Source organism: Ursus americanus, chromosome 33 (genome assembly GCF_024610735.1).
Source record: "Ursus americanus isolate L20-20 chromosome 33, mUrsAme1.1.p, whole genome shotgun sequence".
In the NCBI taxonomy this organism is placed as follows: Eukaryota; Metazoa; Chordata; class Mammalia; order Carnivora; family Ursidae; genus Ursus; species Ursus americanus.
Genome location: NC_142159.1, coordinates 12,612,731 through 12,750,000, shown reverse-complemented (window position 1 = coordinate 12,750,000; position 137,270 = coordinate 12,612,731). Strand labels below are relative to the sequence as shown.

Sequence of the window (137,270 nt, the reverse complement as noted above, 5' to 3'; positions counted from 1 at the left end):
AAGAAGGTACAACACAATGTATGCATGCCTAGTGTTTCGCAAGTACTTTAGAGGGTAAAGTATTCTGTGGGTAGAAAGTTGCACAGTTAAAAAGGAAGCTAACGGCACTATTCAGAGAAATTTCTTCCATCATCTACAATTTTCATGGTGGACTAAGTCTTGTCTCTGGCCTAAAATATTTGTTTTGTTTGAGACAGATCATTTGACTATAATAATTGTCTCTAAAGTCTTGGTGAATTATACAATTCTTAATTCCTAAATCAAAATCGAGACTTGCCTTCTCTATTGCATTTGTTTAAATATGGCATTAAATTATTTTAATCTACTCCAACTCTTTTCTGTCCTTTTTATTAGAAATCTGTGCCCATTAGCCATTCATATACTTACCTAATCCCCTGTTCTGCTTTTCTTAGATTGTTGTCTTGAACCCAAAACAGATCATTTGTTTTCTTCTTCTTTCCAATGAGACTATGGTTAGGTTCCCATTTTTAAACCTACGACTCAGCTTCTACTGTATTTGTGGTGAAAGGTGAGAATTCTACTAGGCTTTTCATTTTTAGAGTTCTGCTAATTTTTTCATGAATCTGTTGGACTTAGTAAAGGGAGGAGAAAATTTGTTCATTTTAATTAGTATATTTGGTATTAAAATCTCCTTATCAGGGAAGCGTACTGTTTCTAGAGTTAAGCACATCACAGTGATAACTACTTAGCTGTTGATGAACCAAATCGGCTGTTTCACTTCAAGTTAGGGAAACCATTATTGTAAAGGAAAGGGGGCTTCTCCTTTTTCAAAAAGGCTGTGTAGGTTTGACATACTTCTCTTCTCTTCCAAAGAGCATATTACTTCAATTCCCCTAGTCGTTTTTCTGGAATATCTAGACTACCTGACAGACTCTGGTGGGATCTGTCTGCATCTAAACTGTTTCGTTGGGCTTGAGTTATTATTACGGAATATCTCTTTACTGTCAAGCGTTCTCTTCCTCTGAAAAGTTGGTCTTTGGTGTCCTCGTCTCTGGGAATGATTAAGAATCTAAATCTAGAGTCCTAGGTCAATGCTTTCCTCTTAAAACTGGTATACCGGAGAATATTGTTACCCTTTGTTTGCTTGCCTTTCTGGTTTTGTTTTGGCCCTTCCCCTGTTAAGTAAATATGACAGGATACCTTATTTTCACAAGGAATTTCTCAGGTATAAACAGCAGTGGTGTAATTTAAAAAGATTCTCACTTTGCCCTTTGACCCTCTCTCCCAATCCACATGATTCAAAAACCTGAAAAAAATTACTTTTATCCTAGACGCAAATCCAGATCTCCTTCCCCTAGAAGACGATCTTCCCCTGTCAGGAGAGAGAGAAAGCGCAGTCATTCTCGATCTCCCCGTCACAGAACCAAGAGCCGGAGTCCTTCCCCTGCTCCAGAAAAGAAGGAAAAAACTCCAGAGCTCCCAGAACCATCAGTGAAAGTAAAAGAACCTTCAGTACAAGAGGCCACTTCTACTAGGCAAGTATACAAAAATTCATTTATAAATATCACAGCTTTAGGCTAGTATTAACTGACTAACAGAATAACTCTGAGTTACAAATACAAAATTACTTGGTTATTCCCCCCCCCTTTTTTTTAATCATAAAATCAGCTTGTTGAAAAGATTCCAATTCTGCAGGAGAGTTTAAGTAAAAGGCCCTAAAGGTGACCACTGCTATCGGTTGGTTGTACTGTTTCAGATATTTTATATATTGTAAATTGTTTTTTTCCCAGTGCTGTGGACAACTTTGTATTCTTAAGAATGTATGTGGTTAGAATTGCTAGTTAACTACTTTTAACTTTCACTAATGTGTATATATCTTTTTGGAGCTAAGGGGAAGTCTTCATGGATTTTGAAAACACTTTAAAAAGAAAAATAACTTTATTACATCATTGTATTGTGAGTTAGGAGTCTGAGCTGCAGAAGGGAAAAAATAAGCTTTTTGTTTCTACAGTGACATCCTGAAAGTTCCCAAACCCGAACCTGTACCAGAGCCTAAAGAACCTTCTCCGGAGAAAAATTCCAAAAAAGAAAAGGAGAAGGAGAAGACCCGACCAAGATCTCGGTCACGTTCCAAATCAAGATCCCGGACACGGTCTCGCTCTCCTTCTCATACTCGACCTAGACGGCGTCATAGATCCCGGTCAAGGTGAGCCGTGGCTTCAGGACCGATCTAGACCTTGAGTTTTACAGGCTACTTACTTTTTTTTTTAAAGATTGTATTTATTTATTTGACAGAGAAGTGAGAGAGGGAATACAAGCAAGGGGAGTGTGAGAGGGAGAAGCAGGCTTCCTGCCGAGCAGGGAGCCCGATGCGGGGCTCGATCCCCAGGACCCCGGCATCATGACCTGAGCCGAAGGCAGATGCTTAATAGCTGAGCCACCCAGCATGCCCCTATATGCTACTTTCTGGGTAGAATTAGATAAATAATTTCAGAGCAGTAGAAAGCATTTAGTACAAATGCTATTCTTTGGACCTACAGAGAGAATTTGAGGACATTTTTGTGCACCATAAAAATCTCTACATAAATGGAAAATTGTATGCCTTGAAGTTCATTTTTAAAATATAGCTGTTGAGAAAGCTGTGTCAAGGAATTCATTCCTTGCTCTTGTTTATTCAGGCCCTAATTCTGTTTGTTATGGCAGATCGTACTCACCTAGAAGGAGGCCAAGTCCGAGAAGGCGGCCATCTCCTCGAAGAAGAACCCCGCCAAGACGAATGCCGCCTCCACCCAGGCATAGAAGGAGTAGATCTCCAGTGAGACGGTAAGGGCTTTCTTTTTTTCTTGTTCTTTTTCCTTTCCTTTCCTTTTTTTCTCTTTCTTTTCTTTTTTCTTCTTTAATCTGGAAGTGTCAGTACATGAAAGTGCACCACATTTCTTCAGGTTGATATTTGAATTAGTTTGTTCCCCTGGAATAAAGAGCTCGTGAGTGATACTAGGTGATGCCTTCTAAAGAGCCTCTCGTTTGAGGTTTAATTTGCAACGAAACGCAATGCTAGTGCCTTGGGGCGGGGGGAGGACAGATTGACCATTTTACTGGTACTTCGTGTTAACTTACCCTTTTAGACCCCGAGATCTCCTAGGAATAAGGGAATTTGCCACCCTCCCTCTTCCTTTGGTTTTTAATTATCACTGGCTTCCGAAAAGCAGATGACCACAGCCAGTAAGCTACTTTTACCAATATTAAAATAACCTATTTGCAATTATATTTTTGTTTTAAATGTTTTTTTTCTCATTACAGAAGTGACTGTTTATAAAATTTCAAGCAAATAACAAAGGGAAAGTTACCCGTAGTCCCATCCCATGGATATAGCCATTTTTAGCAGTTTGATGTCTAGGTGTTTTTGAAGAGATTAGACATAAAAGTAACCCTATCGGTACCAATGTTCTTTTCTTAAAAATCATTTTAAAATTGGCATGAGGTAAACCGTTTGGATGTATCCCTTTTAACAAAAAGATGTTGCTAAATCTGCCCAAAGTAGAGGCCTGGTGCACTGGTAGCAGAGTTTTGCGCCTTCTTTACTTCTTGAAAGGAGATGTGATGATGTGCTTCAGATTATCCTTAGCACAGAATTTTCTGTTCTGAGTCTTTTAAGATTTTTGTAGGGATATGAATCTACTTGGATAGAGAGAGGGGAGATAATAAGCTCCGTGATTTTTCTTTCTGCAGTCAGGTTTTTCCGAGTCCCGTATTTTTTCAAAAGAAAATGTGTGGGGAGAGGGTTGTGATATAATGAACCATTTTTATGATTACCGCTAAAAACGATAGACTTGGTGTTACTACTGACAAATGAGACGAATGGTGTAAATGGTCAGTAGATTTAGGCATCACACTTTTCTAAAATTGGTTATTTTTTTTTAGGAGAAAAGTAATGCTGGTGCTTTCTAGTACAAGATTAGTGGAAACAGCTATTTCTTATATTGGAGTTTTGCAAATAGCGTGTTTTAATTGTGCTTACTGAGCCATTTAGCAGTCAAAATATTTTGCAGATTGTGTAAGATTCCCTTTCAGCCAGTTTTTATCTCACACTTAAGGTAGGGTTTCTTTTTTTCAGGTTCTCAGGAATTCTTCCGCCAAAGGTGAATTCTGCAGGTACACATAATTGCAACAGAACTTACCACAAATTTTGCCGCAGAATTCGAGAGGCCCCTGCTTCTAAGTTTATGTAGCTAAATGAATTCCTAACCCTGCTGCACATCTTTTTTTTTTTTTTAAATGCGACCTAAAGGTTGTTTGACGTTGTGCTATTAAGTGGAAAATACTTTGCCACCCAAATTTTGTACGCAAACTCCAAACAGTGATGATTTTCCTAAGGAAGAAAGAGACTGGTTAGTTACCATATTATAGCACTCATCGTGACATATTGTGTAACTGGAAAGACAACTCAAACAGAAGCACTTATCAGAATAAGTTATTCACATTTAGTGTCAGAACTAGCTGTTTCCTGTCCTAGGTTGTGGTTTTGTTTCCCATTTTTTTAAGACTTATTTATGTGCTTAGCTACATAAACTCAAAAGTTGGATAAAAATAGCTGTATTTTTGTGTAAACTGTACATACCTGTAAGGTCGTTCTTGGCAAGTATGCAGTTAATGAATGCGAATACTTCATTCCACAGAAGAAGGCGTTCATCAGCCTCCTTGTCTGGAAGTAGCTCATCATCCTCTTCGTCTCGTTCCCGGTCACCGCCAAAGAAGCCGCCTAAGAGGACATCCAGCCCCCCTCGAAAAACTCGTAGGTTATCTCCTTCAGCAAGTCCTCCCAGGCGAAGGCACAGGCCATCACCTCCAGCAACTCCACCGCCAAAAACTCGTCATTCCCCAACACCCCAGCAGTCAAACCGTACAAGAAAAAGTCGTGTTTCTGTCTCTCCAGGGAGAACTTCAGGTAAAGGTAAAAATCAGACGCATAAAAAACAGTTTGTTCATTCTTCATTTGGCTACAAAGTGCCCAGTCAGTTGTTGCTGCCCCTCCCCCTTCAAAGCGTGGAGTAGCTGGGTAAAATGTGTGCGTGTGATATTGTTTGTAAATTTGCTTGTCACCTTTTCTTTCCTGCTTTAAGTTCTTGGCGTTTGTTGAAATAGAGTAGAGTTCACGGGTAAATGTGTTTTGTTTTTAGCAGTTGCCCTCTGGCATCGAGTAGGTAGAGAAATGCAATACCAGCCGGGGGCTGAGTTGGGGTAACTTACCAAAGTTTGCCTTGTCTTGATAAGGGATCATTTTATTACTATGAGACCAGTTAACTTTTTTCCCCCTGAAGATTTTTTTGTTTGATATCTTATTTGAGGACTTCATATTCTGTTTTAATTTTTTCTTGGCCACATTGTGCTGCCTAGGGAAGAACATGGTGTCTTCTTAAAAGCTGATTTGTTTTTTAATTTAGGCTCTAGGCAGGGTTCTTCTGAGTGTCGTCCTTGGTTTATTCTGCAGATTGATCTGAGGAATTTATGATCTGTGATCCTGCCAGGCAAGTAGACTGCTGTATTAGCCTGAGTGAAGCTTGTGGTGTATCGGGGTCTGTTCTTTAGCATAAACACACAAGGAGAAAAGCAGTAGGATCGCCTTGGGCCTCTGGTGTTTGGGGCTGAGATGATAGCCTGAAGGGTGAGTAGTGGGGGAGGGGAAATCCTAAAAGCTGCTATAGTAACTGATTTTTGAGAAGCAGTCTGTAGGTTGATCTATACTGGGCTTGCTCTGATCACATCTAAATTTTCAGGTTAGAAAAAGAAAATGGGGATGATCAAAGTTTGGACTATTGAGGTATAGACAAGCCATCAGAGTGACGGGGAAACTGGCAGCTAATGCTAATCTGTAAAGAATAATATATAAATTATTTTAATTTGGTGACTGTATAATTAAATATGTGGTCATTTTTGTTGCATTCGCTCTTTACACCTAGACAGACAGCTGGATTAGAATAGACTCATTTGGGTCTTCCCAGGTTCAGGCTTAATTTAAGTATGGGAGGGGGCCTTAGGGTCACTTATTTTTGTAACCTCATGTTCCATACTACGTTTTGTTCAAGATTAGGACAGTTTCAGTAGTTTCCAGCCACCGTGTCCAAATCTGATGCCCATTGTCCTAACCAATTTTTTCTTTTTCTGTGAAGTGTTTGTATTTCTGAATTTTTTTTTTCATCTGGAGCCAGAAAGCTCTCTAGTGAAAAAATATGAAAGTTCCCACCTGTTACTTTGCAAAAAACACATCAAGTTAGGATTTTTCTATTTACATTATAGCCAAGAGTAATAAAAGTATCTGAACGGGAGGGCTGAATCTTTGTTAAAATGGGTTGCTAAGAATTAACTTTTTTCAGAGTCTACCGAGGCACCAACCTCTTGGGTTTTGATACATTCTCAAGGGGAGTGGGCCACTGCTTTCCCAAAAAAAAAAAAAAAAAAAAGTCAGTGGATATGCACATAGGAGAGAAATAAGTCATGGTGGAAGACAAAGAAGTAGTTATATTCCTATGGATTCTGGGACAGGTCTTCCATGTCCAAACAAAACATAGCCAAAGAGACACACTGGGCAATATAGTCAGAGACTGCCTTGTGTTTACTGAAGCTGAATTTGGCTCTGACTGCTTGGAAATAACATTTTACAGTAAAATGATCCCGGTCCTGTGTGGTGAAATTTCAGAGGTAGAACAGACTTTAGAGATTGTCATCAAGAAACCAGTCCTTAGGTTAAGTGATTTGTTCAAGGTCAGGCAGTCAGGACTAAAATTTGGGTTTTCATTTCCCAGTAGAAAAATGTATACTTTGCCCAACTTTCCTACCCCAGAATGCTTGTTTTGATGGCTAGAGGTGGGAGATGCAGGGCAGGGTCAAGTTCTTCAGTTTCTGTACCTGGTGATAGGATTTCAGAGATTTCTTTTTACAGTACACCACAGCTAATAAGATCAGTGACACCATTGAAGTGTAATAGACTTAATTTGTATATTTCATGTGGTAGTTACCAGTCAGGACTTTTAATATTGGGCAAATGGTATAGGAAGGATGCAGGGAAAGTATTTGGGGGAATTTAGAGGTAAATAATTTTGGACTGTACATTCTCATCTGAAAGGATCTTCAGGAAGCATTTTATAATCAGTGGCCTGTTAATTAAATTGGCATTATCTTAGTACATAAAGTATTGCTTTGAAATCAGTGGGATATTTAATGAAGTATATTTACAGAGAGTTTAAACCTATTGTAATTTTAGGATGGGGTCTGTTTAACCCTATAAATTGTATTCTGTAGACAATGATTATTTCACCAGTTCTGGTAACCGTGACTTATCTTTACAAGTGATCGTTTGGACAAGTCTGGGAGATTAATAATTAATAGGACTGCTGAAGTAAATTTAAAATTCTGGTTTTTCATTTGACTTAGAAGATTTCTGACTTTATGCTAGAATGATTTTGTCCCTTGAATACTAAAAATAAAACATTAACACAATAAACTATAAAATCCAGATAATATTCAGATGAAACATTAACTGTTAATACTACGATTCAATCAATCATCATAAACCAGCATAGGGGTATATAAATAGATACTCGTTCTAGTGGTGTGGATATTTTGACAGGAAGCCATTCGTGAGAGATTGGATCAAGATAAAATTGCAAATACATATTTCTGTGGGAAAAAATATGTATGTTCTAGTTCAGTTGTGTTTATTCAGTTGGCATTTGTCAACTGTCTTGCAAACACAGCCACATTTTTAATGTGTCTTAGAGGAAAATGCATTCTGACATTTAGGCGTCTTCCAAACACGTTTTGGAACCCAGTTCTCTTAGGTGATAACTTGACCATTTGGGGTTTATAGATAACTGGATGCCTCTAATAACTTTTCAAGAATTAAACATTAACTGATACTTTAGAGAAGACTGACCAGAAAAATAGCCTCAAATCCTTAAAAGTATAAAAGTAATTGTATTTTATTTCTTTGAATTTGTTAAAGTACAAGTTTTAAATGCATTTTTGCTGCCATATTTCATGATAACTAATTAGGTTTTAACCGTTTTTTAACCAAATCCAGTGCTTTGTCAAAAACACTTTCTTATTAGGTAGAATCTAAAAAAATGCAGGTTATTCAGAAAGTATCATGGTTTAAAAAAATAAAAAGGGCACCTGGTGGCTCAGTCAGTTAAGCATCCGACTCCTTGATTTTGGCTCAGGTCATGATCTCAGGGTCGTGAGATCAAGCCCTGTATTGGGCTCCGTGCTCAGCAGGGAGTCTGCTTGTGATTCTCTCTCTCTCTGCCTCTCCCCTCCCTCCTTGCTTGATCTCACGTATGCTCTCTTAAATCTTAAAAAAAAAAATCTTTAAAAAAATATTGTAAATTCTTCAGTTTGACTACTTTAGCAAAGATGAAATTTCTGTTTTAGATCACTAGCTGTGTAAGTTACTGCCCCTTAGAATAAGCCTTTACAGACTCTGAGTATGAGCGTGTTAAAAGAAATGTATCTACATTCTGGGTCAACATCCCATGGTAATTGTTTTAATCAAACAAAAACATAAATAAGGATCCTCAGGGGATCATACTGTCTTCAAATTTAGTTCTTAGCAGCATGGTCTCAGATGATGTTTCAGGTTAATCTGTGGTAAGATTGATGGTTCTATTTGTATATACTTTTCATTTTAGTTGAAGCACTGGATAGATACTATAAATAGAGCTGGTTAATTGGTGGGAATTAAAGGCTGTGCTCTAGAAATAGAGTCTTGGGTTCAGATCCTAATTCACTTTAATTATGTGACTTTAGTTGAAGTTAATAACTTCTTTTTAAGCCTCAGATTTCCCCTCCTGTAAAATGGGAGGTAATACTAGCAACAGTGCTTATTAGCGCTGCTTAATAATACAGCAGGCATACAAAAGACAGTTGCCATAATTTCCCACGCAACTTGGAAAAGAGACGTTGACTAATTCATAAGGTGCTCACAGCTCTCCTACTACCTTAGGTATATTTCAGCGCTGCTGCCCCGCCCCCCCCCTTTAAGCTAGCAAAGAATCCTTCAGCCTTAGTATTTATTTTTCCTGTTGTGAGGGTTTACTTTGTTCTGCGTAGTTTAAACCTCTCATGTTACTATGAAGGTTGTATTGGTACATAAAGAATCTTTAGTCTCTTGGTGGCTAACTCATTCCTCTTCTCCGGAACAAATCTCTTTCTGTGAAGATTTCATCAGATCTTATTTCTTAACCATTTTATCAGTTTTTAACTTTTCTGAACCCAGGTATACTTGAGTGTTTGGAAGCTGTCGTGCTGATGAGGCCTCTCTAGTTGCGTGTGTGTATTTTTAGGTTATGGGGTAGCGCCCAGAGGTTTACTGAATTGAATGTTACACGTATCTCCTACACAGAGCTTCTGCTGCGAAACAGCGACTCGGTTTCTCTTAACTGGCATTTCTTTTGAGAGAATATTCAGATTCAAAAATCATTATAGAGCTTTTCAAGTCTCTTCACCAAACATTTAATTTATTATGAAAGTATTGATTTATTATTTAATTATCAAATTCTTTATAAGAATAGTCACACCTGTTGTACCATTAAGACTGTCCTGTGTGGCTTTGTTTGTTGTTGTCTTGTTTTGCTTTCCCATGTATGTATTTTTTTTCTTACTCTTTTTAGTGACAAAACATAAAGGTACTGAGAAAAGAGAGTCCCCTTCACCAGCACCTAAGCCTAGAAAAGTAGAGTTATCTGAATCGGGTAAGTTTTTGTGGGTTGGTTTTTTTCTGTGTGTGTGTTAAACTGAACTAGATTTTTTTGCACATTTCGTTATCCCCTCTGGTTAAAGTTTAATTATAGGATATGACTTAAGAGCTACGGCTCTGAAGTGAGACCAACCTGCTTTGAATCCCCAGCTTCACTACTTAACTGCTTTTTGTTTAATTACTTAATTTATCTGACCCTCACTTCTTTCCTCTGAAATGCAGATAACAGTACCATCCTGTAGGTTTTTGATGATTAACTGAAATAATGCCTATAAAGTCCTTAGCACGTAGCTTGACCTATAGTAAATAAATTTTGATTACATTTGGTGGACAGAGTATAAAGTCAGCATTTAAATGGGTATTTTAAAGCTCTTTTTTTTTTTTTTTGTAAGAAAAAAAATCTACATATATATAGTATTGCTTGACCCAGTGAGATAGAAGTTAAAGAGACCATTTTCCAATTCAAGTATGTTATATGTTCTGTATGCGTAACTAAAGGAACACTTTCTAAATGCATCCATCTTTCAGAAGAAGATAAAGGTGGCAAAATGGCTGCGGCAGATTCTGTGCAGCAGAGACGTCAGTACAGACGACAGAACCAGCAGTCCTCATCTGGTACGGATATGGATTCAGCTGTTTTCTGTGTATCCTCATGAAAAATACTTGAAATACAAATCTCCATCCTGTAGTGAGTGCACTTAGGAGAAATATGTGCCTATGCAGAAATCTGTTCAAGGGGAGGAAGTATTACTTCTGGTTTTTGGTTTTAAGTCCTTTCTTAAAACTTATTTTTCTTTTAAATTGTTATAAACAGTAGATCTTTGCAGTACAATAGTAAAACAGACAGGGGTATAAAATTTGGAAAAGTGTAATTCTTTTCCCAATCCCTAGTCTTACTCCCAAAAGCTTATCTGCAGAAAATTTCTGTGCTGTGTATAAGGATCTGTGGTTTAAAAAGGCATTAACAGAAAACACCAAAAAACCTGCATAAGCCCAAACTTTATGTTGCCTCCCTTTTTAACTTACTGTATCTAGATATCCTTCCCTGTTCTTGGATCTAATTTTTTAAATAGCCAAAACCTTTTACTGTAATAATTAATGTACTATAATTTATCGAGCCAGTCACGTACTTGGACGTTTAGGTTGTTTCTAGGTTTTGTGTACTTTACATTTGTAAAATAATAAATAATATTTATTATTTAGTTAATAATAAGTAGTTTTATTAGCTTCGTGGGTATTTGTGACCAAGTCTAAGTGTGCTACCTTTGCTTTTCATTTACAAAATAGAGACCAAAGCACCCCACAGCTGCAGTAAGTCCGTTAAAAGCCCACAGAGCTTTTGCAGCTCTTTAAACATGAAGTTAATCATAGGAAACCTTAAAAATGCATATAGGTCTTGGGTGTTTTTGATACTTGGGACTTTGTTTTCTTTTCTTCTTTTTTTTTTTTTTTTTAAGAGAGGTGGAGACAGAGAGAGAGAGCATGGGGAAGGGGGAGAGGGAGAGAGAATTTTTAGTAGGCTCCATTCCCAGTGCAGAGCCCGACACAGGGCTCAGTCTCAAGACCCTGAGTGACTTGAGCCGAAATCAAGAGTCGGACACTTAAGTGACTAAGCCACACAGGTGCCCCGGGACTTTGTTTTAAATTTAAGTTTTGATATTTGGGAACAATTATTAGTTATTTTAAATTAAGGAAACCACGTGCAAACGATTGACGTTCTTGTTTTTGCAGTCGCAGACGTTGGCTACCAGGTCTATAGGGAAAGGCCTGTCACATACATTTTTTTTGTTTGTGTGATAAATGCTAGGGATGTGGAAAGAAGTTATTCAGACCCTAATAGGACTTTCAGTAGTTTTACAAGTGCTTAGAGTAACAAGCATCAGGTACTTGGCTTGAGATGCTTTGGGGGTTAGTTATTTGGAAAATCACTGGATTCTTAAGGGACAGTTGTATCCTATGGAGTGTGCCATGGGGATGATTTATATAACTTAATTATATAATAATGATGTGTATTTATGCTTGGCTTTTAAGTCATTGACCATATATGGGTAATAACCTTTGTTTAGAACTGATGGCTTGTATACATGCTTGCATAAGTGGGCTTAACTTGCTAATTTGGACACTCCCATCTGCTTAGATTCAGAAAATATGGGCAGACTCTTTTAAGCACAGATGTAATGTAATTTTTGTTTATTGTGTAATTATAGATTCTGGCTCCTCTTCTTCCTCAGAAGATGAGCGACCCAAGAGGTCCCACGTGAAGAATGGTGAGGTAGGCAGGCGGCGGAGACATTCCCCTTCCCGGAGTGCCTCTCCATCACCTCGAAAGCACCAGAAAGAGACTTCCCCTCGGTAATGTCTTTCTTTCAGTAGCCTTCACTGGTGTTCTGTGGTTGTGATGAAACTTCTAACTTAAGGGGTGGGCTACAGGCTTATTTTAGAAATAATTCCTGCATTTCAAGGACTCACAGAAGGAGATGGTCAGATTTGGGGGGGTTGGGGACATTTTCTTTGCTTTATTTGGTGGTTATCACTATTAGTGAGATCTTGGTGAGCTTTGTACCACCATGTCCTATGTATGCATGACTAGACAAGTGAAACCGTAGCATTAACTTCTGAATATCTTTGAATATTTTTAAAAAGTACATATTAAAAAAAATACATTGCCGTTAGTGATACTTAACTCCATTGAAGTAAATAATTTGGTGAATGGAATTCTTGACCTTTGTTTTTCTCCACTGCTCTCAGGATGCAAATGGGAAAGCGATGGCAATCGCCAGTGACTAAAAGGTTGGTTAGCCGCTAATTTGTACATGTGGCTACATGTCAGAGTTTAGTGACATGAGCTGCTATTTCGGTAACCTGCTCCCATCCCTGTGCATACAGTGGGGATGGCTGTGGAGAAGGTCCCTAGTTGTTTTAGTTGGTTATATTTCTTTGCATATCAAATTAATGATAAACTTGTACACAGTGTTCATTTTAGAGTACCATTTGAGCTTAGATTTTTGTGCAGTTGTAGTACCTGGATATTTTCCAAGAGCTAGGATAATTATAGCTCCTTAGATTTAGTGGGGAGGACCTTTGTGGTTGCTTTCAGGAAAGCAAGCAAAACTTGGGAAAGACTTTAAAAAGATTAAAGATGAACATGAGGGCTCTGGCCCTGTTCAGGGTCCTCTGCAGTAGGCAGGTCGGTTGCTTATCCCCATTGAGCCTTTTTGATCACGTGTCTGTGACTATAAAACTAACGTTTTAGAGCTTAATCATAAATAGAAATCTCTTAATTCAGGCCTATCTCATAAATGAGAAAACAGGCCCAGAAGTACTAAAATGAATTTCTTCAGGGTATAAAGTGACAAAGCCTGATGTTAGACCTGTGCTGTTGACATTATACCATTATACTGTCTTCATTAGTCTTCTGCTTTTGGCGGTGGGGGGTCTTAGCTGCTGCTAAATTTCTGAGTATCCTTTCTGAAATTACCATATTGTCCTCTTTATAGCTCACTTTTTGAAGCTGTGTTGTTTTAGGTAGTCACTAATTAGTAAGAATTCTCTCGGAAAGATTCTTTGGAACTAGTCAGCAGTGTTTGTGATGGAGCGAAGTTGCGTATTTGTGTTGTGGAATATTTGGCAATAAAAAATAAAAACCTTTAAAAAAGATGAATTCAGATGCCAAGGTATTCTGTTCCCAACTATAATTATCCCTGACTTCTGTGAAATTGCTAGTATAGCAGCTAAAAAGTTGCTTTACAAAATCAGGTTAGTGGTAAGATTTCTTCCCCCTCACAGACACCCCTCCCCCCCATTATGGAACTACTTTCTTACTGGAAAGTGATTTATCAACACTGATGTTCACTACCCTACTCCAGGATGTTTTTGTTTATCCTCTTTAAAAAGGCCTCCGGTTTTAATGATTCTGGAAATTGCTATCAGATGTGTAGGATTTAGAGACAGAAAGAATTATTTGGAACCATGCCTCAGTATTTATTATATTTTTGAAAGGGGACATACAGCCTGGTTTGGAGTATTTCATATGTAAACTTTAAACTTGGAAAAAATAATATTTTCCGTGCTTTGAAACGCTTATCTTTGGGATCGAATGCTCCTTAAAGGATAAAAGGTATATTGATCATAGTGTAAAAAGGAAGTTATCACACACACACAAAAATAAAAAGGTAGTTGTCACATCTACTGCTTCTTGTCTTCGTTACCAACAGGGCTAGTGAAGTGGTTGTTCTGAGACATTGCTGCAGAGATAGCAAGCTGGTTCCTTCTGATAAATAACTTGCCTTTCGACATACTAGAGGGCTGCGTCACACTGAGGCCTACTGAAACTGGTTCTCACACAATTTGGTGGGGGAACTTCACTGCCCAACAATTTCTGCACAGTTGAAGGCTTAGCTTGGCATTATTCAGAGTAACTAGAAAATGCCTAGTTTGTTATTAGATTAAGCAGATGAAATATATTAAGCATTTAGAATTTTGAATAATACAGCGAACAAACTTGACCTCTTAGAAATATATTGAACCTGGGCTTTATGTCACATTTTTTTTAAGCACATATGGAAAAATTGAAATAGATTGATCTCGAAGTAGTTTTTTGTTTTGACCCTTGAAACGTGTGCCCTCTCAGCTCAGGTAGACATTCTGTAGCCTTCAGATCATGGAGCCATGTGGAGTCAAGACTCCAGTTTTAAGTGATTATCAAATTTTTCTAGCAGTTCCTTAAGTTAATGCAAGTTTAGTTACGGTTTTACTTACTCTTTCCGGTTATTTTCGCATATAGGAACAGGACATTGAAGGTCACCGCTGAACGGGAGCTTTTGGCTACTCTCAGCCTTTCGTTTTACCAGTGAAGACGAGGCACAAAATAAATACCTGAGGTCATTAGTTTATCATAATAGGTTCTGATCTGAATCCAATTTTTCAGTGAGAATTTCTGATTAGATTTTACAGACTATTTTTAAAAAGAAGCCACATCATCAATAGTAATAGCCACTTCCTGCGATTGTATTTATTGATAACATTGGGAGTTCCGCCTTGCATCACTTCATCCTCTTAGTTTGCACCTCTAAACTTTCTTTTCTCTCCTTTTTAAGTCAGAACGCAAATGTCTTTTCCTATTTGAAATCTTGAATCAATACTGTGGTTATCCTGTCTCTCTGGGTCCTGTAATTCTCCGATTAACCCTGCTAGTAAAATGGCTTCTTCTTTACTGTATTTTCTTATAGTTAGTAGTTCCTGTCTACATTTCGTTTCATCCAGAGCTTATCTGTCTTCATAGATTGCCTCTTGTAGTTTATTTTAGATCTGTTCCAAGTGAAGTCTTAGTTCCCACAAAGCATAAACAAATTGGAATTGAAAATTAAATAAAATAAGTACTAAATTTAATAATGAATTTCAGAATTTGTTCTATTAGTAACAGAGCTCTCCTTAGTTTTAAAGGGGGAATCAAGACTAATAAACTTTAGAAAATATTTCCAGATTCATAGGAGGCCTCAATCCTATGCTGGTCAAGAAATTGAAAGCTTTAAATAGTATGGATACGCTGTATATGCAAACTTAGCCAAAAGGTGGTAAATTGTCTTGGAGTATGTTTTAATATATCTTTTCGGAGACTGCTATGAGTTAGTCCAGTTGATATAATTGTATTTTTCATGTGTGTATTTTTCATTTGTGTTGGTTAAGTGTGTAACAGAGCTCAGAATTAGGGTTTTATATGATTATCTATATTTCAACCATGTTGCTCCCAGTGATAGCTTTAGTGCTCAACTTTTAATCCTTTGTTTTTGGGATAGTGTTTTTAGTTAGTAGTAAGCAACTCCTGAATAGTGGAAATAGTTTTTTAAAAATGGAGAATTTAGAACAGTGACACCCAGATTTGGGGCCTTAAGCCACTAGTGGCTATTAAAATTTTAAATTTCTGAATTAGAACATGGAAATTTTTCCATGTTAAATTTAAAATCAAAAATTAAAAAATTAAAAAAAAATTCCTAACAAGGAATCAGAATCACCTGAGAGCCTTTTCAGCACACACCAGCTAGACCATAGTCCGGACCTGGTGAACGAACTCGATAGGCTTCCTAGGTAATTGTGATGTGCATCCCAATTGAAAAACAATGTTGTAAGGCAGTGTTTTCAAAATTTTTTCAGCCCGTGTCGTGTTAATTTCTGTATCATGACCGAGACTGCATATTTATATACTGAAACAAAAATTGTACAAAACAAAATTCACCATTCCCACAAGTAATATACTCTGATTTTCTAAAAATGCTGCTTCTCAGCCAGAATCTGGACTGATGGTCTTGACAGGTGGTTTGAAAAACATTGCACTGAGGAATAGTTGGTTGCACTCTGGGTTAATGATGATTTGAAACTATGTCATCTGGATCACTTAATTATAAATGTTAACTCCAAATCACCTGTTTTTTTGTTTTTTGGGGGGTTTTTTTGGTGATTTAGTGGTAGTAGACGGAGGAGGAGTCCCTCCCCACCACCCACCAGAAGGCGACGTTCTCCTTCTCCTGCCCCTCCTCCTCGTAGGCGCAGGTCTCCCACGCCGCCACCACGACGAAGGTATTTTATTAGATATGCTAGTTAGAGCTAATTGAAGCAACTTTATGATCAGAATATCTTACCAGAGTGGCATTGCTCAGCCAGTTGCAGTACACCACATATTATGTGATTCTGTTAATATGAAAAGTCCAGAACACCCAGATCTATAGAGATAAAAGTAGATTTGTGGTGCCTAGGGTGGGCTGGGAATGGGGAGTGTTGTAATGGTTATACAACTGAATATACTTTAAACTATTGAAATGTACCCTTTAAAATTTATGGTATGTGAATCGTATGTCAACAAAGATGTTAAAAGGGGAAGTCACTCTACTTAGTGATCATAAAGGGAAAAATACTAACTTTACAGTGAAGAATTCTAGCAGATACCTCCTTAACTAAGGAATCAGTCAACAGTCAGTAGTACATATTGGCATAGAATTCCCAGATACCTTATCTGGCATCCTTATCAGTTATACAGAACCTCAGTCTGATTTATTAGGAAATATTAAACAAACCCAAATTGAAGGCTATTCTACAAGGTGTAACTAACTAGTACGCTTTAAAAATGGCAGTCATAGGCTCGGTCAGTTGGGTGTCTGTCTTCAGCTCAGGTCATGATCCCATGCTCCTGGGATCGAGCCCCACATTGGGCTCCCTGCTTCTTCCTCTGCCCTCCCCCCACCTTGTGCTTGTACACGCTCTTTGAAATAAAATCTTACAGATAAATAAAAATGGCAGTCATGGAAGACAAAGGAATAGTCACATGTTGGCAGGAATTAAGGATCCATGATAACTAAATATAATGTAGAATTCTGGTTTTTAGAACCTGGAACAGAAAAGAGACATTAGTGGGAAACCGGGGTTGTGTTTTAGTTAATTCTGCCTTAGAGCTGTGGCTAATTTCATAGTTTCATCACTTTTGTTTATTGAAGCTGTTAGTGGCAGATCTCTACTATTTTTTTTGTTCTATAAATCGAAAGTGATTTCAAAATAAAAGGGGGAAAGATTTGTAAGGACATTGCTGAAATACAGTACCGAGCAGTATCGAGTGCCTATTATATGCCAGGTTAAGTGCTGTAGGTGCTTTATATACTTAATCTGTAGTCCTTGAGATGACCTTGCTCAGTAGGTGGTATTGTGTCCATTTTTCAGGTGAGGAAATGGAGGTGCACACTACCGTGTTGTCCAAAAAGTAGTCTATTGTAAAGCTGATTCTAGGCTGGAAAATATTTTGAGCTTAAGGTCTGAACATTTCAGGAGCAAATTAGGCAGTTGGAACTGAATGTTGTGTTCAGGTCGAATTTCTAAGAGGCACGTTAAGATTGTATAGGCATTGAGCGGAAGGCCAGCTTGGACTTCCACAGGAATGCATTCTGCCTAGTAGGTAGACTTCAACTGAAAGGTGGTTTTTTTAAGACGCAAAATCCAAGTCTCAACTTGGCAGGGTGGGATGGGTGTAGAGATATCTTTTAAAACGTGTGGAGGTGAACTCTTACCAAGTCCAAATGCTACTTCAAGAGAGTACCACATAGAACTATTTTATTTTATGTTACGTTGTTTTATTTTATTTATTTGAGAGAGAGAGCAGGGGCGGGGGAGGGTGCCTGAGAAGTGAACTCCCTGCTGAGCAGGCATCCCCACAGGGGGCTGGATCCCAGGACCTTGAGATCATGACCTGAGCTGAAGGCAGAACGCTTAACTGACTGAGCCACCCAGGCACTCCCAGGAGAGCTCTTTTAAAGCACAGACTTCCTGAGTTGCCCATGGTAGAGTCCTGCTAACACAGCTACCTAGCTCTCGTACCTAATCATAATGGGTGTTCACAGTTTATGCAAGATTCTCTTCTCAAAAAAACCCATCAAATTGGTTCCATATGGATTATGTTAAATGACTTTTGACAAACTTGAATTCATTCTGGAAACTTTGGATTTCTCCAGTAAGCAAAATGTCCTGTTTTCTGGTCATCTAGGATAAACAAAGCCACTAAGTGATTTCTTCTCCTTTAAATGAGGATGAAGGCATAGCATTTCCAGTTAAAAATGTGCTGTCTTTGCCTGGTGCCTAACTGCAGTATTGCCGTAACTTTTGGTTAGTTTTCTGTGCATTCTGTTGCCTTACTCTTTTGGACCTTTCAGCTTAATGGTGTATTTTTCCTAGGACTCCTTCTCCTCCCCCCCGCCGGCGCTCACCTTCCCCAAGAAGATACTCTCCACCGATACAGAGGAGATACTCTCCTTCTCCGCCTCCAAAGAGAAGAACGGCTTCTCCCCCTCCCCCTCCTAAACGAAGGGCGTCACCATCTCCACCACCAAAGCGGCGGGTCTCCCATTCTCCACCTCCCAAACAAAGAAGCTCCCCGGTCACCAAGAGACGTTCGCCTTCATTATCATCAAAGCATAGGAAAGGGTCTTCCCCGAGCCGGTCTACCCGGGAGCCCCGGTCACCACAACCAAACAAAAGGCATTCGCCCTCACCACGGCCTCGAGCTCCTCAAACCTCCTCAAGTCCTCCACCTGTTCGAAGAGGGGCATCATCATCACCCCAAAGAAGGCAGTCCCCTTCTCCAAGTACTAGGCCCATTAGGAGAGTCTCCAGGACTCCGGAACCCAAAAAGACAAAAAAGTAAAAATATTTTATGCTTTCTTGGTTAGGAACACTAACTTGCATAGTTCTTTATGTTTGGAAGCTTTTTTTCCCCCCTTTACTGAGAAATTGCAGAAAAGAATAAGCTGGGAATACAGGCTTTTAAGACAGCTTAAAGGTACTATTCACAGATCCGTTTTCTGTTTTCAGAATAGTTCCTTATGGCGTAAACTAAATGCCATGGACTCTATACTTGGTTCTTAGGGGAATCAGGTCTATTGGGGGATGTGCTTCCAAAACTGAATTCTGAAGTAATGCAGAGAACATTTCTTGCATATTCATGTAAGACTGATAGAAGCCATCTTAAGTACAAGGAATTGGCATTATTAATTTCAGATAGGAAGAAGCGTTAACAGAACGCATAGAGGATTATGGGGCTTAAACTGCTCTCCAGGAGACTTAGACGATACAAATTTGATATGTGTGTGTTTGTAGAATCAACTAAGTGGTAAAATATTTAAAGTTTGTGACCTGGTTATATAATGGTGGTAGGTTATTTTCTCTTAGAAAAGACCTTTGCTCTTGGATACTAAGTGTTTTGTTCTTTCTTTCTGTTTCTAGGGCTGCCTCACCAAGCCCTCAGTCTGTAAGGAGGGTCTCATCCTCCCGATCTGTCTCAGGATCTCCTGAGCCAGCAGCTAAAAAACCCCCAGCACCTCAATCTCCTGTCCAGTCCCAGTCCCCCTCTACCAACTGGTCACCAGCGGTACCGGTCAAAAAGGCTAAAAGCCCAACACCAAGCCCATCTCCAGCAAGGGTATGTGTTTGCCCTGTTTTGGACACCCTTTCAAATTGTATGTGGTCACGTGGAAGCAAAGACACGTTTTTGCTTTTTTGTGGCTCAGAGCCGCACTGTTTTCTGTAGTTCAGCTGGCCTCAAGGAAGCATGAAATTCAGGGCTGGTGGCTGCACCACAGTCCATGCTTCATGTCCTAGCCACCCGCTAACTGACACCACGTCCAGTCCTGTTGGATCCTATGATCTGGGTGGGTAAGATTGGCCTCTATAGAAAATCTAGAATAACAGAAAAGAAAAGGTTACCCATGATTCTGTTATCTGGGGGAAAAATAGCTTAATATTTTCTGCTGTTTTCTATAGAGTTTGACACATTTGGGGATACTTGAGATCACAAAATAAAACTTGCAAAATTAGATCATGCGTGTTAGTACGATTCCATTTTTATAAAGGAAAAAAATACCACAAAGCAGGTACCAAATGTTAACAGTGGTTATATGTTAGAAGGGGAAAGGATGAGTAATCTTTATTTTTCTTGATGTGTAGTGCCCTTTTTCCCACAGTAGAAATACATTATTTCTATAATAAATGAACCTTGGCACATGTGAAATACTAGCTGAAGTGGAAAGTATGGTATTGTCCTATATATTATCTCTGGTAAGCTGCATAGATACGAGTAACACTTGTTTTTTAACCTTGTCAAGTTTAAATGTCATTGGGATATTAAAGTATTGGAGTTTAAACTGTATTTTCCCCTCTGTGAGTCATTAATCTGATTTCGAATAGGTTTCTTATTGTATAAAGTCAGTGGTTAGAGGTCCATCTCATCAGTAGGTTTGCCTGAATTACTTAAAAACTAACTGAATGGATTGAGGAATTTTAAGTAACTGCTTAGAAATGTGAAATTTGAAGATTACCAATGGGATTCACTTGCAGAACTTGCCCTTTGCATGATTTTGGTATAAACAGTCGGACCCTTGAACAGCACGGAGCAGGGCCACATAGACGTGGGGGTCTTTGATGAATACAGCACAGCACTGTAAATGTGTTTTCTTCTTCTTATACTTTTCTTAGTAACATTTTCTTTTCTCTAGCTCCCTTTATTGTAAGAATACAGTATAGAATATATGTAACATCCAAAATCTGTGCTCGCTGTTTATGTTACTCATAAAGCTTCTGCTCTACCTGGGCTGTTAGTAGTTAATTTTGGGGAAAGTCAGAAGTTATATGCAGATTTTCAACTGCATGGGGAGTTGGTGCCTCTAAGCCGCATGTCATTCAAGGGTCGGCCGTAAGCATTAAGGAGCAAACACCGTCCATTCTAGAGCTAGGAGAAGTCCTGCAGGGGCTGGAGATGTGGCATTCACACAAGCATGTGTTTAGAATACTAGCTGTGCTTACTGAAAGCCTGCTTCCCGTTAGGCTCGTTTTGTGGGCAGTTTACAGAGAGACACGCTTAATTCTCACAACAGCTTTGTTTTATTTAGGTTGACAGAGGGGCTAAGAAAAAGTCCAGTGATTTGTCTGAGGTCACATGGTGAAACGGGTTCAGGAGCCAGAATTCACCTCGGGCCTCGCTGAGTTCAGAGACATTGCCTTCTTTTGCATGGGCTGCTTTCCTTATGGGGGAGGTGGCTCTGGATCCTGGACACCCAACTGGCAGCTTGTGGTTGGGAAACGTGGCTTCATATGCAGTTAGTTGGGGAAAATCATAAAGAATACATTCCTTCCAGGTCCATTCTGACTCTCCAGACCTGCGAGGAGCATCTTTGCTTGCGGTGTGGTTTTCATCTCAGCATACTTCCCTTGGCACGGATTGCCCTCGGGCCTTTTTCTCCCCCTGAAGCCTTAGGAAATCCTTAGATTTGTCCATTCATTGATTCCCTTGAGAAAATGAATGGTTGATTGGACAGCATTTTAATCTGATTGATTTTATTGTGATTTTTCTGGATTTCTAGAACTCAGACCCAGAAGGAGGTGGAAAGAAAAAGAAGAAAAAGAAGGACAAGAAACACAAAAAGGATAAGAAGCACAAGAAGCACAAAAAACACAAGAAGGAAAAGGCCGTGGCGGCAGCAGCCGTCGCCCCCACGGCCCCCACGGCCCCCACGACCACATCAGCACAGGAGGAACCGGAGGCAGAGCCCGAGCCTAAGAAGGTACGTGTGCCTTGCACTGCGCTTCCTGCGGTTCACTGAGTCCTTTGATGTCGAGGAGGAGCTAAAGGTGGTTTTACAGCAGTGGCTGCTCGGCTGTTCGTTAGCTCTCCTGGTCTGTCATCGTCTTGATGATCTGCCAGGAACGGGAATTTGCCAAGACTAAGGAGGAGAATATGAGTGGCTGCCAATAGCTTAATGTAGATTTTTAAAAATAACTTTTTTGAGATATAATTAACCTGCCATTCACCTCTTGAAAGTGTGTGATTCAGGGGTGCCTGGCTGGCTTAGTAGAGCACGCAACTCTTGATCACAAGGTTGTGAGTTCGAGCCCCATGTTGGGTGTAGAGATTACTTAAAAATAAATTAAAAAAAAAAAAAAGAGGAAAGAAAGTATGTGATTGAGGGGTTTTTAGTGTATTCATAGAGTTGTGCAGCCGCCGCCATGTGGTTCTGCCCTGCACCCTGCACCTCTTCGCCAGGGTCTCAGGACTCACCAGTGTGACCCCTCTGGTTTTAGGAGACCGAAAGCGAGCCCGAAGACAACCTCGACGACTTAGAAAAGCACCTGCGCGAAAAGGCGCTGAGGTCGATGCGGAAGGCTCAAGTGTCCCCACAGTCTTAGGCGGGAATGTGTGTCACGATGTACATTTTATTTGGTTTGTACGCAATTCAATTTCAAAATTGCTAAAATGTGTTTGAGCTTTAGACTATAACATTTGTTGTAATAATTGCTAGGTTGAAGTTCACCATGTAAAAAAAAGGGCATGGATTTACATTGCAAAAGGTGTCCACAGTGTATTAGTGACATTCTTTCATTGACAGCTGACATCAATTCATTTAGAGTGAAATATTTTAAGCCAAAAAAAAATCCCTTTTTTAAAAAAGGGGGTTTCAATATCGTTGGCATTCTTATGGTTTCTTTAAAGGCCTTGGCTATTCCCAGAGGTTTTCCTTTCTTTTTCTTTTTTTTTTTTCTTTATTTTTTCTCATTTGAGTCTTAGCACCCATTTAAGTTATGATGCTTCCAACCTTGTATGGTTTGCAAGCTTGCCCAGAAATAAGACCACTGTTGAATTACCACAAAAGTATACATGAATATTTTAATGCCACAATCTTTCCTGTTGCCTGTGGAGTCTCTGCTGAAATGAATCAGGATTCGAGCTCTAGGACGAGATGGAAAATGAAAGCACGTTGTTGGCCAGGACACTGTGGGTTTATACTGATGTGTAACAAGTTGATTTGGAACACTGGAATTTCATTCTATTCTGTTGTTTTTTTTGTAAAGGCAATTAACTAGTCCCAGGAAGGATCCTTCAGTTATATAAAAGTTTGTTTTATGAAATGTCATGGCTCCATTCATAATTTTGTCTTGTTCTTCCAATTGGTATATACAACTTTCAGAGCTCTCGTATTTGGAAGGCTGGAAGGGCCCAGACTTTGAAATAGTGTCTTGTTTTCACTGTTTTTGTTTTTTTTTTGTTGTTGTTTTTGTTTTTGTTTTTTAAACTAAAGCTATATAAAGCTTGTGGATTAAACAGAATAAATTTCTAAATTTAAAAACGTTGGCCACTCACTTTTACTTAACCGTGTCAATACTGCAGGAACCCACCTTTTTTTTTTTTTTTTTTTAAATCTTACAGTTAAGCCTATGTTTTTACCCCCTTGGCACCTTTGGCACAGTGAGGGTTGGGCAAGGGAAATAAAAGGTGGTGAAATTCTTCTACCGTCTTTATTTTAATATGAATGTGATCAGTGCTATGAAGGGAGAGTGTACGGTGTGATTGGAACATACGTGGTAGACAGGCCAAAGCCAGCCGGACACTTCAAGCAGAGCGGTACCTGTTTACAGCCCGAGAGGCCGAAGGAGCCTGGCACATTCCAGGAAGGGAGGGAAGGAAGGAAGGAGGGCTAAGGAAGGACTGGAGCAGCCTCCGTCTTAGGTTGTGCGTGTTCAGTGACAAGTAAGTCATTTTTGCACTTTAGATTTAACAGAGCAAAGTGACTTGAGGAAACTTGGAGTTGCTTTGTAGACGGTAAAATGGCAACATAAAGAAGTTAAGCGTAGGGACACCTGGGTGGCTGAGTAGGTTAAGTGACTGCCTTCGACTCGGGTCATGATTGTAAGGCCCTGGGATGTGCTCACACTCGCTCGGATTAAAAAAAAAAAAGTTAAAAGGGAATCTTTGACACCAGGAGTCTAATGAGCTGAGCAGGGTGACGCATGGGCAGTTAATGTGATTATAAATTCTGGCAGTTGAAACCAAAAGAAGATGTCTACACATTTTAAGACCCAGTGGGACGGTTTTTACCTAAGGGACATGGACATAAAGGAGCTGTCTTTTTACAGGTAGGTTTGTAGAGTGATTCATAAGGAGCAAACGTCAATGAAGCTGCTTCTGTAGGCGAACTGCAGTGGTCTGTGACCGGTACCGCGTCTTACCTGTGTGTCCCAGCGCAAGTCTTCGACTCTTGCACTGGCTCCCTCGTGATTTATGATTCTGTGATTCAGGGAAAGCACAGAATATCCAGCTTCTTAAAATGGTTGTTGATGACTTACTCCTTCCAATGCGAGCAAACCAGTGGACCTCGCTGGGGTCCTTATACCTATCTAGCCATTCATTCATTCATTCATTCACTCCGTTTGTTCACTCATCCCATTCATTCAATATGCTTTCATTCCTCCACTTGACGAACCGCTCATTAAGGTTAGCAGTAGTCCCTGTTTGCCATTCTGAACGATCAGTTCTTGATCCTTTACCGGTCCTTGGCTGGATTTGGCTCAGTTGTTCACTCCTTTGTTGAAACATTCTCTTCACTTGGGTTCTAGGAGACAACATTGTTTTCCTCCTATCTCACCAGCTGGACCTTTTCTATGTACCGGCTCCTTTCAAACCCAAAGTTGATGGAGTTTATTTTTGTCCTCGGTGGCTTTCTCTACATTTAATCCCTACTCCCTTGACTTCAAATGTCATCATTTTGTTGATTTGTCAAGTTTCTCTGCCGTCTAGACTTACCCCTGACCTAGACCCTATCCAGCTACCTACCGGGTAACTCAGTTTGGATGTCTAAAAGAGATACCGAATTGAAAATATCCAAAAGAATTCTTAAATGCCGTCTTCTGATCTTATCGCTATCTTATTTCAGTCCCTGTCATCCTTATTTGCTCAAAAGTGAGTTAATACTGTCAGCAGTATTGTCTGCTCCCCAACACTTAGGCACAGAAAGGCCGTTCCATTCCCAGTGGCCTGAGCCAGGTCATGGTACAGCATGCTGAAATCCCTCCAGTAGCTTTCTGCCTCAGAGTAAAATCCAGATTTTTCATTATGGCCTGCCAGACCTGACAACACTGGATCGAACCTGCTTTGGCAACCTCATCACCGCCCTTCAATCTGCGCATGCCATACCTGCTACCTGACGACTCCTTTGACCCATCAAAGTTGATTTCTCTTCCAGGACCTTCGTTCCCACCGCGCCCTCATCCTGGAGACACTGCCTCCTGATCTTGTAGCTTGTTTCCTTACTTGATTTCCTCAGGCAGGCTTCCTGAACTCCTCCTCCTCTGTTTTCACCTGTAGCCATTATTAGTACTTGAAATGATACATTTTTGGTCCCTAGGAACTTGGTCTTCTTGGTCATGACTGTGTTGCCAGTGCCTCATACATAGAAGCACGAATATTTGATAAATGGATGAATGAATTTAAGTGACTTGTCTCTGTACTTGCCAAGTGCTACTAGATAGGGTTTGAAGTAAAGAAAAAATGGGGTGCCTGGGTGGTTCATTCGGTTGAGCGTCCAACTCTTGGTTTCGTCTCAAGTCATGATCTGAGAGTCATGGGATCAAATCCTGCATCAGGTGCTGGGCGGGAAGCCCGGTTGGGATTCTCTCCCTCCCTCTCCTGCTCTCCCCCTCTCGCTCTTAAAAAAAAAAGAAAAGAAAAAAGAAAATGATTGCTACCTTCAAGGAGTATTTGCTTACTGGGGATATAAACATGCAAACAACAATTTGGAGTGGACAGAACATTGTGTGGAATGGGGTTCTCCCATAGCTTTCTGTGTAACCTTGGTCAAGTTACACTTGAGCTAAGGGCTGCCATTTTCTCTTCTGAATGAGGGAAATAATGGTGGAATCCACCTCAGTGCTTTCAAGATTTTTTTTTAATGAATCAGTTGATACGTATGCAACGATCACACGAAGAGAGGTTCCCATTTTCTCAGCTCTGTGACACGCACCCATTCTAGTGGTGGCAAATTTTAGTTTCCGTGCCTATGAAAGATTTTCGCCGATCACAGCCCTATTCAATGCAGTTTTCTTCCCTCTGCTTTTTAGATATAACTCAGCATAAAATTTCCTATTGTAAAGTGTGCGCCGCAGTGGTATTTAATACATTCGTGAGGTCATGCAACCACCACCACTGTCTAGTCCAGAACATTTTCATTGCCCTAAAAAGAAACTCCGTGCCCATTAGCAGTCACTTCGCATTCTCCTGACAGTCTCCCTCAGCCCCACCCAGCGTCCTGGCAACTACTTCCTGTCTGTAGATGCGTCTGTTCTGGACATGTCATTGGCATCGTACAAGACGTGGCCTTTTGTATCTGGTTTCTTTCATTTAGCATCATGTTGCAAGGTTCAACCATGGTACCTCATTTTTTCAAACTGCCAGATAATATTCCCCTGTATGGATATAACACATCTCGTTTATTCATCAGCTGGGCGTTTGGGCTCTTTCCACTTTGAGGCTCTTAAGAGTAAAGCTGCTGAGAACATTTGCACATCGGGTTTTGTGGACATGTTTTCTCTTGGGTATATATACTTAGGAGTGGAATTGCCGGGGTACGTGGTGACTTAACTTTTTTAGAAACTGTTAGACCATTCCAAAGCAGCTGCACCATCCCACATTCCCACCAGCAGTGTATGACGGTTCCCATTTCCCACATCCTTACCGGCACTGGTTACCTGTCATTTGCTTAGGACCATCCTAGTGGGTGTGAAGTGGTATCTCGTTGGGGTTTGCTTTGCATTTCCCCGATGGCTAATGATGTTGAGCCCCTCTTCATCTCTTGATACACCACAATACCCTTTTAAGCTGATTTGTATCTGCATGAAAATTTTTCAGAATTTCCGTAGGTTTGGATCCAGGACTCTCAGGGTCTATAGAGCAGAGCTAATAATTTATTTGTCAAGTGCTCTGTAGTGCTCTCATACCCACTGTGGAGGCTGGGGTCGAGGGCTGTGTGGCCAGACAAAATTTGTTCCCCTTTTGTAAAGAAGATCAGGGCATTAGGGAGAGTGTGCCTTAGTTAAGGGGTAGATGCAAGTCTAGTTAATATTGTCCCTCCTACCATCTGATAACCCTGTATTTTTCTTTTTCTTTTTTTTTTTTTTTACAATTTTATTTATTTGATAGAGAGCAGAAGCAGGGGGAGCGACAGGCAGAGGCAGAGGGAAAAACAGGCTCCCTGCAGAGCAGGGAACCCCAGCGGGGCTCGATTCCAGGACCCTGGGATCATGACCTGAGCCGAAGGCAGACACTTGACCAACTGAGCCACTCAGGCTCCCTGTTCTTTCCTTTTTTTTTTAAATAGATTGATTTATTAGAGTGAGTGTGTGAGTGGGGGAGGGAAGCAGAGGGAGAGACAGAGAGAGAGAGAATCCTCACTGAGCGCAGAGCGCACTGGGGGGCCTGATCCCAGGATCCTGAGATGATCGGCTGAGCCGAAGTTGGACGTTTAACTGACCGAGCCGCCCAGGCGCCCAGTCCCAGTATTTTTCCGAATGTATCTGTCTAGTGTAGCGGAAGGGGTTTTTCCCCAGATGTCCTTTATTTCAGGTGTACCAGAGGGGAGGAGGAGCTGAGATGCTCGCAAGAGTCCCAGAGCCGCAGTAAAGGTCAGGGGGCCGTGGGCTCTAAGCAGGTGGAGCCGTCCTACCCGCGGGTGGAAGCTGCCTTGAGGAAGTGTTCGGGGGACTGCGGGTTGGAAGCTGGTAGGGATTGTAAGCGTACTGAATCACAGCCAGCTTTAAAAGAAAAACACGGAAGAGTAATTTGAGCGTGATTTGTAGTAGGTTCAGTGTTCGACGACGTGTGCGTCTGCCTGCGCGTGCGTGGGTGTGCTTGTGTCCTGGGCTGCAGTGTAAGACGTAGTCGGCTTCATAGGCAACAAAACGCAGAGCCGCTACCTCGCCGATCATCTCATCTGGTCCAGCGGTTTGTAAGCTGCCCCGCGGTGCCGTCCGTGGGGCGAGTTAGTTCTGAGGTTCTCTGTGAGGGAAAGGGTCAGGCGAACCCGAGAGAGATGATGCACTAAGCCTTGCAAGGGCTTGACTCTGCTTCGATACATAGATCTAGACATAAGCCATGTCTCTCTTTTTTTTCTTTCGTTCTTTCTTTTTTTAACTTTGGGCTTTTCCTGTTGCATTCTGTTTGAATAAAGGGGTCCACAACCCCAAACTGTGTGAAAACCACTGATCTAGCCTAGCCCTTGCCTACAGAAAAAGTCCAAAGGGGAACAGTCTGCCCCACGATCCCACACACCACAGTAAATGCTCCCCCAGGTACTTTCCCACTTCATCTCAGTGCCTCGGCTGGGGCTCCCACCCTCTAATTACGCTGTGCTGGGAGGATGCCGACCCAGTGCACTTAGCCAGGTGCCTCACACGCAGGGCGGGGAGGATAGCTTTCAGCGGGTCTCCGGGACAGAGAAGGAAACCCCTCCCCCCCAATCTAGGCACATACACAGGAATGGCCTTTGTGAATTCAAGAGTCCCACATCTGTTCTTTCAAGAACCTCCCTCGTACACAGGCAGGGACCCTCTGGCATTTTAATTTTAAGCATGGAGGCTTTGGCCTACATAAGCCACAGGACCCATGGGAGGAAAGTCTCAGTAGTCTCAGCCCCAGCTGGAGGGAGAAGCTCCCCAGACCAGCAGGACCTCCCCAAGCAACCAGGGTGTGCTGAGCACCTGCCACCCGGGTGCCAGGTGCCCAAGGCCAGGGCAGGGCGCAGACCCTAGATCCCCCACTTCCAGTGTGTGGTGTTCCTCTTGCTGTTCCCTGCCTGGCACGTCCTTTCTTGTCTCCTCATGTCCAAATCCTTTTTGGACTTATGAATGTATTTAAGATGATGATTTCCAGTGATAGAGAAAATACATGCTGACTTTTAGAGAACTGGGGAAACAAAAACAGAAAAAAGTTGTTGGCAGTCCCACCATCCAAATATAACCCGGGCCCCCTGTCTCGGGTCAAGTTCTCCGCCTGACTACACCCAACTCCCACTGAGCTCCCCTCTTACGTACGGAACAAACCAGGTCTATTTCGTACCTGTTTCTAAGTAGGGTCACATATATACACATAATGTTTAATGTTCTTTTTTTCATTGGGCATACTGTGAATACATTTTAAATGTCTTACCAGGACATTTGGAAATCAGATAAATCACTCCATGCCAACAGCAGAGCACAGCGACAGTTCTCCCTGGTGAATACTTCTTACCGAGTCATTTTACAGGATTTTTAGACGCTTCTCTTTATTTCAACTCTTAGCTCTGTAGGTAAATTGGTAACAATGGTACGCCTCTCCCAGGGCTTGGCGGAGGATTAACAGATGAACAAGACCCAGTCCCTGCCCCAGGAGCTCACAGCATTTGGTGGGCAAGGGCGGTGGGAACGGAGGGGCCATCAGTGGTGATAAAACCGTATGACTGGGAACAGAAGATCAAGGCAGCAAGGCAGTGTGTCCACAGCCTAGAATAACGTTCTGCAGCCAGCTTTTCAACCACAGACCTACTGTGAGCCCCGGCAGGTAACTTCACCGCCCTCAGCCTCTGTTCCCTCTTCCGTAATTGGGGCATGGATTCAGTAAGACCGTCCTGGGAAGGGCTTGGCTTGTGCGCGGCGCACCGGGAGGGCTCCACCGGTGGGGGTTCGGGCCATCGTCATCAAACCTGCGATGCTGGCAATCGGAACCTGCACTGTCGGCTATTAAGTTGCACCGCATGTCAGGGCATTTGTGACGTGGAGAGGAAAAAAGCGTCTTACATTCTATCTTCCAATGTGTACGCCTCACATTCTATACAGTATTATGCACAGAAGGGCCTGCAACGCTGAGGAAGGGCTCCTGACGCGGCCCAGGGACTCTAAACTGTCCCAACTTGAACCCCTCCCCCTGCTGCCAGCTCCTTTGGTGTCTCACGCCCTTCGGCTTCAGCGGTGTTCCCACATTCTTCCGCTAGGTGGCGCCCCGGCCCTGGGTGCCGGCGGCAGGAGCGGACGCCCCGAGAGAGTGAATCCTCCTGCTCCCACGTTGCCTTTTTTCCCTTTCCCCCCATCCCTTTCTTCCTGGCCACAGAGGCCCCAGTGCTCAAAGGCTCCCTGCAGAGTTCCAGAGCTTGCCAGTCCCAGGGCTCGCGCAGTCCCTTGGTGCCAGTCCATCCCAAACGGGAATTCCTTCGCAGCCAGCCCCCAGCTCTCCCCAGTTCCTCGCACACCTTTGGTAACTGGAGACTCACCACTTTCTGAGGCTCCTCTTCTGGACGGAATCCACGTAATGGTCATGCACGTGGGCTCTGACGACCCCAGCTGGGTTCTAACGTCCCCGCTTTGCTCCTTGGTCAGCAGGTGTGTCTCCTTGGTTTAGGGCTGAAGCCGGGGGCCTGGCGCAGGCGAGGCACTCATTTGGTGAACGAGTTAGTGAATGAGCTCAATTGTTCTGTGTGTCAGTTTCCTCATGTGAAATGGGGCTAATGATCGTATTTATCTCAACATCGTGAGGATTAGACGACGCGGGGCTTGCAGACAGTCTTCGCCCCATGGCTGGCACATAGTAAGTCTCTAACAACAAATATTTCTTACGTTTTTTTTTCCACTTATGGGTAGCTCTACTCTTATTACTTGAAAGTTTTCCTTTAGAGCAAATTATATCCTGATTCCTAAAACTTCCACACCCTGGCCTTGGGCTTAGCTCTGTCCCTTGGAGCCACAAAGAACATTTACTTCCTTTTCCAAAGGACTCCGCTCAGCTCAGCATACACGTACGGCCTGTCCGCCAGGCGCTGGCGGTACCAAGACAAAGACATGACCATAGTTTCTTCCTTTGGGTGCCTCTCGGCCTACGCAGGGCAATAGACGACTGAGCGGCCGTGAGTGCCCAGTCAGTGTTTTGGATGACTAATAGGACTGACTTACCGAGCCTTTACTGCACCTCATTTCATTCTCCCACCTCTGTTCCCCGGCACCCTAACCCCATTTTCTAGGTGCAGGAACTGAGGCACAGAAAGCTCACTCAAGCTGGGGAGCAGCGGAACCAGGACTCGGATCCTGTCTGACTGCAAGCCCACACCCTAACGTCTAAGCCCTGTTATCACTATGCCCCGGAGGATGCCCTGGGGCCTCTGGGGAATTTCCTGTGCCTGAGCTTCCTCCCACCAGTACCTGACGCCATGGCTATCACGCAGCGTCCCAGCATGGCTTCCCCATCTCTCCCACCATCAGAGCCACATCGGGCTCTCTCACAATCCCACATGGGGGGTGGCGGCAGCTCCAGGTCCGGGTGCGCTCGGGTGGCTTAGGCCAAGCCGCGCGTCCTCCCACTCCCCAGTCATGACAACAGACACGTCTTCAGTCAGAGCCAGTGGTTTGTCAAGAGAAGTAGTAGAGCTTGCAGGGGAGAGACAGGAGGGCCGGGAGAGGGTTTCCCTGCACCTGTCACCGCAGCTCTTCCCGCCCAGAGAGGGTCCCTTTTGAGGATGAGACCGACAGACAGCGGAGGGAGGGCAGAGCCCAGACTTCACAGAGAAGTAGAAGCGGGTCCCTGGTTTTACTAGTTACCATTGTTGTGTAACAAAGCCCTCCAAACGTAACAGCTTGAAACCACAAACGTTATTTCCCACAGTTGAGGGTCGGGACTTGGAAGAGGCCTAGCTGGGTGGTTCTGGCTCAGGGCCCCGTGAGTTTATAGGGAGATGCTGGTGAGGGCTGCACTCATCTGAAGTTTTTTTTTTTTTTTTTTAAGATTTTATTTATTTATTTGACAGTCAGTGAGAGAGGGGACACAAGCAGGGGGAGTGGGAGAGGAAGAAGCGCTCCCATCAGAGCAGGGAGCTGGATGCGGGGCTTGATCCCAGGACCCTGGAATCACGCCCTGAGCCGAAGGCAGACGCTTAACAACTGAGCCACCCAAGCGCCTCTGCACTCATCTGAAGTCTTGACCGGGGCCAGAGGACCCAGCTCCAGACTGGCACGCGCACCCGGCTATGGGCAGGAGGCCTCCGTTCCTCACCAAGGGGGCGCCTCTGTGGCAGACGGCTTCCACCGGAGTGAGCGGTGAGGAAGACGGAGGGAAGGAACCACCTTCTACGGTCTAGTCTCTCAAGTTGTGTGCTGTCATGTCCACTTTTCCTCTAAGCCCTAGCAACGAAGTCCAACCCACAATTCAAGGGAAGGAAAATGAGGCCCCCCCCCTTTTTTTTTTAAGATTGGTTGATTGATTTGGCGGGGAGGGGCAGGGGAGAGAGAGACTCTCGCGCAGACTCCCTGCGGAGCGTGCAGCCTGACGTGGGACTCGATCTCACCACCCTGAGATCACGACCTGAGCCGAAACCAAGAGTCAGATGCTCACCCGACGGCAGCACCAGGCGCCCTGACTAGGCTTCCTTTGCAGGGAGCGTCAACGAATCTGTGGATGGTTTTAAATCATCATTGCGGTGAGATCACTGGAGCCGCTGGATCGGTTCATACCTGAGGCTCCATCTCTGAACCCTCGGATACATTATTAGTTAGTTAATTAGTTATTAGTGTTCGTTAATTCCCCTGATTGTTTAAGCTAGTTTGAGCTGGGCTTTCTGATCCATGCAAATCACAGAGCCCTAAGGAACAGCCCCATGCCTCATGGGAAGGGCCTTTCTCTTCCTCATCTCATGCTCCAGATCCGCCTTGTGTGACCGTGTCCCTCCGAAGTGCGGCGGTGGGAGCCAGGCCCAGGCTCTGCGGGAGGAGGGACAGGCCCTCGGTGCCTCCGGTCCTTCATCCTACAACACAGTACCCGCCACGGTCCCATCACTAGTGAGGATGGCGGTGGGGAAACCGCGCTGTTCTCCTGGCTCCTGAGCTGTCATACTCCTCTCTCCGCGGGCTGCTCCTGCTGAGACGTGACTTTGACGTCCTGCACTTGCCCTTAAACACTTGGCCACGATTTCCAGGATCCTCCTGGTCAGTCCGCTTTAGGGGAGGGAGACCGAGGAATCACAAGGCCGAGTGGGAAGAACTCTAGGTCAGTCTCCACCCTGCCTTGCTGTGTGGCCTTGAGCGAATCCCCGCTCCTCTCTGGGTGTCGGTGTTTTCCCTGAGGAAAGCAGAAGTTGGGCCTCGAGTGTCTGAGATGCTTTAGGACGTTCTCAGTTCCCTGCTGTCCGCAGGAGACGGGAACTGTCAGGACAGGCCTCCCTTCAGACAGTGGGGTCTGGCGTGGCCGTTCACACCACAGCAGAGAGAGAGGCACACGCGGGGCGCCCTTGCCATCTGCCATCTCATCCGATCCTCTCGGCAGCCAGCGCGGAGCCAGGGCGAGGCCGAGCTGCAGGGCAGACACGGTGTCCCCTCCGGGGCCTGGGGCAAAGCAGCCGCTGTCATTTCCTGAGTGCTCTCTGCCCACCATGTGCCGAGCACTTCATGTGTGACCGTCGTGCTCCTTCGCGCGCCAGCCCTGCTGGGTGGTTACTATTCTTACCCCCTCTTGACCGATAAGGAAACCGAAACCCAGAGGGTAAAGTAAGTACAGAAATGCAGCAAAAGGAAGCTCAAATGCAGCTTGAATGTCTCCGAGCCTGTCGTGCTTTTCATCCCACGACACTCCCTCTTGGTACTTACGGGAGCGCGAGGGTAGGTGGGACTAGGCTGGTGCAAAGCGAGGAGGCCAGAGCCTTGGGTTCTTGAACAAACCCTGGGTGCTTGTTCCACGGCCGGGGTAAACCACACGTCCCTCTGGGCCTCTGTGTCCATATCTGTAAAATGGGGATGATTCTCACCTGAATTGTGAGGACTGGGGAGAGATGTTTTTGGTGAAGACCTATGTGAGCATTTCTTGCAGGCTGCAGAGCCGTCTAAATGTAATAGACTGTTGCTTTCCTTGATCCCGGCTGCGCAGGGTCTGGGGCAGGGAGTGGGCAGGCTCCCGAGGGCGGGCCAAGCCTCCCAGAGTGGCTGCTTCCACCCCTGCACACAAGAAGTCCCCGGGAGAGGAGGCAGGGCAGGATGAAAGGCCAAAGCCCTGGGTGCTTATCTAGAACTTTCCCTCCATTCCAGGGCCCTCTAGGGGAAGGGAAACTTCTGGACTGTCACCACTGAGTTCCAAGCATTCCAGAGGGCTCACTGGCGAGGAAGTCTGTCATCGCCTGATCCAGCATCAGCCAGAGAAAGGCCTGGATGGATTGGCTCCACTCCTCCCCTCTCAGGCCCTGTCTTTGCAGCCCCCTGGTCTCATGGACCAGCCCCCCCCCCCACCCCCAGCCTGTCCTACCAAGACAACATCGGCCTCCAGCAGGGAAGACCCACTTCCCAGCCCCACCTCGGGGCACCTCGGGAGGGCAACTGGAGCTTGCAGCGAGGATGCCTGGCCTTGGCTCTGGTTTAGCCCCTTCCCCTCTCTGGGCCTCAGGGTCTGCACTTTGAAATAACCTTAGCTCAACGAGACTGGCACACTGCCGTCCTGGGGCCTGAGTGCTGCCCCCCATTCCCTCTCCCCAGGCTCTGGAAAAACAGCTTCCTCGCACACACCGCCCCCCGGTAGGCCGTCAGCTCCAGCCCAGGGATGTCACACCGAGCCATCTTATTGATTTCGTGTGTCTGGTTCCTCCCGAACCCCAGGTCTTTCTTGCTCCCAGCGAGACTGAGCGCTCCTTAAGAACAAGAGCCTGGGGCCTGCTTGCTTCTGGGCTCCCCTCAGAGCCCAGTCTGGGGCTGCGTGCACGCTCGAACCTCAGACCGGGTACTGATCGCGCCTGGCCCCTCCTCAAGGTCTTTGGTGAACATCCACCGGACCCCTGGTCCCCAGCGCCTACTGGAGAGAGTTCTGGCTACACAGGAAAGAGACCCAGCTTCTGCCCCCGGCGGCACTCCGCTCGGGCTGTAGGACCCTCGGCAAGGCCCTTCGCCTTGCTCAGAAGCATCTGTGCTTTTTCAAACTGTGCTCAGTCAAGGCCAGGCGGGCCGGGGATATTCCTGAGTGGTGGGGAGAGGCCAAGGGCCTGAGCTGGGGGATTCCAGGCCTCACCCCCACCACCCAGAGCTGTTCCGTTCTTGTAACTTTTACACATTCGGCTTTCACGTGGGATTTTTGCTTTTTGTTTTGACGGCTTTACCGAGGGAAAACGGGTCTACGATAACCTGACGTATTTAAAGAGCACAACTGGATAGGTTTTGTCCATCAACACAACAGAGCGAACACATCTATCCCCGTCAAGAGTTTCCTCCTGCCCTTTTTTAATTCCTTCCATGACCCGGGAACCCCCGATCTGCCTTCTCTCGTTGCCTTGTCTAGAATTTTCTGTAAACGGGAGCCTACAGTAGGTACTCTCTTGTGTCCGGCTTCTCTTACTCAGGGGAATTCTTTTGAGATTCCTTTACGTTGGCGCGTGGATCCGTGGTTCGTGCCTTTGCAATGCTGAGCGGGATTCTGTTGTATGCAAACACCACACTCTGTTCACCCGTTGGCCTGTTGGGGGCAGTTTGGACTGTTTCGGGCTCTAGCTATTAGAAATGAAGCCGCTAGGAATGGTCCTTCATACAAGATTTTATCTGAAGAAGTCGCGCTACTAAAGCACCTGGACAAGACGATCCCTGGAGTGACAGGCTCTGAAGGACCCAGAAGCTGTAGTGGGCCGAGCGGGGGACTCAAGGATGAAGGGAACTGCCCCTTGCAGGCCGCTGACGGGTGCCAAGCCCCTGACCGCATTTGCTCATTTAATCACAGCCCGTCCGTGAGACAGGTGCCACTGTGATTCCCAGTTTACAGACAAAACAGCTGAGACATAAGGCAGTGAGTGTCCCTGATGACACACATGTAGGCGGTGGCTCCGTTGTGACTCAGACCCAAGGCCTGGCAGCCGCGGAGCCCAGGCTCCCAGCCACCACGTGTCTGTACAGAGGCTGCGAGAGGGTTCCCTGGCTGGCTCTGATTCGCCGTGTGGTGGGGGTTGATATTGGTGTTGGTGCCGTGCCGGACTCGCTGGGAACACGCATTCAGCCTGGGAGGCACACTTTGGGGAGCAGGGGCCACACCCGCAGGAAGAAGTGAGTCAGCCACGTGGCCCAGGGGCGGCGGGTGCTGGGCCTGGCAAAAGCAATGGGAGGGAGCCCCGGGTTACGTGGAGGCCACGGGACTTTTCACGTATGTGCCCTCCTGTAATGTTCACAGTAACCGGGAGGGGGGAATTATCACCCCCATTTTAGAGATAAGAACACTGAGGCTCAGGAGAGTCTACCTGTTAGGAATCTGTCAGCTTCGAGTAACAGAAAAGCCAGCCCAAAGTGGCTTAAACGATAAAGACATTCATCGGACAAAATCCCCAATGTTCTAGATTTGGCGAATTCCAGCTCGGTAATCCAGGGATGCCCCAGGCCATTGTTCCCTCTTTGTGGGCTCCTTCTTTGGCGCCTTGGCCCATCCCTTCCTCACATTCCCCAAATGGCTGCAAAGACGTCAGGGACCCACAATGGCACCCGGAGGCAAGCAGGGAACTCTCTCCTCCCTGTCACCCGTTTTGAGAGGAGCGAGACCCTCCCAGCATCCCCACAGACTTCCCCTCGCTTCCCATTGGCCAGGACTCCCTAAACCAGTCAGCGGGTAAGGGAACAACACACCTTCTGGGGCAGGGGTAGAGGGGTAGAGGTGGGGAGGGGGTAGGGTGGTAGGGGGCTCTGCTGGGGTGGGGCTCTCCTGGGGTGGGGCTCTCCTGGGGGTCCCTCCAGGTGCCAAGAGAAGGGCAAACAACATCCAGGTTTTGCTCGTGACGAAGGAGGGGTCTGCCTCAGAGAAGAGATTTCGCTCAAGGTCGTCCATGTGTTTAGAGGCCGAGCTGAGTTCTGACGCATGCAGAGACATTTTGCCTTGCCCATTATCCTTCGAACATCTTTATCGTCCTCAGCCCACAGAGGGGGAAATCGAGGCTCCACGAAAGGAGCCCAGGCCAGCCCCATTGCTCCATGAGGACCCTGTGTGTAATAAGTGTTAACACTTTGTGTGCCAGCCCTACAGTATTCCATCACCTATGAGGTAAGACGCTATTATTAGCCCCATTTCACAGAGGGAAACACAGAGGCGCCGAGAGAACAGGAAGCTCGCCTGAGGTAACGCAGCCAGAAAGCGGTGGCACTGGTATTTGACCTCTGCCTGGTATTCCGGATCCGCCACACCAACAGGTGAAGGGTGGACGGTGAGGGAAGCCCGGGCCGGTGAGTCACAGGGCGGGTGGGGCAGCCCCCAGGCTAAATCGGGAGAGCTGGGCAGTAACAGGTGAAGGGGGGCCAGAAATGGGGTTGTGGCCAGGCCAGCTGGCGGGCCCAGCCGAGTCTGCAACGTGAGCCCAGGAGCCATCCCCGCCCACCCACCTCGCTCTCGGGTTCCAGCTCCCCGCACGGCCCCCTCCAGGAGCCTGAAATACAGATACAGGTTTTCTGGGCTAAGAGCCAGCAAGTTTTACAGACCGGTCAGTGAACCACGGACACTTCAGTCCAGGGGAACTTCAAGGAGTTTTTGGTTCAGTGCCCCGTTTTCCAGATAGGGAAACTGAGGCCAATCTGTATAAAGGGTTTTGTTTGTTTTGTCCCGGTTATTCACTGCTTCATCCCTGTTGCCTAGAACAATGCTGGCGTATAGTAGGTGTTCAATAAACATTTGCAGAATGAGTGCCTGACTCATAGAATGTGGTTTTTCTGAGGCACTTAGAATTGTAACAGAAAGCTGGCCATCAAAGAGCCTCTTCTGCCACAAGTGGGAAGACTGGGGCTCAGAGACTGGGGGTCAGAGAAAAACGGCTTGTCCGCGGTCAAGGATATACCTCACAGAGCACACGGGCTCTCCCAGGCACAACATTTAACACCCGACTCCCCCACCGCCCAGACACACAACACCACCGGCCTCATTTCAGTTACAAGGACAGAGCCCACTCAGCCCAGCCCGCTTAGACAGAATTGGGGGTGGGAGTGGGGATACCGGCAGGATCCTTTTTTTTTTTTTTTTTTTTAAGATTTTTATTTATTTATTTGACAGAGAGGGACAGCCAGCGAGAGAGGTAACACAAGCAGGGGGAATGGGAGAGGAAGAAGCAGGCTCATAGCGGAGGAGCCTGATGCGGGGCTCAATTCCAGAACGCTAGGATCCCACCCTGAGCCGAAGGCAGACCTTTAACGACTGAGCGAAGGCAGACCCTTAACGACTTCAGCCCCCAGGCAGGATCCTTGTGCAACGCAAGGGCAGGAAACTGCAGCCAGAGCTCCCCAGGGGCCAGTAACAAAACCAGAAAATAAAAAAATGCCCCACCCCCACCCCCACCCCCGCCCCTGTGCACTAGCTTTGGAAAGTCTCCTGGCTGCCTCCGGTCCAGCTTTTCGGGTCCTCTCAGTTCAAAAAGTCAACAGGGCCCTGGGCCCAGGTCTCAATCGCAAATTCTAGGAGAGTGAACCTGATCGAGTAGCTGGGGTTGGCAGCCTCCCCAGGGCCAGGGGCCACCGCCCACCACCCACCGCCCACGACCAGGGGGCAGTGGGAGCAGGCCAAGAACAGGGGTGTGGGTGGCTTCTAAGACCAACGTGCTGGGTGGAGGAAGTGATGCCTCCCCAGTCCAGTCAGCTGGGCTAGGCCCCATCCCAGCCCCCACCTTCCCAGACAAGAAGTCTTGCGTATCTGCGTGATGGCGCCCCTGCTACCCACACGGCACAATATCTTCCATTGTCCCTAATTACTCATTACTGGTGGAGGGCTCTTAAGTCATCCTTTCTTTCGAACCAGCCATTGCTCATTTGCTCAAGTCCGTGACTTCAGTGTTTAAGCAAGCTCAGGTCAAGGTAACCCAACTGTTCGCTCATTCTGCAGCCATAAACAACTTTCACACCCTGTGCCCCAAGCCCCATGTAAGAGAGGATCTGATTGGTTGTCCCACTCGCCAACTTGTCACGGCTGTCCCCGTTGGTCGGAGCGTCACCCCAGCTGCCCACCGCACCCTCCCCATTGGACGCCATCCAGCCTATAGAATGGCCGCACGAGAGCAGAGGCCCGCGTATCCCTGGACTGCGTTGGCTGGGGTCATTTTTAGCTTTGGTTTACACAAGCGTTTTCTCTGCTTATCCTGATTTTCCTCTGGGCCTAGGCCAGTTCCCTGGGCTCCTACCCCCACCCCAATTCTTTGTTCATTGTTTACGGAGCCTTATTCTTCTCCTTCCTGGCGCTTCCCCACCTTTTTCCTGCTGATTGCACGTTTTGGACACAGCTCTGCTCATTTCAAGTATGGCCACATATATGACTCGGGGCAAGTCCCTTCCTCTCTTTGAGCCTCAGTTTCCCCATGTGTGTATTGGGGTGACTGATTCTCACCTCCAGGATTATTGAGAGGATGAAAGGAGTCCATGTGTGTGTGAGGTCCTGCCACAGAGTTGAGCATCAAGCAAACTCGGTGTCTATCCTTCCCTTCAGCTTCAGCCCTGAAAGCTGTCCAAAGACCAGAGGGCAAAGCTGGACTAGGAGAGAGAAGAGGTCTGAGTTCAAGTCTCAGCTGGGCATCTGACTTGCTGTGTGGCCTCGAGAAAGTCCCTTCTTCTTCCATGGATCAGTTCCTTCAGCTGTCATAATAAGGACTGGACCAGAGGAGCGTTTCCCAAACTGCAAAAAAGAGGGTTAATAGCACACCACGAAAAGAGAGAGAGAGATAATCTTTGGCCAGACACGTTGGGAAAAACCATTTAACACCTATTAGAATATTAAAGACTCTGACTGAGGCTGGGCTGTCCAGTATGGTAGCCACTAGTCACATGTGATGACTTAAATTAAAATAAATTAAAATAAATTAAAATTTAAAATTCATTGCCTCCATCTCACCAGCCATATTGCAAGGGCTTGATAGACATGTGCGACTGGTGGTTACCACGCAGCACGATGCAACTGGAGAATTTCCTTGCTCACAGAAAGTGCTCGTTGATGGTGCTGCAGTCAGAGGAGGCCTGTTCCAGCTTAACCAGAACCTCCCACCCGCATCTGACTGCACTATCCCTACGGCGCATCTACGACCAACGAGAGAAGTAATACCGCTCCCGGGAACATGGTCAGATGTGGAGCGAGAGGAATCTCTTGGGGCCCTTCCAACTCCGAGAGTGAAGAAGGGGGAACATTCTGGTAACTGAATTCCTCCTAGGGGAGGGAACTGCCTCCTAGGGGAGGGAACCGCCTGTGTGCAGCAGCTCTCTTGGCTAAAAAGACGTTGTAATTGTGGACGCAGCTGGGACGCACTGGGAAGGAGGGGGCAGAGAACATAGTTGTTCGTGGTATGAAAGGGTGTGGAATTGGGAGAGGGAGAGGAAAGAGGGGAGGCGAGTGGGTTGAGGGTCGGGGAGGATCTAGCAGTCCGGTGGGAAGATGGGGCCCAGGCAGGAGGAAGGACGGGGGGCCAGGATGGCTGAAGGACCGTGGAGAGCAGAGAGTTCTGAGGAGCAGCTGGAAGGCGTCTGCTGGTGGCCGCACTGCAGTGTAGCCCGCTCACCCGTCGCTCACCCGTCATCCGCGAGTCAGTACCTGTCTCCCACACCTGGACACGTGACATTGGGGAAAATCAAGAAACGGGGGCGCTGACCTTTGGGCTGCCTGGAATGGGCTTTCAAGGGAGTCAAGAACTGAAGGGTAGTGAATCCAGCAGAAGGTCGCATGGAAAAGAAGAATTGCAGAGGCAAGCTAGGGGAGACGGACCCCCACCATGAGAGTCCCCAGAGGGATCGGAAGGTGTGGCGGCTTTAAAACATGCCCCCCCCCAAGGCGCCTGGGTGGCTCAGTTGGTTAAGCATCTGCCTTCGGCTCGGGTCGTGATCTTGGGGTCCTGGGATCTTGGGGTCCTGGGATCAAGCCCTGTGTTGAGCTCCCTGCTCAGCGGGGAGTCTGCTTCTCCCTCTGCCTTGCCCCTCCCCTGCTCATTGCTCTCTCTCTCTCAAATAAATAAATAAAATCTTTAAAAAAATAAATAAAAAATAAAACATGCCCCCCCCCCAATGCTCTGACACTGCTTTTATATGCCCTCTCTTTAGATATTGGTCCTGGTCCTGTGACTGCTTGACCAATAGAATACGGTAGAAATGACCTAAATCATAAAAGACTGGTAGGTTCCACTTCCTGTTTCTAGAGACACTTATTCTTGGAATCCGGCTGCCACGCTGTGCCCAGGGCACACTGAAAGGTCAACCGGTCCCAACCGAGATTCCAGGGGACAACCAGCATCAACTGCCAGCCACGGGCCTGAGGAAGCCTCTAGATCGCTCCAGCTCCATTCACCATGACCACAACCACACATAAAAAACCCTGAGCGAGAACCCCTCGTGAGACCCAGTGAACCCACAGAGCTGTGAGAAAAAAAATCATAAAATGATTTTGTTCTAAGCTACTAAGTTTTGGTCGATCCATTTTGCAGCGATAGTTTCACTGGACCGGGAGACGAGCCATGGATCCCATCACAGGGGAATGGGAGAGGGGAGCCAACTTTTCATGAAATCCTAAAGCACAGAGGGGCGTCAGCAGGCTGTTCTTCTTGGAGGCCAACAGGGGTGACATTGGATGAACTTGGTGTGAGATACATGTCTGCTGTGACCTTGACGAGGGGCTCCGGAGTCTGTCCAGGTGAGAGACGAAGTGTCAACGATGACTTGGAAGTTTCTGTCTTGGGCAACTGTTCTCGGGGACAGTATACGCTGAAATGGGGTGGTGGGGGAGGAAGAGGATGGATGAGTGGGTTGGGAGGAAGGGGAGAAGACCAGTGTGGGACGCACTGCTGGATTTGCAATGGGCCTTCTAGAAATACCAGAAGCTGCTGGTAGATTAACCAAAAACAGAAGCTTCGGCTCGTGTCCCCCACGCGGATTTGAGATGTCTGAACCCCAGAACTCGTTCATAATTGCCCACGTGCACTCAGTCATGTATTCCCTTGCTTGCTCGGCCGTTCAGGCACGCAGAGTTAAGTCGAAGAGCGCAGACCCCACAGCCTGACCGCCAAGGTTCAAAGCCCAGCTCAGTCTCTTCCTAGTGGCAGGGCCGTGGGCAGGCGACACAAGCTCTGTGCTTCCGATTCTTTCTCTTTAAATAGAGAAGCTAACGGTATCTATGTTATCGTAAAGATTGAAAGACTACGTACGTGGAAAATTCTTAGAACGGTGCTTGGAACATAAGTACATATGATCTGTGAGCTACTAATATTCAACCAATAATCTTGGGGCCCTTGCGGCACGCTGGACCCCATGTCGCGCTGAGGACACAGCAGGGTATGAGGCAGACGTAGGCCCTGCCCTGGAAGCTTCCTTGCCAGTCCCTACTCAGCACCGGGGCCCTACGGTTTCTTAGGTTTTCTCTCATATGTATTCTTCCATTTGATCCTCAGAAGGGCCCCAGGAGGTGGCTATAACAGTGACCTTATCCCCACTTGACAGAGGTGGAAACCGAGGCCCGGAGAGAATTGCTGTCCTCTTTGCACATTCTGTGTGTCCCTTCAACAAAGGCTCTGGGACACGAGGGGTCCAGAGGCCCCATGTCCCCAGTTGGCTGGCCGTATTTCTTCTGCCTGGAACACCTCCAGGGAATGAAATCTCCAAAGTGTCCAACCTCTTGCCCCCGAGGGAGGGGCCCCGCAGTCCTCTCATGCCGAAGGTTCCAGAGGCATGAGGTGGGGGCACTGGACCTGATCTGCCCCTCTCCCTGCTCAGTCTCCCAGGTGAAGTGGGTGTTTTTCCACTGGGTGTGTCACACAGAACCCCACCTGATCCCATCTTCACGAATGCCTGAAATTCCGCCATTCGTCATTCATTCTTTCAGGTTGAGCAATTGCTCCCAGGAACATCTTTGAGCATCCCAAATTCCTCTGGGATGAGTTACTAAAGGCCTTAAAGATGATCACTTCCCTTCTACGGATGAAGCAAGTCTGCTCCAGGAGGAAAAGTGACTTGCCCAAGGACATACGGCCAGTCAGTGGCAGAGCGGGGATGAGAAGCCAGCACTGCTCACCCTGCTTCCGCATCCAGGCCTGGAGGGACAGAGAGGTGCCCCCATGCGTCTTATTCGGCTCATCCCTACCAGCAGGCCGTCCTCCTCCCGGTTGTGGACATGTGCTGTGTGGGGCTGCTACAACCATTCCCTCTTCTGCTAACAGGGCCTGGTTTATTATTTTGGGAACTAACCTAAAGGCGCCGTTCCCTGGTCCCCGCTGCTGGATCCCTGAGTGGCTCTGGCTTCTGGCCTTTCCTAGGCCTGGTTTACCTCCCGCTTCCATCCTATGGGCAGCCCCAGATCCTTCCAGTGCATTCGTTTTTGTTGATATTGTTTAAGTAAGCCAAAGTTGGTTTCTGTTGCTTCCTTCTGAAGAGCTCTAATTGGCATACCCACCTTACAGATGAGGAGAATGAGGCGTGGAGAGGACATGTGAAGGAGAGGTAGAGCTAGGACTGCGAGCCAGGGGCCTGCTTCCCAGCCCAGGCTTTTGCTCACACCGCCCTGCGGACTCTGAGCAGTTGGGTCCTAAGGAAAGAGGAGGGTAGAGAGGAGTACAAGAGAACAGGCCTGAACACAGACTGTAGTGGTTAAGTGCGAGGTTTTGGAGTCAGACAGACCTGAGTTTGAAGCCTCTATCTATGATGTGTTCGTTTTGGGGCCTTGGACAAATCATTTAGTCTCCTCAGAGCCTGCTTCCCTCCGCTGTAACGTAAGGAGAACAGGACCCTGGTATAGACGCAGGTCTGCAGGGTACAGCTGGTGAGTAGAGCGCTGGGGGGATTTTGGCCTTCACACATCTCCCTTGACGGGGACCCCTGTGCAGTGAACAACCTGGCCAACTGTACAAGACAGCCCTTATGATAGATAATATCGGCCTTAAGTGGTTGTTATGAGGATAAATGAGATAATGTATATAAAGTTTCTGGCACAGTGCCCAATACTTAGCAAGTACTCAATAAATAGTAGCTAAGTATTGTGACACAACACCACAGGCTCAGTCTGGAAGGTCTCCGGCAGTCTGTGCTGACACTGTAAATCCTAAGCTCTTCCCTTTCTCACCACCCACCCCCAAACCTCATAACCTTTCCTGGATGGCCTCAGTGCCCTGCCTCTCCCTCCAAGGCTCTCCAAGCTTGGCTGGGCTGCTGGGCAACAGGGTTCTGGCCTTGTCTGGCTCACCACGGCTTTCAGTTTGGCCAAGGCCCCAGATCTGCTGGGGTCCAGCTGGCAAGGCTCTCGTGTTCCAAGGTTCTGAAGCTTCCAGCAGCCAGCCCTGCCCTCCAGGGTCCTCCCTCAGACCCCAGGCAGATGGAAACCAGGATGTAGCCTATACTTGGAGCCTAGCTGCTACGGGCCCAGAAGTCCCCTATAGCAGCCCAAGCACCCTTCAGTCTCCTCCCTGCTCTCTGGAAAGGCCCAAGCGGCCAGAAACAGGAATGGCTGGACGAGGGCCTCTGGGAGAGCCACGTGTGCCACCCCAGCGCCTGCCAGCTCTCGGGCCGATCTCACAATGGCTCCTTTCACCAGAGAGAGGGGCTGGCCTGCCTGTAGCCCGCGAGGTGATGTCCCAGGCCCCAGGGGCATGGAGTGGGAGATCAGAAGCTAAGATAGGGGTTGCTAAGACCAGGAGAGGTAAAGGTGCTGAGCCACCCCCTCACGACCACCTGATGTCAAGGTGACCACCCCACAACTGGGGCTCCAGGAGATCAGGTTCTCTGGGGCCCGGGGCCGGAGTGGGGGTGGGGGATGAGTAAGTGTGGGAGCAGATGGAGGGAAAGAGTTAGTCATAGGGTTCTGGCGAGGGGAGGGAGGCTGGGCCCTCAGCCCACGCTCTTGCTGGCATCTGCAGGCCCATAGCAAGAGGGTGACGTGGTCCTGGTCCTTGAAAAGCCCTTCCAGTGACAACTGGGGCACCCCAGCCAGGCATCTTTTACATCCCTCCTCTTCTCCGTGCCCTCTGCCCAGGCTTCCAGGATCTCTTAAAGGGACTTGCATTTTCCTACAAATATATCTGCCCCCCCAAATATATCTGCTCCCCCTTCTCCACTCCCAAGGCGCAAATCTAATCTAAGCTGCTCAGTGAATTAAAGCCCTCACCAGCTGCCCACTGCCCAAAGGACCATGGCCTCGGGGGCCAGACCACCATCTTTGCCCACTCAGCGTCTGTTCCTTCTTCTGATCTCCAAAGCCTTTTATTCCTAGGAAGCCGTCTTTCCCCTACTCTCGGTCCCTGCGGCTTGGGTGGGGCTCACACCTAGGGATAGGTGTGTGACCCCAATCTGGCCAATGAGAGTACTCAGCCCCACACCCACACAGTGACTGGCTCTGATATAGGCATGTGACCCAAACCACTCCAGGGAGATTCAATTTCAGGATCTGCATTTAAACATTTGGACAAATAAATCTTTCCTTCCCCAGGGCTTGGCACTGGGAGGGTGTCAGTCTGGAGCTGCCTTCATTTGGAAAGAGCCTGCTCCACAGTGAAGCCAACAAAGGAAGCAGCAGAAAGATGAGAGACCGAGTCCTGGGGGCATCATTTGAACCCCTAGATCCAGCTGTACCTGAAGCAGATAAGCTGAATTTTTGTTGGTTTGTTTCTTGAGTCAGTACATTTCCTTTTCATTTAAGCCCCTTGGAATTGTGTTGTCTGTCCTTTGCAATGCAGGACTTATGACCAATACAGAGGCCCTCCCTCCTGTGGCCTCAAACCACTTCTGCAGTCCCATCTGCCTTGTTCTGGACTCGCCATTCCCCCAAACACCCCATGTACTTGGTGACTTCCGCTGGGCACTCTACTTGGGGTGGACTTGCTTTCCCCCGTTTGTACTTGCTCAGCTCTCTCTCTCTTTTTAAGATTTTATTTACTTTTTTTGGCAGAGAGAGAGCATGAGCACAAGTGGGGAGAGGCAGAGAGAGAAGCAGACTCCCTTCAGAGCAGGGAGACCGACGCGGGGCTCGATCCCAGGACCCCGGGATCATGACCTGAGCCGAAGGCAGACGCTCAACCGACTGAGCCACCCAGGCGCCCCTGTCCTTGCTCAGCTCTTAAATGTCCAGTTCAAATGCCAGTTCCGTCACAGAGCCTTCCCCAGCACCTCCCCGGGGAGAATTTGCTCTTTGCTCCTGTCCACGCAGGAAGCAGTATTCCACTGGTTCCTAGTGATTTGTTTGCTTGCATATCCTTCTCCTCCACTACATGATTGAGCTTCTTGAGGGCAAGACCTATGGTATCTTGTTCTTTTCTCGGTGCCTGGTGCCTGGCCTGGCACAGAGTTAGGGCTCGAGAAATGCTTCTGGACTGATCTGACTTGTCTTCGGACTGGGTGGACGTGGCCGGGTGTTGGCACTGTGGCGACGGGGTTGGCATTACTACCAGGCAGCTCTGTGGCCATTTCCACCTCCGTGCAAATGCTGTTCCCTCAACCTCAGATGTCCGTCTCCCCTCAGCCTGAACACCCTGCTCGTCCATCAGCGGACTCTGCCCCTCACATGTGACGAGAGGGTGGTTTTGGAGGCAAACAGACTGGAGTTCAAGCCCCGATTCTTCTCCATGGCACTTGAGTGATGTCGGCCGAGTCACAGAACTGCCTCGAGCCTGGGTTTCCTTAAAATAGCAAACACATAGTGCTTATTTCTGTGCTGGGCATTGTTCTAGGTGCTCTCCATGTCCTAGTTTTCTTACCCGCCCCGTGAGGCGTGGGTACTACTCCTGTGCTCATTCTAGTGACCAGAGAGCTGAGGCCCAGGGAGGGTCAGTGTTGCCCGAGGCCACGACCAGGACGTGGCAGAGCTGGGGTTGGAACTCAGGCTGTCCGGCTCCAGACTCAACGCTCTTCACACTCAACTGTCCTGCCCCACGCAGAATGGACATAATAATACTAGAATCTTCTTCAGGAGGTTGCTGTGAAGTCCCCCCCTCACGTCATGTGCGTGGACAGTGCAGCAAGCTGAGCACGCTGTCACACCGCTGGTGTGTGCTGAGCCTGCCGGAGTCCAGTCTTCTCAGAGAATCCTGAATCTTGGGGTCAGGCTGCAGGGAGTGGGGCTGCGGCTGGGCCAGGACGGCATCCACTTGGCTCTGGCTACATTCTAGGGCTCTCTCTGCTTGGCAGAAGGACTCGGCTCATAATGCTCATTTGTGCAGACTGTGGTTCAGTGGCTTCTGCATTCTCTGCACGCACCGCCCTGGGCCCAGAAGGGATGGAGGACGACAGGACGGGCTCCGGCCAGGCCAGGGAAAGCTGCTGGGAATTCAGAGGTCTGGGGAGGCAGGATTAGCCTAGTGTCTAGAAACCCCAGCTGTGCCACAGCCTCGTCGTGAGAACTTGGGTAAATCGCATACTCTCTCTGGGCCTCAGTTCCTTCATCTGTGAAATGGGGCCAGTAATGGCACCTACTTTATCGGGTGGTGTAAGGATGTAAGATGATGTATTTTGCAGTACCTTTGTAGGCACCTACTAGACAACAGTTAATTATTAATTTTATTTGGCTGTTTGCTCAGCCAGGTTGCCTAAGGTTCAGCCCTGGCTCTACCATTTCCTAGCAGTGTGACCTTGAGCGAGTTACTTAACCTCTCCGTGCTCAGTTCCTGGCTTATAACCTGGGGACAAGGACAAGACACCAATAAAACAACAATGTGTCCGGCACATTAAAAGTGCTCTGTGAGCTTTCGTCCTTGCTGGTGTTATTCTCTGGCTGCAAGACCTTGGCCACGGCCTGTCCCTTCCCGTGCCTCGGTTTCACCACTAATTTAGTGAAGTTTAGACTTGACTGTGGGTGCCATCTGCTAACGGATTCCCGAGCTCCACCCCACCCTACCGAATCGGTCCCTTTCTTCGAGGGCAAAGGCCGTCCTTCTTGTTCTTTCTCACCGGTGTATCCTCAGAACCTGGCCTGGATCTGGCACAAGGTGGGCCCTCACTAAATATTTACCGAATTTATGTTCTTCATTAAACACCGACTTAGTGCTTTTTTTTTTTGTATTTATTTTTATTTTATTTTAATTTTTTTATTTTAATTTTTTTAAGATTTTATTTATTTATTCAACAGAGAGAGAGACAGCCAGCGAGAGAGGGAACACAGCAGGGGGAGTGGGAGAGGAAGAAGCAGGCTCCCAGCAGAGGAGCCTGATGTGGGGCTTGATCCCAGAACGCCGGGATCACACCCTGAGCTGAAGGCAGACGCTTAACAACTGAGCCACCCAGGCGCCCCTATTTTTATTTTTTTAAGTAGGCTCCACACCCAACGTGGGGCTTGAACTCACCACCCCGAGATCAAGAGTCACATGCTCTGCCCACTGAGCCAGCCAGCTGCCAACTTCGTGCTTTTTATGCGCCAGGCACTCTTCTGTGAACGCATTTATTCCTCGCCACCTTGGAGGGAGGGACTATCAGTATCCCCATTTTTTTTTTTTTTAACAGATGGGGCAGCTGAGGCAGAGAGTTAATGGGCTGGGGGATTTGAACCCAGGTCCTCCGGCTCCAGGTTCTTCTTCTGAACTCCTTCGACCCTGTTCCCTCTGCCCAGGAGTTGGGGTGCACAGTGTACCCACCCATCCACGGGCATCCATTACTCATCTCCTGGGATGGGATTCTCCCATCTTCGGGGTGGGAGGAAGGGGTTGGCTGTGGTATGTGGGGAGCTGAGCAATGCGCCCAGCCCCTGGGGACAGACAGCCTGCCAACACCTGCCACTCGGCCAAGTCCAAAAATGGCTTGGGCAGAGCTCCCATCCTGCTGTTCTTCCGGAGCCTGGGAAGGGAACAGGAAAGGCTCAGAGGCCTGGCTTCAGTACTGACTCATGGGGAGGCGGGGGGGAGCAGCGGAGTCGGGAAGGGCTCAGCGTGTGTTAACTTTGTCTTCCTTCCTTGGACACCCACTGGAATAAGGCTGGGGCCCAGAGCCAGAGGCCTGAATCCACCCAACCCGGTCCTTCAAGGTGCTCGCAGACTTGGCAGGGGGAGGGATGCTACATCGAAACCCGGCCACACCATTCCTCTGGGAAGAGGAGGGTCTTTGCGTGGCCAGATAAACTGATGGCCACCTCGGGTGTGAAGGGCACTGCCCTCTCCCTGGCCACCGCCTACAGGAAGGCCTCGGGCAAGGAAACAAGGGAAGACTTGTGACCGTAAATGGGAGAAGAGGACAGGAGCAGCGAGATGGAGCCCGAAGAAAGGGGCAGCCCGCCCAGAGTCCCAGTGTTCCTGGGGTGGAAATGTTTGCTGGACTTCCAATTTATTTTATTTTATCTTAAAATTTTTAAATTAAAAAAAAATTTTTTAGATTTTTACATTCATTTGAATTCTTAAAATTCATCTCTCATTGTTCTTCCCTCTGGATCTCGTCTTTTATTTTCCTACCTTCATCAGGTTCGTCTGTGTTCTGGGAGATCATCTGAGGTCCATCTTCTGTATGCTGGACTTTTAAGATGAAGGATATTTAATAATCAAATTTCAATTGTTTTTTTTTTAATTTATTTTTTATTTTTTATTTTTCAAATTTCAATTGTTTAGCCGTGGCTCCCCGCGCTGTCACCGCTAACCTTCCAGACCGACCGCCTGCCACACCCTGGCTTCCCCACCGCTTGTGGGTGGTGGTGTTGAAGGACTGGAAGTGGGGGTGTGGACAGCACACAAGGGGCCCTCGACAGGTCTGGAGAGTGCCAATTCAGTGGATGCGGTCCTGGGAGGCCAACGAGATGGGCCGCCTGTAACCTGCACGTCTCCCGGGCTTCTCCCCAGGTGGGCACTGGGGCTTTGAATCCCCTGGTCATGACTGCAGCCTGCAGAGCTGCGGCGTCCAGGTCTGACACACTTACTGCTCGTGCAAACTTAGGTCCCGTCCTAGACGCTCTGGGCCTTGGTTTCATCTGTAAAATGAGAATAATAACATAAAGGTTCTAAGGTATAAGGACTTTATGTGGGTTATCCTATTTTAACCCTTGCTACAACCCTATGGAGTAGGCACTATTTTCAGGTGAGGACACTGAGGCGGAGGAAGGGGAAGCAGCTGGCTGCCTTCCCACGATAGGTAGCAGAGCTGGGAAAACCCAGGAGGTCTCACTCCAGAAAATGTGCTATGAGCCAAGACACGGATCACATCTACTTATGAAGGTCGTTGTGCGTGTTAAATGAACTTACGCATGTAAAGCTCTCGGAACGGTGCCTGGAGCATAGAAAGGGCTCGAAAAGTTAAATGGGAGCTCTTGTGCTGTGGTCGGTGACGTGGACACCAACTCGATAGGCTTAAACATTAAGGCAATTTATTATTTCACCAGCAGGAAGTCCTGAAGCATTCCTGGCCTCAGGATTGATTGATTCAGTGGTTTGATGATGGCATAAGAACCCACGAGCTTTCTGTGTCCTGCTCTGTGCATTGGATGCAGTCCAAGGTCAGCTACCCTCTTGGTGGCAAGATGGCTGCCAGCAACACCTAGACCGTCCAGCATCCTTACTCTTTCCCAGCAAGAGGAAGAGGCTATGCCCCTAAGCCAGACATCTAAGGCCTTCCCTTCAGTCTGACTGGGCAAGCTGTGTCCGTGGTCTTCCCTGGACCAATCATAGCACCAAAACAATGACAGGAGCTGGCTGGCTTTGCCTTCTCTGTCTACGCGATTGGAACTGATATGGGGGCATGCTTTCCCAGAATAAGGGGGCTGGCCAGAGGGTTCTGTTGGGAAAGGATAAAGGGGTCGTGGGTGCAACTTTAAAGAACTAGTGACCCTTGTCAGCTGGAGGATCTGGGGAGGACCCCTGGGTTACACAAATAATTTGATGCAGTGTGTGAATCCAGTGTCCGGTGGTGCCGGATCCAAAGGAGGAAGAGGTTTATTTGGACTGAGGGTGGAGGTGTATTTGTAGGAAGATCCCTGGAGGCTTTGCCTCTGAATCCTGGACTATGAGAAAGATTTCCTCGGCCGGGAAAGCCTGAGAAGAGGGTCAGAGGGTAGAGCATGAGCAAAGATCTGTGTGCTTCTGGGAAGTTGGGGGCTTACGGGCAGAGCAGCCCGGGAGTGGGGGGTGTGGAGACATGGCCCTCAGAACACAGAAGCGGCTCCTCTCTCCCTCCCCGTCCAGCAAGAGCACCCGCCTAACAGCTAGCATTGCCGAGCTCTCGCCGTGTGCACGCACTTCTCGGGCATTCAAGACAACGAGATACAGAAAGCTCAAGTCCCACAGCTGCCAAAGGACCCTCTGACCCCAACGCCAGGGCTTTCAACATGCCCGGGACCTTCCTCATCGGGTCCCCATCCCAGCAGGGTGAGGAGAGGGAGAAGCCCCATCGGGCCAGGGTGTCAATGCATGAGTCATTGCAGCCGGGGGTGACCGCTGCGGCGGGGGGGGGGGGGGGCTGCATCTGGCAGACAAAGGCGGGAAGCCACCTTTTGTCTCTGGTGGGCAGGCAGGTGGCCCCCCTCCTGAGGCCTGAGAGATGGGGAGAAGGTGGGGGAACTGATGTGGAAAGGAGCTCTTGAGCCAGGAGAGCTTGCTTTCTAGGACTACTCCCCAAACCCCCCCTTTGCTCATTTGAAGTAATAACAACCCGCGTTATTTTAAATACCCTGCCATTGAGAGGGGGCGGATGGAACACAGTGAAGAAGGCCGCGTGGCTTTTTACCGTGCCAGTCAAAGGTTATCTGTTTTTCTTATTAAAGCAGAAATCCTGGCTTGAAAATGTGACCAGCGGTTGCCCTTTGCCGCTCGGCCTTTGTTCTGCTTTTCTACATTTTGTGTTTTGTTTTTCCCCCCAAAATTCTCTACAATGAACGTATTTCACTTTGTAATGGACTCCCTGCCCCCACCAAAGAAGACCATTAAAATTCATTATTTAAATCCCTCCGTGGGATATGTCTACATAAACTATGCCTGTATGCATAGAGTGTGCACAGAACGTCTTTGGAAGGCGACCTGGAAAAACAGTCAAGCACAGGGCTGGCGGGAGGGGAATGAGGCGGGGAGCCTCTGGACTGTAGTGTCCGTGGGACTGCTTGAGTTATTATTTATTTATCTTACTACATGTGTGCATAACTCTTCAAAAAAGTGTGTGGGTTTGTTTTTTTTTTTAGATTTTCTTTTCTTTTCTTTTTTTAAGTAACCTCCACACCCAACATGGGGCTCGAACAACACACTGAGATCCAGAGTCACATGCTGTACCGACCGAGCCAGCCAGGGGCCCCTCAGAGTTTCGTTTTGTTTTGTTTCACTTTTTGTCAAGCACATCAACCAGACCCAAGCCCCCAGTTTCCATCGGCTCCCTCAGTTGCCATCCGGGGACTTGGCTATGGGCTCCCCCCTCGTTCTCTGTTCTGGTTCTTTAAGAGACACCCCTTTGGAGAGACCCTGGGTCCAACTGGGGGTCTCCCGGCCAAGTGGCTGTTTGTACCAAAGTGGGCACCTGACCGCTCAGGGAGCAAAACCGTGGGGGTCTCCCTCTGCCTGGAGGCCCCCCACCGGGGCAGGCCGGGGCTCCTCGCTGGCTCCCTGCCGCACCTCCACACCGAAGAGGAAGCCCTTGTTTCTTAGGACAGCCCAGGGTCCTCCCTGACCGGCCCCACCCTTCCGTCCAGCTTCATCCTCTCCACTCCCTCATCACCCACCAATGGCTGGGAAGCAGAAGAACCTTCCTTCTCTCACCTCAGGCCCACGCACAAGCTGTTCCCTGTGCCGGGACAGTCCCCCGACTCATTATGCAAATCTGATCTTAAATGGGCCCTCCTCCAAGAAGCCTTCCCTGACCAGTCCTGTCAGGGGCCCTCCGCAGGGCTCCCACGACACCCTGGGATTCCCTAGTTTGGGCTAATGACCTAACTGCACCGATCCTCGGTTTTCTCGTTTGTAAAACAGTGCTTAGCTCAGAGTTGGAAAAGATGGCATGACCTAATACAGATAAAATGCTCAAAATAGTGCCTGGTACCCGGTCAACACTCGATAACTCTTGGCTGTTATCACATGATATTTAGAACTGCCTGTTGATCGGTGTCCCCCGCCGGACTGTTCTGAGTGTCTTGCACACCGTGGTTGGGTCATGTCATCCCGATGTTCACGCAGGGCCTGGCACGTATTAAAAAATTATCAAAAAATTCTTGTTAAAGAAATAACACGATCCATTCACACCCATAACGATTTCTCGAGCGTTTGCAAAGCTCTGTGTCGTACTCTCTATGTGATTTCATTTAATCCTTGTGATGAGGGTGTGAGTTAGATCCTTGTAGTTAGATCCTTGAATTGTACCCATTCCACAGACGGGTAAACTTTCTATCCTGCTCACCCGTTTTATTGTTTCATCACAGCACACCCGCTCCTGACGCATTGCGGATTTGGCTGTCTGTTAGTGATAGAGTCTGTCACTCCAGCAACATAGAAGTTCTGTGAGAACTCGGGTTCTGTTTTGGAGGTGGTCCTGAGGCCCAGCACAGGGTCCGACACATAGCACATGCTCAGCTTATATCTGTGCTACACATCCTTGCTTCTGGAAAGCCTGTTGACTCTCTTCCACCCCAGACTAAGTCGGATGCCCCCGACATAATTTCCACAGCACGTGCAAATTATGAGTACTTCCCCTCATCCAGCAGGTATCAGCCTTCTTTAATATTCTTTCTAAATCTGGGGCTTTCTTGGCCGGCCAGCAAACTCTGGGAGGACGGGGTCTGTGGTTGATAGTAGGAAGAACAGGGAACATTTGTTAAGCATTTGGCATCAGTCAGCTCTTCACCGGATGTATCCCATTCACCAGTTTCAAGGAGCCTATGGGTAGGGTCTTGTCCCCTCCTTACGGAGGGGGGAAACTGAGGCTTATGGAGGTGAAGAGACTTGCCACCGGTCATCGGCTAGTCACTTGCTAACGGCACCTGACCCAGGCAGTCTGCATTTAACACCGGGGTCCTTAACCACTACACACATTGCCTCTTTGGGAAAGACGATAGTCATCTGGACCATAGACTGAGCGGGGAACACTCCCGAAGGCCTTGACGAGCAGGAAATAGAAAAGGTGGGTTCTGGTCCCACTGATTCCCAGCCCCACTGGAGACCGTGGGAGGTGGGGGTGCTAGACAGAAGGCCCCGCAGCGGAGGAATCGTGCGGGAGGAACCAGGCAGACTTTCCCACTTGCCTTTCATGACATTGATATTTTGAAGCACACAGACCAGTTGTTTTATAGAATGCTGCTGGATTTGGGTGTGTCTGATGTCTCCTCAGGACTAGGTTCAGGTTGTACGTTCTCAGCCGGAATATTTATACAACTGATGCTGTGGGCATCACATCCAGGAGCCCTGACGTCCGTCTGCCTGGACAGGGTCATGTTCATTCCGATCACCAGTGAAGAGGTGGTCTGGGTTCTCCACTGTGTAAGTCACAGTTTCCCTCCTTGCAAGGGATAAACAATCTGTAGGGACACTTTAAGGTCACATACGTATCCTGTTCTTGCTCACTCTTGTAGTGTTTATTTTTTAAAAAGATTTTATTTATTTATTCAGAGAGAGAGCACAAGTTGGGGGAGAGGCAGAGAGAGAGAATTGGGAGCAGACTCCTCACTGAGCAAGGAGCCCACCATGGGGCTCGATCCCACGAACCTGAGATCCTGACCTGAGCTGAAATCAAGAGTCGAATACTTAACCGACTGTGCCACCCAGGCGCCCTTCTTATGGAGCTTATTTCTGACCAGCAGGAAGAGGTGCCCAGCCTCCTTCCCCCTTTCCTCGTCCTTGTCATCCTCCCCTGTCGAGGGACGGGGACAGGGCCTTGCTTAGCATGACTAGATCAGCATTCTGTGGGGCTTGGACATGCTCACCCCCTGGGGGGCCCAGCCAGGTGAATCCAGGGCCTCTGGTCCTGCCGTGCCTTGGCAGGGTGTATCCAGCCGCTGAGAAGAACGGCAGGGGAAGAAAGGACTCCTTCGGGAGCCTTGCCTGAAAACAAAGAGGTGAACCCAGTGAGGGAAGAAAAGAGTGTTGGGCTCATCCCTCAGGACCCTGGCCATGTCTGTGAACAGCTCAGACGAGGCTGCGGTCCTTATGTCAGGGACCGTCCCTGGGGCGTACACAAAGACTGGGCGGTCCTGGTCTAAACAGGGGCGTTGCATTAGTTCTGTGGGCCTCCAGGTATCACCGAGCCAACAAGTGAGAGGGGTGGACCCCCAGGGCACGGGATGCAGCTGGGAAAACATCAGCTCGGGGCTTTTCCTTTTCCCCTGTTTGCAGGGTCTCCTCTGGCTGCTGACGTTCAGCACAGCTCAGAGCTGGGGAACTCATTTATTCTTTTGAAGCGTGAAGGACACTTCTCAGCTTTGAAAAAAATACTGTTGCCTGCTTGAATTTCAAATAGTTTAACGCCCCCTCTGCTACCTAGCTGTGATCTAAAGGACTGATTGTTCAGGCCTCCAAGTACCAAATAAATGAACTATGAATGCCCAAGGATGGAGAAGAAATGTGCTTATTCAAATCAAACCTTAGGGCTGGAGACGATTGTCCATTTTCGCTCTTACGTAGCAAGGAAACAGCTGGGAAGTAGACTACCCAGCCCCGGGGTTCTCCTGGGGCAACAGCTTGCCTGTCTCTGCACCTTTAGGCAGAAAGAAACGAGCAGCTCTTCTGAGTCAGGGCCACTGGCTCTGGGTGGGACCCTCTATGGCCATTTGTCTATGTTGGAAGACTGTATGCATAGTGTCAGATCAAAGGTCACAGGGCAGAGCAGGCATGTAGCGGAACACTGCTGGCCACAGGGTGCTGACCGCAGGGTACTGCCCACAGGATGGCTGCGGGTGATGGGAGAGGGGCAGAGCAGTGTGGCACAGCATGCTCTCTGGGTCAGAATAGCCTTGGGTTCAAATCCCAGCTCTGCTGCTCATTTACCGGCTATTGGACTTAGGCAAGTGACTTAATCTCTCTAAGCCTCAGTGTGTTCTCTGCAAAATGGGGAGCAATAATAAAACTCAACTCAGGGGTGCCCGGCTGGCTCAGTCGGTAGAGCATGTGACTCTCGACCTCAGGGTTGTGAGTTCAAGCCCCACACCGGGTATAGAGATTGCTTAGAAATACCATCTTTAAAAAAAATAATACTCGTGGAGCCTGGGTGGCTCAGTCATTAAGCGTCTGCCTTCAGCTCAGGGCTTGATCCTGGAGTCCTGAGATCGAGCCCCACATCAGGCTCCTCTACTGGGAGCCTGCTTCTTCCTCTCCCACTCCCCCTGCTTGTGTTCCCTCTCTCGCTGGCTGTCTCTATCTCTGTCAAATAAATAAATAAAATCTTTAAAAATAAAAATAATAATAATAATACTCAAGTCAGGTTGTAGATATTATAGGTATTACAGGAGGTTGTAGGTATTAAATGAAATTGTATTCACAATCCACTCAATCAGGCAGATATTAAGTGTCCTGTAAACCTCTAAAAATAGTGTAAGATGTAATAATAATAATGGTGCTAATGACGATGATGATGACTATTATTCCTGAGCCTCCAGGCTGCTGTTAGGGTTGACGAGGAAGCTGGAGCCGGGGTGAAGTAGGCGTGGGGTGTGGGCTAAGGGAGTAGCTGGCGGCACCGAGCCGAGGTACAGAAGGCCATCACCCTGGTGGCCAGCCCCTGTCAGCAGACCTATTCGCGACAGCCCTCAACCTCACTTTTAATGCCTGTGTATTATTCCATTATATGGATGAACGATGTCTTATTTAAGCAAACAATCACTTTTGACAGTTGCAGAATATTTCCACAATTAGATGGATCACATTTTAACAGGGAAGCAAAGGGGTGTATTAGAGTCAGAACAGGCTTTGAAGATAGAGATCACCAACCATTTAATCAACATTAATTTCAGCCTTGACTCCAGGCCAGGCCCTGTGCTTTGTGCCAGGGTAAAAAGGGCAGACACGGACTTGCTCTCACAATGCTCATGGGCCACAGGGGAGACAGGCATATCATTGGACCTGAGTTTAAACCCCTGGCTATGTGGGCTTAAGCAAGTCATGTGTCTTCCCTGAGTCATACTTTCCCCATATTGAAAGCTCAATGTACAGTGTTATAAGCACAGTATTCAGCCAACAAATACTACTTTTTCCTTCTAATGATTAATGGTGTATATATATATATATATATTTGTGTGTGTGTGTGTGTGTGTGTGGTTACTGTAACCAAGGATATCTTCATAAATGTTGTTTTTTTGTTGTTGTTGCTGCTGCGTTTTGTTTTGTGCGTGAGTTATTTATCATCCTGGGATGATTTCTGTTACCCAGCTAAATAAGCTTTTCTAAGCCCTCTGCTACTTTTCAGTGTTCACTGGGCAGAGGAGTGGATAAGAGCCACTGAACTGTCAGCAAACAGGTCACCAAACTGGCTGGAGCTTTGATTTCTCAGCTGCCTCTTTACCATTTCTCCAACACGCTGAGGAAATCCCTGCCTCAGTGCCTTGGTACTTGCTGTTCTCTCTGCCCAGAGCGCTGTTTGCCTGAATATTGTCCCACTTCCTTCAGGTCTTTACTCAAATGTCACTTTATCAGAGAGGCTGTTCCTACTCCCTGCCCCCAGCACCCGTCCCCATCCCCTGACTCTGTTTTGTTCTCCACAGTAGCTCTTGTTACCTCTGCACATAGGTGAATTGTGCTGGGAATTGGTTTATTGTCTGTCTCCCCAAATAAAATGTAATCTTCGTGAAAGCCAAGTTGTTGTCTGACCTGAACCTGGAACAGTGCCTGACACACAGTAGGCCCGCAGTAAAAAGGTATGGCACAAGTGACTAAAGAGATCAAACGAGACTCTTCACAATACTTACAGTGTTTGCTAGTGCCTGGAAACGGTAAAAAACTTGCTCAAACGGAAGGGAGAGTCATAATAATTGGAAACTTAATACAGGACCTTATTTGGGTGGTAAGCCATTGAAGATCTTGGCTGGGGCGTGTGCAAGGGGGGACTGGGGTGAGGGAGGAAATATTTCCTCCCTGCCAAGCTGCAGCAAGAGGCTAATGGCCTCCACAGGGATCCAATCCAATTAAGGCCCTGGCTCCGAGTCAACTCGGGTTCCCTTCCTGGCCGCTGAGGCTTCCAAGGGACAAAATGAAACCTGTAACTTTCCCAAGACGAGACAGTCTCCAGGCGAGCAGGGCAGGAAGGGGCTGCGGGTAGGGTTTCTGCTCCCAGGGAAGCAGATGTGCATTGCACCCAAACGGTTTTAATACAGTGTGTGAGAGAGAGAGTGAGAGAGAGAGAGAGAAAGAGCCGGAATCAGAGGCTGGGTCACCACCCTCAAGTCCAGTCCTTGCAGGGAGGGAGCTGGATGCAGTCAGTGGAAAAGAGCTGAAAGCAAGGAGACCTGGGTTCTCCTGCTCCCACCTCACTGTGTGGCCAAACAGGAAACCAAGTTGGTGACAGCATGCGCCCTGCTCGAGGTCACATAGCTCCCTCCTGCAGAAGTGGAAAGGCACCTGTCCACAGCTTTAGTCTTAATTGCGCTCAAAATGCTCTTTCAACTTTCTTTCCTTCTTTTCCTTTTTCTTTCTTTCTTTCTTTTGTTCGTACATTCGTTCGTTTGTTCTTTTTTTTTTTTAAAGATTTTATTTATTTATTTGACAGAGATAGAGACAGCCAGCGAGAGAGGGAACACAGGCAGGGGGAGTGGGAGAGGAAGAAGCAGGCTCCCAGCGGAGAAGGGAGCCTGATGCCGGGCTTGATCCTAGGACCCTGGGATCACGCCCTGAGCTAAAGGCAGACGCTTAAGGACTGAGCAACCCAGGCGCCCCCGTTTCTTTCTTTCTTTCTTTCTTTCTTTCTTTCTTTCTTTCTTTCTTTCTTTCTTTCTTTCTTTCTTTCTTTCTTTCTGTAAAGATTTTATTTATTTATTGGCGAGAGAGAGAGAGAGAGCACAAGCGAGGTGAGGGGCAGAGGAAGAAGCAGACTCCAGGATCACGACCTGAGCTGAAGGCAGACACTTAACCAACTGAGCCACCCAGGCGCCCCTGTTTATTTCTTTTTAAAACCAATTTTTGAATAAGTAATACATACCCAAGGACAGACTTTTTCAGTTAGAAAACAAAACAGCGTATAGTAAACAAGGGCGCCCCTGTCCCCTGTGAGCCAGTTCTCCTCTCAGGGAGGTAATTGGTACTGCTAGTAATTTCTTGTGTGTCCTTCCAGAGAAAAAATGCATAGGTGATGAAAGATGAATTACAGGTTATGAAAAGATGATTCACAGGTGTGCACGTGTGATATGCAGGCATGCAAAGATGATACATGGGTATTGCATTAAATTTTGGATTAATATAGAAAGACCTAATATCATAATGATTTTGAGTCCTCTTATCCAGGAATAGATTATGCCTCTCGATCTGTCCAAGCATTTTCAAAGTTTTTCTGGAATACACACACACACACACACACACACACACACACACACACACACACATATTCTCTCACACATGTATGTTTCTCAAGAGCGTCACCATTTTTTCTTTTTTTAAGATTTTATTTATTTATTCGACAGAGAGAGACAGCCAGCGAGAGAGGGAACACAAGCAGGGGGAGTGGAAGAAGCAGGCCCCCAGCGGAGGAGCCTGATGTGGGACTCGATCCCATAACGCCGGGATCACGCCCTGAGCTGAAGGCAGACGCTTAACTGCTGTGCCACCCAGGCGCCCCGTCACCATTTTTTTCAAATGGAACTTGTACATGTTATTACGATGCTTTCCTTGTTCTTAAATGTTTTTATATTTTTGGTTGCTTTTAATACATGAGATGTTTTGTTCCATTACAATTTAAAAGATGGTAGGGGTTTGTATATGGAAAGACACTGATTTCTAAAAGGATATTAACTTTGTATCTCATCGCTTTTGTGAGGTCTTGTATTGTTGGCAATAGATTTCCAGCTGGTTTTCTCCGGAGGTAATGTTGAAGATAGCCAACTCAGTAGGTCCTGTGAGCATGTTAATAAATTCTTTTCGATATGAATAATGGCCTCTCACATCTGTGTAAACTTTCCCTTCCTTCCCTGATTCCACATAAGCCTCTGACACTTGGCAGAAGAAGAAACTGAGGCTCAATAAGGTGGAACGATTTGCCAAAACTAGTGAGTGGCAGAGGCGGAATTTGAACCAAGGCCTGTTATGCAACATCTTTTGACCTCAGGATCACGAGGCAAAGGAGAAATTGAGTTGAGGAGGGGTTTGTGCAGAAGAAGCAGAAGATGACAGTTTTTGAATGTCTACCCTGTGCTAAAAACTTTGTGTGCCATTTTTAAAATTTGATTTGATTTTTAAAGTAATCTCTACACCCAATGTGGGGCTCGAACTCACAACCCTGAGATCAAGAGTCACATGCTCCACTGACCAAGCCAGCCAGGTGCCCCTATGTGCCATTTTTAAAACATGCATAAGAACTCTTTAAGACCAGCATTATGAGCAGGTGGTTGGCCAGGGTATGGGCAACACAGATAAAGAGATCTAGGCTTGATTATTGGCTCTGCCACTTACTGGCTGTGTGACCCTAGGCAAACTGCTTAACTTCTCTGAAACTCAAGTTTTCTCCACTGTACCCTTGTTTCAAGTGGTACCTGGATGGTCTCTTACTAATGAAGGTCCATCTACTGGGGCCTGTGGCCAGGAGGAACATGTCAGTCCTTGGACCCACACACTGGAACTCTCTCCCAAGGGCCTAGAAAAGCTGAACTGAAATGTGCCTCCAGGTCTTTGTTTGATTCTTCCAGGGGAGGCCCAGATCTATAGGGAGGTTGGAAAGTTTGGTACTCCTATGGACACGGCATTCAGGTTAAACTTTAGCCAGAATTATGGCTAAGTCACAACTACAGAGATTTTACAAGACCTAATTCACCTCAATGGGGACAGAGTTGAAATTCAAAGGTGTGTTGGGATTTTCCATAGCTGGGTTGACTGGCATCACCAAAGAATGATTAAACACCTGTAATATGTATAGTGAGCGAAACAATATGTACTGAGGACATGGGAAGTTAAAAGGCAATGTTTGAAATTTATTTTATTTATTCTTTCACTAGTCTGATTATTATTATCCTATATAGTGTGCTCAGCCCTGAGTTAAGCATAGCAGAACATAAATAATAACTAATGTGTATCGAGTGCGGAGCATATGCCAGGCACTGTGGTATGTGCTTTACATTGACTAACCTGTATAATCGCCATCACAAGCTTGTGAGGTAGGTGTTGTAATTATCATCATTTTGCACAAGGAAACCAAAGGTACGGAGAAGGTAACTTGCTCGAAATCTCACGGCTGGGAAGTGAAGTATTTGGCTCACGTAAGGACGTATATGACAAGTTTCCCCGTGCTCCAGGAAGCTCGCCGAATACACAGGCAGAACACATTGATATGAATAGTAATCATCGTTAACTTTTATTGAATGCTTCTTATTAAATGCTCTAGGCAGATAATATCTCATTTAATCCTCACAGTGACTTTACGAGTTCTCTTGTATTGCCTGCTGTAGTGATGAGGGAACGTACTTGAGTCACCCACCCAAGCTGGGGTTGGAAATCAGGCAGTCGGCTCGGGAAGCACACACTGAAACCTGCACCACCACCCTGACCTTGACCTTGATGGGTGGTGTAGCAGCCGGACCAATGCAACGGTGGAAGGACGCTCTGCAGAGCAGGGGAATACGTGAGTGGGCCCTGAAGGACGAATAGAAGCCTACCTTTTCCCATACCCACTTAGTGGACAGTGTAGTGAAGAGATAATCGTGGGTTTGAATCTCAGCCCCACCATCTTCCCAGCTGCACTGCTTCTGTTTATCTCTGCCAACCCCGTTTCCTTCATTGTAAAATGGGGACAATGAAAACTATTCCTCTGACACGCCCTGAGGAATAGACGTGATTGGTTCTGGAAACAATCAGCTAGCAGTGGCATGCAGTGTGGGAGCTCAGTGGTCAAGCCGAGCCACACTTGGGTACGATGTCAGCAGTCCCGACGGAGTACTTTCCACACGCCAGGCACCACTCCACGTAGATTCGTTTACCCATGATCTAATCAGATAAGTACAATTTTTAGGTGCGTTTTATAGATAAGAGACTGTAGCACAGAGAGACTGAATAAGTCCTGCTGAGCTGGGAAATGACAGAGTGGAAACCAGGCAGTCTGGCCCCAGAGTGCATGTGTATAGCAACTCTCTACTGTCTCAGTTGTCGAAAGTGGGGTTGAGACCGTGGGCCAGCAACGCCACATAATTAAGAGTGGGAGGAGGGAAGTGTGTCATTAGGGGAAGCTTTCTCAAGGCGCCATCTTGTCCTTCGGAAAACCTGACTCCTTGGCAAGTGGCAATCATAACGCACACAAACCACCTGGCTTCTCAGACCAGGCAAGCAGGACCCTCCAGAGCATGCCCAGGGTACAGGAAACCACGGGGTAAACACGGCTTGTTCTTCATTCCATAAGTTTTTATTGTATACCACGAGCAGTTCCACGAGCTGGAAATCTAGCCATAAACAAAATCAAACAGAAATCCCTGCTCTCATGGAGTTGGTGTTCTAGTGCTCAGAGACAGACAATGTGCCCATAAATAAATGGACTGTATGACCGAGGGTGGTGTTACGGAAAGAGAAAAAGTGGAGGGTGGAATGAGAGAACAGCTTGCACTGTCAGAAAGGATGGTATTTGGGAGATCTCTCAGAGTGAGTGGCATGAAGAGCAAAGACCTGAAGGAGGCAAGGGAGTGGGAGTTGCTGGAATTCTGGGGGGGGAGGTAGAAGGACAAGTGCAAAGGCCCTGGGGCAGGAGTGTGTTCAGCCTATTGAAGGAATAGCAAGGGGATGGGTGTGGCTGGGGTAGAGAGCAAAAGGGAGAGCAGTTAAGATGAGGTCAGAAGGGTGCGGGGGGAAGGTGGGAAGGAGAATGCATCTCCACCCATCTTTAAAGTTGGTGTGTGTGCTCTAAAAACAAACACGAGTTTAGAATGCAAACTATGCATACATATCACAGTTGGAAAATGAGACTTGAGCACAAGGTGCTCATGGAGCCTCCCCCGCATGAACATCCCTACTCACCCCCTCTCTGCCCATCCCTGTGAGCCCATGAGATTGAAAACCAGGTATGAGTAACTGTGACTGAGTTTCTAAGCCCTGGAGACCACCACTGCCTCAGCATTCTCAGGAGGAAAATGTCCTGTTTCCTTTCCGCTAATATCTGAGTATAGTCAAGGAGGTCTGAAGAGCCCTGCCGGGCACCTGGGTGGCTCAGTCGATTAAGCGTCTGCCTTTGGCTCAGGTCATGATCCCGGAACGAGTCCCACATCGGGCTCCCTGCTCCTTGGGGAGTCTCCTCCCTCTGCCCTTCACCCTGGTTGTGCTCTCTCTTGCTCTCTCTCTATCTCTCAAATAAATAAATGAAATCTTAAAAAAAAAAAAAAAAGAGCCCTGCTTCCAGGCTTTGCCCACCACCTTATCCTGGTGCTGGGAGGCCAGTATGTGACCGGCAACAGACACCGCAGGGAATGTTCGCTGATTCAAACTGAATTCGATAAACCCTCAGGCACACCTGGGAGAATGGGATGCCTTGAAATATTCCTTGGCTCCAGGGCCAGTTTGGAACCTTCTTCAAGGTTTCATTTGATCGTTTAAGACTTGGATTTGCTTTGAACTGGTTGACCACTTTGGTGGCTTTTCAGGCAGGGTGGAGGGGGGTGGCTGGAAGGAACTTTGGTTCAGTTCATAATTTCATGAAAAACTAACACTGAGTTCAGTTCAGAGTCCAGACAGGCACTTCAGTTTGTCTTAGGTTCAAGTCCCTGTCTGGGGGGCAGCCCCCTGGCGTTTATTTCTTTTCAACAAACAAGCTGGTCACGGGAGGAGTTGAGTATGACGTCATCCTAGCCTGCAGGGGTGAACGGGGATGGTACAGGGCTCAAGGCAGAGCTAACAGCCATCACTGACCGAGCAGCCCTTGCGGTAAGGCAAAGACTGGTACGAGCGCCCCGCCCTGCCATAATGAAACTAAGGCTTAGGGGTTTCAGGACTTCGTCTGACTCTAGAGCAGTGCTTCTGACCTCTGGGGGCACTGTCTCTTTCACAGAGTCCCCACAAGAATATTTGAGCAACTTGCTATGGTCTGGGAGAGGAAGAAGCTGCAGGTTTCACAGTAGTTTCTTGCATACATTCAACTTGTTCAAACACTGAGATGTGTTAATGCACTAAGGGCGTAGAGAGACAACCCTCCTACGACTGGCCTTCATCATTCAACTTAACCTGGGAAGTGGGGAAGAGTTGTGAGTCAAGTATTACCGAAAGTCAGAAGAGGGAACAAGTAACTCTTTCCAGAGGGGGTGACATTTGCTCCAGGCATTCAGCAGTAGCAAACCTGGACTAGGTGCCTACCTCCTGCCTGGCTCAAAGAATCACAGTCCCTGTCTTTGGGGGCTGAAAACCCAGGACAGTTTCTCTGTTTGAGGATCACCTGTATCAAAATTGTTCTGATGCTTGTTAAAATGTGAATTTCCCCTTTCCCCAGAGAAGGGGAATTGGATGGATAAAGCAGGTGTGGGTGTAGCACCCAGGTGATTCTGAGGCACACTAGAGTTGGCCAGGTGAGTGGGGGTTAAGAAATCAGTCCAGGCAGGAGGAACAGCATGGAAACGGCTTGGGAATCCTTCCCAGCCTTCAGTCACTGGGCTTGCGGATCAAGACTGTAGACTCTAAGCAGAGGGATTCTGTGCTTACTGTTCACCACCCAGGACCCGGAACATAGATAGTCTTCATAAATATTTGTCAATACGCTGGCTCCCAAGATAGAAGTGACGGGAGAGTCAAAGGAAAAAAGGAGAAGTCAGAGGAGGAAAAAGAAAGGTGTTTCTAAGGGGATGAAAACTTTACAAAAAGTTGTCCCTCCGAAAGGCAGCTCCTAGCAGAAGAGGCTGGGGAGGTGGCTGCTACGGGAAAGGGCTGAATCCAGTGGGCTGCAGCGGGGGGACAGAGCGGGAGGCGCCTCCTCGCCTCCCCAGGCCAGCCGAAGGCATGAGGTCACCGGGCAGGGAGCCAGCAGCAGCTGCGAAGACTGGCCCGCGCCGCGGCGGGAGGCGGTGTCAGGCTCCGGCCCCCGGGGGAATTTCCCTCCCGCCCCCTCGGGAGGCGTGGCTCGGAGTCCCGCCCACCTACTGCCCAAGCCTGAGCTTCTTTACCGCCCCCGCCCGAGGCCACACCCCCCAAGCTTCCACCTCCCCATTTCCTCCAGAGTCCCGAGGCGCAGGCCTTGGCCCCGCCCCCGCCCCCGCCCCCGCCCCGACGAAGCCCCGCCCCTGGGCCCCGCCCCGCGGCTTGAAGCGGCTCAGGCTGGGGCCGCCTCCGAGTCGCGCGCGGGGCGTGGGGCGGTGTTGGGCAGGCGAGGCTGAGGCGAGCTCCACACCGGGACTGTCCAGGGAGGCGCAGCGCGGCGGGAGCCCTCAACCCGAGCAGCCCCGGAGCAGGAGCAGCCACCGCCGCCGCCGTCCACGGAGCGCAGCCGAGCCGGCCATGGCGTTGTCGATGCCGCTGAACGGGCTGAAGGAGGAGGACAAAGAGCCCGTCATCGAGCTCTTCGTCAAGGTGAGCGCTTGTCCGCCGTCCCGCCGCGCGGAGCCCCCGGCGTCCGCCCCGCCGGCCGTGGGGGGGCGGTGTCCCTGCGCCCCGGGCGCTCCTCGGCCCCGGCGCCCCCTCTGCGCCCTCGCGCGGCGCCCGCCCCTCGGCCCAGAGAAGCTGCTCCCGCGCCCCCGGCCCATTGTCTCGGGCCCACCCGCGCCTTCCCGCCGCCCAGGCCGGTCGAGGGAGCCGGGGCGGCACCGGGACCCCCGGCAGCCGGCACGCGGAGCGGCGGTCACCGCCTTCAGCCGCGCCGGCTCCGGCGGACGACAGACAGTCGTCCCGCGTCTGGGTGGGACGCGCGGCTGCCCGCAGGACCCGCGTGGGGGTGGGCCCCGTCACCCCCAGCCCCGCTCCCGCCCCAGCGCCGGCCCGACCCCGGCCCACCCTCGCCTCCGGGTCTCCCCCGGCCCGGCCGAAACCCCTTAGTCGGGAGATGATGAACCCAACTTCTTGGAACGCTTTCTGAAAGAGCATTTCGCTTCCCGCTGGCATGAAACTCTTAACTTAAATTTTCGATGCGATCTTAAAATTTTTTTTAAAACAGCAGACATTCCTGGGCTTCCGGGAAAGACCGAGATTCCCAACTTGGGTTTTCCTGCGTTAGGTATTTTACCACCATCTGGGTTTCTTGTTTCTTAAACTCGGAGTGGTTTGTATGATGCAACATTTTGGCTGCTCCCTTCGGTGTTGCTGCCTCGGGAAAGATTGTGTGTGCCCTTTTGTTTTGAAAGAAAAACTGATGAGGGAAAGAATTCATAAGTTGCTTGGGCTTTAAAGGGTTGATAGTCCCTTCTGGTCTCTTTCCTGGAACTACCTTATTTGCTTACAGGTATTACCCCTGTCTCTCTCCTATTTTCTTTAATATTTTTCTTTTTAGCAAAGGAGAGAGAAGTTCGGAACATCTGGCTCCAGCTGCCTCCCTCAAAACTTCAAAATCCTTGAGATTCTCATAGTCACATAGTTACGCAGGCTTATTCAGAGCTAGGCTCAGAATTGGAAATTTAACAGGAATCTAGAACAATTTTGTTCTTTTTTTCCCTTGAGTTTATATTTTAAAGAAGGGAAAACACTGAAGTGTGTCTTTGAGAGAAGGGAGAGAAGACATGATCGGAACAATGTTTTAGGATTTTCTTTCTGTTATCGGTGTTAGAAACATTTTGGTTCGGGGAACTGGAACAGCAGACAGGTATAGAACCCCCAGAATATCTTCAAAGATTCTGTTTGGGTGGCAGATACAGTACTGGGAAGTGCAGAGGATGTAGGAAGGATCCTGAAATAAGAGAAAGTAAGACTGGTGGAAAGCAGAAGGGCGGGTCACAGATCAGTGTTCAAAAATTTTTATTGAACTAGGAATAGGAAGGAATTTCCATAAACTCAAAAACAGTGTATCTATTAAAGTTGTAAAAAAAACCCCATGATACTTAATGGTGATTTTGGAAGTAGCATTAAATTTAGAATCAGATAAGGATACTAGCAGTAATGGTTTCTTTTCAGCCTTGTCCTGGAGCTCCTAGCCAAGACAACAAGACAAGAAAAAGAAATGAAGTGTATGAATTAGAGAGGAAGAGATCCATGCTTAATGCTCTGCCTACTATTAATTTAACCCTTCAATTAGAAGGAGAGGGGCATGGTACATTGTTTCTCAAACTGGAGTGATTGTATACTGCTTCCCAGTTTTCCATATTTGTGTTGGATGTGTATTATTATTTACTGAATACATCTTGCAGTAATATCTGAAACTGATGAGGTGTGGTGATTTTATTTCTCCTGTGCATAACTATTAAAGTAAAAAATGTTGTAATTCACCTAAAAGCATCCTGCTTACCACTAATTGTAAGCCTTTCTCACAGGGCTTAGTGGCAGAGACCCAGGGTTCAAGTCACAGTTCTGTACTCACTGGACAAGTTGTTTTCCTTTTCTGAGACTTATTTTCTTCCTTTGTGAAATAAGAGGTGAAATGTTTTCTGCTGCCCTGTGATTCTGCACAGGTAAAATGTTGTACTGATATAAACCAGGATAGTTGTTTCCAAGTGAAAAAAAAAGGGCAGGGCCAGGTAAATTGTGGTAAAGAGGTTTCTTTTTTTTTTTTTCTTTCTTTTTTTTTTTTTTTTGTTAAAGAGTATTCTTGATTTCTTCTTGAAACCTATATATGGGAAATGCAAATGGGGAAAGATACCCTGGTAAATATAGTTACTTTGAAAGCAGTGAGGGGACAGAGGTCATGGTTGTTCAGCATTTTATGTTAAACAGTGTTAATTTTTCTGCCAAGAGGTATCTGAGTGTGTAGCCAAAAACTGTTATCTACACTTAAAGCACACGAGTGAAAACGATATTGAGCTTCCCTGTATAGGTAGCTTTAAATTGAGAAGTAGGCCAGGGCCTTAGTAACTAGTGTGACTGGACTCACAGCTACATTGCCTTCCTGGTGAGTGTTTTTGGAGTTCTCTGCCCCTGAGTCCCGTGGCTCCCCATCCCCTGGATCAGTGCATTCTCCTTTGTGTGTGTTTACCCCAACACCCAGAGGGTGGGGCACCCTCGCAGTAGTAAAAGTCGCTTACAAAGGCAGTCATCCTCAACAGTGGGAATGCCTTCTTCCCCACCTAGTGTATAGGTGGGTGGTGTATATCCGGTATATGGTAGGTGTATATATTCTGGTATACCAACCGTAGTTGGGAACCACTAACCAATAGGGTGAAGTTCCGATCCTTTAGCAAGGGCATAAGGTACCTTATAATTTGAATGTAATTAAAATTTCAAGTCCACTTTGTCCACTTACTACACACTACTTAAACCTCTCCATGCCTCATCTGTGCAGTTAGGATATTAATAGACCAAGCTCATAGGAATAAATTGGTTGATATATGGAGCATGTAATAAGCTTAGGACAGTTTCTGATACACAGAAAATAGATGCTAAGTATGTGTCTGTTTTGTATGTACATATTTATATGCATATCTCCCCTTCTAGATAGTTTCTTGAAGGTAAAGTCTATCTATTGTTCTAAGTGCTTGGAAAATAAGAGGGTGCCAGATATTTGAAATGAGATTGTTTCCTTTTTTCTTAGCATTTTGCTGTTTATATATGTGTCTGACATGCTTTGGAATTGGGAACTACTTAGATCCTCACAGTCTGAGTCTCAAACCTTGGTGTTTTGCTACTAAACCCTGTGTGGTTTTATCTACCTACTTTTCCCTCCCTCTAGTTTGTAGTACTTCTAGTCTTTTCTTATACCTGCCATATTTCCATCAATATTTCTTCTTGGCCATGTTCAGACTTTGGGAACCAAGATCTCTGTATTAAGCAAAACTATTAATTATTGAACCACACAATGAGAGAAATCGAAAATGACTGATCTTTGTTTTTTTCTTTGGCTTGTATAAGCCCAACTCCTGTCGACACTGCTGCCTCCCCAGTCCCACTAGTAGCTTTGGTATGATGCAATGGTGTTTCTGATCTCCGCATAGAAGGAATCCGTTTGTAGAGTTTAGTTTTATGGGCTGGCATTTATTTATTTATTTATTTAAAGATTTATTTGAGAGAGAGCAAGCCCATGCCAGTGCTCTTGCGCTTGTGAACAGGGGGAGGGGCGGAGGGAGAGGGGAAAGGAGAGAAGCTGACTGCCTGCTGGGCGGAGAGCCCTACTTGGGGCTCCATCCCATGACCCTAAGATCACCACCCTAGCCAAAACCAAAGAGTGGGGATGCTCAACTGACTGAGCCACCCAGGCTCCCCTTATGGGCTGGAATTTAAACTTGTTGGTGCATGATTTTGAACCAGGACAGTCCCTGTGGGCAGTGGTCACTGAACTGCTGGGATTGGGGTGTTGGTTGTAAAAAATTAGTTTGGTGCAGGGTGGCATAACACACAAGGATAACTGTTTCTTTTGAGATATTTGGCAGGATTTCCAGTGCGCGTGGACCCTGGAGCCAGACTGCTTGGCTTGACTCTGGCTTCCAATAGTGTGTCAGGCAAGTGTCTTAAACTCTCAGCGCCTCCATTTCCTGACCTCTAATATCGGGATAATAATGATAACAACAATTTTATAGGGTTGCTGAGGGGATTAGCTGCTAATCTGTATGTATGAATTAGGATAGTCTGAGCTGCTTTAATAAATAATTCACCCCAAACAATGATTCACACAAGATGGAAGTTTATTTCCTTTCTGACTTAGCAGTCCAAGGAGAGTGTTTTAGACACTGGGGTGGCATTCTTCCTTAGAGTCATTTAGGGACCAAAGCGCTAACAACTTGTTTTTCCATCAACCCCCAGAGCATTGAACTCCCCTAAGCTGTCAAAGTTGGTGGCTAGGAAGTCCTGTTTATAGCCAGTGGGAGGTGGAGAATATGTAGGAGGCACATGTCTCTTAAGGGCCCTAGCTCAGAAGTTCTGCCTGTCACTTCCTTTCTCGTTGCACTGGGGAGAACGTGAAGACAAGGCTTCATATAATTGCAGGGAAGGCTGGGAAATGTGATCTAGCCATACACCATTCTATGGAAAACATTGGGAATAGGGCTTGGCACACAGTAAAGACTTATTTTTGTTGATAACAATATATTCTTTTTTTAAAATGACAATATATTATTCTTAAATGTGGGCTTCATTAATAGGATTCAGGGGATTCTGTAAATCCTTAAAATTACATAAAGAAGTTCTATGTGAGTCTTTTTTCCTGGGGATTCCTGACACAGGTTTAAGAACCATTGCTCTTAAAAAAGTAAATGGTGGAGTTCTGATTGTCAAGCATAATTCATATAAGCAAGGTGTAAAAGAAGGGTTTGGGCTAGGTCGTCATTAAGGTCCCTTCCATCTGATTAACTGTAACTTAAAGCATTTATTGGAATGAATTAGGTGCCTGATACTGAATAAGGTATTATGGAAGTTATAAGAAATTATTAAACATTTCCTGTCTTTAGGGTTGTAAATTTTATTGGAAAAAAACCAATAACACAAGATGGTACATGCTTAAGGAGTCAAGTGTAATTCGAATTAAGCTGAGAGATGGGGGAAAGATGGAAGTAGATTTGGACTTGACCTTAAAAAAGTGGGTGGAGTAGGTGGATTGGGAATAGCCAAGAATGGGAGTGTTAGGGCTTTAAAAAAATATATTTGATTTATTTATTTGACAGAGGGAGAGAGAGGAATGTTAGTTTTGACATTATTTGTAAACTCATCATTCAGGAAATAGTAGGTAGACTGATACTTTTGAAAGAAGGAGCCAGGAATGATTCAAATCCGTAGTGCCAAGGAGACAAGTTATTTAAAAGCTGAGGATGGGGGCGCCTGGGTGGCACAGCGGTTAAGCGCCTGCCTTCGGCTCAGGGCGTGATCCCGGCGTTATGGGATCGAGCCCCACATCAGGCTCCTCCACTATGAGCCTGCTTCTTCCTCTCCCACTCCCCCTGCTTGTGTTCCCTCTCTCGCTGGCTATCTCTGTCAAATAAATAAATAAAATCTTTAAAAAAAAAAAAAAGCTGAGGATGAGACTTCAAAAACTTAACTTAGGTTTTTGCTCGTACATACAATTTTCCCAGCCTCGTTTGTTCTCCCAACACTTCCTGTGTTTTGGATTGCTGTCTGTTCAGCAGCTTCTCAGTGGCATTTGGGAGGGTGCGGATCTCAGAGATGGGCAAACCCTCAGAGATGGGCAAACCCTCAACTGTTTTGCCGGTATAAAGTGAGTTCTGTATATTTTGTATCAGTGGTGGTCTTCAGCCTCCTTTTTTAACACAAACGAGATACATTTTCTGTAGGAAATGATGCTGAGAACTTTGTTCTTAAAATGGAACAAAAACGAATTCAACATTAAGACAGTGTGACCTTGGATCTAATTGGTTTGCCATTCCTTTGAGGTTTCCAGAGGGGAAAATCCAGGAGATAAAAATGAATGTAAAATGTGAAATTCGTGGGAACTCTGTTCTTTCTGCACGTCTCACCTATTCCTGAACACCTGACAGTGCTACTCTTTGTAAAGGCCGGGGTCACAGTTTTGGTTAACCGTAAAGTTCGGAGAGAATGGGACCCCAGATGGGGAAGAGACAAGAGGCTGCTGAGGTAGGGGACTGAACCAATGAGAAGCCTAACACAATATGAATAATGAGAGGAAAGAGGCACTGGGGAGGACCTGGCTGATCCTGAAAAGTACAGTTGGTTTGAAAGGATGCTTACGGAGATGCTGAGAAGCCGGTAAAAGGATGATGAGCAAGACTTTGCCACTTCCTGTTTCATTAGTGCTGTGGGTCCTCAGTGTCAGGTGTCACCTGGATAGGGAATTCGTGAGTCCGTAAAGGGAAATGCGTTAGGGAGGCTGGGAAGTGTGATTAAAGCGTTAATTAAGATTTCGATCAAGTGAGGGGTAAGTTAAGATGAGTTCACCCATTTTAGAGACTCTCGTAGAGAATGGAAAGGGAGTTTCTGAAGGAAAATAACATCATTTACAAACCTTTCAAGTGTGAATCAACAGGCATCTAAATTTAATTCAGGGCATCAGTTTGTGAATTCTATTGGAACTTTTAATTCTGTCGTCTTTTTTGAGACTTGGCTTTTATCCCTCAGTGCTCAGTACTGAGTATTGGTATAAGGAATATCAATTAGCCTTGTTTGGTTTCTGGTGTTTTTTTCCCCCCTTTATTTAAAACCAGGAGACTGTATTAGTCTAAATATATGAAAGTAACAAGTTAATGTAGATAAGTAAGACTATATGTAACAGTTGTACCAAAGATAGACTAGGAATATCTTAAATTTTAATGGTTAATGTTTTGAAGAGGTAACAATATTAGAACCAGGACCAGATACTGACCTGAGTTTATCATGCATATATTTTGTTTCATAGATTTTTGTTTAGCTTTTTTTTTAATATTTCACTTTTTTTTAAGATTTCACTTTTTTTTCCAAAAAGATTTCACTTTTTTTTTTTTTTTTTTTTTTTTAGCAGGAGGGAGAGAGGTGGGTAGGAGCAGAGGGAGAGGAGAGAGAGAATCTTAAATAGGCTCGCTTGATCTCACAACCCTGGGATCATGACCTGAGCCGAAATCAAGAGTTAGCTTCCTAACCAACTGAGCCACCTGACGCCCTGTGGGGGTTGAACCCACAACCCTGAGATCAAGAGTCACATGCTCCACTGACTGAGCCAGCCAGGAAGCCAGACAACCCCCCCTCCCTTTTTTTCTTTCTTTTCTTTCTCTCTTCTTTTCTCTTCCCTTTTTTTTTTGCTTTTCTTAAAGCTGAGTAAGGAGCATACCCCCCCTTTTCTTTTTGTGATAAAATTATTCCAGCTTTACATGTGCAATAACTCATCCTTAATGAAAAAAAGGGTTTAGTTCTCATTATAATAGAGTTGTAAACATGTCAATCATCTGTAATAACTTAAGTATTGGATTTTACACCACACCGCGTAGCTAATTATTTGTAAGTGTGAGAGAAGAAAGAAAGAGAATCTGAACAAACATTGGAGACTAGAAAAAGCAAGCAGTTAGGTGAAAGCTGAAGCAATTAAGAACTTTTAAGGGTATATGAGTTCTACGCTTGTTTTCCTCTGCTGACAACCAGTTCATTTTATTTTGGGGCTGGAGACCGGGTGGTAGGTGACTAGAGGGAAAGTTCATTAAAAACTGAAGACAAGCTTAGGGCTGTTGCTCTCCTGGGAAGCTGGCAGAGTGGCAGCCATGACAGCGGGCAGCCTACCAGGCTAATGGGAGAGAGAGAAGGTGTTCAGACTTAGGAAATGGAATTTTGGCCTTGAACATACAAATGTCCGAGACGGAATTGAAAAATTTTCAAAGAAATAAACTTAGGAAGAGTGTGCAGTTTTATATGACTTGATGTTCTAGTCTACAGCATATTTTAGTTAACACAGAGATCCAGAGTTTTGGCTTAGAAATGTTGAGGGCTTGTTGATTCTTCACTAAACCGTGTAAAAACTGTTGCTAGCCTTCAGTAACACAAACTGTTTCACATTTTGTAATCATCTGCAGGACCCTTGGTTACAAATACACTGGTTTTGAGTCACTTAGCAGAAGCAGTAGCTAACTTTGGTCTGCTTTCGTTTAAGTATTGGCCCCCAATTTGGAAAGTAACGTCATTTCCTTTCTGCTTCCTAGTATATTCATTTTATATGTAATGGGCTCTTTAAAAAATATGTGTTTCCCTCCCCCATTATAACAAAGCATATGCATTTATTGTAAACAACCTAGAAAACACAGAAAATACACATAAAATAAAATTACTTATAGCCCCTCCTTTGGAAATGGCTATTTCTATTTTGTTATATGTCATAGTCTTTTCTATAAACTTGCATGAATTATTGATGAGCGTATAATATTTTAATGTCCTTCATGACAGCAGAATACTTGGAATGAAAAATGAAGCCCAGTCTAGTATGTAACATGTATTGAGTCGTGAGTTGGTTTAGAGGAAATATATTTTATTTCGCTTTTTTCAAAGAAACCCCGATTGTATTTGTGTTTATCTTCCTAATGGCACTACAAGAGCATTTACCCTGTTTGATCTTTGCTGGAAGAAAGCAAGATTTTTGTTGTTGTTGTGAAATTTGCCAACACCTAGAATTGCTCATAGAATAGATACTGATTAAATGGCTTGAAGGTAGCCTGTCCTTTATGTTCTTTAGGAGAAATCTCTTCTGAAAATCCAAATTATTTTTTCGTATTAATTTTCCCCTTCAATCTTGTAGTAGGTGCCCATTTTATAGTAGAGGATATAAGATACAATCTTTGTCTAGAAATGGTCCAGCACAGTATAGGGATATTAATAGAAGCAAATGTTAACTGAATGCATTCCATGCAGTAAGTGCTAGAGAGAGAAAGAAATAAGAGCAGGTGTATAGCCTAATAGGACAAGGAGCTCACTGTATAGCCTAATGGACAATCAGCAGGGGAGTAAATGAGCCATGGTTGATGGCTTTTTCCTATATAGTAGAGTGACTTTTTGTCTCGTGCTTTTTAAAGTCCAGTTGAGGGGCACCTGGGTGACTCAGTCGGTTGAGCGTCTGACTTTTTTTTTTTTTTTAAAGATTTTATTTATTTATTTGACAGAGAGAGAGAGACAGCCAGTGAGAGAGGGAACACAAGCAGGGGGAGTGGGAGAGGAAGAAGCAGGCTCACAGTGGAGCAGCCTGATGTGGGGCTCGATCCCACAACGCCGGGATCACACCCTGAGCCGAAGGCAGACGCCTAACCGCTGTGCCACCCAGGCGCCCCGAGCGTCTGACTCTAAATTTCAGCTCAGGTCATGGTCTTGGGGTGGTGAGATTGAACCCTGAGTTGGGCTCTGTACAGGGCATGGAGCCTGCTTAAGATTCTCTCACTCGCTCTGCCCCCCACCTCTAAAAAAAAAAAAAACCATTGCAGTTGAATTAAGACCTTAAGAAATGCGTTATGTGACAACCTAATGAATGAGCTAATTGACTTAGAGATGAGTGAAATGTTTATGTTGTATGCTGACAGAAGAAGGGTAGTTAGTATTATGGAATCTACTAAGTATGGTGTATATTATCAGTCGTTTAAAAAAACTTGTATCTTTTCCCTTAGTAATTTAGTTATATGTCAATATTCTGTAATTTTAATCTGTCTAAAATAAAACTGATACTTCTTGCCTCAAATGTTAAATGGATCCTACTTTCTCTGGTTTATTGAATTAGACACAATGACTTGCTCTGGCAGTCAGAGTCTTTCAGATCATGACCCAGCTCTGTTCCCAGTCCGATCTCCCCCAGCAGCTGCAGATTTACTTCATACTCTAGCTAGACTCATCCTGAACATGCCCTGGACTTCTCTGCCTTCATGTAAGATTTTTGCTGGTGTTTCCCTCATTTGGAATATCTTTGACTTCTCCAGCCCCTCTCCCGCCTGCAATTTCTTCTTCTTTTTTCATTCAGTCCGTGAACAAATACTGAGGTAGTGTTGTGGTGGCGTGGCTACGTCACGGAACAGCCTGGAGTTCATATTCAGGTGGGGGAGGCAAACAGTACGTGTGTGTCTACTAGTGATAAGGGCTATGAAGAAAACGGAAGTGTAGGGGAAGGAGTATGGGGAATGGTAGGGGGTGCTGTTTTTTTGTTTTTTTTTTTTAGTTAATTTATTTGACAGAGAGAGAGAGAGAGACAGCCAGAGAGGGAACACAGGCAGGGGGAGTGGGAGAGGAAGAAGCAGGCTCCCAGCGGAGGAGCCTGATGCGGGGCTCGATCCCAGAACGCCGGGATCACTCCCTGAGCCGAAGGCAGATGCTTAACGACTGAGCCACCCAGGTGCCCCAGGGGGTGCTGTTTTTTTTTTATTTAACAGGACATTTGGATAACCTTGCCGACAATAGCATATAGGGAGGCATAGTCAGAAGCAGAGACCAATTAGGTGTCTATTTAGTAATTCAGGCAAGAGATGGTGGCTTGAGCTAAGGTGAGGAGTGGTCTGATTCTGGATATATTTCTAAGATGGAGATAACAGGATTTCCTGATGTAGAATATGAGAGAAAGAGGAGTCAAAGATGATTCTGAGAGTTTTGTTCTGAAGAAATTAAAGAATGGTGAAGTTGCTATTAATCGAGATGGGGAAGGCTGTGGGGAGCTAGTTGTGACAGGGAGGAGATCAGGAGTTTAGTTTTTGACGTGTAATCTGTTGTCTAGTGGGAGAGGCTTATGTTAAAGAAATACACAAATAAAGACAGTATATAATTACATTAAGGACAAGAATAGGGCATCTTGAGACGGAATGACAGGAAATCCGATTAAATAGAAGCTGAGTGTGTCGTTCTCAAGGAGAAATGGTATTTGGATGAATGGTGATTAGGAGAAGAGTGAGGAGAAGAGGGTTCCAGGCTAGAGGAATTGATGTATGTAAAGGCTGGGAATAGTCAACAAATATTTTTGTTTGAGGGTATGACTGAAATAGAGGGAATGAAACTGAGGTGCAGAGTGAGATATAGATGGGCCGCATCACAGAGGTCTTCGTAGGTCATGTGAATTTTATCCTTAGTAAAGAGAGCAGTTCTCAAAATGGTTTAAGCAAGGGAGCGCCATGGTTTGATGTGCATTCTAAGATGAGGAGTCTGGCCACTCTGTGGCAAAGGAATGGGAGAGGAGAGGCAAGAGTGGAAACAAGGCCAAATATGGAGGTCGCTGGAGTTGAGAAAGAGATGATGGTGGTTTGGATTAGGGTGGTGATGGGGAGAAGAGAATGGATTTGAGATCAGTTTTTTTTTTTTTTAAAGATTTTATTTATTTATTTGACAGAGATAGAGACAGCCAGAGAGAGAGGGAACACAAACAGAGGGAGTGGGAGAGGAAGAAACAGGCTTCCAGTGGAGGAGCCTGATGTGGGGCTCGAACCCAGAATGCCGGGATCACGCCCTGAGCCGAAGGCAGACGCTTAACGACTGAGCCACTCAGGCGCCCCAGAGATCAGTTTTGAAGGTGGAGCCAGTAGGAGGATATCGAAGGAGTTGTATGTGAGTTTCTAATCAGAATCAACGGGTGGTAGCAGTGCCTTTTATTGAGATGGTGGAGGAGCCGACTGTTTGGGTTTGACTTGATGAGTTTCAGATGACTGAGATGTCAAGTGGAGATGTCTAGTAGAAAGTTGATTACAGATGTGACGTTCAGACTTGATACATACATTTATGTGGTATTTAAAGTGTGTGAGATCAGGCAGTGGATGAATGAGGAGTAGCAGAGAAAGTGCCCAGGACCAAGTTCTGAGGAACTCTCGACATTTAGGGGTGCAGCGTTAGAGGAGAAACTGGAGAAGGAGAGCGAGGAGCTGCAGTAGGGCAGCGTGGGCAAGGACACAGGAGTGAAGTACCAAAGAAGCCAGGAGAGGCTTTTAAGAAGAAGGGAGGGACCATTTGTGTCAAGTAAGATGAATGTCTATCTGATTTATCGGCCTGGAAGTCATTGGTAACACTGTAACAGCCTCGGTAGGAGTCCTGGTGGGGACTCCAGAGTGCTGTGGTGGGTGGAAGAGTGAGTGGAAGCAAGAGTAGGGGCAACGTGTAAAGCCAGCCCTGACAAGAAACTTGGCGATGTAGAAGGGACAGGTTGGTAGCCAGAAGTGGATACACTTTAAGGGAGGCATTTTTAAAAATTATGAGCTGAAAAAGCTACAATGTTGGAAGGAACACTACACCATCAGGTTAGAGGGGAAAATATTTCCCGTGGGAGTCATCATAGTTCACTGACTGGGATGCCTTTTTCACTGCGAGGAAGGTCTGTTTTGTGTATATTTAGAATAGATGTGCTTATTACCACTGACTGATTTTTCTATTGCATTTCCCAAATGCATGCGATAGAATGAATATATAGAAGAGTATTTCATACTTAATTGAAATAATGTCAACATTTGTGGGGCGCTTTCTATGTGTCAGGCACTGTGTTAACTGTGTTACTTGTATTAACCCAGTAACATCTTTGCTGAAGGAATATACAGAATCTTTTTTCTCCCTTGTGCAGGGTTGATTCCAGAGGAAGCTTGTGGGAAGAGAAGAGATAAAATGTCGTATGCTTGGGGAAAAGCAAATGCTTATTAAATTCACAGAGATCTTCGTACAAGAAGCCAGAGAAATAGAATATGGTGCAAATCGCTGGGCTCAGTTCATATTGATTTCGTGCCCCAGGACTGTTATTTTAGATTGAAATGAAGATTTACTTCTTTTTCTTGAACAGTAGAAAAGAGCGAAGGGAAAGTCCACGATTGTGTCTCGTCCTGAGCGTGTGGCTTGACCGCCAGCGGGATGAAGAGTTGCCTCGCTGTCTGATGACTCAGCAGGGACTCCTGCGCTAGATCCTGGTGCTGCCTTGGTATTGCTTGTAAAGATTCGTGCTGTCCTTGGAGGTATTTGGGATTCGAGATCCCAGAGTCAGAGCCAGGGGATGATTGTTGACTTGAAGTATCATTTGTGTTCCCTCTGTCGGCACTAAATAGTCTATTTCAGAGTTGAAGATGGTTAGAATTAATATTTCAAGTAGGCAGTCGAGTTGTCATTTGGAAGACTGGATCTTTGTGTTACATTGTCGTCATGCTGTAGTGGTTAAGAGCGTGGCGTCTGGAGCCATATAGACTATTTCAGTACTGGTATTGCCTTTCGCTGGCTGCCTTAGGGTCTCCGCTAGGGTCATGGTATCTACTTCTTGGGCTTCTGTAAAGATTAGAAGAGTTAATATAAGAAAAAACCTTAAGGTCTGGCATATAGTAAGCATTGTTTGCTTATTATTATTCCATGGGCCTCTGGAGTGCTGAGAGTTAAGACTGTATCGGCCCATGGCTCGTTTATTTTATTTTTTATTTTTACTTTTTAAAGATTTTATTTATTTATTTATTTATTTATTTATTTATTTATTTATTTATTTATTTGAAAGAGAGACAGAGATAGCAACAGAGATAGAGAGCACTAGTGGGGAGGAGGGGGAGAAGCAGGCCCCTCGCTGAGCAGGGAGCCCAATCTGGGGCTCCATCCCAGGAACCTGGGATCATGACCTGAGCTAAAGACAGACGCTTAACCGACTGAACCACCCAGGCACCTCTCATGGTTAGTTTATATGTTCAGTGTGGTTTCAGTCTCCAGGGTGTTACTAAGAGAAGCATCTGCCAGGCTGCCACATTACAAATAAATAGGTGGGGGAACTTACCATTCTTTATCAGAAGAGCATATTTAGTGTAAGAAAAAAAAAATCCAAGATTAGACTAGAATTTATTCCTGAATTAAGTGAACCGTGATTCTTTTGACACTTTCTAGATAACTAAAGGACATTCAGATTGGACTCTGCCATCTTAGACTCTGCCTCAGCAGCTCTTTCTGGTCTAGTAGCTAAAGCTTAAGAGTCTATTATTAGTAAGAGTGGTTTTCTTTTTTCTTTCTTTCTTTTTTAGTGAGAGCGTAAAAGAAGTAAAGAGGCCTAATCTGTGGCTTATAGGGTCTAGCGGTTCTGTGGAAGTACTTTTGAATTATGGATTTAGCATAATAGCTCCTTGTGCTGCTACATTTTACTATTCCTTGATTTTTGTGGTATTTACTTACAAAGTTGAGCTGGTCATCTATGAACTGACATTTATGTAGTGCTTTCTTTATGGGAAATACAGACATGTTTAGGAGAGATTATCTACTTAATTCGTAGCAGAAGAAGTTGAGCTAGTGTAGATTGACAGGTTTTATGTTTAGTAATTTTTAAGGGGGAAGAGTAAAGAGAGTTGAAGTCTCCTAATTCTTAATTTACTTCTAGAACCTGAGATCGTTGTTGTTGTTTTTAAATTTTTACTTTATATCACAATGGGATGATGATGAAATTTTAAAACGTTAGCATGGCTGTAACTGATAAGTGATATAAAGATCGTAAACTGATTTTAAAACATTTCATTTTATGATAATGTTTTAAGCTTCTTGAAACTACTTAATTTATTCCTGTATAAAATAGAGTATACTGATGCATGAAAATGAAGAGTTTTTGTTTTTCTGTTAAAGTCGGAATAAGAATTCTAAGATAACAGCATTGCGAGCTTACTCTCTCTCTGGTGCAGGCACAGTGTGCCAAGCCCTTTACATGTTAGCTAATTTAATCCTCCTATAAAACTCTGAAATAGGTACTATGGATACTATCTTACACATGAGGCTTAGAGAGGTCATTGCTTGTGTGTGGTCGCGGGGCTGGTAAGTAAGTCGCAGAACTGGGATTCGTACCAAGGTCTTTGTTATCCTGAGCCTGACTCTTAACCACTAAGAGCTTTTTTATTTGTTTATATTCTTTTTCTGTATTTGAAACTCGAATGTTTATCTAACATAGTTTTGTTTTCACTCTTTGCTGTATTCAGTCACCCTGAGAAATAAAAAATAAAAAATTCGGAGAATGTTTAAGAGTATCCCTAAAACATACTAACAACCAGTGAGTCCGGATGGTTCGTTAAATGAGTTTGGTTGCTTTCAGTTCTCTTGGTTAGATTTGAAAGGAAACTGTAAAATTTCCATGACCTCACCTCTGTGCGTTTTTGGGGCCTGGTTAATTAGTATTTTGTAAAGTTCTTTAAAGGGTTTATTTATAAACTTGTTAAGGAAGTTGACTGGAACATCACATATTTGATTTTAGGATTGTTTTACAATTTATAAGTGTCAAAGCGGTCCAAGTTTAACAGAAATAACATACTGGATTGTTAATATTTTTCTTTGTGTTCCTTTTTTTTTTTTTTTTTTTAAACCTCTCCCTTCAGAGGAGCCTGCACTAATCTTTGCATTGTTGATAGAAAAAAAAGCAAGGAAGTTTCTTTTTGTGGAGAGAGGAAATGGCTGTTAGTTCGGGACTTTATCCATATTAGGTATAAACTAAATATAGAAGTGTAATCCAGGAGTGAAGTCACATCTATAAAGTTTCTTAGGCAGAGCTAATGAGATCAGCCAGTGCTTTTGGATTGGGGGGGGGTTTTGTTTGTTTCTTTTCTTATTTTTTTTATTAAACTTTTGGCTCACTTAAAAGGCTACCAAAGTGTGTAGTCCTATGGTCTGTCTTCCTTTGTCCCTTAAAGGAAAACCAAACCATTTGCAAGGAATCTTCTCTTTAAAACATATACACACAAATTCTTTCTGTATAAAGAATAGTTGCTTATCCCCTTTTTGAGGGAGGTTGTAGGTATGTTGATTCTTTAGTTTCTTGATCCTGTTGTCATTTTCCTGTCCCCAATTCTTCTCTCTCCCCCCCTTTTTTTAAGGTGGTTTTATCCTTAAGTCTTTTTCACATGTATTTTTTCTGTGACTCCTTTTTCTAGACTTCTGTTGTCTTTTGTCAGATTACTATTTTCGTGGTTTATTCAATTTTTTTTTTTAAAGATTTTATGTATTTGACAGAGAGAGACAGCCAGCGAGAGAGGGAACACAAGCAGGGGGAGTGGGAGAGGAAGAAGCAGGCTCACAGCAGAGGAGCCTGATGTGGGGCTGGATCCCAGGACTCCGGGATCACGCCCTGAGCCGAAGGCAGACACTTAAACGCTGTGCCACCCAGGCGCCCTGGTTTATTCAATTTTTAACCATGAAGTCAGATCTCAGGGTGGTCAAGTGGTAGTAAGACTCCTCTGTTGGGTTGGTCGTAGGTACTGTAGAACAGAATGAAGGAGTAAATCTGTTTCTGGCCAAAGCACAGGTTGTTTTCAAATAAGGACTCTTAAAAGCCCCCCCAAAACATTCTTACTGACAGTAACTGTTTCCAGCTTTTGCGCTCCTTCTCCGAGCTCTTTGCAAGCATACCAGAGCATTTGGGCACTTAGGAATGTGCTATGTTTCTGAAGAGAAGAACCATATACCTGTATAGCATCTTTTATTATAAATGTCTTGGAGTACACCCAACTCTGTAAAACATTTAGCTTAACATATAATTACAGGGGTTTTAGTTCGTGAAAATAAAAGCCCTCCAAGGTTTTAGCTCCTTCTCTGACCCCGTTGCTCCCGCAGCAGAGTGAATCCTTCCCACTCTGTCTGGAGCTGTGTGCCTAGGCCTGTTCTGCCATTCTTCTGAATCATTTCTCATCCTATCTTTGCTTCAGGCCAGAGTGTGAATTCCAGGAGATCAGGGATCAGGGACTATGTTCTTCATCTTTTATATTTTCCACCCAACACAATCTCGTTAAATGGTAGAAAGCTCATTAATTCAGTAAATGTCTATTGGAGTTTGGGGGCAAATTGGTATGTGTAGTCTGGGGACAGATGCATGTAAGAGAGTTTTAAGTCTGTATTTGGTGTTGGGTTCTGTATTGCCTCATAGTAAAATACCAGAGATAAAAATAGTATTCAATTATTGAACTTGAGACATGTAATTTGGGTTTTGTGTCTAGTGCTCACTAGATAGCCATTGATCTAAACTTAATAACAGACGGGTTGAGAGGTCTAGAATCTTCAAATTACCTAACTGGAAAACCAGGTTCAAATTGTTGTTCTCATCTGTCAAGTGGGTGTGTTTCTTAGAACTAATGTCCAATCTAGTCCAGATTTATTTTATGTACCAAAGTAGCCTTTTTTAAGTACCAGAGTAGCCTTAGTCTCGGGTATTTAGGTCCAGACAGAAAATTGAGACTTGTAATTTCAAGTCAGATCCAGATAATTAAGTTCTCATAATTAGATGCAGCTTATTAGAAAACAAATACAAGTGGAAGTAATAAAAATTCTCAGTGATAATGAGGGCAGTTTGTCAGAGAAATGAAGAATATTTCAAGAGTGAATTCTTTGACTAGGAATATGTTTTATTTTCTACATGAACTACCTGAAAGATAAAGGGAAGATTTTGTTTCTTGTGTCTAAAATAAGATACAGAACTATTTATTCTAGGTTAGAATTTGCCTTTGTCATATTTAAGGCACTTGTGCATTGAAATGGCAAATAAGAATTTCAGTAATAAACATACTATCTTGTACTGTTCAGATATTTGAAGTTTATTTTAGACCAGCTAAGAAGATAGACAAAAATTCTAAATATTAACTTTTCACAGCTGCAGTACCTTGTCAAGTATATTACTTAAAAAAATATTTTGTAATATATTTTAATGAAAAATTTAAACATAGACAATCCAAAATAAAGTATGAGAGAAAAATTCATTCTTTCATATGTTTATTGACTGCTAATATTGACTGCATTTTTATGACTGCAGTTTTTCATTGTTCATTGTTATCATTATCAATTCACTGTTCTTAGTTATTTATAGGTCCAAAATTTAGCTATTAAACAGTACTGTGATGTGTGTCTTTATAGCTAATTTTCTGTGCATAATCACATCATGTAATTCTTTTCTTAAAGTTGCTCACGTATCTTGTTTATTTTCTGAATTCTTTATTTTTATTTTGTTTACCCGATATGTAATCTCTTAAAAAAAGTACTTCCCGGAGAATTTAGATTTTTTATAAAAGGAGAAATTGGATTTTTGATCCTATTGCTAAACTCGTAATGCAATTTCTAGGTCTGGAAACTTGTTGATAAATAGAAATACCTCTCATCCACTAAAATCAGGTAGCTGCCATAAACACAGATCAGGGAGGAGGTTTTCTTTCACTCCCAGATGTCTTTCTGAGTCTAGTTTGTACCATAGCATGTATATTTTTTAACTACCCTTAGGGAAAGTGGCTGCTGGGTTTTGACTTGCATAAGAATTTCCCCCCCTGCCCCGTCAACATATTTGTCTTCAGCTGATAAAGGAAGACCCTGGAAATTAGTGAATTTATCTTTGGTTAGAAGATGTTAAAAGAATGAGTCTTAGTGGAAAAGTTGGGAGACAACGTTTTTTTGTATGTGATCAGAGTGCAAATAACCAATTGTAAAGGGCACATATTTCTTTTTTTAGTAATATATTTATTTAGATTTATTTATTTTTTAAAAGATTGTTTGTTTGTTTATTTATTTATTTATTTATTTATTTATTTATTTATTTATTTATTTATTTTAGAGAGTGCTGGGGAGAGAGAAAGAAGCAGACTCCCTGCTGAGCGCTGCTGGCTGGGGGTGGTGGGGTGGGGGAGGGCGCATGTGGCTCAGTCTCAAGACCCTGAGATCATGACCTGAGTGAAAACCCAAGAGTTGGAGGCTTAGCCAAGTGAGCCACCCAGGTGCCCCTAATCATGTCTTAATATAATAAACACAAATTAGTTTTCTATATTCTAGACATTCACTCATTTAAATGTCCGACATTCAAATTCTACCTAGTTTTATCTGAAAATGCCTTGATTTTACTTCCATTCTTTAAAGATATTTTTGCTGGATTTAATATTTGGGGGTGGTTTTTGTTGTTATTTGTTATTTCAGCATTTAAAAAATGTTGCTCCAGGTTTTCTGCCTCTGTTATTTCAGATGGAAATTCAGCCGTCATTCCAGTCATTTTTCCTGTGCGTGCCATATATTGTTTTTTTTCCCAGCTATTTTAAATTCTTTTCTTCTTCTCCTTCTACTCCTCCTCCTCCTCCTCCTTCTTCTTTTTTTTTTTTTTTTGCTTTTTAGCATTTTAATTATGATGTACCTAGGTGTGACTTTCTTTATACTAATCCTACTTGATATTCATGAAACTTCTTGAATCTGTAAATTTGTCTTTATTTGGGAAAAGTTTGGCCATTATTTCTTGAAAATTTTTATGCTATTCTTTCTCTTCCTCTCCTTTTAAGACTTTAATTAAAAATATAGACCTTCCGGTATTTCCCATGGGTCTTTGAGACCCTGTTGATTTTTTTTCACATTAAAAAAAATTCTTCCAATTGAGTAATTTCTTGGATCTGTCTTCACATTCATAGACCCTTCTCTTTCTTTTGTCAATTCTACTGTTAAGTCCATGTAGTGATTTTTTAAAAATTTCAGATAGTGTATTTTTTAGTTCTTGAATTTCCATTTTCTTTTCAGTCTTTCTCTACTGAAATTTTTTATCTTCCTTTATCATAGGCCTAGATTTATTTATTTATTTATTTATTTATTTATTTATTTATTCCTTTCTTTGCCTCTCTTTTCCTCCCTCCCTCCCTCCCTCCCTTCCTTCCTTAAACCTCTTTTGTTTTAAGAAGGGGGAGGCAGTGGGAGAGGGAGAGAGAAATTCTTAAGCAGGCTCCACGTTGATGTGGGGCTTGATCTCACAACTGTGAGATCGTGACCTGAGCCCAGATCAAAAGTAAGACGCTTAACCGACTGAGCCTCGCAGGCGCCCTGAGCATATATTTCTTTTATGTTCTTAAGCATAATTATAATAACTGCTTGAAAATTCTTACCTGCAAATTACAGTGTTTGGGTCAGCATAGGGTGTGCTTCCTTGATTATTTTTTCTCTTGAGAATGGGTTGTGTTTTTCTGTTTCTTCCTATGGGGAATAATTTTGGATTATATTCTGGATATTGTGAATGACAAGTTGTAGAAACTTTGGATTTTGTTATGTTCCTCTGAAGAATTTTTTTTTTTTTTTTTAAGCAGGTAATTAAGTCGGATGAACTCAAACTGCAAAACTCTTTCCCCTGTGGTGGTGGCAGCTCAGATATCAGTTCAGTTCTTTTAACTGTCCTGCTTGGAGTCTGTACTGTGTGTGCATATGTCAGGGATCAGCTAGAGATTTGGGCAGTTTTATGCAGATTTTAGGGCTCCTGTCTTTGACTCTCTTTTTTTATGGTCTTCTACCTTATTTTCTAGTGGCGGTGGTTGCTCTGAATGCTGTTCTTCAGGGCAGCAGAACTGTGAATTTTCCATTGGAGTTTTAGCTGCCCTGAATGGCACAAGAGTAAAAGATAAAAATTGGGGAAACTTGTCCAGCGTGTTTCCCTTCTTTCGAATGTCAGTTCCCTTCCAGCATCTGCTTGCTTTTGTTTACTCTCCAGTGCTGTCAAGTGGTTGCTTTGGTCTAGAAGTTATTCTTGTTATGGGGGCAGAGGGTTGATCTGTGGGAACTTTTTGCCATATCAGAAGCCTCAAATTGTTTATTTATTTTCATTTTTTAAAAAGATTTTAAAATAAGTTCTATACCCAATGTGGGGCCCGAAGTCACAACCCCGAGATCAAGTCATACGCTCAACCAACTGAGCCAGCCAGGTGACCCTCAAATTGTTTTTTTTTAAGTTAACTTTATAATTTTGGTATGGCTTTAGATTTATAGGAAAATTGCAAAGATAGTACAGAGGGTTCTCAAACTGATTTTAAATGAAAAAACTTTTTAAAAAGATTTTATTTATTTATTTGAGAGAGAGCGCGTGTACACGTGAGCCAGCACAGGAATGGGGGAGGGGGCAGAGGGACAGGCGGGAGAGGGACAAGTAGACTCCCCGCTGAGCATGGAGCCTGATGAGGGGTTCAGTCCCAGGACCCCAACATCATGACCTAAGCCAAAGTCAGACCCTTAACCAACTGAGCCATTTAGGTGCGCCTAAATGAAAATATTTCTAAAATATATTAATGCTTCCTTGACTTCTTAAAATGCTGACGTTAGCTGCCCATTAATGCCAGCATTCTGACGAATTCAGTAATGCCACAATGGCCTGGTGAACTGTTGAGGTATGGAAGACTATTTTTGCCCTTCTCCTAAGTGGCCTCAGCTGTTACGCTTTTTGAATCTAGGTCTGGTGTGTGTGTGTGTGTGTGTGTGTGTGTGTGTGTGTGTGTGTGTTTTATTTCTTCCTTCGCCAGCTTATTAGCCCTGTTGATGCAGCCCATTTCCTTTATTTTTCTGTTGTAATCCGTTGTAGTTTGGTAAGCCAGACAAACTTGTTCAGATTTGTTTGGAATAAGAATAAATCGTTTCTGAGAGTTTGAATGTTGAGTTGATGAGTCCCGGTACACGACCTTCAGTACATGGTCTTTGTGATACTGGTGTTGATTATTCAGAGGCTTTTTGTCCAGACATGTGCTGACCAGTATGATAGCCATTAGCTGTAGGTGGCTACTGAGTGTTTGAAATGTGTTTAGTTTGAATCGAGATGTACTATAAAATCTATACCAGATTTCAATACAAAGAATGTAGTTATTTTTCCTGTTGATTATATGTTGAAATTATGATATTTTAGATATATAGAATTAAATATTTAAATAAATTTCACCTGTTTCTTTTTTACTTTTTTTAATATGACTACTAGAAAATTTGAAGTAATATTTGTAGATTACATTATATTGATTGTAGTTCAGGTAATTTATCTTACTTGGTAGTAATATCCTTATGAATGAGATAGATGGTGGTTGTACTGTAAAATCATGAGAATTAGCAGGTAAGATTCCAGCATCTCTTTCTATCCTTGGTGTAAGAAATTGTAAAAGTGCAGGGTTCCTGGGTAGCACAGTGGTTAAGCATCTGCCTTCGGCTCAGGGAGTGATCCCAGTGTTCTGGGATCGAGCCCCACATCCAGCTCCTCCGCTACGAGCCTGCTTCTTCCTCTCCCACTACCCCTGCTTCTGTTCCCTCTCTCACTGGCTGTCTCTGTCATGTCAAATAAATAAATAAAATCTTAAAAAAAAAACTTAAAAAAAATTGTAAAAGTGCTTAATAGCATGGACCTCAGACCTCAGACATCAGACTTCAGTTCTGCTACTCCTCAGTTGTATGACCTAAGGCAAGTTACTTAAGCTTCTCAAAATCTGTTTCCTTATCTGAAATATGAGGAAAACAATATCAAACTTCTTATGGTTATTGTGAGGATTAACATGTAAAACATTTTCATAATAGTGCATATCAAGTGAGAAATAAACTGCTGAATTGAACAGTAGCTGTTAACTTGTTTCTAGGCCACTTTGGTGACATTTTTGTTTGTTGTATTTGATTCCTATAGGGAGTAGAATCAGGGTTGATCCAGACAGAAAAAAGGGATCTGCTTTTGGTTATCTTTTTTTTTTTTTCTTTCTTGTCATTCTGTATTTTTAATTATATATGGCATATAATTTGCTCTGAAGAGATAAGAAACTTTGTTCCTCCTTAGGCTTTTGATGGGTGAATGTAAATTAAACATTCCAGCAGAACTTGTTTTTGTTATGGTTCTGTCGTGCTTAGATGGAAAGTCTGGTCATTGTATACCTGACACTTTGTTTTAACAAACGATTCTAGCTGAGACATTGCAGATTTGATGGGAGTATAGATTAGAGCCTTTGTTTTCATTTTCAGCATATGCTTCAAATATGTAACAGAACAAAAGTACTCAGTAGAATCTTTCTCGACTGTCATTCATTTCCTAGTTTATTTAAGCTAGTCATTTTTGAGTGATTACTTTGCATTCAGTATTTTTTCAAGCAATATGAAGAATTCTAAAGAAGTTCTGTCATCTTTAAGCAGTTTATTATCTTGGCAGTGGTAAGGGACAGGAATAAGACTGTCATGTGTAAACATTTTGAATGTTTTCTTCTTTTATAATTTTCTTAAATCTACCCCCCTTCCCTGGCCAAAAAAGAGAAGGAAAAGGGAAGGAGTACAGAGGTGTATAAAGTGAGTAACACTGTCCCCACCTCTCCTAAAGTATGTTGGGAGGTCACCAATGTCAATTTTGGTTTGTAGCCTTTCACACTTAAGAAATATTTTTAAGTAAGCCAAGGTGATAGTTGTATGGTTATCTGTTGAAGGGATTTCTCTGTTTTCCAGCAAAGTATAGGCACACCCCCACCCTTTGAGGCCTTCCTCTACCCAGGTGCTCAAACCAGTCATCTTGGAATTAATTGATTTCTTTCTTTCCTTCACTTGCCACATGCAAATCCTCACAAGTCTTTAGGATTGTACCTTCCCAATTCAATTTAATCCATGCATTTCTTTCTAACTCCATTGCCTCGAATCCAAGCCACATTCCAAGTCTCCTAATGTACATTCTTTGCCAGCTCCATGGCCCCAGCCTGTTCTCCATATGGTAGCAAGTGTTATTCATTGTCTTAAAATGGAACTTGTATTTTGCCCTCATATGCCCCTACCCTTCAGTGGTATCCCATTACCCCATTCTCTGGCATTTCCCCCAGGCTCACGAAGTTGTGAAATTGTTCTCTACTTAGCACGTACTTTGTTACTGAGCACTTACCAGATGCTGGGCAGTGTTTTAAGAGATTGTCATATTAACTCATTTAATCTTCTAACTATGAAGTAGGTAATCCCCATTTTACATATAAGGAAACAGAGTCCCAGAGAGGTTGAGTAGTGTACCCAGTATCACACAGTAGGTTAGGTGGGTTATCAAACCAGACACTCCGCTTTCAGAGTCCTTGTTGTTAACCATTGTTTTAAATGATTTCTTTCTGCGTAGTAGGCACTTGGTGAACAGTTGTTAAATAAGCGAATAAATGTTCCCTCTGTAAACATAACAATTCGAACTCCTTAATTTGGTCTAGAAGATCTGTCATTATCTGGCCTCTGCCAATAGCACTTTCTCTTGTACTCACACTGGCCCTTGCACGGCTGGCTCCCGCTCATTCTGTAGGTCTAAGAGATCTTTTACGACCATCTTACTTAAAGTAGATGCTCCTTATCCTTACTCTTAGTACTTTGCTTTCCTTTTGGGACTTATTACAGTAAATGTTTTTAGCTTGATATATTCCCTGTTTATTCCACAAAAATCTAAATTTCGCGAGGTGTCAGGTCTTATCTGACTCATTCGTAGTTATTTCCCCAGTGCCAACTCCCAGTGCTTGGGAGATGGTAGGTCCTCAGTAAGTATGTGTTGCATGTGGACTAAATATACCTGGGTCCTGGGCAAGGAGGTGTTCTTTCTGTGAGCTGTCCTATGAATGAGGAAGAGAGCCCATAGCTTGAACATCAGTGGCAAATGCTACCCAGCCCACTGAAATCCCAGAGCAAAGTCTAAATGGCAGCCCGTAGAAAATAGAATTAATTGTACACAAACCAGAGCCCCAGAATGGCTATTATATCTCCTTTAACTTATATTGAGAACTTTGTTTTTTTCTTTCCTTGCCATGTAAATGTTTTTATTCTTCCTGCTACTCGTAATTGGAGATAAATGGTGAGAATGTTTTGAATACTGCGATGGTGGAAAACAGAAAACCACCTCAGATCGTCTTTAACCGCTAAGGAAACGTATGTAGTGAACAAAGTATAGTAGGGCTGCCCCATGTGTAGTGTGTCAGGGTCTGGCTCCCTTCTTTCCATTTTCTTGGCTCTGTTGTCTTTTGGTGTTGGTTGCAGCCTCTGGCTTCTGTCAAGTTGGCCACAGCAGCCACAGGTTTCACATCCAAGGGTTTCCTTGTCTGGTGTCTTTGTCTAAGAGTGAATACTAGGACTGGATCACTGGGTCTTGCCACTACTCACTGGCAAGAGGAATGGAACTACCATGACTGGCTTGGAATCAGTCAGCATTTACATCTAGCTTTGAGATTGGGTCATCATCCCCTGTGTCCCCTGGGGGAAGGACAAATAGATGCCTGATCAAAAAATGGGAGTTCTATCAGCAATAAAAAGTGGGAGACTGGGTGTCGGGCAGGCAGCTCTCAGAGTTTGTGAATAGTGGCTTCTGTGGTTTGTCAGCTCTGTCCCAAGTTCTCCAAGTTTGGAGAACTAATTTAAATTTTTGAGAAGCCTTAATCAGGAAGATTTGACTTAGGGTTTTTTGTTTTTGTTTTTGTTTTTCTATACTGATAACCTGGAGCACATTCTTTGTAACTCAGAGGCTTTCATTGTTTAGCAATCAGTACAAAGCTGATAAATAGTAAGGCATCTGCAGCAGATGAGGTCCTATGGGAAGGTAAAAAAAAAAAATGTATGCCATCACAGTGAAGTTACAGTCTAGCCCAGGAGATACAGTGCAGGGATATGAACAGTAAAATAGTAATACACAGTAACGATTTAAGAGATCACAAGGCAACTCCATATTAATTGTTAAATGAGTGGCACAGGCTTGCTATTCCTTGAAGTTTGTAAGATACAAAATCTTGAGCCCCATCCCAGGTCTGCTGAATCAGAAGCTGCATCTTAACAAGATATTCTGATGATTTGTGTTGACATCTGAGTCTGAGAAGCCAGAGTAGAAGTTGAGAGGACAGGTAACTGGTTTGGGCCAGAATGATCTAGAAAGGTTTCTTAGAGGTGAGGCTTGAGCTTCACCTGAAGGACAGGTGCAGCAGTAGGTATTTTTGTGGAAGATAATGTGATTTGAGTCATAAAAGTGTCCAGGTTCATACTGGATTCAGTTATGTTTTTGGTGGGGTCCAGGAATCTGCAATTTTGTACAGGCTGTACCGACAAATGGGAGGGGATAATGGAATCATGATGCAGGGCCCTCAAGAACATGGGTGGGGAAGTCATCGAGGGAAAGGAGAGGTGAGAACTTTTGCAGAGACCTCGTTTTTAAAGACTACTGTACATGTTTACAGGCTTCTTTTTGTTTTAAGTTAAACCGTCGGCTTTGTTAGGTAATTGAATCATAATTTGGTCATTTACTAATGGAAACAGAACTAGCCTGAGAAACTACTCAAATGAAATCACATTCGATAGTTTAATTATCCATAGCTGTAGGTGGAGGAAGCTTAAAAAAGAGAGCTGTATCACTAAACCAGGACATTTAGCTAGGACGGTGGGCTAAATTGTATATTTCAGTGATTTCCTCCAATAGCCTTCAAGTAACTTTGAGTCTTGACGACGTTAGTTATAAATTTTAGAAGGTTATTTTATATGGTTAAGCACCATAAACTTTGTCTTATACTTTTAGTTGCTCCCTCCTTTTTTTATATTTGAAAATAAAATAAAGTGAAAAGACATATTTTTGAATAGTTTTGAATGATTCCTCGATTTGGTGATTTAGACTAAAGCAAGAGAACATCAAGTCTGTTAAAAGCTGAATTACCAGCTGAGAGGAGGAGCCGTGACGAGCCCATAAAACTGAAACTCACAAAGTCGTGATTTACTGGGGGATGTTTATGACACCAAAGTGTTATTTCAGTTGTTGGGAAATGTATCTTTTTTTTAAGATTTTATTTCCAAGTAATCTCTACACCCAATGAACTCAGAACCCGGAGATCAGGAGTCATATGTTTCACCGGCTGAGCCAGCCAGGTGCCCCAGGTGAGGAATGTATTTCGAGTTACCCTATATCCTATACTGATTTGCGTTTTTTTTTTTTAAGATTTTATTTATTTATTTGACAGAGACAGAGACAGCCAGCGAGAGAGGGAACACAAGCAGGGGGAGTGGGAGAGGAAGAAGCAGGCTCATAGCAGAGGAGCCCGATGTGGGACTCGATCCCAGAACGTTGGGATCACGCCCTGAGCTGAAGGCAGACGCTTAACCACTGTGCCACCCAGGCGCCCCTGATTTGCTTTTTTAGTGGGTTCTCACATTCTTACATTATTCAGATTCAACTTTGTAGAACTTAGGTAATATGAAGGTAGGAACCATGGGGCGCCTGGGTGGCTCAGTCATTAAGCGTCTGCCTTCGGCTCAGGGTGTGATCCCAGGGTCCTGGGGTTGAGCCCCGCATCAGGCTCCCTGCTCTACTGGGAGCGCTGGGAGCCTGCTTCTTCCTCTCCCACTCCCCCTGCTTGTGTTCCCTCTCTCGCTGGCTCTCTCTCTGTCAAATAAATAAGTAAAATCTTTAAAAAAATAAAAAAATAAAATTATGAAGGTAGGAACCATGTCTTTTCTTATTCATCACTAGATCTCTAGTATTTAGTGTAGGTAGGTCCTCACATGGTTGATGGACGATTAAGAAATAAAGAATTTTAGTTTAAAAAGATTGATTTTTATCTGTCCTTGGAGATAATATGTAAATGGTACAGTAAAAATGAGTTATAGTTAGAAACTATTAGTACAGAAGTGGAAACAAGATGAATAATTTAAAAACCACTAATTTGGAAATAATTTTATATTTTCAGGTTGCAGGAATAAGAACAGTACAAAGACCATCCTTTACCCAGTTTACCTATTAACATGTTACCCCATTTGCTTTATTATTTGCTCCTTCTCTTGAAGTTGTATACACTGTATTCCCTAAGAGTAGGAATATATATCTTGTATCACAACATTATAGTTACCAGCTTCTGTAAAGCAGTCTGTGATCCCCCGCTGCCCCAAACTCCTCTCCTGCTTTCCAGAAGAGAAACCTAAAAGGCAAAACGATTAAGTGACTTAACCAAGTGTAAAGTTCTATAGCTTCTAAGTGGAAAACCCAACCTGTTTTTTAAGTCAGGTATTGGTCCATGTCCCTAACATCACAGAAGAATCTTTTCTTCTTTTTTTTTCCTCCTGACAAGTCAAATCATTTAGTAATATAATATAGTAATTAAAATTTGTAATTGCTCCTCTAAACCAGATATAACCGTCCCACAGAATAAAGGACTTGATCTATGGAGGACCCTGCGTGACCGTGATGTCCTTAACGGTGTATTTAGCTGTAGGATAAGCCCTTAGAAACGTTATTGTTCCATTGTTTTGCTTCTGCTTCTTAGTTTGTATAAATAAGAATGTTCTTGAATTTGAGTGTCTAGATTTTTTTTTTTTAGGTTTTTATTTGAGAGAGGGAGAGGGCATTCAAGCGGGACGGGGGTGGGAAGGAGCAGAGGGAGGAGAGAAACAGGCAGACTTCCCACCAACCGTAGAGCGCAACGTGGGGCTCAGTCTGAAGACCCTTAGATCATGACCTGAGCCAAAAGTATCAGTACGTCCCTTAGCCAGCAGCTTAACCAACTGAGCCGCCCAGGCACCCTTGAGTGTCTTGGTTTTAAAGGGCTTTTAGATTGGCTTGGTTTAAGTCTTGATGTATCCTGCTTTGACGACAGATAGAGTAGTATTCCTTTAAAGTGTGAGAGGGGGCTGTTATTTACCAAAACTGCATCTAACAAATGGTGACCAGGTTCCTGGTCTACAAAGAGCAGAGTCCAAAAGGCGTCACGAGGAATTCAAAGTCTAACTGTGGAGTAAACTTCTTTCCTGTCTTTATTTTTTGGCATGTTTTTCCTCTGTGTCAATATTTACCAAAATGTGGTCTGTCCCCCAAATGCATCAGAATTAGAATTGCTTGAAGTGCTGGTTAAAAATTGCAGATTCCTGGATCCCACCAAAGACATACTGAATCCAAATGTCTGGAGGTGAGGCTTGGTAATCTGTATTTTATCTTATTTTTTAAAGATTTATTTATTTATTTTAGAGAGAGACAGAGTGAGTGTGTGCCTGTGAGCCGGGGGAGGGAGTAGGGAGGGGGATAGGGAGAGAGAATCCTGAATAGACTCTCCACTGAGCGTGGAGCCCGACTTGGGGCTTGATCCCATGATGCATGAGATCATGACCTGAGCCGAAACCAAGTGTCAGATGTTTGACTGACTGAGCCACCCAGGCGCCCCAGTAATCTGCATTTTAAACACACTGCTTGTGGACTTTTATGTATCCTGAGATAGGAGAAGCCTGCTCTTCTAGACTTCTGTCACATCTGTGTCAGTCATCTTCAGGGCTTTTCCGTATTTGTTCTGTGACTTTTTAAAAAAAGATTATTTATGTATTTATTTGAGAGAGGGAGAGAGCACACAGAGGCAGAGAAAGAAGCAGACTCTCCGCTGAGCAGGGAGCCTAATATGGGGCTCGGTCCCAGGACCCTGGGATGGTCACCTGAGCTGAAAAGACAGACACTTAACCTACTGAGCCCCCCAGGTGCCCCTGTGACTTTTGTTTTACATCATTAGTTCCGCAGTTCTTTCCCCTTTCTTATTTTCGGGAAGAATAAGTAGGGATTCTAATGACTAAGTGCTTGAACTGAAGAACCCATTGTTAGGCCTTGAGTTCTGTGCATGAAGCATCTTTAAAGTCAAGTAACATGTACGAAACTCTTACCATATGCCAGGAACTGTGTCTACCCTAACTGATTTGACCCCCTAATAACGTGGTGTAGGAAGTCAAGTTTCACAGATGGTAAGTAACTTACTAAAGATTACACATCTAGGGGCGCCTGGGTGGCTCAGTCATTAAGCGTCTGCCTTCGGCTCAGGGCGTGATCCTGGCGTTCTGGGATCGAGCCCCACATCAGGCTCCTCCGCTATGAGCCTGCTTCTTCCTCTCGCACTCCCCCTGCTTGTGTTCCCTCTCTCGCTGGCTGTCTCTCTCTCTGTCAAATAAATAAATAAAAAAAAAATAATAAAATCATTAAAAAAAATAAAGATTACACATGTAGTAAGTAGTGAGGCAGGATTCAAATCCGTATATGTCGGGTTCTAAACCTTGTTCCCTTCATGCTCTGCAGGCCCCGTAGAAGGACGATAGCTTGTGAAGCCTTAGGACTCTCAAGCTTGGTTCTGGCATGTGGTTAGGAAAAACTCTGAAGAAATGAATAATAGAAACCAGGTGACTTTGCCCATTTATCATGTTCTTTTGAGACTTTTACGTTAATCGAAGTCTAAGCAAGCCATTTTGTGTATTCAGACAGCTAAGTTAGATAGAATCCACACTAAAGGTAAAACGAAGCCTTAAAGTTTTTTTAAAGTTTATTTTTCTGGCAGCATGTTGTGTATGCATTCCCTGGAAAATGCGTCGAGTGTCAGGAGCACATTTTTACCTTCCGATCCCAGGCTCGGCTTTCTTACCCTAGTCACTGTCACCCCCACCCCCAATCCCTTAAACACAAAGAAATAGAGAGGAACGAAGTTCAAGCTCACCTTCTTGGGTGTTTTAAAATGACTATTCTAGCAACTGATTAAACTGGGTTTTCTAAGTGAGCCATTCCTTAACCTTGAATTAGTAAAACATTAAAATATTTATGGCATCTACCACTGACCCCTGTTCAGCAATGTAGGAGTTAATCTGGCAGTTTCTGATTAAATACTGGTATTAGGCAATTCAGGAATTACAGCGGAGGCCTAGAGGGAGAAGGGTGAGGAGCAGTGAGTCTGTAAGAGAAACCCCAGATAGCAAGTTAAACAAAACTACCCCTTTTATAAGCGCAAAACCTAAATGAATGTGAAGATTCATCTTTATCTGGAAATGGGTGGTTATTTCTGTGTCAGTGGGATTCTTCGTTTTTGCTTTATTTGGGTTTTCTAATTTTTGGGAAAACATTATGGGCATGTATGTTTTTTGTAGAATATGAAATCATAATATTAGAACTATGTTTTCCAAGTTAAAATCTCATCTAGTATGTGTATATTTATACTTGTAATTTGTGCTTATATATTTAAAATAGCTTTATTGAGATATAATTCATATATAATACGTCTATTTGAAGTGTACAATTCAGTAGCGTTTAGTATATTCACAGAGTCGTGCAGCCATCACCACAGTCGAGTTTTAGAACGTTTTTAGCACTCCAGAAAAATTCCCTGTACTCGTTAGCAGTCATTCCCCAACCCTTCTTTCCTTCCTGCCCCATGAAAGCCCTAGGTAGGTGACTACTAATCCACTTTCTGTCTCTATGGATATGCCTGTTTTGGACATTTCATATAAATGGAATCATATACTGTGTGTTTTTTAGTGACTGGCTCCTTTCATTTAGCATAATTGTTCGAGGGTCATCCAACTTCTAGCGTATATCAAAATACTTCATTGCTTTGTATTATTGAATGCTGTTCCACTGTATAGGTATACCATGTTTTCTACATTCTTAATTTTACTTTCTAAATTTAATACTTCTGAGAGACATCTGCTTCTGGGAAGGCAGAGTAGATGCGTTTCTTGTGGTGGTGGTGTTTGTTTGTTTTTCTTTTTTTGCCTGGATCTATCCCAGACTCAGAGCTAGAGTTGCTGGCAGCCGGGAACACAGGTGCAGACGACGTTCTGAGAGAAGCCCACTCTCTCTAGCCAGAGGACCAGGAAAGGGGCAGCCTAGGCTTACGACAGAAGACTCAGGCATAGCTGCTCTGCTTCAGACACCACAGGGAAAAACGGTGACTGTCCTCCTACCCATGCCAGCAAAGGCCACATGGTTAGCCCAGACTTCCACCCTCTGGCCGTGGTCTATAATGAACAGATCCTTTATTGAACGGCATTGGGTGGTCTCCAGTGGTTTGCCGTTACAAATGGTGCTTCAGTGTTCCTGTCTCTTACTCGTGTCTTCGGGCATCTGTATCAGTGTTTCTACAGAATAAATTTATACGTATGAAATTGTTGGATGAATAGCATAAATAAAGTCTTCAAAAATAACTGTTAGATGGATGACATCAAAATATGGAAATATAAAGGAAGTATGATTTTTTTAAAGTTTTTTTTTTTTTAGAGAGACAGAGAGCACAAGCAGGACAGAGGGAGAGGGACAAGCTGACTCCCTGCAGAGCAGGGAACCCGATGCGGGGCTCGATCCCAGGATCCTGGGATCACGAGCTGAGCTGAAGGTAGCCACTCAACTGACTGAGCCACCCAGGCGTCCCAAGAAGTGTGATATTTTCAGTCTACTTTTTCTCTTATTCTATCTTCCAGTTCAGTGATTCTTTCCTCTGTCCCTTCCATTTGGCTCTTTGGCTGTTGAACTGATGCATCCTTTGAAGTCTTTTTTGTTTGTTTGTTTGTTTGTTTTAGTTATAAAATTTCCTTCTGGTTCTTCTTTACATCTTCTGTTTCTTTGCTGAGGCTTTCTATGTTTTCACTTGTTTCAAGCTGTTCATAATTGCTTGTTGAGTCACTTTTATCATGGCTGCTTTAAAATCTTTGTCAGCAAATTCTAACGTCTCTGTCATCCTGATGGCGACATTATTGATGGACTTTTTTCATTCAGCTTGATTTGGTTCTTAGTATGACAAGTGAGTTTTGATCGAAACTTTGCTATTATCCTATTACGTTGAGCGTCTGGATCTTGTTTAAACCTCTCTAACACTCAAATAAGATTTCTCTGACACTGCGCTGGAGGAGGGTGGGAGGGGAGAAGGGCAATGACCCTGCCTTGTTACAGCCAGATAGAGAATGAATATCTACGGGGCCCTCCAGTGATACCCCTGGGGCAGCTCCTCATTTCTGCTAGGCAGGGGCGGGGGTTCCAGTTCCCTGTGTAGTCTCCCCTGACACCCCGGGTGAGGTGGTCTCATTACCTCTGGTTGATCGTTAATGTCCTGACCACTGTACACTGGGCCTCCTCTGACCCCTACCCGAGCAGGAGGAATACGGCTTCCTTTTACTGGCTGGCAGGGTTGAAAGCCCTGCCTCCCTCCTTGGCCCTCTCGGACACCATTCTGGTGGGCGCATTACAGCCTCTCGGGGGTTAATTGGGAATAAAGTAACGTAGATCATAAAGAAGTTGTATATAGCGTGATCAGATTTTTAAAAGAGAAAGGTAGTATGTATACAGAAAATAAAAATCTAGAAGATTAAGCAACTGGTGAATGGTTCAAAGGTAGGGGAACTCTGACCTTCTGCAGGGTTTCAGTTTTTAAAAATAACGAGTGTACTGTTAGAAGCAGTAAAAAACAAAGTTCTTTTTTTCAAAGGTATACTTTTCTTAGATGCTATTGTTGGATATACCCATGTGTTAATTTTTGTTATAATAAAAAACTGGGTATAGAATAAAGGTATCCTGATTTTCAGTGTATAATGCTTTCCACTCTACCAGAACATTCTCCCCAGTCGATTGTACCAGTAGGTTATGTTCAGTGTAGTTCATATTGAAGAGCATGCTTTTGATCTTTTACCCTGAATGGAATTTCATTCAAGTGTTGAAATGGAACTTGATTATTATGACACGCATTAAAGGAGGAAGTTTCTGACTTAGGACTCTAGAGATCAGAATTTTTCCAGTTTCACTACACTCGATGAAAACATGATCTGGGGGCGCCTGGGTGGCACAGCGGTTAAGCGTCTGCCTTCCGCTCAGGGCATGATCCTGGCGTTATGGGATCGAGCCCCACATCAGGCTCTTCCGCTATGAGCCTGCTTCTTCCTCTCCCACTCCCCCTGCTTGTGTTCCCTCTCTCTCTGGCTATCTCTATCTCTGTCGAATAAATAAATAAAATAAAATAAAATAAAAAAAAACATGATCTGGTTATTAGCTCCCAATCTTCTCATGTTATTAAAAGTTCAGAAAAACTTGTACTTGGCAAGGTTTCTTATTTGAATTGTCATGAGTTTTGGGAGTAGTTAATTCAGATAGCCGTTTTTCAGATCTGTCCTGAAGATGACGCATCTTTTATTTGTGTGTGCATAAAAGAACAGTTTTAAAAGGAGTATGAGATGTGTGAAAGCTTCAGATGTGCCGGCTAGAGTACATTGGTACAATTTGCTTGAAAACTATAAGGAAAGGGGGCCTTTGCATCCTGGCTAGGTCTTCATGCAGCGTCCGTGTCCCGAGGGTCTTCTTTCGGGGACTCTAGAATGTGCCCTGCAGACCATCGTAGGAAATTGTGCTGTGGTATGTTTGATCTGTAGCCAGTGCTGTTTATCTCCAAGCTTGCCTTAGGTTTAATGTCTTTCCAAGAGCCTATATGTCACATCTTTATTACAAATTCTTTACCAGTATAATTATTTTAACGCTGCTATGACAGGCATCTTAGGGAATGATGGTTCCTTTTATAGATTAAACAAATGGGGTAGGACAGAGTGAGTCAGACTTGTTCTTTGTCTACCAAACTTTACTGCTTTTTCAGTAAGTCTGAAATTTGGTATACGTTTTCTTGTCATTACACTTCTGCTGCTAAGCACGTTAATACTGGGAGGGGAAAACAAAACAAGAACGATAGTAAGATTTGAGTCTCGAAGGCGCAACCTTGTGTAAAAATATTAGCAAGCTATATAGAAAGATGATATCTTAACTTATTATCTGTGATAAACTCACTTGTATGTTATCAGTGTTCTATAGGTGTTGGGATGGCTGGCATCTTCAAAACAGCGACTTTGAGCACCAGCTTGTTACCTAGTATCGTAGGGTGACTTAGTACTGTGAACTGCCTTGTACTTTGAAGGAGGAGTATCTTCCTGACCTTCCCGCACCAGTGCCTCTCCATGTCTTGGGCAGATGTTCTGCTTTGTGATCTCCCTGGGTGCCTGTAACAAAATGAGGATTCCTGGGCCCCACCCAGGAATTCTTCTGAATCAGAATCTCTGGGTATAAAGCCCGGAAATCCTCCTTTAAAATGTTTATTTAGATTATTCTAAATCACATTAAAGTTTAAGAACGAGACCTTTAGCAAGTCAAGTTTCGTGCGGGTTGGAGTGCTAGAAATTAATATGATTCACAGTGGCCGCAATTCTGTGTGTGTTTCGTTTCTGATAAAGAATAATTAAAAAAACGAGTTCAGTTGTAACTGTCTTCGTGCTATCTGATTAGAGTAGGATTCTGGGATCCTCCTTTTATGCCCATGTATTTTGTTAGTTGTGTTATGTAATCAGGTAACTGCTTTTACTTATTTTTTACTCCACCCTATTTCCCCATTAGTTTAGGAATTAGTAACTTTACTAATGTAGCATCTTACTGAAATGGCTTCTGAATAGTTTGAGAGTTACTTCAGGATAATAAACAGAACTTGAGCCATGCGTCTCTGAATGAGCTGTTGAAAGTTATTTCTGGCTTTCTGCACAGACTTTGTGGTGAAGAGGGCTGTGTTGCTCCCTAGCAAGTGTCAGAATGTTCTCTTCCAGCATGCTGGCTTTCTTTCCCCCACTCCTGTTCCCTGCTTCCCCCGTCCCTCCTTTGTAAACTGGGGGCTCTGTCCCACCCTGATTTTTAGGAAAATTTTACCTCGTCATTGAGCTTGGGGAAGTCGTCAGCTGTTCCGTTCACATTAAGTAGGATTACAGATAGCTTTTTACAAAGATGTCTGGTTATTTTCTTGCTCCTTGAAGGAATGTGTAAAACAGGGTATGGGATTTTCATAATGAATATTTTTTTAAATGGGTGGAGGTTGGTGATTATTTAACTGTTTGGATAACACACCTGCAAGTTTCCCCCTTTATGTTGCTTTTTAAAGAATACTGTCTCATAGAACAAGAAATGGCTTAACATTTCATAAACTTAATTAAAAGCAAATAAATTCAGTGGAACTCACCACATTTTAAGCACTCATTAGCCATATGTCACAAATGACTACTGTATTTGGACAGTGGTAATACAGATCATTTCTACCATTGCAGAAAGTTCTCTAGGACAGTGCTGTAGTAGACTGGCTTTTTTTAAAGAAGAGAGGGGGGCGAACGAAAGAGCAGAATAAGAGACCGGAGTTTCCACCCTTCCTTCTACAATGCAACTTTGCCTGTTTTCTCAAATCCTTGATTGTAAGTCAGAAAAAGGTCTGTCATTTTAAGTATCATCCCTTTGACCCTGTTCTTCCATGTTGATTTCTCTTTCCCAGGCTGGCAGTGATGGTGAAAGCATAGGAAACTGCCCCTTTTCCCAGAGGCTCTTCATGATTCTTTGGCTCAAAGGAGTTGTATTTAGTGTCACAACGGTGGACCTGAAGAGGTAAGACTTTGTTGCCATTTGAAATTAACTGAAGTTGAGTATATACTGTTTTGTTTGATTCTCTCCCCATTCCTCACTTTGCATGCATATGTTCTCTAAAGGAAATAAATCTATTTGTTAAAGTTCAGCTGATTTGTGGACAAATTTAACTTGTATAAGTGTTATGGATAATTCACAATGTCAGTAAATTGCATTTGCTGGCCACTCAGTATTTTGAAGAACTTACTGTATGTTTACTTTTAATTTCAAGAGCAGCACCGGGAACTAAATTTTAGTGTAAATGCAGGGAAATTTTTGACTTTCCAGTGTAAACGTGGAGCTATGAAGAGCTTTCTAAGCAGACCACTTCTTGGTTTAAAATGTACTAAACACGTGGTGTATATAATCTGGATTCTTAAAGATAAGGGTGGGATTTTAGGAGGATGAATACTACTGTGGTCTGTTTCATTTACTGTACTTTTCAGGGAATAATAGGAGTTTTCTGTAATATGATTTTAACCGTATTTCATTAAATATAATTGTAAAAGAAGAGTGATTACGCATGGCCCTGTGATTGTTCTTGCTAGTTAAAAACTGTTTCTGACTTTCTCTTTGTAGACCGCAGTGGAGAGGGCTGAGAAGAGCCCTGATAAATAGTGAGCTCCTTTTACTCCGGAGCTTTGGTTCTTCCTTAGCAAACAGGTTTGAGGTGAAGAACATTCATACTTAGGGGAGAAGAAGAGACTTAAGGGTTAAGAGCAGTTATACTAATAGAAAATCTAGCATTAAACAGTGGAAATGTATCACCTCTTGAGACTAAGGCAACAACATCGTTTGTTGCTTTTTTTTTTAAAGCATATCAGTCACGACCAGTGTCCAGGAAAAACTGTGGACGGGCTGTCACATGATGGGTGGCGGAATTCTTGCGTGTTATTCCTCCGGGCGTCGCCGAGAGAGAGTTATCTGGGAGCTGTCATCCCGTTCCCAGTTCTCGGCTGGCGTTCCCTGGTTCTGCCGGTTCTTTCGACTTGATTCTTTCCTTAACTGCTAGTGCACTTATTTGAGATTTTGGAGACCTAAGATTTGTGTATTGAAAGTAAGCCGTGATTCTTCCGGGACCCCCTTCAGTTCTGTATATGAAAGCAGAGGTCCGCCTGAGAGTTCAAACTGCAGGCTCTTTCAAAGATAGACCTACCTCATTTTGGACAGAGCTGCTGTAAGAATGAAATAATTCAAGTAGTTATCCCTCTATTACTGTTTTTTTCCCTACACGCACTCAAAAAGGAAGTTTCTCAATGTAACTTCTAAAAATAGACCATGCTACCAGGCACACCCTGACTGTGTCTTAAAATACATGGATTTCTCCTATTCCATTTTTGGCTTGGAGCAAGTGAGTTGACTGCCACGCTTCGAGAAAGCCTTCTTTGAGGAGCTCGACACAGTGCTTGATTGTGGCCCATACCAGTGATGGCGCCATGACTGAGGGGGGTCTGGTTCAGGGAAGGAAGTGAACTCACAGTGGCTGTTTCACTTTTCCTGTACAAACTCCTGATGACGTGAGTTCTGTATGTTGGTTGATGTTTGAGGACTCGTATATGTTTAAGAGGAGTATAGCCTCCATGTGCAAAGTGACACCTGGGAAGTAGGATGAAAAATTCAGGGCTTCCTAATCAGTCAGTATTACCATCCAGAGAAGGTGTCTATTTTCTAGGGCTTTTTGTAAAATCAACAGAGAGCACTTAAAGTAGGAGGCCATATTAGTTTCCTTTAGAAATCTTAGGTCTGTGGTACATTGAAAACCTGCTTCTCAAGGGCCGTTAAAAGTATAGAAGTTGGACAGGATAATGAATCCTCTTCACCCCCAGCCCCTGGTCATCAGCTTCCCCCTCACAGGTACCACTGCATTTAGGTTTGGTCTTTATCCTTCCGGACCTATGAATTTACACACTTACAGTCTTGAGTCAGATTTCAAGAGAGTGAACATGGGCTCAAAAAACCATTATAAGATAAAGTCACAGATGAGTTAAACACTCCATAGTAAGAAGTACCTTTCATAATCTTAACTTTAAAACTTTAGATATGACTGCTTTTATAAAACTGGGGGGGGGGGGGGAGAAAATGCCTCTAGTGCTTATTTCTTGCTTTTCCTGCTAATTGCTAGTTCTTTGCTGAAGAGGACCGATCGCAGAACCAGCCGGAGGAGAGCGATAAGACTCTATTGCAAGCTATTTAGAGGCCCACTCTGTGCTCTGAGAAAATTATTGTTACATGACATTTCATCCATAAGAACAAGCTGCTTTCCAGTTCTGGCACCATGTGACACGTTCTCTTTGAATCTCAGTTGGTGTTAATGACTATGCTGGTGGTATTCGTGTGCCCCTGGGAGGCTTGGAACGATCTCCCACTGCCTGCCTGCCAGTGCTGCCTTAATGCTTTAGTGGGAGTCATCTCCAAACCTCATTTTCTGTTGAGGCTGCAATTGTATTACAGAACTTGCAGATTAAAAAAAAAAAAAGTGTCCAGCCTTCAGAAGGAATTTAGACTTACATCAACCACCGTTTAAGCAAAATCTTCAGCTGAATATAAATGAAAATATTAAACTTTCGGGGCATATTGAAAGATGTCATATGGTTTCACTCATTTATGGAACATAAGAAGTAGGAAGATCGGTAGGAGAAGAAAGGGAAGAAGGGGGGGTAAACAGAAGGGGGAATGAACCATGAGAGACTATGGACTCTGGGAAACAAACAAACTGAGGGCGTCAGAGGGGAGGGGGCGGGGGAATGGGATAGGCTGGGGATAGGTAGTAAGGAGGGCACGTACTGCGTGGTGCACTGGGTGTTATACGCAAACAATGAGTCATGGAACTCTACATCAAAAACTAGGGATGTACTGTATGGTGACTAACATAATATAATAAAAAAATATTAAAAAAAAAAAAGGAAAGATGTTATCACATGTCATCAAATGGGGAGCAGTGGATTAGGGATAGAGACCTGGTTCTGTGTGGAAAGAGCCCTGTCACTGGTTTCCCTAGGACATTGGGCAAGACGCCTCATCTTTGGAGGAGGTCAGTTACTCCTTTTTAAAGTCAGGAAAAAGGAAGGAAAACATTAACATTTCTTCTTCTTCAGTGTCTCCTTTGTGCTGACCACTGTTCGGGTACTTTCTACTACTCGTCAAACCATTTTCAGACCTGTCGTTGAATAGAACTCATTGTTTTATATCATACTTCCTGGCTGACAGGAAGATGAAAATCTTTGAAGATTTCTGCTACCTTTATTATGCCCAGAAATTTTTAAATCAGTGGTCAGCATCTTTAGAGCACAGGTAAGCCTGAGAGGCAGGCAAAGGGAAGAAAGAAGAAACAGTGACAACAATAGTGTCCCCCCCCCCCATCTCTCTCTTTGTCTCTGTTTGTCTCACACATACACACACACCTGAGACGCTGACGTGGGTAAAGCTGAGTGTCACATACTTGTTAGGTAAGCTTTTCTAGTTTTGAGAAATGAGAGTGGAAATGATAACTTTAAGAAATTAGCTTTTTATTATAAAAGCAGTGATATCTGCTGTATTCCCAGTGAATAAAATCCCTCCTCTGTGATATTCTCTGAGAAAATAAACACATTGGAGAAGACTGCTTTTAAAAAATCTGAGAAATGTATGCTTCCATTTTCCCATTTCCTCCTTAAACACTGAAACTTTCTAATGGTTTGCATTGTCACAAATGGTTTCCTGCCTCATCACATACCATTTGTAATGTATTGTGTAAGGCTCCCTTGTTAATTGCCGTAATAATAGCGTAAAGTTTTAGAAACTTATTATGATAGTTTAAACATTAATAATTTTGTAACGATTTAACACAGAGCCATAAAACTGATAGTTCTGCGTATCTTGAAAGTCATTTATAAACTCAGAACAAAATCTGATTTCTGAATAGATCCTTCAGGTAGTTTGTTTTCTTATGTCTCTGTGGTTCCATCCTTCTGCAAACAGTCTTCAGCAAGCCGAGAGGCCAGTTTGATTTCCAGGTGGTGACAGTGGTGTGAAGGACACATACAGAGAGACTGAATGGAATGGAACAGGCCAGCTTGTAGAGAGACCCACCATTTCCTGCTGTTGGCGGGTCAGGAGAGTACAGACTCCCCGCTTTCCCTTCGTGAGGTTGACTTGAGCTGCATGAAGCCCTTGTTACCCCTGCAGATCAAGATAGGTGTCTCGTAAACGCATTCTGAATCATGTGGATGCCCCCTGTATCTGTTTTGAGGGTGACGGGACAGAAACACGGAGTGAGACAAACAGACATGGACAGTCATACAGAGAGAGAGAGAGCACGCTTCACTGCAATGTCTTTATGGTCTTTTTCAAAATGATTTCAAAGATAATACATCCTGTTGAGGTCACTAAGAGCTGAATTAGAACAGATTATTGGTGAGTCTTTTTCTAAACCTATCAGTGTAAACTCTCCAAACTGTGTTAAGAAAATCTCTTAAGAATTCTAGAAGCTGTATTTGAAACCTTTTGGTGGGTGCTGTTTTGACATGATTGCTCAGCAAATTGACATTAAAGTAGACAAAAGATTTGGCAGTATACCATGTCATCAAAGTAAAATCCTTTAACTGGTTGAATTGGAACACATAGACCGATGCTCCGTAACTAGGCCCTTGGTGTGTATGTTTTAGTGAATCCATGATTCATTCATTCCACTGGTGACTTTAGTCAGAATATGGCAAACCTAGTGAAGAATAATTAATAGGAGCACAGTATTCTGAAACCAAGGATTTTTGGTGTTAACTTTTTTTTTTCATACTTGCCATGTTTTCTTGATTTGTGTGGATGAATTTTATGCCTTGAAAATCAGTACCTTCAAAAAAACTCAATTAAAAATAGAAGTTCTAGGGGTGCCTGGGTGGCTCAGTTGGTTAAGCATCTCTTAGTTTCAGCCCAGTTCATGATCTCAGTGTTGAGACTGGCTCCACGCTCAGTGGACTCAAGATTCTCTCACCCGTTCCCACCCCCCCCCCGCCCTCTCCCCCCACACTGTGTGTGTATGGGGGTGGGGTGTATACCCGCATGCGCTCTCTTTCTCTCTCTCTCAAAATCTTTTAAAAAAATATTTATATATTTTATATATTTTCTACATACTTAGTATTTTCCCCCTCTGTTTAGTGGAGTCAGCTAGTTACAAAATAGGTCATCTTTAAGAACCGGCTCCTGTGTCCTGCGGCTGTACTGTACTCATTTTATAAGAAGCAGCTGGAGCCGGGCCACCTGTGCAGTGTTCGCCAATTGTTGCAACTGTACTGAATTAAACTTTAATTGAAGTTAAGCCACTTAAGTTGCTTAAAGTATTAGGTCCCATGGGGTTCCTCCTAGTCCTCCTTTCCCTCTCTGTCTCTTGTATTGGTTTGTTTCTCTTTATTTCCTTTTCTTCAACCAGAAGCAAAATGGGAGAGAACAGAATTTTTGTCATCTACTCTGACAAAAAAAAAAAAAAAAAAAAAAAGACTCCTCAAATAAGTAACATTAAAAATAAGAAAACTCCCAAACCTTGAAGAGTGTTTGCGCTCTTCTCTCATAGCATGAATTATATGCACTTTGCTTTTTCTAGATGTCACTTAAGGGAATGAGTTTGAATGAAGGGATTTTATGAAACAAACCAAAGATCTCCTGAAATTTTTAGCCATTGCCTATCCGTTCAGTTTCATTTCTGTCATACTGTGCTTTGTGAAATGTTAAGTTTCTGTGCCGCGTCTGTAAAATGAGCCTTTGTGGGTCAAACAAAACACCCGAGGCCTTGGGAGTGCCAGGTGAGATTCTGCTCGGCTCATGACTCGATACAGCTTCTAAGTCACCTCGGTGTTGGCAACTTGAACATTTATTCTGAAGTCTGCTACTCCATTCAGACGCCTCCAGGTTTCTTCTGGGATCTACTTTCACTTGGAGTAAGGACCCAACATGGTTGCCCTTCATCTCAACACTTAATCCTAGAAAATAGTTTCATTGCCTTTGTTTGTTTGTTTTTTTTTTTAAATCAATATACCTTTTCTGCAGAAACGGTGAACTATTCACTAGTCACTGATACTAGTAGAAAATTGGTAATCATATGGTTGGTTTCACTTTTACTTACAAGACTCTATTTTTTTTTAATGATTTTATTTATTTATTTATTTATTTGAGAGAGAGAGAAAGAGACAGCACAAAAGTGGGGAGGGACAGAGGGAGAAGCAGACTCCCCGCTGAGCAGAGAGCCCAATGTGGGACTTGATCCTGGAACTCCGAGATCATGACCCGAGCTGAAGGCAGATGCTTAACCAACTGAGCCACCCAGGCGTCCAACTTACAAGTCTCTATTAATCAGATTTCTTATTACAGTCAGTTAATGCTAGATAACCAGTTTTGAACCATCAGACTCTAAGTAGAGTTTAAAACTGCCAGCCCCATCTCCTGCCTAATGCTATGTTAATGTGATACTGAAAGCAGGCATGGATCTCATTTGCATACTTTGGTTTAGCTCATGTTCACAAGCCTTATTTGATTTGATCTTCACAGGCAAAGTGGGTCTTATATTGGAGTACAGAGCAGGAAATCCAAAGAGGTTTTGATTTCCTTTGTCACGTAGCTGGTAGATGGCAGAACTATGCAATTTGGGACTTTAACCAGGTCATTTTTATTCAGTCTTTGGCTCTTTCTTCTCTCCCATGCCAACTTTATCCCTCCCCTAATAAATACTTTTATTTGGAGAGCTAAAAGCCGTCATAATTTATTATAGAATAGCTGTTACTTATTTTGCTGCCCTCCCCGCAATGGGTTATTGTAAAGCATCTATCCCTTTCTTTCCCTTTATCTAACTCTACCTTGTTCATGAAAAAATTATTTGTAAAACATACAGATGCATGTTATTACCTTACATTTAGGCATTAATGGACTGTTAGTCATAAAAATGTTGATGGATATGTTTTCTAACTTTGGAATGAGAAAAGTCTTTTTTTTTTTTTTTAAGATTTATTTATTCATTAAAGAGGGTGAGCAGTGACAGGGGGAGGGACAGAGAGAGAGAATCTCCAGCAGACTCCCTGCTGAGCTCGGAGCCCAATGCGAGGTTCCATCCCATGACCCTGAGTCATGATCAGAGCTGAAACCAAGAGTTGGATGCTTAACCAACTGAGCCACCCAGGTGGCCCCCCTTAACTTTAAAATGTTAAGATTTGAAAATGAATTTATACACTCTGAACTGTTAAGGTTTCTGGACCCTTGGTCCAGGTCTTCATGTGTTGAGGAGGAAATAAAGCATAACTGGGAACATCTGTGAGCTGTGAGTGGGAACGTGAGGGGAACTTGAAGACCAAAGATGGTGCGGTCTGGGGCCTGTTGGACTTGCTAGTGATCAAGGAACGGGTGGTCAGGGTGAGAAGTAAAAAGGACTAGCCAGACAAACCAAGGAAATGAAACCCAGAAACGGACTAGTTCTGACCTGGATTCGAGTATTTACATGAGTTCCACGAGTCTCATGGCATACGTCACTGTTTAAATAAACGTGGATCTGGAAGACTTACTCAGCTTTCATGTATTCCCATCATTTTGTGCTCAACTTTACCTTCTCAGACCAAAGTATACTCAGGAAAGGAATCAGAATTGAACATCAAGTCAGATTTTGACTTTTAAAAGTCCCCTGTTAGAGCTTCAGTTCTTCTACAAGTTGCTATAAAACGTGTCTTATTTTTCTTTGGCTTGGGAGGGGATGGGCTCTAGAGCTTGGTAGGGGGCTCTGAGCTAGAAAATGTGGACTGATCGGATAATTAATAAGTCTTTGTATTTTTGGAATGTAGTCATAGATGAAGCACTTTCCAAACCTGAACGGGTGGAGGGAGAAAAAAAAGGGAGAGGGACAGTGAAGGAATACGTATAAGACCAAGGAAAATTGATAAGCTGGGATGAGTAGAGATTTTGAGGTACACTCTATTTTAAAAATTCTTTTCAATGACAAAGTATTTCACCTTCCTGAGACACTTAGAGATATGCTTTGTCCAAATTCTGTGCATTTGTGTTAGAGAAGGAAGGAAGGGCTGTAATAATGGGTGGGGGGAAAGTTCTTTGAAGCAGTTTTATAGTGCTTTTTTTGTTTTAAGCTTTTTAAGTGTATCTTTTTAATTATGAAACACATACACAAGAATAGAATAAACTTCCCCCTAAATTCAACTCAGTTATTGAGATTTTACCCATTTGCTTTGTCCCTTTTCTTCTTCTTCTTTTCCCCCCTGTTCTGTTTTAAAGCAAATCCTGGGAATCCTGTCATTTCAATCCTCCATACTTCACTGTACATCTCCAAATAATTATATTTTCTTACCCAACCACGCTGCCATTATCACGTCTAATCTCCAGCATATGATCTGATCTCCCCAGTTATCTCCAAAATACCTTTTTTTCTTTGACTGATCTGTTCAAATCGGGACCCAAACAGATTTTACTGGTTATGTCTGATTGTTACATCTCTCTCTCTCTCTTTTTTTTAAAGATTTTATTTATTTATTTGACACGGAGAGAGAGAGAGAGAGAGAGGGAGCACAAGCAGGGGGAGGAGCAGGAGAGGGAGAAGCAGCTTCCTGCTAAGCAGGGACCCCGATCCGGGGTTCGATCCCAGGACCCTGGGATCATGACCTGAGGCAGATGCTTAACCCACTGAGGCTCAGGTGCCCCAATGTCTCTTAAATTTTTCTTAATCTATAACAGTCCCTTCCAGCCACCACTTGTGGCTTTTTCCCCTCATGCCATTAACTCGTAGAAATCCATTCTGTTGAACTGTAGAGTGTCCCGAATTCTGTATTTGGCCGATGGCTTCCTTGAGGTATCATTTACCTTTGTTCTGCATCTCCTCAAGTTTCCTGTTAAGTGAACGTTTTGGTCTCAGAACTCCTTTATACTTTTAAATTATTGAGGACTTCAGAGAGCTTTCAGTTATGTGGGTCATATCTATGAGAAATTTAAAACATATTTACTCGTTAGAACAATCGTGAACTTATTATTTGTTATCACGAAATATGCTTTTAATTAAAACTATGTTTTCCAAAACAAAATTAGTTGGGAGAGTGGCATTGTTTTACATTTTGGTACATCTCTTATGTCTGCCTTAATAGAAGACGGATTCTCCTGTCTGTTTCCATATATATATATATATATATATATATCACTTTGTGATACACAAGTAGCCTACGGAAAACTCGACTATACAGGCATGAGAGAGAGGAAGGGTGGAAAAAGTAAATGATGTCTTAGTATTATGAGAATGATTTTGACCTCATGAACCACCTGGTGAAAGGGTCCCCTAGACCCTAGACCCCCCCCCCCACGAATACTTCGTAGATGGTCGCGTATGCTCTGTATTTTGTCATTGGGATATACACACTATCTGGTCATTATTACTGATCCTAGGGTTCACTGGTGGGCTTAGGTGAGCCATTTTGCTTTTTAGTAGAGTGGTACCAACATTCCATGCTACTAGTAGTTGTAAGTATCCACTTTCACCATCTTTATCAGTGTTCTGTTGATTTTCAGTTTTTCTTAATAGGAGAGAAATGTCATCATAGTTTACTCTTGAATTTCTTTGATAATAGTTTTTTACGTTTTTCCACGTGTTCACTTATTTTATCTATTGTGTATCGATTTCTTCTGACTCCTGTTTGACTTGTTGATGGCTTTTTAATGAATTTGGACAAAATTCTTACCTAATGTGTATTTTGAGCCTTTCTTCACTATAATATTTTGCCCTTCCTGTATTGTGCCTTCCTTTGGTTATGCTATGTTTTATATACTGAAGTAATTTTGACTGGTGATCTTTTTCCTTGTTGAGTGTGGACTTCTAGGAAAATGGAAAATTGGTAGCAACTGAATTTGGAATCTCATAGTTAGAAAGGACTGTAGGAATTAGCTGCTCTTCCTTATTTTACAAAAAAAAAAGAAGACGATGACGACCTAGAGAATTTATGGTTTATTTGTCTACACAATGAGTTGGTGCTAGAGTTGAGACTAGAGACTGTTTCCTCTCAGTTCTACCACCATTTCTAATAAACACTTCAGTTGAATTTGGAATGAGAATGAAGGAGACTTTGTCTTTTGGTTAGTATCAGAGGTTCCTGATTTTCTTATTATGTATTTTGTGCTTTGGGAAGGTTTGCTTCTTAGTACAATGGTATTGCAGCCGTTAAACTAGTAGGAAAAAAATACTATTTACTTTTCTTTCTTTTTTTTTCTTTCTTGGTTTTTTTGTTTTTTTGTTTTTTTGAGAGAGAGTTGGGAGGGGCAGAGGGAGAGAGAGAGTCTTAAGCAGGCTCCACACCCAGCATGGAACCTGATGTGGGGCTTGATCTCACGACCCTGAGATCATGACCTGAGCTGAAATCCAGAGTCGTATGCTTAACCGACTGAGCCACCTTGGTGCCCCCCAAAATACTATTTCTTACTCATTTTTATGTATGTAAACATTTAGAACCACTCTGAGTATTTAAAGTATTGTTGCCTTCCCAGAGTAAAACATGATCCAATTTTGACTGTTTTGACAGGAAGCCTGCAGACCTGCAGAACTTGGCTCCTGGGACCCACCCACCATTTATAACTTTCAACAATGAAGTCAAAACGGATGTAAATAAGATTGAAGAATTTCTTGAAGAAGTCTTATGCCCTCCCAAGTGAGTATCACAGAAAACATGCGTGGAAATATTACCATCTCTTTAAAGTTTGGTCTTTTCTGGCCCTTAGAGCTCTTTCTCTGGATGGTACTGGAGTTAAATCCATACAGTGTTAAGTTGCAGCGACTGGGGCTTCTCTTCATTTATTATAATTAATGCTGCACAGATGTCAGAACTGGCTTCTGGCTAGGCCAATAAGCCTAGGGAAGAATGTGAGTAAGCTATAGAGTATACATTGAAAGTAGGTTTGGGACATGGGAGCTCGGTTAGGAAAGACTGGCTCTTTGAGGGGTATTGGTCCCGAACTGAGAGAGAAGTTCAGAGAAGAGAAGAGATGGGGAGAGACAGGTTAAGACTGAACCCAGGGAGAATGTCTTAAGCAGGAGGCACAGTTTGCTGGGGGATTTCTTATCAGGCCATTTTAAAGGTAACTGTCTGAAGCCATTACTCAAGGGGATTGACTTTTTAGACTGTGTCCCTGGGATTCAGTTTTTATTTATGTATGTCTCTGAAGTGTTCTAGGGTCCCAGGTCCTACACATTAGTCCACATGGTTAACGATTTTAAGGTACCCGCCTATTTCCTATGATGTGGAGTACAGGTGAGGGATAGAGGGACTGTAATGACAGTTACCTGAATGGCAGATGTGCAGTTTCGCATCATACTGTGCTCTTGGCGTAGGTTCAGGGCCTTACGGATTTCTTCAGGCTTTTCTTGTTCCATTATCCTGAAAACTGAAATGTCGTTTTTCTGGCCCAAGCCTTTCTCGCTAGTTGGTTTGACTTTTACTCTCCATATCCAGATAAATTTCCCAGGAATGGGATTATTGGGTCAGAGGGTTCTAAAATGATCAGTTACTCAGAATTCACTCATTCATTTATTCTGCAGTTACTAGGCAACAAAGCCTTACGAATACGGTAGTGAATAAGACATAATTCCCGTCCTCAGGAAACACACTCCAGTATGGATGGAGAGGTCGTGTGGTGGTGAGGGAAAGTGAGTGGAATCAGGAAAGGCTTTAAAAAAGAGAGAACACTTGGATTCAGCTTTAATTTACAAAAGGTGGCAGCTCACAGGAAGGAATGATGGGCATTCCAGGCTTTCTTCAACTGTAGGAACGACGATTGTAATTATTCCTTCTTGCTATTCTTCTCAGAGGTAATAGACATGAGGATAGTGGTAGAACTAATACCAAAATATTCTGGTTTCTTGGTAGCCTGTATAAGACCTATCATAGCTTCTTATTTTTTTATTATTATTATTTTTAATAGTGTGTTTTGTTTTTTTAAAGATTTTATTTATTTATCTGACAGAGAGAAAGCGAGAGAGGGAACACAAGCAGGGGGAGTGGGAGAGGGAGAAGCAGGCTTCCTACCGAGCAGGGAGCCCGATGTGCGGCTCAATCCCAGGACCCTGGGATCATGACCTGAGCTGAAGATAGATGCTTAATGACTGAGCCACCCAGGCGCCCCATATCATAACTTTTTAAATTGGACCTTGAAAATAAACATTTTCTTTTTTTAAAAATATTTTATTTTTAAGTAATCTCTACACCCACTGCGGGGCTCTGACTTACAGCCCCGAGATCAAGAGTTGCACGCTCCACCAACTGAACCAGTTAGGCACCCGGAAAATAAACGTTTTTGCTTTGCTTTTTATATATAGAAATTTCAGCTTGATTTTGTTTGGGCATATTCATAGAGTTACTCTAACCAGAGATGGTCTTTTCTTTCAGTTTAAATAATTTAAAACTTGGAGATCTTTCAGTTCTAAAGGGTTTACAATGTGCTAAATTCTCTCTAAGGGTATTTTCCTTAAGGTTTTTTTTTAAATCATTTTATTTTATTTTATCATGCTAAGCGTACTCTTTAATCCCCATCCCCTATTGCCATTATTTTCCTTGTTTTTCTGTTGTAGTTTATATTCTGAAGAGAGTTTCTGAGTAAAGTTTTTTTTTTTTTTTTAAAGATTTTATTTATTTATTTATTCGACAGAGATAGAGACAGCCAGCGAGAGAGGGAACACAAGCAGGGGGAGTGGGAGAGGAAGAAGCAGGCTCATAGCAGAGGAGCCTGATGTGGGGCTCGATCCCATAACACCGGGATCACGCCCTGAGCCAAAGGCAGATGCTTAACCGCTGTGCCACCCAGGCGCCCCTCTAAGTAAAGTTTTAAAATTCCACTTTGTTTACAGTAGGGAGTATTTTTGATGTTTCTGATGCCTCCGCTGTTACTAACGTTCAGGTGCCAGTGATGGGCCATGCGCGGTGCAGTGTGGGTTATTTCGTGGATTATCTCACTCCTCTCCAAGACTTTGTGGGGAAACTGCAGACGAGGAGTCTCCGTGACTTGTCCTAGTTTTATAGTTACTGGTGGCAGAGCTGGCATACTTCAAAGCCAGGCCTGTAGGACTTCAAAAACCCGTGTTTCTTCTATTCTCCTCCTTCTGTTTTTCAGTTTTTTATTTTGTTGAGTTTGACTTTTACAAAAGAGGTGAAATGTAAGTCTTTGATTGGGATTGTGCTTTAGCGAGTGTAAGATTGCAGGCTGGCTCAAGCTTGGAGGAAAGGCAGGAGAGAAATCGAAGATAGTTTCCTGTGATGAGCAGGTGGGACTGAAGGTGGTTGGCAAACTAAATTTAATGAATCCTTTTTAAGAAACAGGTGAGGGGCGCCTGGGTGGCACAGCAGTTAAGCGTCTGCCTTTGGCTCAGGGCGTGATCCCGGCGTTGTGGGATCGAGCCCCACATCAGGTTCCTCCGCTATGAGCCTGCTTCTTCCTCTCCCACTCCCCCTGCTTGTGTTCCCTCTCTCGCTGGCTGTCTGTATCTCTGTTGAATAAATAAATAAAATCTTTAAAAAAAAAAAAGAAAGAAACAGGTGAGGTTTAACTTCTGATGATTTTTTAGTTTCTTTTTTTTTCTTTTTCTTTTTTTTGAGAGAGAGCGTGCCTGTGTGCGCGTGCAAGTGGTGGGGGGAGGGGCAGAGGGAGAGAATCTCAAGCAAACTCCCCGAGCCTGACTCAGGTCTCCATCTATCTCAACCTGAGATCAAGACCTGAGTCGAAATCAAGAGTCAGGTGCTTAACCGACTGAGCTGCCCAGGCGCCCCCGATGAGTTTTTACTTCTGTGCATTGGAACAGTGCCTGTAGATTGGGAGTGCCTTCCCCTTCCTGGGCTCTGCAGCCCCTGATGTGACATGCCGAGGGACAGCAGAGTCTCAGTCATGCAGAATTGTTTCTGGAGAAGGAGCAGGAGGAAGTTCTTTCCAGGACCACCGCGGGCATTCCTTTCCCTTTCCTGTGCTCTAGGGCATTGAGGGACCATCTGGGCTCTTGGCCTTTCCCCTCGAGGACAAGGAGGACTTCGGGTCCTTCACTACTGCTCATCCTCCTCAGACCCTGTTGGGAGCCGCCTTGTTTCCAGAGCGGAGGAAGAGAAAAGGCAGAGGAGTTGCACAAGCTGGCAGACCAGACTCTAGCATCTCTAATAACATGTTTTTGGCATTTGATGATACTGAGAACAGAGTGTTTTTGTGCGAGCGCTTCTGATTCAGTCATGACAAAGATAAATACGGGCAACTGCTTGTTCCAGAGTTGTTCAGAATCTGGGGACTAGTGAAGAGCTTAGAGCAAGGAACTTGGTGCTGGTTTGTGTGACCAGTATACATAGAAAGAAGAAACTTTATCTTCCTTCTCCTCTGGGGAAAGTATTTATAATATATATATAATATATATTATATATATATAATATATATTTAGTTCCCCTTGCTTGAATGGAGGGAGTACTTTGCCCAAAAAAGCTTTGAAACTTGGATCTTTAAGCAGACCTGTGTGCGTGGCTGACTTAATGGCGGAAGGGTAGAAGGGTAGGGGAGGCTGACAGTTTTGGAGAAGAGCCCTATAAAGTGTTAGTAAGCCCCCCCCTTTTTAAGTGAGAAATACAATGAAAGTGGAATTTACAAGGGTAACTTAATGGGTTGTGTAATCAGACTTTATTCTTACATTCACACGAGAAAGAAAATGTCTGAGGTCTTTCCTAAAAGGGTGGAAATAGTCTGAGCTAGTCTTAGCGTTAGTAGTCTGTGGTGTAATACAGAATGCAGGACGGGTCTGAAAGTCTGCACGCCCCGGTTGCTTGTGCCCACGATGTCGACACATAGCCTTTTACTGATTACTGGCCTGCCTTTTGTCAAATGTTGAAACGAGGCTCTCAGTCATTAAAAAGTTTTGCTTTATCAAGCTATTTGGGAAAGTGAATATGGTGAATTACTAAAATCCAGTGTTTGGGTGAATGTAAAATAAGCTGGCAGCTGATTGGAGCACCTCTTGGTTTAGAATTTGATTTGTCTTTCAGAGAGAACTTGACCTGTAGTTAAACAAGAACAAAAAGAACACTTGATCTGGGGACAGGAAACCTGTGTTGTAGTTTGGCAGTACTTTTAACCAGTCTGGGATTTGGGGGGCTCAAGTATATAACCTTTCTGGAATAGAATTTCCTTTTAGGCAAAACGAGAGTTTGAGGTGAATGGTCTCTTGTAGTTCTAGTATCGTATGCATTAAATTAACAGTACAAATTTAATGATTTGTCTTGGAGAAGAATAAGGCCTGTTTAACCTGCTTTAGAGAACAGTGGTTTGTTTTTTTGTTTTTGTTTTATTTTTTAAGAATTGTAATGGCATGTTTTCATACGGATAAGGATATGCCAATTGCAAATCCTTCTTTAGTCTTACCTGTTCATTTAAATAGGTCTCTAGTAAATACGCTTCTATGTGCTCCTCAGTACAACCTCTGCACTTAGTATAATGCCTGACACAGAGTAGACCCTTAATAATTAGAATAAAGGAACATATATGAATAATGAATGTATAAATGGTCTGCAGTTTAAGCCTACCTTCAGGTCTTCCTTCATTAGAAAAAGTAGGTACAGCTAAGTATTGGTTGGGGAAAAGAAGAATAATTTTGGAAACTTGGCTAGAGGAAGACATAGATGTATTGAAGAGGCACTTATGTTCCTTGTGCTATTTTTTGTTTGGAATGAGTCAATGAAGTTACTGTATTAAGAGCAGTAAAAACATTTAAACTGGAGGTTGGGTGTTTATTTTTTTATAGTCAAGGGGAATTCAGGGATGTTGAACCTGGAATTAACTCTTTTAGCCCAGGCAGGGGGGGAAAAAAAAAAGAGGTTAAAGTTTTGTATAGTTAAGAGGAAAAAATATGTAATATAGTATACATAATATATAACCTCATGAAATTCATTTACCATAATTGTTCACTGAAAAATTCATTCGGTAAATATTTTTGTTTACAAGCGAAATCTTTAAGCTTAAAAATTGAGAGATATTAAAAGGGAAGATAAATTGAGCATGTATGTATTCAGTAGTTATTTTATCATCTCCTATGTCCAGTTTTTTAGCTCTGTCTCTCTTTGAATTCAGAATTGCACATGTAAAAAAATACAAATAAAAAAGCTAACCAGACACTATAGCTTGCAACTGAACTGAATTTCTTCCTAAAAATACCTCACCTTCAGTTTTAATTTTAAAAAAGTGGCAAGACAGCCTCCTAAAATATATGAAGAAATCTAAATTACTAGTTTAACGTAAGGTTTTTTCCCCCAAAGTCTTAACTGCACCAAGCCCAGTTCCCAGTGAAATTTTACAGGGCCTTTAAGCCCATGAGTCTTCCTAAAATGGTGCTAATGGTCGGAATTTCTGGGGAGCCGGCTCCCAGTGGGTGTAGCTCTCTGCTGAGGGGAAGAGGGAGGAGCTGAGCCTTCTCACATGTATTTTCCAATTTGAGGAAGAAATAGACACTGAGTATGCGTGTTTGGAATTTAAATACATAAAATACACACTTGTGTGGTTGGAAGAAAAATGTGGGTCATGAATGTCCGTTTTCGAAGCGGATAAAGTTTGTAAGAGCGCTTGTTAGCAAAATTCCCCACATCTTACTGTTCTGTTGCTCAGTGCCACCCTGACAATATCTAGTCCCTGGGAGGTCCTGGAAAATCCCAAGTGTGGGAGTGAAGTGAGTGATCTGCTTCCTGCTGTTTTTGTCCTTAAACTACTGTGGATGACGAGCTGCCCACTTTTCCCTGCTGTCCGGGTGCTTCCATGCGTGGCATATACCAAGAACCTGGTTGGCATTCCTGTTTCCAGAAAGCTCTATAGTTGAAATGTGGCTAGTGCAATGGCGGAAGTGAGTTTTTAACTTTACAGAACCCCGATTCGTTGACATTCCTATTCAGGTAGCCAGCCACGCTTCACTAATGGCTACTGTATTGGGAAATTCAGATGTAGACTATTTCCATCATTGCAGAAAGTTCTTTTGGACAGTGCTGCTCCAGACTTCTCTTTCTAAGGTGCCCATTGGCTTGGCTATGCCTCTGAACAAGTAGACTGTTTCCCCAGCATCCTAATTTATAAGATGGAGGTGGAGCGCGGATGCCCTTTGGTTGCCAAGAATATTAATATGTGAACAAAAACACTGCAGAGCTTTGTTTCCTAAGGAAAAAACACATCTTAAAAATATCATAGAAAACAGATGATGGCATTTCTTAGAGTAGTAACTGTTAAAAGATGTCTAGTAACTCCAACAATGGTTTGTTGATGGAGAGAACCTAACGCTAATGTGTCTTTGGAGGATCTGTTATCCATTCTTACTTTTCCCCCTTAGGTACTTGAAGCTTTCACCAAAACACCCAGAATCAAATACTGCTGGAATGGACATCTTTGCCAAATTCTCTGCATATATCAAGAATTCAAGGCCAGAGGCTAATGAAGGTAAAAACAAAAAACAAAAACAAAAAACCCAAATGATTGGCTTACTGTTGCACTTAAACAAACCAAAAAACCCAACAACAACAACAACCCAAATAAATCCAAAAATCCTGTTATGACAGACAATTTAAATAAATATTTTGGAGTCCAGACCTTCCCATTAAGTATTAAAAACTGGCTTTCACAGTTGATTAGAGATTTGATGATAAACCCAGGGTGAGTCCTTAAATTGCTGTTTTCCTGTTTCTAGCTGGTGGGTCAGTGCCTAGCATATGGTAGATGTACGATACAGTGTTTATTGAATGAATTGTTTTCATGAAGGGGGCGCTATACAAAGAATTAATGGTGCGTCAGAAACAGTGAATTGTGTGGTTGTGGTGGTTTGGAATAGATTGCTATAACTTCATTCAAATTATTACTAAATCTTTTGTTTATTATGTGTTCTGGCAGCCTAAAATCAGCCTGGGTGGATTTTTGTGATAATTATCCTTAAAGAGCAATTTGGGGAGTTACCCTAAGAGAGCATTTATACTCCCCAGTCTTCCTAATTTCTTCGCATCCTTAAATGGAATTTCAGTTTCAAGTTCTGTTTTCATGTGAGAATTGTTTAGGGTAGTGCAGATACAAATTCCTTCTTTTATTTATTAAAGGACACTATCTTATTATTTCATTTACCAAACTTACGCATGGTGAAGGGAAGACTCTTTGAAAGAGGTCCGTTTAATGAACCTTGTCTTAACTCCGTCATTCAGTCATTTTTCTTCTCTTTGAGATGTTAAGTATTGTTCTCTCTGAGTAAAACTCTCTAGAGAGAACATTAGTGTTTAATTAAAAGTAATTACGGTAACAAAAACGCCGGCTCCTAAAGACGCTTTAATCCATCATGGTTTTGGACGGTTTGGTGGCTTGGGTGCGGTTCTTTTGGGTAGACGTTATGGCTGCAGATGAACAAGAAAACCAAAGGGAAAAAATGATCAGTGCTGGTTAAGCACGAATAAACATCTTTTAAAAAATGGAAACACTTGCTGATTTCCTTCTGTGATTTCAGTGGGCAGAGTTCCAAGCTATTCAGGCTAGTATTTTTTCATTATTAAAATTTAAAATTGCGGCATTTTATAATCTCGTGTTGAATTTCAAGGGTTTCTAGGATAATATTCACTGCATGTGATGTTTTTCTGCAGCAGAGGGAGAGAGGGAAGAGCCGGAGCGTCCTGGCCTGGCTCACAGCTCCTCAGTGTTTTCCAGTAGCTGCCTAGGTTTGGGAACAACTTTCCTAAGTAACTGGCTTTTTCTCTGACTGATGTTTCAGTCTAAGCAATTTATACACTAAACAAACAGTTACAATGGAACCCCTCCTGTCCGCAGACAGTATCTTTTCTGTTGTACCCTTCCTTCCTGCAGGTGACTTCTTTTCTTTTCACAAAATCATCCTTTTATATCCAGATGCTCTTGCCCATAGTTCCTGAACCCTCTGAGTTAAATTCATAATGTTTTTATTTCTCTCTGTAGTTTTTGGAACCTGGAGGGTGGTTGAATTTGACACTTGGGGAGGAAAGGGGAATAAAATGTGTTTGCTTAAAAAAAAACCAACAACAGAAAAAAACCACCAAACCACAAAGAACAAAACCAAACAATTGCTTTGGGGATGGGATAGAGGGGAGAGAACAGGGGAGAAAGTGACTCATTTAAGTATAACTTTGTATTCTATTTTTTCCTATCAGTTTGTAACTGTCTTAAGTAGCCACCTACGCTTACTGTCCTTGGAATGTTGTAACCAATAAGAACAAACAACATAATGGATCATACAGCGTATAACTGAGAAGGCTTTAGAGTAAATTACCTATTGGTAAATAAGAATTCCAGTTGCCAAGCAACTTTCCCTGTAGGGCCTGTCACTGCCAGGAGATTTTAGAAAACAATATTCCAGATCATTTTGGAGCTTACTGAGTAGATGGGATTTGTTGAAGGTGTCTTGTCTGTTTAGTGCAATAAAATGCCTTAAATCTGCCTTGGAAATTAGTGTTCCAGCTCCTTCTTCCCTCAAACTGTAAACCACTTACATAGAGACGGATTTGTCATTTAACATGGTAAATCAGAGTAGGCAAGGTTTTGATTAGTCTTACAGCCTATTACATATTTTACAAAATTCAGTATGTTTGGACAAGTTTAAGACCTCTTAAGACGTAATTCTAAGTAAGGGATTAGATGCCTACATGCCGTAGTATTGGGCCAGTGAAAGAGAAGGGTCAGTGCTTAAATTGGGTACAAAATAAACAAATAGGGTTTAAAGAATAAAATAAAGGGAAATACGTATAGAGAGAGAGAGAGGGAGGGAGAAAGAAAAGAAAGAAGGAATGAATTCTTTTGGTAACATGTCCAAGCTGATTGGGAATAAGTTTGTGTAATATTTTGAAGCCTTCAAAGAAACTAATAGGTAATTCCTTTTATGGGAATGGGTTAGATATGACTTGTCCCAGATCTTTTCTTCTCACTTCTATGATTTCATTAATTTATATAAATTATTAAGCTCTCAAATGTAACTAAAAGATAATTTATTAGTGCGTTGGTATTTATAATATTCTTAAGAGCTCAATGAATTTAGCAGTGATGAAATCTGCCATTATATGTTCTACGGCATATTTCATAATGTCCAAATTCCTATTTTTAGTGGAGGCAAGGAATCTATAGGTTCTAATTAGTTCTTTTCAGAATTCGCTCCCTCCCTTTTTTTCTCTCTCTCTGTGGAAGTGTTTGGAATCAGAGGGTGGTGGTTCGTCATTGTAGCTATGGAACCGAATTGTATATTTAATCATCTTTAAATACGCCTTTTTGTTTTTTTAAGATTGTATTTATTTATTTGAGAGAGAGCAAGAGAGAGTGCATGAGCAGGGGGAGGGGCAGAAGGAGAAGCAGGCTCCTCACTGAGCAGGAAGCCGGATGTGGGACTTGATCTCAGGACCCTGGGATCATGACCTGAGCTAAAGGCAGATGCTTAACTGACTGAGCCACCCAGGCGCCCAGTCATCTTTAAATACTCCTGACCTCTCCCTGTTCTCTCTTGGCCTTTAAAAATTTGTTTGCATGAGATGACCCTTTATTGAAATTAGCAGTAGCTTTAAAATATAGTTTTATCCTTGTAAGGCTCATAATTTTGGTTTTCTTCATTGTGAATTGTATTCTTTTTCTACAGCAAATATGGTCATGTTAAATTTAATGCTTCCTGTCTTGCATTTACTCAAATTATACAAGTAATTGAGTAATGTATGCTTATTGGAAAAGTTAAAATAGTTTAGAAATAAATTTAATAAAATGTCAGTGCCCCTTCTTAACCTCATTTGAGCTCTTCCCCAACAGTTAGCATCCATCCTTTTTTTCTATGTAATTTTGCAAACATTGTATATGAGTGTGTATGTGTATATTTACATTCTGCAATTGTTTTTTCCACATATTATGTGGTAGAAGTCCTTCCATATCAAAATATAGATCTACCTCATTTTTTAGGAATACCGCTTAATGTTCCATAATACGGATTTTTATTTAACTGTTTGATAGTCCAGTGGATTGTCTCGAGTTTTTTTACTGTGACAGACAGTGCTGCCAGTGAATGTCCTTGTGCTAGATTCCAAATAGGTCAAAAGATTTTGCCCCTCAAAAGTCTACACCAGTTTATATTCCCAGTAACATGAAAGTATTCATTTCCCCACACTTCTGACCCTGGCATGAGTGTATGAGAGAGAGAGAGAGACAGGGAGAGAGAGAGTGTGTGTGTGTGCTTTAAAATTTTGCTATAGTTTCATAGGCCAAAAAAAAGTGTTCTAATTTTCAGAACTAATTTAAAAATAATCAGATGGTGTCTATTACAATTCGATACTAAGTTTTTGGAGAGCTTTTCAAATACCTTCTTAGAGACACCAGCATGACCACAGCAGGGCTGTTAGAGAATGATAGTGCTAAGACAAGGAGCGCCTTTCTCGTAGCTTGCTACTGCCGTCTAGTGGTTAGTCTGGACATTTTCTTTATCTTAACCAGATTCCTTCGTGGTTTGTCTTCAGAACTTCGTTATGTTTATTGAGTGACGCTCTTTAGTCTTGGCACCTCTGTCTTTCTTTGTTTTGTTGGCCTTCCTTGTGCTGTTACATAAAAATTGAATGAAACGAACCCACCATTCTTTGTTTGCGTTAACATACCTTTTATTCTGAGATTCTTAGTGAAAAATCATTGACATTCTAGCGCGGCACAGCAGCTCAGCTTCATCGCAGGTGCTTTACTAGGTCCAAAATTGTAGAAAGAATGGTAATTTTAATGTTTACCGCGTTCTTAACTTTAGCCTGTGCGTTGCATCTGGGATTAGAAACATTGTATGTTTCAAACCTTGTAAATTTAGAATGCTTTATTTTTTCTGTTGGATGTATTTGAAAACTCATTCAGGGAAAGGATGAATTTAGAGCAGGGTGAAGATCATAAACTTGCCCAGACTTGCCGTACCTCTCAAGTGCCCTCTGAGACTTGGTTTCAGTGTTTGAATTCAGACAGTATTATCTTCCATAGAAGCCATGACTCTGTTCATTGTAATCGGATCAAAGAATAAGTCCTTATATCGGTCTTATATCTGTGTATTTACTCTGTATTCACTAATTTTGATAGGAAGCATATTGAATCTTTAAGTTGGTTCTTTTACAGTCCTGAGATTCTCCTGTCCCTTTGTTCTTATCATCCCCACTCCCTTTTAAGGACATCCATGAAAAGTTTTCCATCCTGTCCCGGACTCCTTACTAACCTCGCTGTTTCTCACATTTCCTTCTCTTGTCGGTTTATAAATTTAACATTTCATGACTATGTCCATCATCAATAACTTCTGTGTCATCAATGAAAGGTTATATTTATTGCTTTTGTATTTTTGATCTTTTATTTTAAATGGCTTGCTTCCTTGTCACTTCCACAGTTGCAGAACTCAATTCTTCAACTTTAGTTTACTGGGCTCCTGTGTCCTCCTGTTTAACTCTTTTCTGTAAGAAATAAACTAGCTTGATCCTGGCTATGGCTAGAGTGAGCTTTTATCAATAAAATAGGTAGTTCTTTGATCCTGATCTTGTCGTTCGTCACTTGACATACATACATTCCAATTTGTTTGATATTTCCCTAAGTAAAAAATTTTACGAATTCTTCTTTACATTTTAAAATGGCTCTTATGTTCTATAGCAAAATGCGGTCCTACCTCCTTTTCAGGTTCCCACAAAGATACGACAGATACAAGTGTCTCCACTCATCTGGCTGTAAATAATGTCTGTCCTACATGTTCACCTGATTTCCTTTTGAACCTTCTCCAGACATTAAAGAAACTCCAAATTTTTATATTATTAGCCTTTCTCAGTCTGTGGCAGATGCTGATCAGATGTTTAATTTGTACTTCGATAGAATGCCATGAATTTCAGGGGATGTACGGAGGAAGCCCAGGACATGGACTTTACCTTCAAAGAATATAGAGTGCAGTTGGGGAAGCAAGAATAATACATTGATTTAATAACAAGAATTAGAAGGAAGAGGTTGGTAGACTATTAATTTAATATAAACCAGCCCAGAGTTTAAAGATTTAACAGCTCTAAAAATCTAACAGTGCTAATATTAAAAGACTGAACATAACTAATACTTTTTTTTTTAAGAGAGAGTGTGAGCTTGGGGGGCTGGGGAGGGGCAGAGGGGGAGAGAGAATCTCCACACCCAGCATGGAGCCCAACAAGGGGCTCCCTCTCTCGACCCTGAGATCATGACCCGAGCTGAAATCAGGAGTTGGACATTTAACCAACTGAGCCACTCAGGCACCCCCTTTAATATGTATTTTAAAATGATACATATTTTAAAAACATATTAAAAACTACAAGGTATTCAGTTATCAGATACTGACTTTAACTTTATTATAGATATTCAGAGGTAAAAGAACAACATGGAAATTTCAGCTAAGAACTGGACAGTATAAAAAACCAAATGGAAGTTCTAGAATTTAAAAATACAGTATCTGAAATTATGAATTCAGTATCTGAATCGAACAGATTAGACAGTGATAAAGAATTAGTGAACTGGAAGACAGGTCAGAAGGAAATAGCTAATGGAAGCACAGAGACAAAAGGACAAAAAAAAAAAAAAACCTACAAAAAAACAGAGGAAAGAGTGTAAGACTTGGGGAGCACGATGAAAAGAGTTTGATGCATTGTAACTGGAGTCCCAGAAGGAGAAGGAAAATGGAGCCAAAGGTATAGTTAGAGGTAATTGCCAAGAATTTTCCAAAACTGATGAAAGGTAACAGGCCATGGAGTCAAACATTACACAACCCCTGCAGGACAAATATAAAGAGAACCACACCTGTGTGTACCATAGGCACCTGCCGAGAACCGGACAGGATCTTTACAGGTGGCAGAGAGAAAGCTCTTCAAGATAAAAGCAGTGAGAGTGAGCAATTGACTCTCAACAGAAGCAGTAGAATCCAGAAGACAATCTTAAGAGCTCTTCAGAGAGCTGAGAGTACATTAAAATTCTCTAAAGTAGTGAAACACTCTCCCAGAGTGGAAGCGAGCACATCCAAATAATTTTTTGTTTTTGCCTCAAGATAGGACATTTGTATTTATTGCCCCGGATTCATGTACTCGCTAAACTGGTCAGCTTTTTCTTTTTCTTTTCTTTTCTTTTTTTTTTAAAGATTTTATTTATTTATTCGACAGAGATAGAGACAGCCAGTGAGAGAGGGAACACAAGCAGGGGGAGTGGGAGAGGAAGAAGCAGGCTCATAGCAGAGGAGCCTGACGTGGGGCTCGATCCCATAACGCCGGGATCACACCCTGAGCCGAAGGCAGACGCTTAACCGCTGTACCACCCAGGCACCCCATGGTCAGCTTTTTCTAACTGCCTTTTCCGTGAGCCTCTAAAATTCACCATTCAGTTTACAATTCCAAGTGGTCAGAGCACATCCACGTGCTCTAAGATGTCAGTCATGATGCTCAGAATAAGGCAGATTCTCCTTCATTTCTGTGTCTTTGAAGTAGGATATTATCTACTCTGTGTCCCATGGCTGCTCTGAGAATTAATTCTATTACATATTCACCAAGTGTTTCAGCCGAAAAAATTCTTTAAGAATGTAATAATTAAGACATTCATTTTTTATTTATGAATTTTAATAAGTGATGGTGAAATAAAGACATTTTTAACAAACAAAAACTGAGTACTTATCTCCGTAGACTCCCACTAAAAGAAATACCTAGTTTTTCAGGCAGAAGGGAAATGATTTCAGATGAACACCAAGAGACGCAAGACGGAAGGAGAGCAAAAAGTAGTAAAATATAAAGTATAAGTGAATACTGTCTGTATAAAACAGTCATGCCTTGTGGAATTTAAAATCTGGGTCGAATTAATATACATGACAATAGTAGCCTTTGGGACAGCGGGGAGGTAGTGGTCTCAGTTTCTGAGGCTCTTGCATTATCTTGGAAGTGGCGAAAGTTCTAAGTAAATGCTAATAAGTCAGGGGAACAAAGACTAGTAAAAGAATGTGTAACACACTAATAGAGGGAGAGATGAATAAATTTTCAAAACTTAATCCAAAAGAAGCAAGAAAGGAGAACACAGACAAACACAGAACAAGTAGAAATCAGAATGTCTAATGACAGATTTAAACCAAATTCTGTAGTAATTACATTCGGCGTAGATGACTTAAGTTCTCCAAAGCCAAGACCTCACTTGCCAGCTGGCTCAAAAATACGTTGCTTATGTACAAGAATGAATACACACGTATTTGTGAAACACACACCTGTATTCAGAAAAGGTGAAAGTAAAGGAGTGCAAATACTAACCAAAAGAAGTCAGCAAAGCCACACCGATACTGGACAAAGGAGACTTGAAGGAAAGAAGCACTAACTGGAGATGATGAAGCCTGTTTCAAACTGACTTAAAAGGTTAATCTACCTGAAAGATAGAATGATTCTAAATTTGCATTACTAAATACCTAGGCTGGAAATTATAACCCAGATTCACAGAGCTAAAAGAGAAATAAACTAATCCACAGCCTTGGTGGGAGATTTTACCCACTCCCTTAGCAATAACTGTTAAACTCAGCCCAAAACTAACAGAGTCTAGCAGAACTGTACAACACAATGGACTTGTGTAGTCTCGCTGATATTTACATAGAACACTGTCCCCAACGACTGCAGATTAATACATTTGGTTTTCTTTTTTTTTTTTTTTTTTAAAGATTTTATTTATTTATTTGACAGAGATAGAGACAGCCAGCGAGAGAGGGAACACAAGCAGGGGGAGTGGGAGAGGAAGAAGCAGGCTCATAGCGGAAGAGCCTGATGTGGGGCTCGATCCCAGAACGCCGGGACCACGTCCTGAGCCGAAGGCAGACGCTTAACCACTGTGCCACCCAGGCGCCCCAGATTAATACATTTGGTTTTCAAGTGCTCGTAGAACACTTCATCAAAACTGACTGTAAAGCTGAGCCATAAAGCAAATCTGAAAAATTTTCCAAAAAATGGAAATTGAAATCATACAAAAAATTTTTTTTCTGACCACAAAGAAAAGAAGCTAGAGATCAGTGACAAAATCACAGCTAGAAAATTTCTACGTCCTTGAAAAACTTAGCAGTGTGTTTCTAGTAACCCGTGGGCTAAAGAAAAATGAAATTATGAAAGACAGCAGGTCTAAATTTATGTGATATGGCTAACGCTGTGCTTAGAGGGAAACTTATACCTCTAAGCGCTTATATTAGAAAGACTGGAAATCTGACAGTCTTCACCTTGAGGGTTGAGGTAGGAAAAGATCAGCAAATTAAACTCAAGCAGAAGAAAGGAAATTCTAAAGAGCAGATTTCCTTGAAATAGGAAACAAACATGACAGAGGGTCAGTGAGGCTAAAAGTTCTTTGAAAAGTCTAATAAATAAAAATTGAGAAATCCTTGACAAGAAGTACCCAGAAAAGTGAGAAAGGCAGCAATAACCAATATTAGGAATAAAAAGACGATTACTACAGATCTTACATTGAAGTGATTTTTAGAGGATATTATGCAAATTTTTATGCTTATAAATTTGAAAACACTGTCGGTTAAATTTACAGAAAGTATAGTGTAACAAAATTACTCTAGGAGGGCATAAAATGTGAATAGTCTTATATATATAATTAAGAACCATTTCATAAAAGAATTCCAGATCCAGATAGCTCCATCGATGCACTCTGCTAAGCATTTGGGGAAGAAGTAACATTGGTGTTGCACATAGTCTTGCAGGGAACGGAAGAGAGGAAGATACTTCCCAGCTTGCTTTTTGAGGTCAACCCTGACACTCAGACCACACAAGACCATCAGAAGAAAAACAGTTTCAGGACAGTCTCTCCCGGACGTAGATGCAAAAATCTAAAATAAAATATACCCAATCCAGCAATGTGAGAAAAGATAATACACAGAACCAAGTGGGGTTTAACTTAGGAACAGAAGATTGTTTAAACAGTAAAATATTTGTATAAATTAATAGCATAAAGGAGAAAAATATCATTTCAGTAGAAGCAGAAGTACTTGATAAAATTTGATATTTATGGGAAAATGATATGTATATATATATTTGTCTTAAACTAGATATGGCAGGGAACTGCCTTGATTTGGCAGAGAGAATCTACAAAAAAAAGCGATAGCAAATATCCTATGTAATTGGGAACTAGTGAAAGGTTTCCTTTGAGCCTGAGAGCTAGGAAGCAGTGCTGTCACCACCTCAGCATTGTAGTGGAGGTCTTGGCCAGTACGATAGGCAAGAGAAAGAAATAAAAGGTATGAGAATTGCAAAGGAAGGAACCAGTTTGTCATTCTTAAGCAATATAATTGTGTATGTAGAAAATCCAGAGTAATCTACAGATAAACTGTAAGAATAAAAAAATGAATTAGCAAGGTTACTAGATACGAGGCCGTTATAAGAATTAGTTGTATTTTTGCATGCTAGCAACAAACAATAGAAAACATGCAAAAATATTTACACCATCAAAATGTCAGATATTTTTGTAAAAAGTCAAATATTTAGGAATAAATCCAATAAAAGATGGTGAAAGCTTCTACATAGGAAACATAAGACACTGGAAGAAATGTTTTAAAGATTTAAATAAGTGGTATTGATAGATTGGAGGCCTCGATATTGTAAAGATGCCAGTTCTCAGGTTGGGGTTCTGTTGAATCTGTAGATCATTCAAAAACCCAGCCGGTTTTCTGTGCACGCGTGCGTGTGCGCGCATGTGTGAATTGACATGCTAATTCTAAAATTTATTAGGGAAATGGAAGGAACCAAGAATAGCCAAGATGATCTTGAAGAGAAACTTACGTTACCTGATAACAAGACTTACAAAGGGATAGTAGTTAAACCAGTGTGGTACTAATACTAGGATACACAAACAGAACAACGGAGCAGAATATGGAGTCAAGAAAACACCCCTATCTCACACCCTACGCAAAAACCATGTCTAAGCGGATTGTAGTATATATAAATATACTAAATAATATACCTTCTAGAAGATAATGGAGGATATCGTCATAATTTGGGGGTAGGTAAGATTTCTTAATCTGGAAGAAGCACTGATTGTGGAAGAAACAAAATTGATTAATTTGACATTAGGTTTAGTAACTTCTGTTTGTAAAAAGTCACCATTTAGGGAGCGGAAAAGGTAAAGAAGGTATATGTAATACATATAACCACAAAGGGTTTGCACCTGTAATTTATAGAGCACTCCTACAAATAAGGCAAGCTATGCAATGAAAAATGAGCAAACGGCACTTTACAAAAAGAATATCCAGATAGTAAATATGAAAAGGTGGCAGACCTAATTTGTCATCCCCCTGAACGGCTAAAACTGAAGAGGCCGACAGCCCCGAGTGGTGTCGAACGTGTGAAGTCCCTGGGATGTCTCTACCCTGCTCTTTGTGGTCTTGAACTTGGCACGTCGACTGCAGTTTCTACCAAACCTGAACGTAGGTACACCCAGTAGCCCACAACTCCGTGTTTGAGTGGAATATGAACAGATGTGCAACCAAAAGATTTGTCCAAGAATGTTTGTTACACGATTAGTCATGAGCCTCAAACCGGAAACAGCACAGACTCCATTAACAGGATGGATGAACACTTCTTACGTCGTCCTGTGGCGGAATGCTCTGTAACGACGAAAATGGCCGCTCTGCCTCGCACAGCACCGCAGATGGTGTTTCTTAGGGCGCTACGCTGGAACCTCCGCCTGTCCTTCCCTTCCGTGGCTTCGGCATTCATTTGTGTTCTCAGGACTTCCAGACATACTGCTCCAGCCCAGACTGTTCCAGACACTGTGGCCCCGCTGTCTGTCGGGTGCTTCGACCCTGATGTCTCACAGACACCTCGAAGGCAGCGTATACTGAACTCGTGTCCGCACCCCCTGAACCTGCTTCTCTAGGCAGGTCCGTGTTTCAGCAGATGACACCAGCGTTTACCCTGGGGATCGTTCGTTGACTTTCTCTGCACTACTCCCACTCCCCAAAACGTAAACTCGAACTGCTTTCTTCAAGAGTGGATTTAACAGTGCTTAGAATGAGAGTTGGCGTGTAGTAGGGGCTCATGTCTGTATTTCGTTGAAGGCATTTATCCTTCTTCCGTATTCAGTTTTGTCTCTGACCTCTGTTGGTTTTCATCTCCTAAGTACCTCTAAAATCCACTTACTCCTTTTTATACCCGCAGCCCCTTATCCAGCTAAGACTGCCGTCTGTTGTCTGGACTGTTAGGAAGGGACCAAGGGATGAGTGGGTGGGAGCAATTTGGAAGAAGAGGTTCTGGCTTAGGACATACTTACGTTGCTGGTGAAATATCTAATATGCAGCATATAAAACTTTGGTCTTTTTCTCTAATGGAACCAAATTTATTCAAAGTTTAATTGTATTGGTTGTCACCTCATGGTATTTAGCTTTCTTTTATGGCCAAGCCCTGTAGTCGTCAGCATGAGCTTGTGCATTCTGGGAGTGGGGGGTCAGGGTGGCCTGGGAAGTATTCCTCTCTAACGACATTCCCACCCCCTCTGCCAAAGGTCACTAACCTTGACTTTCCAGGTATAGAGGGGTGGCTCTGTCCCACTCGTCTCTGAATTACAACAATCATAGCATCTTACTCTATTTGGGTGAAGAGCCCCCTCATTCACTTTTGTAAATCGAACTCTCTAATCTGATGTCTGTGTTTTCCGTGTTACTATAAAATAGCGCTGTTCTTGGCTTCTTGGGTTGTATTATAAGACAGTGCAAAAACTTCAGGCTTTCTGCTTGGATTATCTGTATTGGAGTATTTTCACATGTTTCTTGGTGATAAATCCAAATATTCCTGGGGAAACAGGCATTACAATCTCTGTCTTGGCAAGATTTTCTTCCCTAGATTTGAATTAATAGGTTTGCCTTTTCTCACTCATTTTTCTAGTTTAAACAGCGACTGTGTTGGGTCATAGTGTGTTTGTAAGTGGGGCATTTAGTTATTGAGTTTTTACAGATTCCAATTTCTGAAACTGTTATGCTCATTTCTGTATTTACCTGAACAAAGGGACTTGTGTGTCTCATCCCTCACCCCATGTAAATAAGCCCCAGGAGAGCAGGAACCTTGTCTGTCCTGTTCAACGTGCTTCATGTCAGACTAAGCATTTGATAAAATAGTTACTGACTGAAAGAGTAACGCTGTTACTTAGGGACTTGGGTGGTTTTCCTTCTCACAGTAACCCCATCTTTCTTTCAGCGTTGGAGAGGGGTCTCTTGAAAACTCTGCAGAAACTGGATGAATATCTGAATTCTCCCCTCCCTGATGAAATTGATGAGAACAGTATGGAGGACATTAAGTTTTCTACACGTAAATTTCTGGATGGCAATGAAATGACATTAGCTGATTGCAACCTGCTTCCCAAACTGCACATTGTCAAGGTAGGCATGCAGGGGTGGTGTGACATCGCCATTAGACCGGGTATTCTCTGTGTACTAAGATAGCACTTTCTTTGTCTATAAATTTTTTTTTGATCTGGTATATGACTAGGAACCCTGAAACAGTATAACTTCATGCTATTTAGGCAACAGTTGGAATAATAGAGTTAATTAAATGTAAAATTATGTCTTAAAATGGAGACGTATGCGAAAGAAGAATATTTATTTTTTTCTGTGACTATATAAAAATTAAAAAATGTAGCAGGTAACTTTGGATTGGAGTTTGCTACATTGATTTCATGTTGTCAGATTCTGTTCTGTGATCACCTGGATTATTTCTATACAAGGCAAGAAATATTTATTGAGCATTTACTGTGTAAGACACTGGCCTAAACAGTGTAGTAGTCAACACTAGTTGTGTGATAAAAACCAAGACCAGGGAAAACAGAGATCGCCCGTCGTGCGTGCGCCTTCAAGTATTTCCCCAGGGATCACATCTGGCTGTCTCCCTGGGTCACCAGGGCAGGCGTGTGCAGTCCCTGTCACCTTACTGAAGTTCCGATGTACTTTGCAGTCCTTGTCGTTATTTAAAACTCTAGTTAGAAGAAAGGTGACTTCTTCTCAAATAGAAGCAGTTCTCAGAGGTCAACAGAATTAGTTTGCCCTAAAATCAGAGAGAGGTCTGGTTTACAAGTCCTGGAAAATAAATGTTAACTTTCGATCCCTTTGTATTTCAGGTGGTGGCCAAAAAATATCGCAACTTCGATATTCCGAAAGGAATGATGGGCATCTGGAGATACTTAACTAATGCGTATAGTAGGGATGAGTTTACCAATACCTGTCCCAGTGACAAGGAGGTTGAAATCGCGTATAGTGATGTAGCCAAAAGACTTACCAAGTAAAATGTCACTTACGAGAGAGATGTCTTCGCATCTTCCCCTAAGAATCTGCTTTTCCTAACAGACTGCTCCTGTTCCCATAACGTAGAAATCGTATTTTGCATGAATGTGCGGTTATTCAAGATTAGGATAAAGGATAGACAAGGTATAGTAGCTGTCTTTAAATATGCACTCCTAAGCAGTATTATGTTCAAATTCTTTATCCTGTCTCCCTCCCCTGCCCCGTACCCTCCTCTCCTCTGATTCGGAGACACTCCGCCACACTCTCCCCTTTAGAGGTAGCTCGCCATCCCTCCGGAGCCCTCAGCACTGTCTGTTCACTGTGGACAGAGGGCAGAACTTCTGGGTGCAGTGTGTAACTGTTAAAGTGGCACCCCCGACCTCATCAGTCAGCCCCAAACTGGTGCACAATGCATGGTACAAGGAATATTTATGTATTGGGGGGATTATATAATATTTAGCAAGAGTATATTGAAAGGATTGCTACTGTATCAGAACCCTCCTCTTCAGTTCCGTCTGTCCGGGGTATGGCACCACCAGTGAAGAGAGCGTCATGCAGAAAGTCACTACAGGTTTTGCTGTTTTACTTTGTACGTGGATTTTTACTTTTGCCTAAAAGCATGTATCCTTCTTATCAGTTATAACATCTGATATTATGTAGAAGCTGAAAGTTTAGAGAGAGGGATGGCATATTCTCAAGATCTTCCTCAAGCATTTTATCTATATGAGCAGAACCAATGGGCACCTGCTACTCTGTCCACATGTGTTGTTTTTTGTGTGGATTGGGCCCGGTGCCATTCGTTCGGAACTTTATTGCTTTCCTTCTCCATTTCACAGAGCTCCTTTGTAGGTCAGCCTAGACCTTGCTGTCTGTAGATCTTTCGAGTAACACTACATAAACTGATATTTAGCTGACTTAGCTGTAGCAGTACAACAACCTGCAACGTCAACAGTAACACAGATACTAACCTAAGGAATGTAGGGTGGGTTGGTCAAAATGTCAAGCAGAATTTTGTTTCTGAAGCATATTTAATTAACGTGGATAATGTAAAGGAAGCGTTATCCATCCTGAATTAAAAACGAGGTAAAACACCCATTACCAGCTTTTCCGTTCCACCCCCGTTGACCGTTAAACGTTGGGTAGAGGGTGGCTCACTCCACTGGGACTAAATCGTAGTCGTCGTGGTGAGGACGTATTTACTGCAGTTTCGCCTCAGCTCAATCATTGTACTTCTTTCAATTAAATTTTTCTAAAGCCACATTGAGGAATAGCACTCTGCATGTTTGTTTTTTTAAAAAATTGAAGTCCTAAACCAAGGATGATTTGTGCTCTAACAAGGGAGGATGAACTTGGTAAAAATAAAACAAAAATTTGCTATGGATTTATTCATTTTTTAAAAAATGGACTTTCGAAGTACTACTGCTCCAAAGACCGTGGTTGTAACTATAATACATTTTTGGTAATTTTTTTATATGTAACTTGCTTAAGAAGTGCTATTTCTCATAGGCTGTTTTTGGAAATTTAAGTATAGTATTGCTTTAAAATGGCAATGTTTTCCCCCCTTTGGTGTGTTAACATTTAGTAATCACTGGTGTTATGGAGACAGCCTGATTTTTATAAGCATATACTGCATTATTTAACCCATCAGTAATTAGCTCGGTATAGAACGATAAGCTCCATATTGTATCCATTTGGCTCAGGGAGGTTTCTTTGCCTTGCGCTTCTTAGAACTCCTTATTGCTGATCAAAAGTTTGGGCACCCACCTTTTTGTAATTAAATATTGGATGATGATGACTTATCTGGTTGCAAGAAAAGCACTCAGGTTATCACTGGGAGGGTCTGCAGCAGTAGCTTCAGTGGGTGAAAACGTCAGCGTGTGCACCAGGACACAGGCAGCCATCACCACTTCTCCCCTCCTTTTAAAATAGTAGTAACTTGGCATTCAGGTGATAACTGAACCTCGCCTCATGGCTCTCAAAGTATGCAAAAGATTCAAGAGAAGGATCTGTTCTTTCCAGTGAGCAGGGGACGAAGTGGTGCAGAATACAGGGGCTAATGAGGACAGAGGTACATTTCTCAAAATAGAGGGATGAAAATCACATTCTGAAATTCAGTTGTGAACTATTTTCACTTTGGATGTTTATTCTCCTTGTTGTCTTTTTAAAATTTATCCCATGATTGTACTTGGCTGTCTCTCTAGGTGTCCAAGGAAGGCAGGTCTGTCTGTTATGATTTTGATGTAGAAAGACAGATCTTACTACTTTATCAGGGAAGATAGATGAAATTGAGATTGGCAAATGGACAAAAGCTAGGAAAAAGGATGATCCCAGAACATGACCCCCCCCCCCCCCATTTTATACTTGTGTGAAAGATCGTAGCTTAAAATCTTGGGAGATTTTAGGGCATAAAAGTTTTCATGGTAGTTTATGAACTGATACAATGCAGATCATCTGTTACTATTTCTACAACTACTAAATCCTTTCTCCTTTTATTTAAACCCCTTCTGTTCCACTTCAACACGATTAGAGTCTGAATGGAAACTCTCAGTATTTTCCAAGGAATTCTGAGGAATTTTCGTGTTGAACAGTTGGAAAGATCTTTACTGTTTCAGTTGATACAACTTCCTTTTTTAAAAAAATGTAGATGCAAATTTTCTATACCCCTCTGCTATCTTTTATTAGGATCATTGACTTTTGTGATGAAAATCATAGAAGATTTGATTTCTTGATAACTCAGCTTACACAATTTATTTTTAAATGCTTGAGCAATCTGTGTACAATTAAGAGATTTCTGACATTTATTCTTACACTAAATTGATCAACTCTAGAATTTAGGCATTTTAATGTCTGTTGAGTTTTGAATCTCTCCAGGGTTGTGTAGATAGCATTTGTTTCTGTACATTTAAAATACCCATTTAGGAAATATCTGCAAGGTAAAAAATGAGAAGAAATAGCAATGTATTTTTTCATGAACATTTTGATACACATTTCATCGTTTATTGATTAACCATTTTCTTACACTGGTTATAATCAGTATTTGATTCAGAGAGGGAAGCATTCTTTATTGATACACTATATGGGCTTTTTTTTTAAAATTCCATCCTTTACAAATGATCGAGATTGGGGCTGTCAAAATCATATTTTTATCATGGAAAAAATTTCAACTCCCTAAGTCCTGATGTTGAACAGAATTGGAGTATTTTCTTTAGAATTACTTGAAAAGGCAAATGAAAGCTTATTATAGAATGCATGTATTTTCTTTTCTCTCTCTAGAACCAGTATATTGCTGGCAGCTATTGTATTAAAAAATAAAGTATATTTTCACTATCATAAAAGGTTCTTTTTTCCCCCCTCATGAAAATAAATAACAACGTGGGGTAAAAGTATTTTACTTGAGACTACTTTTTTCCATGAGTGGGTGACTCAACAGATTTAATAGATTAAAGAGGAAAAAATCATATGGTCATTTCGGTAGGTGCATAAAATAATTTGATAAAAACTCTCATGATTTTCATTCTTGGCAAAGTAGGGCCAGAGGTAAACATTTTTTAACCTGAAAAGCCATCTGCCAAGAACCTACAGCAAATTTCATAGGCAAATATGAAACAAAAGTCCTCCCATTAAAGCCCGGAGTAAGACAGGATTGCCTTCTACCACAGCTATTATTTGGCTACTTTCTACAGCTACTTTATTAGAAGCATCCTAGTCAATGCAGTAAAATCCGTAGAAAGAATAGGGAATGGAAAAGAAGGGACCAAATGGCTGCTCTTTGCAGATGATGCATATACATAAAGGAAATCCAAAATAACCTATCAGAAATAATAAAATTCAGCCAGATTACTAGATAAAATATTGAAAAAATAGAATTACTGTATACTAATATTAACCATATTAAAATTAATAAACTAGTAACATTGGATGACATTTCTTCTGGACAAAACCTGGGTGACTGAGGAAAATGGAAAATTGTCAATGTATACTTTTTTGAGCTTTGAGAAATTTGTAACATACATTACCTATTCTAAAAAATAAAATGCTTTAAAAGATAAACTAATCTTTGAATTAATCCATTAATCTTAGATCAAATCTAATAGAAAATGAAATTCCTTTATGAAGAAAAATGCAAACTATTATCAAAGGACCTAATAGTAATTTGCTCAATGGATAGGTATACCATGTTCATGGATAGGGGGGCTTAAGAATCTTAAGAGTTTTAATTCTGTCTCAAGTAATTGATAAATTCAGTAGGTTTTCCAACAAAATCTCAAGTGTGTGTGTGTGTGAACTAGACAAATGGATTTTAAAAATTCATGTGGAAGAATTAAGCCCCTCTATAGCCCATATATATCTGGAGAAGGGAGAGAAACTTAGGAAACTTGCCTGACAAGATATAAAGACTTAAAAGTTTATAGTAATTGATGGGTAGGATATAGTAGATCACACCAACACAGCATTCATACTGCAACTAACAAAAACAAAATAATATTTTTAAACATCAGAAAATTGGACTAAATGAATTGGAATTTCAGAGAAGGAAGGCTTTCTGAGGTGAACTGATGGTTTGGCTGTTTTCTTCCCTGGGGGGCATTTGCTGATTCTGGGCCTGAAACTGAGGATTGGGTTTGGCCCATGCAGAGGGGCTCTACTGGGGAAAAGAAAATTACAAGGCTCTTGGTTACAGGG

General features: G+C 43.4%; 2 protein-coding genes across 12 annotated transcripts in view; both read left to right on the top strand.

The window, feature by feature from the left end:
* SRRM1 (serine and arginine repetitive matrix 1) overlaps positions 1-23,361 on the top strand; it is a 30,158-nt gene extending 6,797 nt beyond the window's left edge. For 2 of the 10 annotated variants that reach the window (XM_045782126.2, XM_045782141.2), the window contains 14 exons: positions 1-18; positions 1,293-1,496; positions 1,973-2,167; positions 2,665-2,784; positions 4,638-4,912; positions 9,627-9,707; positions 10,241-10,327; positions 11,920-12,064; positions 12,461-12,502; positions 16,172-16,285; positions 18,422-18,886; positions 19,469-19,664; positions 21,601-21,801; positions 22,319-23,361. The exon at positions 1-18 is cut by the window's left edge and continues 110 nt beyond it. In XM_045782126.2, the coding sequence (XP_045638082.2) occupies positions 1-18; positions 1,293-1,496; positions 1,973-2,167; positions 2,665-2,784; positions 4,638-4,912; positions 9,627-9,707; positions 10,241-10,327; positions 11,920-12,064; positions 12,461-12,502; positions 16,172-16,285; positions 18,422-18,886; positions 19,469-19,664; positions 21,601-21,801; positions 22,319-22,423 (2,248 nt within the window). In that variant the 3' untranslated portion in view covers positions 22,424-23,361. The remainder of the gene's footprint in view (positions 19-1,292; positions 1,497-1,972; positions 2,168-2,664; positions 2,785-4,637; positions 4,913-9,626; positions 9,708-10,240; positions 10,328-11,919; positions 12,065-12,460; positions 12,503-16,171; positions 16,286-18,421; positions 18,887-19,468; positions 19,665-21,600; positions 21,802-22,318) is intronic. The other 8 variants (XM_087858568.1, XM_045782131.2, XM_087858567.1 and 5 more) reach the window with 8 other exon arrangements.
* A 41,927-nt stretch (positions 23,362-65,288) lies between these two features.
* CLIC4 (CLIC family member 4) lies at positions 65,289-136,637 on the top strand. 2 transcript variants are annotated; one of them, XM_045782685.2, is made up of 6 exons: positions 65,289-65,535; positions 101,208-101,317; positions 111,853-111,978; positions 118,653-118,759; positions 131,509-131,690; positions 132,425-136,637. In XM_045782685.2, exons 1-6 carry the CDS (start codon positions 65,464-65,466, stop codon positions 132,587-132,589), a joined length of 762 nt encoding a protein of 253 aa, XP_045638641.2. In that variant the 5' UTR covers positions 65,289-65,463; the 3' UTR covers positions 132,590-136,637. The 2 variants fall into 2 exon arrangements, with proteins under 2 accessions (XP_045638641.2, XP_045638642.2); XM_045782686.2 differs by lacking the exon at positions 65,289-65,535 and adding an exon at positions 94,028-94,046.
* The last annotated feature ends 633 nt before the right edge of the window (positions 136,638-137,270 follow it).

Bases quoted from the DNA above. Each gene is read 5' to 3' on its own strand.
- CLIC4 (XM_045782685.2), top strand. From the start codon at position 65,464: ATGGCGTTGTCGATGCCGCTGAACGGGCTGAAGGAGGAGGACAAAGAG. The intron at 65,536-101,207 runs GTGAGCGCTTGT...TCTCTTTCCCAG, and splicing joins TCATCGAGCTCTTCGTCAAG to GCTGGCAGTGATGGTGAAAG. The intron at 118,760-131,508 runs GTAAAAACAAAA...TCTTTCTTTCAG, and splicing joins AAGGCCAGAGGCTAATGAAG to CGTTGGAGAGGGGTCTCTTG.